The following is a 144,179-nucleotide window of genomic DNA, read 5'->3' as shown; positions in this document are numbered from 1 at the left end:
TTGATTAATTAGTTACTTTCTACATACATTACAATATCATGTTTATATTATATATTTTCGCGGTTAATCCCAATATAATCCTCTTTAAACTATATACGATACCCCTTAGCTAATGTTAGGAATTCACATTAAGAATACTTACTAATATTTGAAAATATAAAACACTATAGTTTAAAATTCTTATTTTATACATGATATAAGATAACATAAGATATTTTATAAATTGTACGTGTTGCATTACAAAGCACTGCAATCCAAATTCAAAGCTTATAAAATATAAATTGTAGTTCTCAAATACATTTTTAGAGAGATATAGACATTATTTAGTCCGTTTATCTATGCTTTTTTTAAATTGCAACACACATAATATAATAATTTTTAACGGCTATATAAGTTGGGATCATTAAGGGATTCGGAATAACCAATGATTAAAAAATCTAAATTGTAACGAATTGGTAATTAAAAGCTTATTTATTGTATGGTCAGATTATGAATTTACTGATCGTTGGTAATTAATACGATTTCGTCAACAAAATGGTACAATAGACGGGTTATAAAATAATGAATTCACGTTACGCCAAACAAGCGTGATTTTAAATGTTTCAAACATTACATTATATTTTTATTTATATGACTTTTTATTGCAAAAATAAATACGCAGCTGCAGATGTAAACTGATAATATATATATGTATATCAGTACGTTTATTGTACCTATCCGTATAATTTAAAATCAATACACTCAAGGTTTAATAAAGTCTGAACTAATATTTTAATAATGAGGTTGAAATTTACAAAATACAAATAATATATGGTAATTAATTTGTCTTGTAATATCTTAAGTCATTAAATACATTATTTTTCCTTTACTAAAGGAAGTTACTGACTCCCACTTATTGTAACTATATATGATTGCTTAAAGGTCGAAATTTCAGTAGTAGAACTCGTATTACAATAGATTAAAGTCGGGGAAAGGGAATGTCTCAGAGATTGTTCACATGGATGTATGGTTGTCGTACACAAAATCGTTGAGCTCTACCGCACTAATAATAAAATAAACAACTTTAATAAAAATATACTTTTTTGTGAATGTATGAAGTACTTGTTAGTACTGTACTGTATGTTGATGATATAAATGACAAAGTTGTTACCTGTTACTATATCAATAAAGTTTGTTATATACCCGATCTTAGATATCTTTTGAAAGAAGTAGGAATTTCTTTCCTGTATATATATATATATATATATTTTTTTTTCTTGATTGGGAAACCAGGAAAAATCAACTATAGGACAATAAGTGCAAAAATATTAAGTTACAACAGTCATAAATATACACTTTATGGTAGATTTTCTAGATCGTGGTGTTCCGAGTTAGCGAAAATAGACAGGAGGTCTCGGAAGCGCGCCCCTCCCAAACTCGGAGCAAAGCAAAAAAACAAAAACAATCACATGCCACTAGTGGGAAGAGAGACAAAGAGACAAGATTTCGAGTAAATGATATATAATTAATAGGTGGCAAACATTTCCATGCAAAATACAATTACTTCAGCACCACGGTGCACCGTGTAACTTAAGAACTAAATAACAACAGATAAAATTCCAATATAGACAATAACATAATAAATAGAAATAATAACATAATAAATAAATAATATAATATAATATAGAGATATGATATATAAATAACAATTTCAGGTACGGCAGTAGTAAATCTAAAAATTTTAACAGGTAATTTTTTATGAACTGAGGGGAGGGAAAAGGTTGTAGAATTTCTAGGCCCACTAATTTTAAAAAGTAATTTGGTTTCAAGTTTGTAGCCGAAAATAAAAAAAAATATATTTAAAGCCAATTTTCGAAGGAGGCGGGGGCTTAGTTGCCTCCACGAATCCGAATTAAAGATGAAATCCTCCCCTTCAGGTCATGTAACTAACTAAATAAATACTGGCTAGGTACTGGCCCTCCTCCAGATCTAACATCTGGCAGCGCTCCCTGCACCCCAGTCCTCGCAAGTTCAGTATAAGAAGTAAAAAACATTTCTGATCCAACCTTGTTCCAGAAGAAATTAATGGGAGCACTACACTCCGGTTGGATGCCGGTCCAATAGCGCTGGCAGGGCGCGGGCATTCAGTTGGCTTCAGTGCTGTGGGCAGACTCGCCGCATCAGTCCCGCTGACGGCACTCACGGGGACCCTGCCGAAAGTCGGTGAATTAGCCAGCCATGGAGAAACGGGAAGAACAGAGAACAGCCAGAACACAGTAAGCTTCTCCGAACGTGTCTGACCGCTCCGAACAGTAGCCAGAGCCAGTGCCGGTGCCGGTGAACAGCTGGTCGGTAAACTAGTCAAGGTCAACCAGCTGACCTCAACCAGGCAGAAAATCAATACTCTGACGGAGTGACTCCCCCACCGACTGACAAGAGTGGCCGAGGTGGGCAAAATAAAAGACAAAAATAAATTGTCCAAACTGAGCCCCGGCTCAGTGGCAACAAGGCAAGCTCAGCATTGGTGACAGGAATATAATTCTCGCGTACCAGAAGTGATCATTCACATGGAAAACCTGAGAAATATCGGGTGAAGGGTTAGCTAGCTCATTGTAATATGATCAACATAATATATTAAGTGATATATTATAAATGTGAGTTCGAAGTGTTCATACATATTTCTAAAAAAAGATTTCATTGGTATTTAATTTTCTAGTTTCATGTTAGTTTTGTTCCAGGGATTATACAATTTTTATTTTCAGTGGGTACTCTAAGACAAATTATAAAACATTTCCTGAGAATTAGATTTGTTTTCTTTCTTTTAGAGTGACTGAGTTTTATTCTGAAAAAAAAAGAGTTTAGAAACCATGTATTATTTTTGTGAAAAGGAATTAATTGTTGTAACTATTTAAAAATATCTCTCATTTATGGGAGTGTAATCTATTGAAAACCCAACTTTAGAATATTTTTATTGTAATTAACTACAAGCACAGTAGTTAAAATACGGTATATTGGTTTCAAAGCTATTTGTCTTCACTTATAATTCTGTTCGAAACAGCAAACGTGACATTTACAAGTTGATGGCATGATTTATACCATGTGACAATAAAAAGGAATCTAGAACAATAGTATCAAGTGAAAAAGACACGACTGGTTGCTTTGATGCAGACCGTTGTTTGGTTTGAACGGAATGTAATAAAGTCCTGTATTTTCACCTGACAGATACACGACAGATACCAGCTTCAGTTTAAAACAATCGCATGTATCAAATCGGTGGTTATATTTAAAAGTGAATCTATGTAATAAAATTAAACAATAATAAATTCATAAAACAATGATCTGTTATCTATTCCAAGACCAATCACTGGACTTGGTGAGTTCTTAAACATCACACATAAAATGTAAAATATATTAAGCTCTATTATCACATGCATCAACAGCGTATACAATTCGGTATTTCTTGTGGTGTTGTGAGAGACACTTTACGTCTTGGAATTATTATTTAACTTAAAATAAAAATGTACCCTATATGGTTTAGCTGCTAACAACAACAACTAAGAAGGAAGCTAACGTAAATAGGAAGAGGAATTGTCGTTATCATAATTCCAACTGTATTGCTACGCATGTTCATGTTAGTTTCCGTAAGGATATATTCAAAAATATCGTTACAGGCTTTGTAAAGTTAAGAGATAACTGTGCTTGCAACCATATTGATTGTAATCCCATAAGAGCAATATTAAACCTCGTGCACTTGTATGACCCTATGTGTAGTCATGGAAGATCATAATCCTCATTCAATCCTCATCAACATAATTTTAAAGATATAATTGATAAGCATACAAAGGCAATTTAGTTTAAAAATATATTTACTCAGAACAATAATCACAACTAACTAACTAACAATTGAACTTTATCGTTTAAGTATTCAAAAAGTACATACTTTACAAAATAAATCTAAAACTATTTTGAATGCGTATCATTACGTATTTAAAATGAGATGTCCCCTATAACGTTAAAATAAAAAATAAGTGCGTAAAATATCTTGAGGCGTAACATCACAAACCGGCTCTCAAGTGAACTGCGCTTGCAGGCTTTTACAAACCGTTTATACTTTTCACATGTGTGTGAGCTCTTCTCATTAGAATGAGTTATATTTCCGACGCAAATAGTGAGTAGTATTTGCTTCGTTACCACGATCATTAAAATATATCCATACATGAGAGGCCAACTGTAGTTAAAAAGAGTCTACTTCAGGGCCTAGTAGTTCTTTTCTAGTCTAAGGGGTACAGTGACAAATACCAAGTTCCTGTTGTTCCAAAGTTTGTACTAAATATCTTAACTGACATGAAATAGGTGTCGAGATAATTTGCTGGCAAATCTACGCGGACATACCAATTTACATATACATAAGTTTCGAAGAATTTTTCGGACCAGGCCATTTATTGCTTCCCTGCGCTGACCTTAGATTATTAACAAGCGTTCTATAATGTAATTCATGAATACAGTTTTTAATTAAGTCCCAAAAAAAACAAAGATGTGATATTAGTTTCTTGAAAGAGATTATAATTTAAAATATCCATGTAAATATTTTTTTATATATTGCAAGGACGCAATATATAAAGAATGCAGTTTGTCATCATACTAGGCCACAAACTAAAACAACTGGCAATCAAGAGTCCAAAAAATATAGAACTCGCTTTAAATTAATTAGAGGAGGCCAATCCCATCATACTGATGACCTAACTTGATATAATAATAAGTGCCTTGTAATTCCTTTGCAGCAAAGCTGAGTATTCTCCAACGTTTTGTTACGGCTGCACATGTATAATTGTTTACTTTTTAAGACTTTATAGAATTTGTTCTACCTTCCAAGGTTAACATACATGATTACTTCATAAATATTATAATTGTAAGTCTTTTTATTTCGTAACAAAATTATATGGGCATATGACAACCAAACAACTTTAAATAATATAAAAGTGTTTAAATAGAATTTTGTGGATCCATAGTTTCCTAATCATCAGTTTTGGGATTGTGTTGTCAAAGATTGTCAATTAACCTTAACCATTTACGTAAAAATATATTATTTTGTTCAGTCAAACATTTACTATAGTTATTTGTATAATTTTATTATCTCAGCCTAAGTTTCCAGAGTGTTACTAGAACTATAATAATAAATGGATTAGGATAGGATGTCTCACAACCATATCTTTTAGAAACATAAGCTCACTCTATAAGAGCTGGAATAGAAACAGTTCAGCAGCGCAAAGGAAATATCACAGCCTGATGAAAACCGATAAGTTGACACAATTTCCGGTTTATAAACGGTCCAGCCGGAATGAAAACGCGGGGCGATAAGTGGATGGTGGAAGAGAAAAATGACGGGTAAATATCATCCTATCTCTGTCTGAGAACTATACAGTGGTTGGCTAGTGACATCCATTGTATCAGGATGCGTTAATGGGTCCAGACGCATCTTCTCTCTAATTGATAAATAGTGATCTTATAATTATACTCATGTTCCATACTATAAACTTGAATAAATTGCTTTTTTAAATGCTCATTTTAAGTCTCATATAAAACTTCACAAACGCACTTGCATGGCTTTTCAAAATCACATTATTTTTATAAAAATCAGTTGAACTTTTCACATCTGTTATTTATTAGATTTTTACTTAGTTTACTCCTAATGAGCCATTTTGATTTTCTGAAAACATAGCTATTCTTCATAGATGCATCAAGACATTTTATATGAAACCTCATAGATGTCTTACTAATTTAGATATATGACATATTCAGTCATTTTCAAAATGGTGGCCATTCAAACATTTAAACTCGCAATCAATTCACACTTTCAACAAGAAATGTTTACGTAGAAATACAGCTTTCTAACACGACCAAAAAAGACAATTCAAGAGAATGATAGATGAGACTTTTCAAGAAAGTCAGTATCACAGTACCTACAACGGTGAATGTGAAAAGAAATTATAGCGTTTAACAATGAGACCAAAGATGAAGTAAGTGTAGTTTTATTATTTTTCTCTATCACACTAGATAATATGGATAATATTAAACACTAAATTAGAAATGAAACCAGTGGTAAAAGTATCACAATATTTAACACAATTAAAAGTAATAATGAACATTATCATCTCATTCAATATTTACGAGATTGTTCCCACATTTTCGGGACTAATGATTAATTAATTTTATAACCTACTGAAATTAATCTAAGCAAAAATGTAATAATATTATTAATTTTGCAAAACCCAATATATATATAACTTTATTTCAGTTGTATTTTGGTTATTAGTAAGATTAACTGCACTTTCTTTCATAAATACATGTAAGCTATGGAAACTGACTTCATGCATTTAATTTCTGAAGAATCCTTCTACCTCAGTTAATAAGCATTTCTTCAAAAAATTTAAAAAATTTAAATTTGGAATTATAATATGTATTGTCTAGAAACTATTATTTATAGCTGAAAAAGAAATAAACAAGTATTCACTACCCTTAAATCCAAATACCAAAAACCTCCTCGGTTGGTCATATTGGTCGTATTGATACCCCTTAAAGTAAATCACTCCTTCTCTATTAATAAATTAACAGGGGTGGGGGATTTTTAAGACATCCGATATATATCTTTATATTGCTGCCTAGTAACACTTCGCGCGCCGTATCCGTAAGTAAATTTATATTTTGGTATTTCGTAAATTAGACCTTTCATGCGACACACCTAATTTTGAATGTAATATAAAGTAAATTTGTAAATATTAAAGTAACTTACCTTGGTTGAGGTTTTATTTGGAAGATTGATATGGATAATAGCGTGGTGATGTCCTTCTGACGAGACCACGTAGTTAGGAATCTTAAGTTGTCTCGATAAATGGCTAATACCATCGTGATTTTGTTTTAGGCGAGTTCAACTTCGAATCTACGAGTTTGGTTTTAATATGAGTACAGCTTCGAGTGCTTCCAGCATTCGTGTATTAGACTTCTGGTCTAATAATCTTTATTTTTTCCGACTACAGCTGCAATGTCCAGCCAAGATGATGGCGACCGCGATTGTAAGTTGACATCAACGTGAAGGGAAGTTAGTTTTAAAGTTTTAATAATTATTAAGTTCCTATGCAAAATTCCATAGAACATTGGAATCATTAGGCCCATCCCCATGATATAATTTTGTTTATTATCACTCTATTTGGTAGTAACGTGGAAATACATTATTTTATTTTTATCATGTAGAAGCGGTGCTTTTATGTTTATTTGCCACACTTAAACATATAAGTAAACTTTGCAAATCGAGTATTCATTACTACGACCTCAGGGATACGCAACCCCACGTGTTTCGTCCATTCGGTACAATTTTGTTTTTACAGGACTTTGTCTTGTATTTTAAACGCGGTACTAATGCTGTATTTCCTACCAACTCTTATAATGGTCTACTATAATCCTGGAACAAAAGGGATTGGCATAAAAGCAAATTTCTTACTATTCCGGTTGAATGAGTCGGGAATTTTACTTCTGGTTCATTTGCATTTGTTTATTACATATTAGGTTATCAGTGCCGATTCAACTGTCTTAAATTCCTCTTGTAATACAACTTTATCTGAGCATAAGCTCTTTACTCTGTCAAATAATGAGTAGAGCGCTCCTTCTTTGGCTGATTATTTATGGGTTTTCTGATAATTTAAACAATTTTCTTCGAAAAAAACAGTAGTGTTAGGGCATTTCTATTTTAATAGACACACGTCCAAAAAGTATCTTGTTTTGGACTTCAACTGCCATTGTGGGCGGAAAAAATACTATTCGTATGATTTAAAACGCAATAAATGTGGAAAGACAGCAAAGTATCATCCACATTTCTCCACAAAATCTGCGGTTTGAACTGAGCTAAAGCCAAGGATTTTGGCTCAAATTCCTTCATAAACATTTTGGCGAAAATATGACATAGTGGTGAACCCATTACCATGACTTCATCTTGACGGTTATGTTTGTTATTGTATTGTATCACTAAACGATGGCAAATATCAGGAAAAATCCTGTTTCCTTCAGTAGATTTAAGTGATATATTTTTGACTAATTTATGGTTTCCATATAAAATATATAGTTACTTAACTATCACTACAACCTTTTAAATTAAATCCTAACTAATTAAATATAATCCATCATAATTTGTTTTATTTTTTAAGTCGATAAATGTAATATATTTTAAATTAGAAAGTATAAGACGTTGAAAGCAAAGACTCTGAGAAAACTTTTCGTAGTAGAGTTGTGATGTTATAGAACTTTTATCGTTAAAAGTAATGAAAGAAAACAGTTCTTCTCTAGGCATCATCCGTATCAGGACACAGTGCAACTGTAACCCTCCCCTCGTCCATTCTACTCTAACAGCCAGACTGTCTTTCGAATTGCACTTTCAGGTTGAAATTGCTTGAGAGTTAGTTTGTCGAGTGTTCTAAGATGGAGGTAGTTAAAACTTCCATCTATATTGAACTTTTTACTTTCTATAAAATTGACTGGATTGACTTCTTTTTCCTTCACTAAATGTAAATATGTATTTGAAATTCCTAGATAACTACGTTGTATATTATTAAATTGGTATACTATTTGTTTTTAAAGCTAACTATTCTTTTTCTAATGATATTTATATTTATTTGAGTTGATATGTACTTAGAAAAAAATCACTGAGGCAAATATTTATTTCTTTTAAACGTATAACTGTTATTATGAAGTGTAGTTCTACTTATTTTTTTCAGTATTGTACATTAGTACATTATTGTAGTGATTCTCACCATCCAGAAATGTAACGGGGTTTACCTCAAATGCTGTTCTATTTTAGTAAATTTATATGTTTTCTACAGATATTAAAATAATATGATATCTAAAACTAGTTATATTTAGTTAAATGCTTGGATAGGTTAAACGTAGTTTCATATTTACATTCTGACTACTTTAACATGCCATCATTGGGGTTCTCAAACCTAATATATGCAGGCAATCCCATTGTAAAACAGCAACAATATAGCCCTTCAGGTGATCCGTAGAGTTTGGCTCCGTTAGTCTTGTTGTGAATGTATCCACTATTTGTAAATCGAAGATAAGGAAATATAATACCTAAAAAGATGTTGGTGTACTTATAGTGTTATTTCATCAAAGATTCTTATTTCATAAGATATTTGTAACAAAAAACAATGGTTGAAGTGTTAGCTGTAACTTCTAAGTAACCAAAATGTGCTGATTTAAAATTAAGTCCTAAACGGAGACGACGCGACGGTAAAATAAGGATGCAATTTATACAATTTTATAATTGAGCAAAGATGATACTCATGAGTGGCTTGTACGCGTGTGGCCTATTTTATAACGGAAATATCCCAATTAAAATAAAATATTTTTAAGTCTTAGACTTTCTGGGTTCTTGTGGTAAATTAACATGTCGGTAGAGCGGATAGCCTTAATTGATGGTCTACCACTTCGTTCATCTCTCAAAACATTTTAATTTATAATAATAGTGGGAGTAGGACATCATATGCGAGGAATACGTAGGTAAGAAATCGTTGTAATAAGGAGTTCAACTTCTAAATAATAGAGAACTAGAAAGTTGAAATTAATCACTTTGTAAGACATATAGAATTCTATAAACCGTGAGTTGGGATAAAATGAGGTTTACTAAAATATTTCCTTTAACTTCGGAAACCACTTACTATCATTAGGCTATTAAAAACGATAGGACACATAAATCTTACTCCAGATCCTGCTCGCAGCGCCATTCGGTGGTCAAACCCTTAATTAACATTGACCGATCTAGCGCAACTCTAGTGGATTCTGTATACTTGCTCCACCTATAAATGTGACAGTTATATGTTTAGATTATCTTTGATTATTTAATAACATTATAATAATTGTATTTTTTTAGTAGTTTTGAGTTAATAATTTCAAAACCTCAACTACGTCTTAAAGATAGTTGGTTTTATATCAGTAAAGAACTATTACAGTACCGACAAAATTAAAGGTAAATGTGTAACATATTTGGTTTGCAAAGGCTTGATACCAAGACCTAAAATTTTTATCTTCCGACCAAATATTATTTGGACTAGTTCATCACACTTGAAACATGTTTCAAAAAAACGGAAAGCCAAAATATTGTTCTGTTATCGAGAAGAAGGAAGACTCACATGGACTGATTAACAACATAAACTAATTAGAAGACATGATGAGAGACCGTATTGAAAGTCATAGCCAGAAATAATATAAAATAAAATCTTAAATGCCTTTTGATTTAAAATTTCACTGCTTCACTTATCAGATTTTGAAGATAATACTTGCCCATTAAATGTATCTTCAACATGCCAAAATATATTTGTTCGCAGACATAGGCCCCTGGACTATACGGATATTATCCTGAAAATGGTTACATTCCCATTAAGAGCAATACATTATTCATTACTGAATCTTATTGTACACCAGGTTCCGATACTGTATCTTCCTATCACAAACGTCCACTCAATTTGATTATGACATACGCGATATGACCTAATAATAGCGTCTTATAATATTGTTAGATATATATTAATACCTTGTTTTTTGTATGGGGTTTGTTGGACTTGCATGTATTAGCGTATGTTTCAAATGCTTATATATATATATATATATATATATATATATGCTATTATAAATTCAAATGATATTGTATAACTTTTCCATACATGTGGGTAACTCTTCTATGTATAAAGTGATATTTATAATTATTAATGACATAAGAATCGTAAGTATTACTGTTTTCCAATAATTTGAATTTATGTAGTTTAAACTAACTTTTTATTTATATGCAAATAATACTTTAGCTATATTATACACTGTTATTAGTTCGGCTGCCAAGAGCCTCAATGTTTAATAATACGAGTGTCATCATACACCTCTACTGTGCTACTTGGTATCGAAAATGTTATATATCAGCATTGGTTTAGCTATACGAGTAATATAAAAAGCAAAGTTAAAAGATGTTTTGTAATAAAATTACACATCACCGAGCCCCATCACATTAAAGTAGTAGATATCATAAAAATGCATCAAAACAAAACATACCTATTTTACAACTAAGACGAGATGAAATTTAAATTAAATAAACTTAGATATTATTTTAAATTAACGAAGAAATGTTTAAAAATAATTTCCCGTTATATTTAAAACGATATTGATTATTGATATTTAAATATTTTCATACTTAATATTCATGAAACAATTTTAGTTATTATTCATGACTTATGGTTTCCCGAACATTACGGAACTTCTTATTTTAATTTCTCTTAAACTATTTATCTTAATAGCGAAATGTTTTGGATATCTAGACATGCTTTCTTTGAAAACATTAGGATTCTCAAATCAAAAATAACCTACAAAGTACTAACGAACGTATTCATTACAGACAAGCCAGTTGTGCTCATACTTTGTAGTGAAGACTAGATCACACAATACAGCCTTGCCTTGTCAATTGTTCCCATAACGAACTGACACCCCCGCTCTCCCAATGGATCTTCTCAACTGTAATACACCCCCGGAATTGGTTTTGCGTCTTCTCATTGTGCTGAAGTGGAATAGACCTCATTACATGCGAGAAAAGTTCTTTCTAAATTTATACCAGATTATCCCTGTAATAAGTTTTATTGGCATAATGGCAATCGCTCAATGTATTTAGATATATGAGTACAACACAAAAATATATAACCTCCTATATTACGAAAAAATTGGAACATAAAATGTATTCCAAGAACACAAGAGTATACGTATGTTGATATGTATATGTTGAAATCAGTTCTAAAAGTCTAAACTAAGATTGACCGAATGTTCTATTTTACAATTGTATCGGACTTTATGGAATATTTAGACAAAATGTTGAATTATAAAACAGGTACTAAATATGAGTTGTTATTTTTATTAATAACAAATACAAATAGATATTAAGCAAAATTAATTCATGTGGCTTATTAGTAGTATGATAAACTAATTCATTCAAATAAACTTATTAAAATACAGTATTTTTGGTTTTGTAATATTATTCATTGCCATATTCTGGAAAAATAAAGCTTTTTCAATCAGAAAGGTAGAATTTAGCTTATTAAAAACCTACAACTAATGTCCAAAATTATTCGAACTGTAATCCATCCACATTGACAGATTGATAACCAGCGCTTAACAAATGAATCGTAAGATATTACACAGAAATTCTGCGGTATCCGGAGAAGTTCCTCTTTAATTGATTGTTTGAATTCCTCATCATTATTGAAGCTACGAGTATAAACTCGTCCCTTTAAGTAACCCCATAGACAGAAATAGTACATAGTTAATTCTGGTGATCAGGGTGGCCAATCTAAAAAATAACTTCCACGACCAATCCAACGGCCATGATGGTTGTCACGTGTTTATTTAAAACCTGTTCATACCATTTTCCAGTCATTGTACTGTCTAACACGTCGTAAGATAATACCCCATTACAACTGAAAGCTGCCAAATTTCATTTGATTTGTGTAGAGTCTATTCAAGAATGTTGTAAAACTATTGTGAAATTAGCGGAGCGTTGGTGCGCATACTAGTGTTTCTCTTTCCTCATTTGATACTCTAGAGTACTTTATTTCGACAGTTTCTAACAAAAGATTTTTACACTTAGTTATTGTTGAATTGCTAGGAGGTTCAACTTCTGGGTAAGCAACCTGAAATTGCTTAATTGCTTCAGTAATGTTGCCAAAAGCAATATCCCACGGACAAACACCAAAACACTTTTGGTCAACATTAAAAGCTATTTTTCGAACTTCAATATCAGTAAAATTGTAATGTAGGATGATAGGTTATGTTTTTATAGCAGAAGGAAAATTATTCAATCAAACAGAAGTTTTAAACAATGAGCGTTTTTAAACAGCTGTTCCTTAAAACTGCATTGCAAGTAGTGAAATGAGTTACTTCAAGAAATTAATTTTTAGGAAGCAAAATGGTAAAATTTTCAATATGACACAATTCTGAGTTTACAATTATTTGGGAGCTTTAATTTTCACAGAATATTTTTAAAACCTACTGTATTAATTATGTAGAGTTTGAAATTTTTCTGTGCAAGTAATATTAAATCAAACGTTTAAACCTCTTTGTGGGACACTCTGTATATAAACGTAGTTATTCACTCCGTGAAGTTTATGTACAGAAGTGTATATACATATTTTTATCATATGTGAAGTTTACAGTTTTAGAAGTATGCATATCATAATTGTTTCAATGAATATATGAAGGAGTGCTTGAATTCTCCTGTCAGATCTGGTGCGCTTACGATTAATCCTAGAACTCATATCTAGTTGTAACGATGTTCCCGACATTTACAATAATAGTCACGGCGAGCTTCAACTCAAAAATATTGGACGGTATTATGATAGATAGTAGGAGACACTGCATTATATTTGGATCAGCAATGATTCATCGATCTCATTTTTTTATTGGTTTGAACAGTTTTTGCTGACTGTTCAGTGATTTCTTCTTCTATAATGCTCTCCCTTAGAACGTGAAAAGAATGAGCATCTTAACTTTCAAATCTAAAGACTCATTTGATTATATTAGAAATATAATTTTTGCATAGCCTGTAAACTATATGAAATTTTAAGATTGAGTTCTATTGCTCTGTAAAACGGTTTACACCGACAAACGCTTAAAATAAAAGGCATTTCTATTTATTATTTAATATCCACCTTTTTTTAACAGTCAGTTTACGGACACACTATATGTAACCAAAGACCATCAAACAAGACATTTTTGCTTACTCCGGAATATTCAAGCTGTACTTTTTCCAACGTACTCACTTTAAATCAAATTTTTCTTCCCTTTTGTTATGTAATTTTGATGACAGACAATAAATACAACGTATATACCTGAAATATAGTGTGTGTATCAGGTGGATACATTCCCTTAGATATACAAGGAAATTTTGATTATGAAGATCATAAAAGAGCAATGTAACACCAAAAATTGTAAACAGCAATAAAATTGTATATAAAGACCACAACATGTTACCTAGATGTTATTTGAACAAATAGGTCTAGGTATTTTATCATATTAGGAACCTTGTACTACATATATTGGAAACTTCATGAAGCGGCAGCAATGTGATTTTGACATGTCATGTAAATGTTGATGTACGACGACAACAATGTGACATGATACTCGTAGTATCAGTTTGAGAGTATTAACAAGTCTGATGTTGACAAACTCGTCGCACTGCAAATGTTTCTTTATGACGACATTTGTAATACTATTAACGTTGTAAAATTTATGTAAGAGCGAGAGAGATCGATGTGTTTAAGCTGTCATAACTTACCTGCTTTAATTTAGCAGCTCTAATCAGCTGATAGAAACATTAATTGTTGACTGTGTTCAAAATATACGAGATCGTATAATCAATTGTAGGATTTAAGTTTCTTTTGAGTAAAACATTAAAAAAATAGACTTCTTACAAAAAAAAACCAAATTTCCGCTTTATTCCTTATCCAAACGTTGGCTACCATTATGACATCTTAAAACGTATCAAAATATGGTCAAAAAGTCAATATTTTTTATATTACCTAATAAGTTGGAAGATAAGCGAGTTAAGAATTACGTACGAATGGGAACAGTCCCCTTCTTAAAACTTGTTAGTTGATGAAGACAGGCTAACGAACTCTTCCAAGCTATGTACAAATATTGTCTTTATACTTATGGCTAGTCCGAAACTATATACTAAATATTACGACAATTATCGTGTTCACAAGCCCGCATTATATTACATAAACACACAAATACATATAAATACTTTTTATTACGCTGGCTGTGAGCTCTGGGGCCATTATAGTATGACGTGCAAGTAATCCGTTACAACAGACATATATCAATGAAATACAATTAAAAAATATAATGCACGTTTATTGAAACACTATATACAGTTCAATCATTGGATACGAGGTGTTGGTGGACGGTAAACTGATATTTAATAACAAAGTTCTAATAAAATTATTCCTGAAAAGTTACAACATTGTTATCCTTTACAGAACATCTCGTAGAAAGCTCTCTGACAGTTCATACTTCTTTACATACTTTTAATTTAAGTCGATCCAAAATAATCCTAAGACCATAAAACATTAGCAAAAATTTAAATTTGTTGTATTTTAAATAATACACTGGTTTATTTCTGAAACGAAACAAAACTTTCTCTTGAGTACTTAATTTTTGTAGTATTGTTCGTATGATAAAAACTTTTTTTTCGGTTTCAAATTTAATAATTAGATCTGGGTTCACATAAATATTTAAAATTATACAAAAATAATTTAAAAACAAAAACTATTATTTAACTGCTTTATTGAGTGGTTTCCTGTGAATATGTAATTAAATATAAATATATGTTTTCTATACAAATTCAATAACCGAAATATGTATGCAATTTGTTTACCAAATTCATGTTAGGGGCATTATACATGAGAGGATCAAACTGTGGCAAAACTAGATTACATCTGCAAAATGATAACTAGAAGTAATAGTAGGGAACAACATGCACCTATAGATTTTGTAATCCGTGTGCAGCAAAACCTATCCTCATATTACCATGAAAGAGTAAAATCCTATAATCTCATATAACCTGATAAGTAAAGAGTTTGACGAAATAACTCTATTGGTAAATAGTTCTACGGGTAATTTGGAATGTCAGAAAACGTTTCTTAGATTTTTCGACCCGTTAACGATTAGTCTAGTGATGTAGCCAAATGCGGACTGTAAAGTTGAGTTCTACAAGTTCCACATAAATCAGGTTCTCTGACGATGGGACAGTTATGGACAGTTCTGAGTATGATTCTAATCATAGGACCTTAAACAGTTCTTGTACTTCTACAAATTAATCTGACAGTTTCAGCTAAACTCAGATACAGTGAGTTACTTTCATAGTTAAGTTACTCAACAAAAAGTTAAGTTAGCTGGTTGTTAGCAATATTTATTTTTGTAGTTTTCGGTCCTTGAAAGAACAGTAATTTTTATTCAAATAGGAATCATATGTACAAGTATTAGCCATGCATACTAATGTACAGTATGTGCAACATTGTATGTATGTACATTGTACAGTATGTTGTTATCATTGTCATGTGCGTAATTTGTACTAAACTGGTTTAGAATAAAATATGTGTGAAGTGTCCACATTTCATATACTCCACCTCTTTCATAAAATTGAAACAAAATATTCCGCTTACCATGCAAATAATATATTAGTAAAATACATCTATACTAAGTGTCCAACCCTGGAATTTTACTAATTCTCTGAATGTAATTATGAGTTACTTCTTGACAACTCAACACTCGTTGAGACACCCATTACGGTAAGATTATAACTGTAAAGTGTTTAAAAGTATTTAAATTCTTATTATTTTGTTCTTGTATTTAATGAATTATATTCCACACTTTTAACGGGGAGCTTCAGTCTGTGCCAAAGGCAAGCAATCGGGCCAGCTTGAGAATGGCTGCTGCCCTCTCTGGGAATCGAGCCAATGACCAAAAGCTTTGGAAAGCATCAACTTTAACCCTATATTTCGGTATCAACCTAAACATTTTTATGTTATGGTATACACATTAACGTGTTAGAGTAAGACACATGAGAAACAGGTTCATATAATCTCTGAGGATATTTTAATTGTAATATTTTTATAAATTTATTACAATTTAAATTTGAGATTCTTTCACTTAACAAAACATGAGGAAATCAACGTCACTTTAGAATTTATTAGACAGCTTAAAGTTAAAAAGTTGGTGGTTCCTGTATCTCGAAACTACAAATTTCAAGAAAGAAACATATATTATCGTATAGTACTTTCAAAAATGGTACGAATTGTAACACCTTCCACAGTTTCAGGACTCATCGCTGAGACCCTTTCAGGCAAGATGGATGTACGTTACCAATAGTGTTTGTATTTTCAATTATGTTTGTAAAAGAGAGAACTGAACCGAGATCACCATTTAATCCTCAAAAAAGAAACCTATGTTGATTTTTAATTCCAGTATTTGTTTCTTTTCATATTACTCATCGACAGCACAAAATAATCTTGACCTATATTTTAATAAAACGGATTTCAAATTACGTAAATTTCGATGTATGAATATTTGACGTATTATTTTTAATATAGTATAGTATATATACATAGTAATTAAAATATATATATATATATATATATATATATATATATATATATATAGTTATTAAATATATATATGTATAATTTTCGTAAAATATTTTATTTATCGATTGCAATATCAATATAGGCACATTGAATACAAAAATAGATTTTTTTAAAATAACTACCAACAATATATATCAGTTTGAAGAACAAAACAATAAGAAATAAGATACTGTTTCTCATTGGTCAAAGGTAGACTTCCGACGCATTTCGTAAGCTAGGTAAGTTGAACGTCTAGTAAAAATGTCACTGAGCCAACTAGTTCTGTAAAAGCCGCACAAGTTTACATTAAACTAACTCTGAAACAATCTCAGATCCCATTTTCTGAGAGCTTAATTAGATATATATATATATATATATATATATAGGCTATATATATATATATTCATATATATGTTATATTATATATAAGTTTGTGTTTGCTAATATTTATTTAACACAGTTTAATTTGAAATCTTTGAATATACATAAACATTTGAAAAAGTATTTGCTCCGCCGGGAGTCGAACCAGGATCTCTCACTTGCCGGGTGAATGTGCTACCATTACATTATATATATATATATATATATATATATTATATATATATATATATATATATATATATATATATATATATACAGGGTGATTCATGAAGTTCTCCCCCCACTTCTACAGCACATTGTACTAGTAAAAATAATGAAAAAATGTTATATATAAACATAGGTCCGAAAACGCCTTTGTTAGCGAGTTACAGCTAGCGAAAGATTTCGCCTGAATTCCTGGGTAAAGATTAAAATAAAGCCATACTGAACTTTTGGAAAGGTTAATTAAGTAAGAAATATCGTGGATTCTTATGTATTTTTACCTGATAAAGCTAATAAATTAGGTTTCAGAACTGTACCTGTAGTAGTTTTTGAGGGATTCAGGGTTAAATGAAAAAAATTGGGGCACGAAACAATGTTTTTTTAAGTTTGATGTACAATAACTTTGTTAAAATTGGTAATAAATAACATAAAATCAAAACAAACTTTTAATTGTAGAGAATTTATTTCTGAGAAAATTGATATAATCAAAGTCTAAAATAAAACAGAAATAAGTACCAAAAAAATCGATTTTATTCAGTATAATACATTACTAGCTGTAAAAGAAATACCGTACGGTATTTAGTTAAAATAAAACAAAAACAAAATACAAAATGTTTGTTCCTTTATTTATGAGATAAATTGAGAAAATAAGATTAACTGTTAAATAAATTTGTTTGTAAATAAAAATATCATGTTTTATTACGTTGTATTTTTTTTTATAAAAATTTACATCAAATGTTCGAAAATAAATGAAGCAAACATTTTCCCATTATTGTTTACTAATCATCGAAATGCAGTTTTTTTGTTTTATTAATTTCTAAGTTGGTAACGCACGAAATAACAGCTGATCAACAATGGTATTCTGTACTGTTACGTTAGAACTGTGTATTAGTGGTGTTTTGCAAGCTACAGCAGGAGATCGGGTTTCTGTGAATCGTTATTAAATGCAATTTTTTCTGTGAGTTATAATTTGATTGTTTATTCAGCGAAAAAAATGCCTTACTTATTTACATCAGAGGAATACGCTGATATGGTTTTTATTTTGGGTTACTGTAATGGTAATGCTAGAGCTGCTGTAGAAGAATATGAACTACGTTACCCTAATAGGAGGATTCCAGATACCAAAACAATTTCAGGAACTTTTCGTACTCTTCGGGAAACAGGATCACTACCAAGTACTAGAACCAATTATAAACGAGCTGTCCAACTTGATTATGATATTGTTATTAATGCTGTTCATCGCAGTTCAGGTGTAAGTACACGACGTATTTTCTAGGCGGATAGGAGTTTCGCAGTCAACGGTGTGGTGGTCACTTAATCGAAACAAATTTTATCCGTTTCATAAACAAAAGGTTCAACATCTACAGCTAGGGGATGGTCCGCTTCGCTTAGAGTTTTGCAACTTTTTGAATATTAATAATCAACTCTACAAGCGTATTTTTGTTTACGGATGAGGCACAATTCACTCGGGATGGTGTCAATAAACTTGCACAATGAACACTCATGGGCAGAAGAAAATCCACATGAGGTAGTGGAACAGAACTTTCAACACCGATTTAGCGTCAATGTCTGGTGTGGCCTTTTGCACAATCGGCTGATTGGACCTTTCATATTACCTGGACGCCTAAATGCTGAGTTCTATTTTGCATTTCCTTCAAGAAGAGTTGCCGCAGCTTTTAGAGAATGTTCCTTTTACATCTCAGACAAAATTTGTACTTCCAGCATGACGGAGCACCTCCCCACTTTTCATGGTGCCGTTTCTGCTTACTTAAATCATCAATTTCCTGGACACTGGATTGGTCGTGGAGGGCCTCACCCTTGGCCACCAAGATCACCAGATCTATCTCCATTGGATTATTGCATCTGGGGATGGATGAAAGACATTGTATACAAGACAAAAGTGAATTCTCGTGATGAATTAATTGCCCGTATTATGGATTCGGCTGTGCAGATACAGGGAAGTCCTGAAAAAATTAAGAAACGCAACTAAAGCAATACACAAACGTGCTGCAAAATGTATTGATAATGATGGCCTCATTTTCGAACATCTATTATAAAAAGGTGCGTACGGTTGGCCCAACCTGATTAATTTTGCTTAAAACTAGTAATGTATTATACTGAATAAAATCGATTTTTTTGGTACTTATTTCTGTTTTATTTTAGACTTTGATTATATCAATTTTCTCAGAATTCATTCTCTACAATTAATGTTCGTTTGATTTTATGTATTTATTACCAATTTAACAAAGTTATTGTACATCAAACTTAAAAAAACATTGTTTCGTGTCCCAATTTTTTGCATTTAACCCTGAATCCCTCATAAACTACTACTACAGGTACAGTTCTGAAACCTAATTTATTAGCTTTATCAGGTAAAAAATACATAAGAATCCACGATATTTCTTACTTAATTTAACCTTTCCAAAAGTTCAGTATGGCTTTTATTTTAATCTTTAACCCAGGAATTCAGGCGAAATCTTTCGCTAGCTGTAACTCGCTAACGAAGCGTTTTCGGACCTATGTTTATATAACATTTTTCATTATTTTTACTAGTACAATGTGCTGTAGAAGTGGGGGAGAGAACTTCATGAATCACCCTGTATGTGTGTGTGTGTGTGTGTGTGTGTGTGTGTGTAATGGTAGCACATTCACCCGGCAAGTGAGAGATCCGGGTTCGACTCCCGGCGGAGCAAGTACTTTTTGTGATTCAATGTTTATTGAAATTAAATAAGGCTATTGCCATTTATACAATTTAAAGTATATATATATATAATAACTTAAAACCTGGTTATCATACGTTTAATAATATATCTATAACTTTTGTTTTTATTTATTTCCGCCTACAAATCGTTATACAATCTTCGTTATCGTTCCGTAAGCTATCATCTTCCTTCCAAGAACATGCAGTTCAGTACCCGGTTCTGGATGTAAATAATGTATAACCTAAAGTATGTACTTCAGGCTCATAAGGTTGTATTTTCAGTCGAAGCTACCTTTACACTTCACAGAGATGTAAGCACACATAACTGCCGTCATTGGAGCTATAAAAATCCTCACTGAATGGGAAATAGCTATACACAACCTCCCCCCCCCCAAAAAATAAAACATGTGGGCTGCGATATTTAGGAACCACATTGTAGGGATCTTTATAATCAATGGCAATTTGAATGGGGTTTCATATAAATTGATTTTGAGAGAGATACAATTATTATACCAGCTCAACGTATCGTGTTGGGTCACACACTGCAAGTATGTGAGCTCTTGGACAGAGTTTCCCAATCCTCGAATAGGACGTTGGGGACCGATGGCGTGACCATCTAAATCACCACATTTAAATCCTTTAAATTTATTTGTATGGGATTATTTAAAACGAAGGGTTTACATAATAACCAAAGCATAAGAAATAATTTGTTGCATCATTCAAGAAACTCGGCAAATACCTCCGGATATGCTATAAACCTGTTTTACTGATTTCTACCACAGATTACGATATTGCCAACAGATAATTTGAGAGCATTTTTAACAATTACTGTAGCCTAATTGTACTTGATTTTTAATTTCACTACACTAAATTATTCTTATCAGTAAGAAATAGAATAGTATATTGTTGCATAATTTAAGAGAAACGTTTAAACGCCGCATTGGACAGGTAAACCTTTTTGGATATGGTAAACCTTTCGAGATCCGGTTTGCGGCATTGTATTTTACTGATTTTCATGTTTTAGACCTATGCTCTAATTTAAGATTTTCTTCTCCCTCCTTGCGGGCAGTCCTTCTAATGATATAAAGACCTGAAAAGCACACAAATTTAAATTTATATGGGTAATATTGGCATAAAAAGTCCCTCTGTCTTACAAACATTTTAAAAATATTATTAAAATTTTCCGGGAATTTTCAAGCAAATTGTATATTTATAATATATCATGAAGTGCATACGGAAAGGTACATACAATGAATTGGAGTATATGTTCCATTACATAGCTTACAACAGGAATAATGGTAAAGGGCATCTTGCATGTTCTGGGCTCATGCTGTTACTCACTGTTCTGTAGCTATCTGCCGACGGAAAGTCCCATTTCAGTAACTATTAAAGGCCGGTCGTCCACCCACACCCACATTCTATATTACTTGCTTATTACGAAAAGAAACAAGGTGTTAGTTATTTTTTATTTAAATTGGAAATCATAAGTTTTGTTTAATACCAAATGATATAAAATTTGTAAAATATTTTGTAAATAATATGACTTCTGAACATAACAAATTTACTTATTTATGCAATATAAACAAAGTTGTACTGTATATTTAAATAGTTTTAGCACTAAATTGTATCAATTTTACATCAACATAAATTTTAATTGTAATATTGTCAATACTTGGTCCACACCTGTAAAACAAACCCAATTATGGAATACTTAGCGAATGGACGAAGCGCATGGTTTTGAATACCGCTGAGCTCGTAGTAATGAATACTCGATTTGCACATTTTTAATTATATGTTTAATTGTGGCAAATAAACATAAAAGCACCACTTCTAGATGTAAAAAATAAATTAATGTACTGCCACGTTGCTGCCAAATAGAGTGATAAAGAACTAAATTATATGATGGGCGTGGGTCTAATGGTTCCAATGTTCTATGGGAATTTTGCATCTGAACTTAAATATTATTTAAAACTTTAAAAATAACTTCCCTTCACGTTCATGTCGACTCACAAGCGCGGACGTCAGCATCTTGGCTCGACATTGCAGCTGTAGTCGGGAAAAAGTGAGCATTAGTAGATTATAAGTCTGAAAAGCGAAGTAGAAATCAGATTCAGAGACTCGAAGTTCAAATAAGAGACTCGGTTATACTCGCGGACAAGGCGCGCGAGATGTTTTCTCGGCAGCTGGTCAGCTACCAGAAACGAGATAAAACATTTATATGCGAGCAATCAGGTTATTAATCCACCAAGAATTTTGTTCCAAGAAAATGGGATGTAACTTCTATTACCAGTTATATTACTTATGTTATCATTATATGCGGATGTAACTCGTATGTACCAGTAACGAGTAACAGGGTTGCAAAAATATGTATTGCATAAAGTGCAACTAAATAATGGTACAAATAAATCCAAACCAATGTCAACCATTAAAGGAATTCTTGCAGAAAGCACTTAACACAATTTCCAGCTATTATCGATTAGATGAATGTGTCTATGTTGTGTATTTTGGTACACATCAATTAATTTTTTAAATATATTAGAACATTAATTTTATTAATTATTTAACATGTCTGGGCATCAACAATCATTATCTTAAATAGACGAACATTTAATTTTAATTAATTACTGAATTATTTTATTTGCCGTATATTTGTATTACCAGTAGTACCGATACACGTTAACGGAAATTGTGAAAAAATAAGAAAGGAAAGTTATAGTCATAAGGGAAAGGATTGTCGATGATCCATACAGCACACCCAAATGTGTTTTATGTAAAATGTTTAGAAAATGAGTGGACAGTTTTTAATCTTCACAACAGTAGTTGTAACCCAACAAAAACGAGGGTTCACAAAAAGAGATCAGTGGTCAGGTGTGAGGTAACGCTAAGGTAAGTTGGCAGTAACACAAAGCGACCGCCACCCGGCGTGACACCGCACCCTGAGCTTCGTCTCTTAATTCTTCCCTTTAATACAGTGATATAATAAATCCCATTAGTAATGCTTCAGTATCTATTTAAAGCTTTGTCGTGCACTAAGATCAAGGTGATGTAATGACATAAGTACAACTAGAATACAATTTGAAGCGTAATTATTATTTAATCCAATAGAAAATTAATAGGGATAATTTTTTTACAGTACTTGCAAACTCATTGCAAATAAAACTGTTTATAATTAATCGTGAACGTTTATACAGATGTATTTACTCAAATGCCATCCGTTCATAAATGTTCAATTTTTATTATAATACTCACTTTTACGTTGTTATTTATAGTGATATTAACTAAAACATTAGTAGAGCTGTAACAAACAAAATAAAGGTAAGGATATATAGTTTTTTTATGTATGTACATATTGTGCAAGAAAACACCATGGTCTCCAGAACTAGTTTAGAGCTCCAACAAACTGGCCTTAAACCTTCTAAACGTTCATAGTCTCAGAAGGCGTCTCGGAGGTGACAATATTTTTCAATTGTCACCAGTTTTATAAAGGACTCTTAGATTGCCTGTGCGACCGTGTTATAATGCGATCAAATGCATGCGGCCAACTCCTATATGTTTTAAATTTTGTTCCTCGTTAGAGATTTGGAGCAAAGTCACTAAGTTAGTTTTACCGGTTTAATCAATCTATGATAGTCGAAGGACAAAGTATTAAACTTAATTTACAATGTTTTACAATAAATATATTAGATTTTGTCAATTATCATAACATTACACTCTTAGTTACATCATAATTTCATAACATTATAATTCTAATGACCCTGTTGTATAAATTGATGCATATCTCAGAACAATACATTGTTTATCTAATTTTAATAAATTTAAACCCACTTGCCTAAAATTGTAAAATTGGCTAGGAAATTTTTGCTCTTACACATTGAGCTTTTTTTTATCAAAAATTGCATGTTAGTGCTAGATTATGGCAAGATGGGCTATAGATCGCTTTGGTTAGAACAAATCCCTGAGTGATGACCAAGAGGCAAGGTCGAAGTGCAGACCATTTAGTGACATAATAAGATCAAATATATATATATATATATATATATATATATATATATATATATATATATATATATATACAGAAGCAAATAGTAAAAAACTGGTTTATGTTTGTACATGCCTTATATGTTGCGCAATGACGACAGTTTTGAATATGTGATATTTTTGTTTAATTAAGTAACCAGAACTTTTGGTAAATATATGAAAATGCTTGAAGACAGTAAATCCAGTGAATAGAGCTTTAAATTAAATCCCACTTTTTTCTGTATTTTTCTGTATTAGAAAGTAAAATGGAGAAGTGTTAAAACATTGTTCAACACGAATAGCGCTATCAAAACAACACCTAATCGTGCGCACGCTCTGTGTTCTCGTGGTGGTCAAGCTCGTTGTGAGATGTGTCAAGTGGCAAAATTCAAGAGTTGTAATGCAAGAATACCCTCTTATTACTAGTTATTACCTGCTAAATATAGAATTAGCTGTTTGTAGAATTAAAACCAAAAAAGTTTATCAAGATAACACTTTTTAGTCTAACCGTTTTAAAACATCTTTAATTTAAAAATAATATGCACTTTAATAACTACAACTAGTTATATTTTGATATATTTGAGAACCAACGCATTGATAATGTTGCATTCATTTTTAAAATCATAACTCCTTGATTTTTTTCCCGTCAAGGAAAGTTTGAGGTAAATTAGGATGAGTTATGTTGGAAAAGAATGTTCAACTAATACGTACTTTTTTATAGAAATGAATAAAAGTGTCTGGCATCAGCACAACTTGTGTTTTAGGAACAAGTTAGGAGCTTTGGTCTGATTTATATTGCGATAACAATAAGTACCTTTGGATTGTTGTTGCGATATGGGTTTAATCTTTTGGTTTACAAACAAAATTCAAATCTCATAAATAAAAATGAATAGCCAAATTTTTTTTAAGCCCCAACGGCTGGACCAGTTTTGCGAATTATTAAGTTTTTCGGAATATTTTAGAATTCGATAAAATAATGTTAATATTCATTAAATATAATCCAAATTTAACTGACACTATACCGTTGTTAGTATTTTGAGCTGAAATGTGCCAAACAACTTGAAACATGTGTTTAGATTTAAATTTAGAAAATAATAATTGCAAAATGTTTTATTAATTGTTACAAAAATTAATTGTTATAAATCTTATAAATAAAGATTACCGAAACAAAGTTAATCCACTATCTATATTTTACAACATACTTGACCTGTGATGAAGTTAAGCCATGTACTAGAATTGGATATTTATTTAAACTCTTCTTAAAACCCATCCTAATGAAAGAAACTATGAATGCGCATATAGCACTCAAAATCAGTAGGCTTCTTTGACAGTGTGATATGACATTATTTTTGTGGATAAAAAAAAAATAAAAATAAAAAAAAAAAAAAAAATACAGGGAGATGGATACTTATCTCAACGAGCAATTTCCTCCAGCCTCCAGTCCAAAAACAACAAATTTCTATCACACAAAACCATCGTTTATGATTATTTTATAATGTAATTTAATTGCAAGAATGTTTCCTTTATACCGTAAGCATAAGAACCGAAATTAGGTATAGTTTTATTGAAGTAGTATTTTGAAGCTTATCTATTTATTTTTTATTGATCCAGGTAATTAATATGGTTGACTAGAATTGGAAGCTCAATTAGAACTTAATTTAGTTTGGAAACTTTGTGATTACAGTAGTCTTTCTATAGTACGTACATAGAAATATGACGCTTTTTGATCAAATTAGGTTTTAGAGACCTTTTCTAACTATGTTTTTGGTTAAGGCATCACAACATGTAAATTCAACTGTCGGAAGTGAAATAATTTAAATAAAAAAATGCATACTCCTGCACGCCTAAATCCTAAAATAGAACCAACCGAATTCTTTTTAATTTTTAAATTTCTTAATCATGGATACTGAAAAATTATGTACCTGAATTATGTCTTTTTATATATAAAATATATGACAGGGATCCATCATATTACATTATAAATACTTTAATTAAGAAATCCATGCTAACTTAGTGAATGCGTGCATTGGCGTGGGTAGCAGCTAATATGAAATATATTTTTTAAGATTTAGCTTGTCTAACTTATATAACTCGCGTCAATCCCAAAACATATCAAATATATTTTCTATTTGTGTTTACATACCTTGAGATTATCTACCTTTGCAACAAGCAAACGAAAATACAGTGCATTTATTCATTTGTTATGATTGAAAATATAACAGGACCTCAGATGTGTTCATTGGTATATGTCACAAAACTCGAACATTAAGTTTACATTACAGAAGTAATAAGTACAATACTAACAAGTATCAACACATGTTGAGATTGACGAAGAAACGTGACAAAGAAAAAGTCTAAAACTATTAAATATATATCCGAAATTCCTATAACAGGTAATATAAACATGTTCTCTTGTGGGTGCTTAACCATTTATACCTAATGTAACCTAATCAGAACCTAAACTAATCTTAGTCTTGACAACTTCATATAGTTACAAATCATAACACGTACTTACATATGTTTTATAACATATTATATTATGTCAAATGTTCTAAAGCATGAACTTTCAATTAAGAATATTAGGATTGTAATATTACCAAAATGTAAAGATTATCAAATGCCCTTTGTTGTTAAATACAAATAAGAGCAACTATGTGTAGTGAAGGAGCTGTATGTGGATGCTAATACTGAAGCATAAACATGCATTGCAATCTAAGACTTTCAAGGAAGGCTACTGCAGTAAATTCTCATCTAATAATGATAATAATAATCTGTAGTATAGTGCGGACCACGGTGCCTGGAGGTTTGTTATTTAATGTAGTATAGTGCGGGCCACAGTGCCTGGAGGTTTGTTATTTAATGTAGTATAGTGCGGGCCACAGTGCCTGGAGGTTTGTTATTTAATGTAGTATAGTGCGGACCACGGTGCCTGGAGGTTTGTTATTTAATGTAGTATAGTGCGGACCACGGTGCCTGGAGGTTTGTTATTTAATGTAGTATAGTGCGGACCACGGTGCCTGGAGGTTTGTTATTTAATGTAGTATAGTGCGGACCACGGTGCCTGGAGGTTTGTTATTTAATGTAGTATAGTGCGGGCCACAGTGCCTGGAGGTTTGTTTTTTAATGTAGTATAGTGCGGGCCACAGTGCCTGGAGGTTTGTTTTTTAATGTAGTATAGTGCGGACCACGGTGCCTCGCGGCTTGTTTCTTAATGTAGTATAGTGCGGGCCATATTGCCTGGAGGTTTGTTTTTTAATGTAGTATAGTGGGGGCCACGGTGCTTGACGTATTAAAAACAAGCCGCAAGGCATAAATACATTCCATAACTACAATACAAGACATTCGGCTAACTATTTCCTCCCTATACTCCATCGTACTATTACAGAGAAGAAACCCAGCTAAGCAGCAGCCAAGATGTGGAACACTCTTCCCCCCAACCTGAAAATTTCGTAGAAGACAACACCATTTTTATGTTGTAAATATTTATTGTTTTTAATTCTATTTTGACGTAAATTCTGTTCTTAATGTACATGAATAAAGCACACTTGACTGGAATGATTTAGAGTTCCCAGAGGCCGAGAGGTGCCAGAAACCGAGAGATAACAAAGGCTGGGACTTTACAGGGGCTGGGATCTTTCAGAGACCGAGAGGTGCCAGAAGCCGAAGCCCTGTTAGAGGCCGGGACCTGCCAGAGGTCAAGAGCTCCTAGAGACAGAGCTCGCAGAGCCTGAAAATATCCAACATCACTGCTGGCATACTTCAGGGTTAGTTTTATGTACATCCTTCTTGTTTTTACAGAACCAGGTAGTTCAGTGGCGTAAATTTCAAAGTATTTGGCTTACGAACTGAAGCGGAAATCAATCTATATCTTTGGACCGACGAGTCAAAAGGTATTATTTATATTACAAATATAATTTAATATATCGTATGAGGCAAAGAATGGCAAGTTGGATAAAAGCGCAACAGTAAATTATTCTATTTTGACGATTAATGTTACTGCAAAACTAATGTTGTATCCATATTTTCAACCCAGTTATATTAAGTTTGATTTCAAGAATGAAGCTTGTTAGGAAAACAGAATGACAAAATATGAGGGCGGAAAATAAAATTACAATGATCATGCAAGACATGCAATAAAGGATGAAGCGGGATTTGAAAATGCTGAGAGTTGAGATTAAAAGCTGAGCTTTCATAACGTTTGGTATCGTAAACATTATGCTGTCGCACTCGCGTTCCTTCTACACATTTACACATTAACGTTCAAGTCAGTGCTCCTGGGCATTGTGTCAAATACAAATTGAGACGGCTCTAGCTCTCTCTCTTTTAGTTTACTTCATATAGGCTGGTATATAACTTTATAAGGGTCGGTATTTTAAGTTTCGCTAATACGTTACTCGCAAAAAATAATATTTATTAAAGAAATAATGTAATATTTGTTTAAGAAAGAAATAAATAACCCACCCTAATTTAATTAAAATTACTCCTAACTATGATTACCTAATTGTTAATTCTCCATCGTCACTGCAACTTTTAATTTCATCTACAATGTTGATCTTGTTCTGGCTATAGGATAACATCCAGAGATCATTAGTTAAATGTGAGTGCTAGGCACAAAGAGCAAACACTAACTAGACAGGTAAGCTAATAGATATTTGATTTACCAAACTAATTGCTCAGTTCTTAGGCACTTTCACAATATATTATTTTCATAAGTTAATAATTATAATGTACCTCGCCAAACTGGGCCTCCTGATGCAGCTCAAAACAGAGAAAGGTCTACGTTGTTTTACCCAAAGGTCTAACTATACGTACTCTATAGAATGCCTTGGTAGAATTTTCAAATCTACCAATACGATATGAAACCAAATGTATATGATGATAATATCATAGTGGTAACAGTGATATGCACTAAGATAGGCTTTATAGTTAACTACGTTAAACGAGTTGTCACCGTTGTTCACTGAAAGAAACTGATAAATCCTACTAATATGAAAATGTTTGACATATCATATAAAGTCTCCAACATTACTAAATTTTGAAATATTATAAAGGATCAAAAACAGCAGTCATGATTATTATAGACTAAAATGAAAAATTAGTTAAAAAGTGTAACCTCATTTATAATGAAGTACAGTGAATGGGTAATTACGATCTCATAAAAGTGATGAAAATCCCTTCCACTCAGTATAACGAGTCATCACCAATGGTAACCACTTTTAATGCTTGATTAAACAAAATTAATTGGTACCTGTATCGAGTTAGTTAGTTGCAGAGATTGTTTTCTGTTAACGACATGTGAAATAGATTCATTGTTGACAACAACATTTTTATCTGATAACGAGTAATACTGGTAACGTTGTAACTAACTTAAAACCAACCAACTTACAAGAGTATTACAACTTGCATGTGTTTAATACGAAAAGGTTACAGTAGGTCTGTTGTTTTAGAGTAGTATATGTTAGTTTGTAAGATGTATTAAAATATTACATTGACCAAGTGTTGCATACATATTGTGCTTAAACGATCTTGCTTCATGCCTATATCATCTGCCGTTGTTTTAGACCGATACATGAGGAAAACATGCGTTAAATATATAAGCAGCCATCTCTTTGTCACGACAGGTGTTCCTATTTTCTCGTTATTTGAAGGCAACTATAGACGGTGATTCTGTATATCACACGAGAAATGTGAAAAATAAGTTTTAAGCCAACATATTTCACGGTTTTAATATACTTTCGGTGAACTCAGTTTTGGTTCGTGTCCATCCTACAACTGGTCAATAGTACCGCGAGCTCAATCTATTCAATTTTTCAGTTTAGGCCAAAATTCAGGATATATTGTTTGTTCAAGCAACTAGGCAAAAGACAATGCACGGTTCAAACACATCATGATAGATGACCTTACTGATCTCGTTCAGCTATATCAGGAGGAATCTCCCTTCGGCCATTTCCACCTTGGTTCTCTACGGTCATATCAACATTTCCAGTGATTCCTGAATATATCTTGCTTTGCTAAAGATGGTGAAATTGCACTTTGATATGGAAAAATTTATCTTACAGCCTGCTTTCACATAGCAATTACAAAATTTTCGTTTTAAAATTTACTGCCAATATACAAACCAGGCCTCTCCTCCGTATTTATAATCACCTGTATTTCTCTGAATATACCTAGTAGATATTAAATTTATTTGGGATTTAATTTTGATTTTTCTACTTAGCATTATAGTCTTTGGTGTCGTACAGGAAGATTTCAGGATTGCCTACCTCACGGTTAACAAACTATGTTTTTTGCCCCTCTGGCTCACCATGTTTAACACTATAAAACACCTATAATATTGAAAATCAAATAGTTTTTAATACTAGTCTACAGGCATAAAACTTTTAACAATGCCATTCAAAACCCATATGAAATCATATATTTTTTTGTCGGGTATATTTTTGCACTCTACAGCTTATGTAAAAATGACACTCAGAAAAACGTGAATTAATAATATGCATCCATTATTGATCATGGGGATAATCCCAACAGTACACAATAAATCAATTACTGCAATCTGCCTCCAGCTGTTGCAATTCAATCTACAATACACTCGCTTTTGATTGCCAATTGTATAGTTATTTGCAAACCATTTCTAAAAGTATGCACTTTTAGTCAAGTAAACTACTACAGTGTTTATTGTCCAAATATTTTTTGGGAAAAGTAATTAGGTATCAATTTTATATGATTTAATAACCCACGTAGATTATTTTTGCCCTTAAGTTACATAGTTCCTTTATTGAATGCATCGTAATTTTACGTTTACCATGCATGTCGAGATATTTTCATCACGAGCTCAAAATTATATATCCCTACATTAATGTTTATTTAAAAAATCACCAGTGTATTACTATCGATTATTTTTCAATTTTTTGACACATATTATATTCCTAATTTAAATACTCCATATACCAATCTCTGACATAATACGTTATAATAAAATTGATAAGTTAATTATGTAGTTAATTATCAAACGTATCCAATGTCCCGCGAGCCTTAAAAATTCGAGAGGGTTTATATTGAGTATTATATTCCCTTCACAAGGAAATATTTTACTATAGCATGTCACCAACCAATAAAGGGTCCTGTAATATAACATGGTTACACAAGGCCGCCCCAAATGTATATCAATGGAGAATCACATTGATTCTTACCGAAATAGGAGGCTGCAGAGCCCGTGTCTATTAAAAGAACCACTCGTATAAATGTGTTTCCATCAGTAACATTACCTACAAAGTCCCCGGTATTTTCTCTTACGTAGTATTAAAAATAATACCTTACAAATTATGTCACATTATTTGAATTCATTCAAAATCTTTTATCCAATGAGACGCTTTGTGGACTGTCTTATGAACAAGCGATCTCAGTACTGAATTGAAACGTTTTAAGGATTTTTACCCCCTTTGCAGTTATAAAGTGAGGACTATAACCGTATTTTTTTAAACCACATTACCAGATGAGTTTTGATTTAAATATACTTCCATTTTTTCTAAATACATTTGGGTATTTACAAATGATTTTATTCATTGAAAATTCCATATATTCAGTTTAGAGAAACCTTGTTGATCCTTCTGCTGTGACACCGGTATCGCAGTACACCCACACAGGTAGTGTCTTCTATTAATAAAAGGTCAAATATTAGGATAACACTTAAAAAGGTCCTGATTTCCAAGTATGAAATTACCTAACCGAACCGATATTATAAACTCGATATTATTTTTTTAGAGTCTCATATTTCTTTTATTGACATTTTCAAGGCTATAGCACGATAAAATAGTAAACATATCACGAAGTGGAGAATCTGGGTCTTCTATTTAGTAATTCCAATTGTTCTAAAGAGTAATTACAATATATTTTTGTTAAATCAATCGTTTATTTTATCTTGTGACGTTTAGATAAACTATAAGAATCAAATTACAAACCCTATTTAATTGTTGGTCTCACAACGATGTTATATTTAAATATAAAAGAAGGTAATTAATATCTGAACTTCAAACTTGTAAATAAGTTATTTTATAGTTACTGAATGTCTAAACATTTTTAAGTGTACATTTAATAGGTGTACAATTATAATTTAAAACAACATGGGTTTTAATGATGGCAATAACTAAAAAATAACCCTACACAATTGAATATGTAGATTAAGTTTTACCTATTCCCTAAACAAAGTACTATACATTTATCATTGCGTTTTTAAACAGAATGTTTTGGGAGGCGGTGATCAAGAAGTAACTTTCAGAATTTGAATGGAAGTAGAAGATGGTTTCTCGGGCGTATATCAACGAAATCAGATAGTAAAAGGCGAGAGAAGACAATCATCTCCAATTGCGGGGGAGAACAGAAGGTGTGGGGAACTACACACAAGAGCCCCTATGGCGGTAAAGCTACAGTAGTAGTTGGCAGAGGGAACGTTTATGAACATGCTGCAAATAGGTTATGTTTACTGGTAATCGAAGTATAACACAACTTTGTAAAGAAAAAGACTATTTTACAGGGTTTTATTTATCTTTACCTCTGTTCATTTATATAAGGTTTAGTAGTAGCGTTGTTCCAGTTATCGGTTTATGAATTTATATTATTTTATATATAAAACAAAACAAAAATAAAATGGTACTCTGTAGTTTACATACATTATTTGTCAATAAATAGCCACTCCTACTTAAAGGTTGTTTGGTCTCCATCTAACTCAATATACATACCAACTTTTCAATATCTCAGAAATATAAAATTTACTTAAATGGCTTAAATAGAAAACTATTTCATAATAGAGATAACACATTGCATGGAGATAGCGTACAGCTTGCAATGTGTTGCAACCTGTATAAAATACCTTTATTATTGTTTTTAATTTTCCTGGTGTCTTAGAAAGATAACTTTTGACAAAAGAACAATTGAGAACAAGGTGAGCACGCAGCGATATCTCGGCGATATCTTGGAGTTGCTGCAGTGTTTATCGTTTTATCTGACTTGAAATGATGTAATTCGATACTGAGAAAATGTATTCACTGTTTTAATCACTATACAGTTTATATTGGTAATACTAACTTTAGTTATATTTAACTGTTGATTCGACTGCATACGCATCAGCATAGTTTATATATTACTAGGGGTGTCTTGGAAAAAAAATATATATATACATAAGATACATAGATGTGTTATCTCGATTATGAAATAGTTTTATATTTGAGCCTTTTACGTAAAATTTGAACTTTCTGAGATATTGGAAAGCTGGTCAATTAGTAATAAGTGAGTGTTCTTGGATGAGCGTCAGCAAAGTTTACCATTCGAGGGGCTCGAAAACTTTCATTTCAGTCTGTCTGCCCATCCAATATCTGGAAAACAAACTAATTTATAAAGACATTTAACATAAATCTTAATTTATTTATATACAAGGATGTTATATGATTGTGCATTTCCTCGCCTAAGATTTAGGTGAGCATCACTGAATACTGTTACTCATCCAAATCCCATGAATCGACATCACTCTACTGCGATTGGCACAGTTTCTTATTGGTTTAGCGGGGCATATAACAGATTTTTCTGTACGATTGTCTGTCTGTCTAGAACAAAGGAAAAAAGACAGAAAACCTTACTTTCTTAAACATAGCATAACCTAAATCAGCCCTTAAATCAAAAGCTTGAATAATAAAACAATAACGTGTGCATAAATAATTCCTGGCTTTATTATTTTTTCTTAATTTGGAACTATTTTCAGCTCCATCTTTAATATCCGGGGAGATAGACCTAAGCCTCTCTCATTCTATCCCTGTGCTTAAAGTGAACTTACCCATACGGTCTTCTAGTTATTTGTTACTTGTCTGCATGTATCATCTCGCTGACGTGCATACATTTTATTTGGTAAAAATATATATAGCAGTGGAAATTATCGGATAATTCAGGATATTTTTTAAACATTCCTCGTACAAAAATTTTATATGTTCCATGAAGTTAAAAACCTGAAATTAATATCCATACTATCTGCGTGACTTAACCTTGAAATTTTGTCCGAGTAAGAAATGCTTATGTTCTACTAACCGGAAAACATTATATTTATTATTTTAAAGGACAAATTCCATATTAATCGCTTGTTTTTGTACCTCAAACTTTTATTGTCATGCTGATATAATTCATGACTCAATTAATCTGTGATTAAAGTCCTCAATATCATTTATAATGAGCATCACAGAAGGAAGACAGCAGTATTGATATAATGTAAAGTTCTCATACTGTTTTGTAAACTTAGCTAGTGAGAGAGACATGAGCATGAAATATTTACATAGAGACTAAAATATGCGCTTGTACAGAATATTCCTGTACCCTAGTGGTGAAGACTGGCGGTACCCGGGAGACTGTACTGTAAAGTCGAAGCCACTTCCACCCCACCCACCACCACAGAGTGGTAGAGAAACGATCCCGGTACACGAGTGAGTGGTTCTTGGCCAGTCTAAACTTGGGGAATGTAAATATATGGAATTTAGTGAAGACATAATTTAAAACAAACTTTTCATATGCCATACATTAAATATAAAGTAAACGATCGTATGTAATTATTTCTACAGTATTATTTTTAATTAAAAAATGTGTTTCTAATGAATTTTAAAATATTTAAGGCACATTTATTAATCAGTAATAGTTAACAACAAATGAATTTGGATGATGAGGAAGAAGTCATTTGGCCAGTCTCTTATACTCTAGATAATGTTTTTCCAGACACTAGTATTGAAGGTTTTACTTTTGTTCATTTAAATGTTAGATCCATAAGAAATAAATTTAACTTTTTAAAAACACAAATTAATAGTTGTAATAAAAAATTTGACTTTATAATTTTCAGTGAGATATGGATTAAGTCAGAGGAAGTAGGACTCTATAATTTAGATGGATATAATTTGTATGCGACTTGTAATGAAAATTATGCTTCGGGTGGAGTGATGGTTTATGTTTCAGATAATATCATATGTAGTAGCATTCATAGTGATATGAAAAATGCTGACTCTGTAATTTTGAATTTTAAGCTGAATAATATCAAATATACTTTGGTTTCTTTATATAGACTTCATGATTACTCAATTAAAAACTTTTTAGAGGAATTAGAGGTTATATTGAGTGCCTTAGAAGGTAATTTATTGTATTTAGCCGATGGTAACATTGACATTTTAAAAGATAATTGTTATTCAAAAAACTACTTGACCTTAATGAGTAATTATGGTCTTTCATGTTTAGTTAAACAGCCAACTAGGATGGGTAAAGATACAGAAACGTGCATAGATCATGTGTTTATTAGGTTTAGGTATTTGTACTCTTTTAAAATTGAAATTTGTAATTTAGGTATATCAGATCATTGTTTAGTAGCAGTCAATTTTAGTAATAACCGTCGTAAAAAGGACTTTGATCCCACGATGAAATCAAATTTTTTAAATATCGAAACGGTTAAAAGATATTTAGAAAGCTCACATTGGGATGAGGTAATTAACTCACAGGATGTTAATCTGTGTATGGATAAATTTTACAGTATTGTTAATAAAGCAATAGAGGTAGGTACAGAAAGTAAAGTTATATCACGCAGAGAGAGTAAAGCAAAAGCCAAAAGCCCTTGGATAAATAAATATATACTAGACAAAATTAAAAAACGAAATAGGTTATACAGGATAATGTCAAATAGGCCCTATGACATGCATTTCAAAAGCTACTTTAATAGATTTTCTCTTAATTTAAGAAGTTTAATAGACAATACCAAACACGAGTATTACAACAATTTACTTACTAAATATAATGGAAATTCGGCTGAACAATGGAAAATAATCAATAATATCACTGGATGTAAAAAGAAAACTGACATTGAGAGGTTAACTTTAAATGACGGATCGATTATTGAAGAACCGCAAGCCATCTGTGACACGATAAACAAATACTTAATTGACGTTCACGAACAGCTGATTGTTGACAACACAGGTGGCGCGGCGGCAACTACAGCGACGGCAAGCGGCACTAGCCAACTAATAAACACTGGGAACGTGCCAAGTGCACAGCAACGTTCATTCTTTTTAACTCCTGTTGATCGCGAAGAATTAAAAACTATCATCAGTAATTTGAAAAATAAACGCTCTAGTGGTTTTGATAATGTAACTATCAATCTAGTAAAAAGTTGTAATGATATTTTTGCTCTTCTGCTTGAACATATAATAAATTTTAGTTTCCATACAGGGATGTTTCCAAATTGTCTGAAAAAAAGTATCGTAGTTCCGATTCCTAAAAAATCTAACGCAATTAAACTGGATAATCTTAGACCAATAAGTTTGCTTTCTGTGTTTTCTAAAATATTTGAGAAGGCAATGAAGTCAAGGTTATTAAACTTTTTCAGCAGTTTTAATTTTTTCAGTAAAAATCAATATGGATTTTTGGAAGGTAAAAGTACGGAGCATGCGTTGTCCGCGTTTTTGGAGATTGTTTATACAAAAATAAACGAGAAAAACAAATGTACAGCTGTTTTTGTAGACTTTCGTAAGGCCTTCGATTTGGTTGATCATGCATGTTTACTGGCTAAAATGGAAAATATAGGAATTAGAGGAAATGCATTGAACTGGTTTAGGCAATTTTTGACCGAACGCGAACAAATTGTCAAGTGTAGGGGATGCTTAAGTAAACCGGGAATTATTAAAAAAGGTGTACCGCAAGGATCCGTTTTATCAGCTACTTTGTTTTTAATTTTTATTAATGATCTTTTAGAAGTCCAATTCGAAGGAAGGGTAACCGCGTTCGCTGATGATGTTGCTTTTTTTTTTTGGAATATAGATAGCCAGAGATTATGTAACAGTGTAAACGAAACACTCTCCTTCTTGAATAGTTGGTGTTTAGAAAATAAAATGTGTGTCAATGTTTCAAAAACAAATGTTTTAAATTTTAAAATGAATAGGCCCTTATTTGAAGAGATCCAATTTAAGTATCATTCATTAAATTGTCAAAGTGAGCCAAATTGTAATTGTCTAGCCATAGAAAATGTGGGATCCTTCAAATATTTGGGGGTTATAATAGACAGGGAATTATCTTGGAAGGATCACATTGACGAGCTAACAAGAGGATTAAAAGGGAGCATTCGAAAATTTTATTTTTTGAGGAATATATGTGACCAAAGGCTTTTAAAGATACTCTATTTCGCTCTCATAAACTCTAAATTACAATATGGCATTCATTGTTGGGGAGGAACTTTCAAGAATTTAATAACAAAAGTAAGAACAGTGCAGAATCATTATATTAGGATTATATTACATAAAAATAAAAGAGAATCATCTTTTAATCTATTTAATCAACTAAATATATTACCTTTACAACATTTATATATCTTCAAGGTTCTTCAAATTTTCTTTATTCGTAGTGGCAATAATGAAACCGAGCTTATAATGCATAATCATAACACACGTAGTAAATCAGCCAATTTATTAAGAAAACCAAAAGTTTCAAAATCCTTAATGACAAGATCTTTTATTTTTTTAGGTGCAAAACTATTTAATGAAATACCAGCAGACATTAAATTGTGTAGATCAAAAATTAGGTTTAAAAATAAATTAAAGCAATGGCTTTTTAACTTTGAGGACACGTCAATACTGATACATATTCTGAGATAGTCTGATTTGGTACATTTTGCTGAATGTGAATAAGTTTGAAATAATATTTTGAGTAAGATTATGCTATTTTTGTTATTTTTGTTTCTTTTACAGATACTTAGTACAATATTACAGTTCAATCATTATTGTTATTAGTATTTTCTTTTGTGGAACTTTGTTAATTTCAATTTGATTATATCTTAGCTACGACATTTTGTTATGTTACTTATGATGTCACATATTTTTTTATTAGAAGTGAAGCTTTGCTTTTGTCTAATTATGTTCTGACTATTGTTTTTTGTATGTTGTTTTATTGATTTAGGTAGTGTACATACTGTGTTGGTTAAGATGTTGCACGAGCTCGTCGCACTATTTATTTTGTAAAGGTAGACTCTAAGTTATGTTTTTTTATGTATTGCTAAACCATCGCAACTGGTTAAAGATGGTTTAGTATTTTCAAATGAGTAATTTATGATTAAATTGTAAATATTTATCGAAAATAAATCATTATCTCTCATTATCTCTCAATTTACAATGTACACCTTTGTAAATTATTACTGTTTTAATTTGTGCTGTATCGTGATGTTCCATAAAAAATTTATTTTAGAGTACTTTTTAATAAAAAAATTAGTTAGTAATACAATGGCTATAAATAATATAAAATTTAAATATTTAATGAAGATAGTGAACATGTGCAATGATATATAGTTTTTACGAATGTTTTTAATATAATAAAGAGTGATATTAAATATTTAACAAATAGAGAGAAATCTTGTTATTTTTCTCTAAATGGTCTAAATTTCTCTAAATAATAACGAAGAAAATAGTTTTTCATTCAAATAATGCCGACACAATGAGAGTGTAGGTTCTAATTCCAATGACCTATGTAAGTCGTCATTGTTCAGCAGTGTTATGAAGTTAGCCATTACCATATAGATTGATGGAAAAAACGATGTTTTTCAATGTTAAACGTACGCTAAACTTCGGGTCAGCGTGGAAGGCATTACTTCTGCCCCTTAGAAGCTTATCTTAAAGAGCTACACTGCATCATTCATTACAGTGGAGTATTATTTCGTTGCTATGCTGGAGATATCCCGGAAATATCGTTATATAAAACACAAACTAGCACATTTTGTGCAAAACTTTTCTTTTTTCGGCATGGCTACAATCCCTCTAAAACACTGAAATCTGATTCCCCTACTCGTGGTAGCAGCTGAGGTTAATTAATAAATAAATAAACAAAAAACAAGTCACCTTCACCACAGAATAACAAACATTTTACTGATATACAAAATTAATATATTAATATAAAATAGATAAAACCGAGTGTGACCTTTGAGGTACCACAAATAAGTTTAGATATACAATGTTAATCTTAAGTTTTGAATTTAATTATTTGTACAATTTTATGATCCATGAATTCGTCTTCTAAGTACACTGATCTAGACAACACATATTTTGTTTTCTTTTGAATATTTTATCATTGGTTTCTAATTTAATAGGTAAATATGTTGCTGAGCTCTTGGGACTCTATTACATTGTGTTTATATTATAGTAATCTCTGCCCTTAAATGATTGAACCATACGTTTGAATCTAATATTGTTATTAAACTATACCGAAAAGTTAAAGTAAAAAATTCTAACTATTTAAAAACAGAGTTACATAATCCTCCCAGCAGTAGTTAATTAATTTATTCGTAACAACTTATTTTGTAAAACAAACATACCCTGAAACTCATCCATCATTATTTACAATAAAACATCTCCAAATAGCAATACAATACGTTAAGTGAGGATGTATAAGGCCTCAAACTATTTATGCCAGAAGAAACTTTTGAAGATACATTATTGATTGGTTCCTTAAAGTTTAATTTTGTATCAATTATTATCAAGTATTTTGTAGAATTCACTTCCTCAATTATAGCTCATAAATCATAACATTAATGTTATTGTCCTCAACAGAAACGTGGCATCTCAAAGTTCATGAAATTATATTTTACTATATTAGTTTTTAAATTATTATTAGAGGGCGTGCACATATGTTATATTTATATATACTCCTGTTACTTACTGTTATATAAAAGTTTTCAGTCTAAATCATTCAACCATTTTTCACTAAAACAAAGAGTCGCGTCATTTGTAAATAGAATATACTTCCAAATGTTAAGGATGCATTGCGATTATTAAGATCTATAGGAAATAATATGGGACTGAAATTCTTTCCCTAAGGGGCGGAAAAGTCTAATTTAATCGGAAGTGATAAATTTCCAGAAATGTTTACGTGTTGAATTTTATTTGACAGGTTTGATTCTAGTTACTTCTGCGGCACTCTACGTATGTAATACCTTTGAATAATAATTGAAAGGATCTGATGATTTATACGTTAAAGGCTTTGGATAGATCTACAAATTAACCAATTTTATGTTGATTTTTTACAATCTCTTAATTATTAAATTATAATAATTAAGAGTACAGTAACACTTTCCTATCCTGAACGCAAATTGAAGTGTTTTAATGCTTTGTATATTTTTAGATTCCAACGATCGGTTATAAAGTAATTTTCCAAACATTTTAAAAAAGTACAGGTAAAATATAAACAGGACTATAGTTTGTAGCTTTTATCGGATCTCTCCTTTTGAGTATTAGGATGAATTGAGATAGAAAAATTTATATTAATTTACATAAGGATTCAACAATATGTCTCGATAATTCTATAATCAGCCACATTGAAACCCCATTAGGCTATTTTCTGTTAATTTATTTAAATTTCAGCTTTGGATAGCAAGAAGCTTCTGATGGTGTCACGGGTATTTGTAACATTGATTTAATTTGACATAATTATAATATTACATTTGCTTTATAATTAGAATTTTTTTATGATATTGAAATAATACTTATTAATCAATTTGCTAATGATAAAAATAAAGTAATTTCAGTTCCATCAAACATTTTGACTGTTATAGTTTTTTAATCTTGTAATATCAACTAAAAGAATTTTAAATAGAGCTCTATCAATATTAATATCTACCAATGATTTAATACCTAAAGAAGTGGAATAAATCCACCTATGCAGTAAAGTAGACTTTAAATTAGTTTCAATGGAAAATATAACTAGTTACAATGCATTGAAGGCTGATACGTAGTTACGCCTTTACACTTTCCGTTATTTTATTATGTAAATAAATGGTCTCATATGTTTGTCTCTTATAATGCACCAATTTAATTTACTTAATACATGTCTACACTACTCTATACAGATTTAAATTTCAGTTATTGTTAATACATATAAAAAGGTCTGATTTTAATAAAATGATAAATTGGTAAGAATTTCTCTGCATATTAAAACAGTAAATTATAGCTATAAAATAAGAAGCAGATGCTGAGGTAAATAAGCAGCTTAAACCCTGCTTACAGTAGAGCAAGTAGCAAACACATAGCTGTTACATTTCGTCTCTTTGTTGCTTTATTCAGTCTTGGGATTGTATTATAACACAAACACCGAGACACTGAGGATGACAAATTTGCTTAAAACCTGCTTACAGAAGAGCAAGTAGCACACACAAGGGTTACAATACGTCTCGTTGTTGATTTGTTTTGTCTTGGGATTTTATTGTGACACAAACACCGAGACACTGAGGTTGAGAAATTTGCTTAAAACCTGCTTACAGAAGAGCAAGTAGCACACACAAGGGTTACAATACGTCTCTTTCTTGCTTTATTCAGTCTTGGGATTGTATTGTGACACAAACACCGAGACACTGAGGTTGAGAAATTTGCTTAAAACCTGCTTACAGAAGAGCAAGTAGCACACACAAGGGTTACAATACGTCTCGTTGTTGATTTGTTTTGTCTTGGGATTTTATTGTGACACAAACACCGAGACACTGAGGATGACAAATTTTCTTAAAACCTGCTTACAGAAGAGCAAGTAGCACACACAAGGGTTACAATACGTCTCGTTGTTGATTTGTTTTGTCTTGGGATTTTATTGTGACACAAACACCGAGACACTGAGGATGACAAATTTTCTTAAAACCTGCTTACAGAAGAGCAAGTAGCAGGCACAAGGGTTACAATACGTCTCGTTGTTGATTTGTTTTGTCTTGGGATTTTATTGTGACACAAACACCGAGACACTGAGGATGACAAATTTTCTTAAAACCTGCTTACAGAAGAGCAAGTAGCACACACAAGGGTTACAATACGTCTCTTTGTTGCTTTATTCAGTCTTGGGATTGTATTGTGACACAAACACCGAGACACTGAGGTTGAGAAATTTGCTTAAAACCTGCTTACAGAAGAGCAAGTAGCACACACAAGGGTTACAATACGTCTCGTTGTTGATTTGTTTTGTCTTGGGATTTTATTGTGACACAAACACCGAGACACTGAGGTTGAAAATTTACTTAAAACCTGCTTACATAACAGCAAGTAGCAGGCACATGATAGTTACAATGTATCTCTGTTGCTTGATTCAGTCTTATGCCAGGATTGCATCATGGCAGAATCTTCGAGACACTGAGGTGAGTAATAAGGTTAAGTCCTGCTTACGGTAAGACAAGGCATGTAACAAACACATGGTGGATAAAATTCATCTCTTTGTAGTTTTATTCAGTTTTGGGATTGTATTTTACACAAAAGCCGACACACTGAGGTAAGTAAACAGCATTAAAAACCTGCTCACAGTAGAGCAATTAACATACGCGTGACAGTTACAATGTATCTCTGTTGCTTTATTCAGTCTTGGAATTGTATTAAGACACAAACCCGAGACACTGTGGTGAGTAAATAGATTAAAACCTGCTCGCAGTAGAGTATTTGTACGACTTGTAATTTTGTTACATAATCCGTCCCATTTATACCTTTATATCTTGGTCGCCTTTATCTGAACTAACTGCGCTCTAAATTAGCCAGCATGTAAGACTACAGAATCCTTTCACACAGACAGCATAGTCAGCACGATCACCTTGCACAACGGTCCCGTTGATAACCGTTAAAAAGGCTCTTGTTATGACGGATAACTAGAAAAGAATATTGACAATCTGAAAGTCCGTCATTATCTGTAGCAATTCTGTGACAGTTGTCTTTAGGGAATTTTCTAAGGGCTTTCCTTGATTTGACCACTATAAGAGAAACCTGTCTGCGATTGAAACTTGAGGAACTGTCATGGACATGTCAAGTGCGAAGATATTCTCTGTCAAGAGTTGAATTTTCCTTTAGTCAAACAGCGGTTGTAAATAAATGTGAAACAAATCTGATTTAAGTTTAACCCAAAGTTTGGGCTGGCTATGTGTTTCCAGGTTCTATTTGTAATCTGAAGCTAAAAATGAAGGATTTTTACTATTACCATTTAGTTTAGCAGCTATACGCCATTTTCTTTTATTTATTAAAACAGTTTTACCTCTGTTGTTGTCTTTATGATTGCTAAAAAACTTGGCAAACATGTCCATGCCAGAAGTTATTATATAACAAATATTTTAAAATTATTTTTAATATTTAAAATATAGAGGCCATAAATTTTTGTTTTATGCAGTATCTAATCAACCACTGTTTTTATGAAACTTTTATGAGACACAAACAAGTTTTCAAATAGTTTTTTTTTCAAGGGATACCTATTTTGTAAAAATGGGTTAAGAAGTGTCTGTTTTATGGAAGGTTTCGTAATACACATGCAAACTAAATGGCACATACTTTGACAGTATTTGAACAGCTGTTATTTAAATCAGATGTAAATGTAATTAAAATGGAGCACTGTAACTGACTATTAAACCCTTAATTAAAATAGTACTAAATATTAGTAAAACAATACCTTTCCAAAGGGTTTATTTTTGGTCAAAGCCTTTTGAAACCAAAGGTTTCATCATCAGGCGACTCAAAAAAAAACAAAATAAATAAATAAAAATAATTAAACACTTGACACCTAATAATTGTAAACATGGATTGAACGTAAAAATGTGACAATATTTAAAGCAGTAGTCGATAGAAACATTTTCGTAAAACTTGTTTAAAATTACATTACAGTTTTAATGAGGACTACTGAAGAATACCATTAACAGATATACTAAATAATTAATCTTGAAATATTTCACTGTTGGTAATTGCTGGTTGATATCAGGGCAATATATGTTTCGGTTTTACACAGGTATTATTCTTTAATAGGTAAAAAAGCAATAACGTGTTCAACCGACATGAAACGTAACGTATATCGTATATATATCTGCCAATATCAGTCTATGTCACTCGTGTTACATAAATACACACCCTAGGGCCCAATTTAAACAGACATGTTCAAGGGCTTATGTTTACTATCTCTCTTATACAAGCCGAATACATCATGTGACAATTGATTCTAAATTCCATTTTTTATAAAAAAGATTATTTACCTTATTTGTATACATTTAAAGTAGACATATACACCAATGTAAAGTACCTAGTAACAGTTTCTACTTGGTAAGCAATAACAGTTAATTCAAACTTTAATGACGATTTTAAGTGAATGATATAAAGTATGAGCTCAATTACTAATATAGCAATATAATACACAATACTTTAATAAATTTAAGAATACATTATTTTTCTATATTTAATTATAAACAAATAAGTATATACATGACTGTTTTACATTAATTGGTGAAGTTATAGAAATTAGTTTATTTGTTAAGGTTTCTCCTACAGTTTCTTTTCATCATCGAATATTGTTAGCTAAATTAATAAATCATACATTTTAATGACAATATGAGGATTACCTTACCTTTCATAACAGTCTTATTTTAACTCTTCACTTTCACAGGAAACACGTATCTACGTTGACAAGCAAATAACTCACCATCCTAACCTACAACTAAAAATGTTCAAATACTCTACGTAATATTTATTTAGAGTTAGCCCCACACTAATTTAAATATATACTATCAAATTGAATTATATCATCCGTTATGTTACAGTGATATCCTGTTTAGAAGAGATATCTTATCATAGGACCTGTTGAAAAGGTACATTAGCTTCAATCTAGTTTTAAGAAAATTTTCAAATTCAGAATTACGTTGGCTCAGCTTCAACGTGTCGCAGGATTGAAAGATTGAAAATATTGTAGCGGAAAAGCCAGCATTTGAAACAGAAATTAATGATAAAGTTAGAAATTTCACATAAAAAAGAAACTGTATTTCGCTACGAGATTTTCAATGCTTTACTTTGCATTTTATTAAATGTTATATTTATTTAATTTTAAGATGAATGTGAGTATAATAACATAAATAATATTTTAATCATAAAATATTAAACAATACGTTATGTTCTTGTATATATTTAGGTTATAATTTCAGAAATATTCAACTTATGTGCCGTTACCACTTATTACACACATATATATTATCATGACTCACTTTCATGATTCTGAGAGTTTATTATAAAATGTATGGCTTTAAAAGCTTTAAAGGACTAAAGAAATTTTGGAACATTCCTCTAAATAACTAATAACAATATCAAATTATTGAAAACGTTTTCAGTTTATCAATAACATTCCGAAAAACACATTTTACTATTCTACGATAAATCAATAGTACGTAAAGGTTGTAGACAATATTCTTTATTAAAAAATATTATTGAGAAATGTTACAGAGATACAAGTATGTCAGAAAAGATGGATGTCTACTCAAGACAAAGATGTCATTCCATTAGTAAAATTCCCCTAGCTTGTAAAAGGCCTGGTTCTATAGCCAATGGTGCAAGATTCTGCTCATGGTTCTTGAGTTTCCATCTTCGAGGTAGTCAGGCAGCATTTTACACAACTTCATTCCAGCATAGAAGGTTTATTTCTATATAAGGCAGTTCGGTGAATTGTCTCCTACTTGTCTGGTGAAGTGATTGTGCAGATGCCTTTGTTTAGGAGGATCCTTGGTCTTTAGTGCATTATGGATTCCAGGATGTAGATGAAAGTCACTGTCAATGATTTTCAGTCTTAAAATACGTTTCTGCAGCTATATCTGGGTCCTGTTCCTGCCATTATCCTTAGTAATTTCTTCTGCATAATTGGGACAAGAAAGAGTATAACATCCGAAGAACTCCAAACAATTATACCGTAACGTAAGTACCTTTCAAGAAGTAAATGTTATGCAATTTTCGTGGTTTTAGTACTATCGGTCTGTTTAGTTCTTTTCAGTGCAAATAGAGCTGAACTAAGCTTAAGGAATAAGTTGTCTAGGTGACTTTTACAGCTCAGGCTCTCATTAAGTGCTATGCCTAGATGTTTAACATCGGCAGCTGCTTGGAGGTCTGACAATTCACTAATAAGAGTTTTTTTAATGCCAAATAATATTTGTTTTATTTTCAATGAGAAAAAGATCATTATATTCTTGGGGCAAACTTAAGGCCATGAACAAGTCTATTTCTATTTGTAGTCCGGTAAAATAAGTATGCAACCTCGGAATGAAAGATAATAAGCTAAAAATTTGCATACGTCTTTATTTTGATGGTATAAAACTTACCTCAAAAGTCTCATATAATCACGTGTACGCGACTTAAGATATTTAAGGTCAAAGGTCACGAAAATCAGTGTTTTGCAAATATCTCGTTTCCCTTACGCTAAATGACTTTGAAGGAGGTTATAGAAATTGTAGAACGAAAAATTCTCTTCAACGTTTGTCTGAAATAATTGTATGTACGTTCAACCCTTTTTGAGATACAGCGCAAAGAGTAGGGGACCGCTTACCTGTATATACGATAATGCGAGGTCAGCCGGTAGAATACAATAAATAAATGAGTTATATTGTTAATTATTCACTCACTATTATTATTATTATTACTTAATACTATTATTATTGTTATTATTATTAAAGTTTTATTATTATTTAATATACCATATTTATAGATATTAATTATAAATGATATATTCTATAGATAATACTTATTTTATTTTTACCAAACATACAATATTAAAAGAAATATTACAAATTAGTTTTAATTATATATTTATTTATTGATCCAATAATAAATTTATTAAAATTACAAAAATATATTTTTTTTTAATTATTAATGATTAATATTTTTGTTTTAATTATCTTCTTGTTCATCATCTTCTTCTTCCTCTGGCTGTTCAATATCGGATTCATTATCATCATTTTCGTCTACTAAAGTATCAGAATAGAAAGATTCAAGAATATCAGGTGCATATTCACCTTCTTCATTGAAATCATCTGAAGTTCATGAAGCGTTAAGGCATGATTGTCCATTACACTGCCCACAAATTAAAGTGCATCGCAATCCTGATTTCCTGCATCCGCAATTAGAACCACAAACTTTCTTGCAATTCAAAATATTGTATTCAGCAGTTCTTCTGGTGCTGGTGGTAATAATGTTGTTATTGGTTCCAGGAGTTCATTTTGCAGTACCCAGCCGAATTACTGGGGTTCTAAATCATTTCCAAACGAAATTTGGGTCTGATAATAGACACGAAGGATATGCTGACGAGCTGCTGTACTTGAAGGTGGAAGACTTGATAACTGCACTGGTTTGTTGAGTCTTGTTGATTTGACGAACTGGGATGAACTGGGTGTATCGAAAAGAGTTTATATCGTCTTCTGATTTCGGAGCATTATACGTTGCTAAGAAAATACGTACTCCATTTTCAAATAATTCTTGTACAGAGCAGTGTTTTTGTTTATATAGTTGAGCTTATTGATTTAAATCGTGATTTTTTTCGAACATTTTAATAAACGATATTTTACCTTTTTTATAAAGGGCAGAAGTCGTATCACATCCTCTAACGCGTGTAAAAATAATATGTGTTTCTTAGAATGAGGGTATTTATAAAAAATTCTCGATGAATACAGTTTTGTCTCCACATTACCCTTACCCATTTTTTTTTTTAATTCTTGTTGATGTGATTGAGCACGTCCTATCTAGATAACTAGCAAATCAATATCTTCTCCTACAAAAACAGTAGTTTTTTTAAAATTCAGACTCTGCAAATAACTGTTTCTATAATGAGAACATAAGCATCATCTCTGGCTTGTTTTGTAGTGATATTAACAGTTTTTAATTTGTTGTTAAAGATGTATATAAATATTTTTTTATTAGATGAATTCGATATAAATCTTTCTTGGCTGATTGGCACCTCCAGTGTTTTATCAAAGCGGAGTTCCTAAAATTTTGAAACGCCACCAGTTCTTCTTAATTTTTCCATTGCTTTAATGTTCTTAGTGTAGTCTGAGTAACCATCAAATACAAAAACGATATTTGACCCATAATGTGTTTTTTCTAAATATTTGAGGTATTTATTAAAAATATCAGAGATAGTATCATCTTTATTTCATACAACGGGATGCAAGAGAAATCCACCATCGATGATATATGTTGTAGTGGTTTCGTCTAGTTCAATATCAACAAAAGTCATGTTTTTATATAGTGCTGATTTTGTTTTTTTTATCATGCCATTATTATCAAATAAAGATGTTGGATACGGGCTTAATTCATACTGTAAAAATAATATAAGTATTATTTAGAGAACATATAATTTATAATTAATATATATATATATATATATATATATATATATATATATATATATATATATATATATCAATAGTAGACTTCTTGATATAAAGTTCCTTTAATATTTCGGCTTTTACCGTTTTCAAAAAGGTATAATAAAAAATAACAACACAGCAACAAAATTTACAAAAGTAAATAAATAAAAATTAACATAAATAAATAAACAGGAATTTTTGAACATGTGATTAACACCAAAGAGAAATAAATAATATCATGAACAGAGAAAGAATTTAGAAAAATTATTTAGAAAAAATAATACATAATAAAAACAATTTATCATTTCATCTTTTATTCAGACCAAAGGGTACTTTTGATTTTAATATTAACTGATGTGCCTGTTCTAAATTTTCTAAGTCAATTTTGTTTCCATCTTCGGGTACTTTGCAAATACCTTTCAGTGAATAACATTGTTCAAAATTTTGTTGGTGGCCTAATGCGTGTTGTGAAACCAATTTTTCATCCTGTTTTTTAGACGAACAACGATGATTATTCATTCTTATGTGCAATGGATTTGTTGTCAATCCAACATAATCCATTGCACAATTTTTACATGTTAATTGATAAATTACATTTTTAATTTTGTAATTAATTTCTCCTCTAATAGGGTAAGTTTTCTTTGTATTACTACTGGTAAAAAAATTGGACGATTTTATAATTTTGCAAGTATTACATCGTTTGTCTTTACAGGGTTGACACTTAAAATGTTTCTTCTTTTCTGAATTTTGAATGTCAGTAGGTGGCAATTTGGGCCGTACCAGAAGATTTTTCAGGTTAGTATTTCGGTGATATTAGATGACGAAACACTAGCCTGGGTGGTTTTGAATATAAGTTTTTAGTAATTGGTGAAGATTCAACAATTTTGTGTGCCGTTCTTAGAATATTGTTTGTTTTATATAAACCAGGAAAATATTTTGTTATAAATTTTACGTCATCATTCTTTTGGATTTTATGAACATTAGAGTGTTTAATTTGATTATTTATAAATTTTGAAGGATATTTTATTTTGACAAATGCATTTCCAAGTTTTTCTAGATAATTTTGAAAATCTGCACTATCAGTACATAATTTTTTGGCCCTAACTGACAAACCCTTTGGTACTGATTTTTTGATATGTACAGGATGGCAACTGTTGACATGTAGATAATCTATTGTGTTACTGTCTTTAATATGAATTTTTGTTTTGAGAAATCCAGATTTAATAACAACATCTACATCCAAGAATGTTATGATTTCTTTAGAAAATTTCCAGGTAAATTTCGAAATCGAGAATTTGTTCAGATTTTCCAAAAATTCTTTTAAATTTTCAAAGCTATTATTCCAAATCATAAAAATATCGTCAATGAATCTCAACCATACAAGAGGTTTGTAGGATTGAGAATTCAAAAAAATCTTTTTCTAATTTTGCCATAAATAGATTAGCATACGCAGGTGCCAGCCTGGTGCCCATAGCTGTTCCATTAATTTGGAGGTAATTTTTATCTTGAAATTTAAAGTTGTTCATAGTTAAAATAATTGTATATTTTAATTATGTAAATATTGTATATTAAATAATAAATAATGATAAAAATTTAATAATAATGATAATAATAATAAGAGTATTAAGTAATAATAATAATAAAAATAAGTGAATAATTAATAATACAACTTATTTATTTATTGTATTCTGCTGGCTGACCTCGCATTATCGTATATACAGGTAAGCGGTGCCCTATTCTTTACGCTGTATCTCAAAAAGGGTTGAGCGTGCATAAAATTACTTCAGAAAAAAGTTAAAGAGAATTTTCCGTTCTACTCTTTCTCTAACAACCTTCAAAGTCATTTAGCGTAAGGTGATTATATGAGACTTTTGATTTAAGTTTTATACCATCAAAATAAAGACGTATGCAAATTTGTAGCTTATTATCTTTCATTCCGAGGTTGCATCCTTATTTTGCCTTATTTTACTGAGTTATTGGTTTGTATCCGTATTAGCTGTGAGTAGCAAGTGTTATCCGCGTACATTATCATTTTAAAATATTATGGAAAGTGGTTTAAGGGATATGAATAGGACTGGTCCTAGGACCGATCCTTTTGGAACCCCTCTTCTGAATTGCAGAAGTTCAGTTTTGTTGTGTTTTAATTAGGAAGTTAAACGGTTTTCCAAAAGGAAGTTATCATGAGGATACACAATTTCATACTTTGATACTGTTTTAATGTTGCAAAAAAATTGAAATTAAAATATTGTACTTCCCTTACAGTGAGAACATTGAAAGTGCTAAGTAATTATAATAACATTCGTGTTAGTCACATAATTTAATTTTTTAATTTAATAAGTACTACAGAAGAATATGAAGCAAGTTTATAGAATACTAAGTGAAAAAAAGTAATTAAATGCTAAAATAATTTAAAATACTTAGTTTAGTTTGCTCAATTAGTCTGCTATATTATTGAATGCAATATTTCCCAACTTCTGCACAATAATGTTTCCCTTGAGTGCAACCCTTGGGGTTAGCCCCCTTCCTTCGTTTCCCTCGCTTTACTGTCTTACATAGTTTAATAAAGCTAATGAAACCATGTTAGTTACATTAACGCTGCTATATATTAGACATAAATATAGCATATTAGACATTGTGTTAATTACTAGACCTCAAGCTTAGTCTCTAGTGAACAGAACCGTTATTTTAACAATCTACGTCTGTTCTATTATAATATAAACATATAATGGTATATCTGTGTGTGCGTGTGTGTGAGTTACTCAATCGCGAATAATAATGCCGATTGTAGTGAAATTTTATATGGACTTGTTAGAGTTATTGGTTAACATATATATTCCTACTTCAAGCAAGCCCCATCGGTTTATAGAGTTGCGAAAATCCCATCAAGGTCTCTAAAGTTGCACTACAGCAGACAAATGTTATAAATTTAAAAAGAATGTTAAAAGTAATAAACTATTCTGTCTAAACTTTGTTTTATGACAGTACAACTGGTTATATCTATATTCATGAAAGCATAAAGTACTCTTGATAGTAACAAAACTGTTTATTTAAACCATTTCTGCAACCGTAGTTGAGCACAGAGAAAGAAAATATCTAGATAAAAAATTTAAATGTTTTAATAAAAATATAATTCTTACTGTACGTTTCAGCAAACATGAAGTATGCAGTGATTGTTAATGCATATATAAAAGACTAATTTTATTGAACTTTTACTATAAATTTAGACTGTTATAAAAGCCAACTTAAATGTCTAGTAGGTTCCTCAGACCTATGTACAAGTACGTATATATATATTATTCATCGAAAAAAGGCAAAGTATTGAACAAAAAATACCAAGACGAGAGCAAATTACAATGGTTGGAAATATATTTACTAGGCCCACAAGTGCTCAGGCACGATGTTGTTGTTAATGAATGATATGTGCCATCATATAACTCTATGTTGCCTGTGTAGAAACGAAGCGTTATGCAAAATTTAAAAAACAGTTAAGCATTATTTGTATGGCGGCGCAGGCATATTTACCCGTTAAAATATTTTACATTAGACTACCTAAAATCTTAATTATTACAATAATGCATTAAACAAGGAAAGTTTAAACAATTTAAGGAGTTCCCAAGGGCTTGTATTTGCCAACTTGTGTATAACTAAGATTAAAGCGAAACTGCTCCATTGTACACTGTAATTAACTAAGTCTCCAAAGCAGGCAAAGAGCTGAGCATAGTGCTGAAACAGAGACAATTATCAGTGTTAGATAAGTCAAAGGACAAACTTGGCTATCCTAAGTCAGTTGGTGCCAGGTGTGGCTTCTAGTAAATTGTGATCTAATCCTGCTTTGTAGTGAATTAATTTGTTTGTCACTCATATGGGTTGTCCAACGAACAGGGTCGGGTAACTACTGTTAACATTATTGAATAAAATTACATCTCATAAACCAAAATTTATCCAATACTTTGTGAATGAAGATAATTTTACACCACATCACGCGATGCGAGAGATAATGCTTCGATGAGGTTCTACACAAAATTTCAAATGTATAGCTCATTTCATTCTGATGAGTAGGCTACATGAATTTTTATGTCACATGTTGAAATAATAGTACTCATTTTGTTTACACCTATATTTATTTGCAATCTGTTGTTATCTGTAAAAGCTTTAAGAGTATAATCAACGAATAGTAGCCATGACATACGTATATTGTGTAATCATCGATCATTTTGCTAATTACCAGCCATTCAATGCTAATGGAGATATGGTGCAATGATGGCAGTGAGAGTCCAATAATTCAGAGTAGTTTCCACTCTATGAGTTATTATGTACCAAGTAAGCATTCTGGACCTGATAAAGTGTGATATAATTAATGTATATTTAGTATATAAATTCTGGAACATATTTTTAATTGAAATGCGTCGTTAATTTGAGATGATATTGAAATATTAAGCTACTGTTGATATGCTGTATCTCAGTAAGTAGAGGTGTATGCCACTATTTCAGTAGTATGACAGTGTAACTGAATGGTCAATTAGATCATCGAATAAACCCCTTGAAATTTAAAAATAAAGCAACAAACATGTTATAATTCAGTGGGAATATTAAGCCCTATGTGACCACATGCTAGAGCCTAACAAACGTATTCATCGGTGACAATTTCGCAAGTTTACACTAACAGAAGAATGCGTTAATTCAGACTTACGTGACATACCGAATAAGCACTTACTCAAAAAACTACAGCTTTAGTTATACCCATATCGTTAACTAAAGCTGTTAATGAAATGTTGCTGTTTGTTTACATAAGGGACATTTAGTACTGCACATACTACAGGTATATTATTGCAAATAAAGTTACTTATAAGCAAAGAATTTTGTTGTTATTTTAAACTATAAATCTGCTTGTCCAGGGAAGGCAAACAAATACCAACATTAAAAATACTATATCATCTTCAATTGGGTTTCTTTCCTTAGTTTAAAATATATATTCAACCCCATCACAGAACAACTGATACATTCTCAGATACAATATTATGTTTCAGTTGTAACTGACATTAATTTTATTGTTTCATTTGATACCAAACTTTTCAATCCTTATTTATTTTGTACAGATTACACAAAGTTATACTTTTTGCTCTTATCTTTAATTTAATTAAATATCTGTGTCCAGTAGCTTTGAGTATTTTTTTCATTTCGTAAAAGTAACGGAAGTAAACAAATTGTCAAGGGACTTCAGTAAAGTAATTGTATTATTTTGTCGATTTATTGAATTCTGTAGAGGAAGGAGTAAGAAGAGACAAGTTGAGGTTAAAACACCAGAAGTATTCATAATCAATCATAATAGTACAATCATCACGAAGTTTTAGTATATAATGGACAAAATAGTAAAAACTACTCATCATGTTGAAGTCATGATAAATATAAAACCGTATAGTTCTTTCGTACATATTTTTCAGTAAGTTCTGAATAGCAGTTTTATTCACTCACAAGTGAAATATTTTGTTAATGGTTGGACTACCCTTTTGTTAATAAGGGGAGTTTAAGTATCAGGATACCCAGGTATTGAGTCTTTTTTGTAGAGCACATTTGTGGAACGAGCATTGATTTTATTCAATGTACGACAACTTGGAGTACGTTTTAATGGCATATTATAGTCTCAACTGGGTTTTATGCTGCGAATATGGCTACAGAACGTAATATACAGTACTTTAGTCTAGATATGAGTCTCAGAATGACGGTGTCATGGCCAATAATATATTTTTCTCATCGTCTACAATTCATTATTGTAAAATCAGGCCATCTCAACGTGGTTTGATGAGTGTGAAAATGGTTAAGGGACGAAATATAAATTCTATAAGGCTTATATCTCCGGAGAACAGTATCAAGACCAATAATATCGTTTTATCGTCTTGTACGATCAATATTGCTTTAGGCTATGATTATCTCAGCGTGGTTTGATGAGTGTGAAAATGGTTAAGGGACGAAATATAAATTCTATAAGGCTTATATCTCCGGAGAACAGTATCAAGACCAATAATATCGTTTTATCGTCTTGTACAATCAATATTGCTTTAGGCTATGATTATCTCAGCGTGGATTGCTGAGTGTGAAAATGGTTAAGGGACGAAATATAAATTCTATAAGGCTTATATCTCCGGAGAACAGTATCAAGACCAATAATATCGTTTTATAGTCTTGTACGATCAATATTGCTTTAGGCTATGATTATCTCAGCGTGGTTTGATGAGTGTGAAAATGGTTAAGGGACGAAATATAAATTCTATAAGGCTTATATCTCCGGAGAACAGTATCAAGACCAATAATATCGTTTTATAGTCTTGTACGATCAATATTGCTTTAGGCTATGATTATCTCAGCGTGGTTTGATGAGTGTGAAAATGGTTAAGGGACGAAATATAAATTCTATAAGGCTTATATCTCCGGAGAACAGTATCAAGACCAATAATATCGTTTTATAGTCTTGTACGATCAATATTGCTTTAGGCTATGATTATCTCAGCGTGGTTTGATGAGTGTGAAAATGGTTAAGGGACGAAATATAAATTCTATAAGGCTTATATCTCCGGAGAACAGTATCAAGACCAATAATATCGTTTTATCGTCTTGTACGATCAATAATTGCTTTAGGCTATGATTATCTCAGCGTGGATTGCTGGCTTTGAAAGTGGGTATACATAGTGTCAGCAAAACAATATCAAGGTAAATAATAACTAATACTCAACACGAACGTTCACTGGTTTTGGAGTTTTAGTAACTATAGCCCATGTTACCATTTTATTAGAGAAGCAAGCTGAGTAACAAAGGTGAAAAAGAAGTGCATGTTTGGGTGAAGCAATTTGTTACAACTAAAAATTTGAATAGAAAACAGTAGAGACAGAATCGTGACATGATTCTGTATCGCACAATGGAAACTTTGTAAATGCATTATGTTTCATTTTTATATTTATTTTTAAAGTTTTATTTTCTTAAAACTCATTTTTATTTATACCATTCATACATTAGCGTGGATCATTTAACGCTTATGAAACAAGTAAGTTATACGGATTTAAACTCTGTCATGCGAGTACTCAGTGTAAGCTTGAAGTTTGGAGACAAGAGTAGTGAGGTAGTAACTTGTACAGTTGTCTCTCAGTACACACCCTGTAGTGACGCAATGTCCTAACCTGCACATAATACTCATATCAGTTTAGCTCGTAAATTTCGATGTTTGATTACAAAATAAAACTTCTGTATAGTATTTTATTAATCAGTTTCTATAATACAAATTGTAAACGAAATTATTTTTTAAATTAATAATATAATGCAACATTTTTGTCTCAAATGGTCAAAAGTAATACTGTCGATTAATATGTTAGTTTTTATTCTTTCAATAACATGATTTTTATTATTTCATCTTATTATTTGCTTGTAGGAGACTGAATTAGTAATGCATGGGGGTGTACAATCAACTTAACCCATTACATTGAAAGTATATACTACAGTAAATAAAACAACAAACATTTGCACATTTAAACGTACTACATTCTGTTTGCCATTTAACAAAAAATGATTCATAAAGAAATCCAAGACATACTCAGAACATTTTTCGTTCGATTATCAAATTTTTTTATTAACTAAACAATTTTATACTATTTTAAAGCACCTAAAGACTTGATTCAATGAACAAAACTATCAAGCATTATAAATTTGGCTTACATTAAAAGTAAACTAAAGTGAGATTCTTCACACAAATTATTTTTTTAATAATGGTTTTGAGCCAATAACCATCATGTTCCCAATGTGTTTAAAATCACTATGAATATTATAGTTCCCTCGCCAGTCGTTTTTAAAAAATCTTAAACACTCTTAAGTCCCAAACGCTAGCATAACGCTATCTATGTAAGAGCTTCTGATTGTGTATGTAATGAAGCCCACAGCGTTTATTGAGATGAGTATAGTCAAACGAGGTAATTTTTCGGAATGAAATGGTTTTTATTACCATGGTATATAGCAATTTTAGAGACATATTGTTATACATGAAACAACTCTCTTATTACTCATATGACTCCGTGGTTGAGACGGAAGCTTGCGGGTTCACGCAGTCAGCCAGAGATATACATTGCAGACGACACTTTCGAGATCGGAGTTGAAAGTGTCATAACAAAAGATAGAAGGCCCAAACTGCATTAAGTTATCGTTTTTATTAACCTCTATTACGTTACAAAACCTTTCAGAATGTTTTGTAGTGAGTAATGAGGATAAATAAAAACAAATGATGTCAAATGTTTTCCTGTATAAGATGTAACATAATTTAAGTTGAGCAATTAAGCAACAGTTTCATATTGAAAAATATATAATATATCAACATCCCCACTCAAAAATCCAAGTATGCCAATTTATAAAAATAAAAATTTAATATAATTTACAAATTACTTTCAAGTTACACAACCATTAACATGTCCAGTTCCGTCAACGTTGAATTGTTATGAATGTAATATATTCCTAGATTTGCTTTTAATAGAATTAGTAATGGCTGCGTTATTTATAAAGGAACATAATTGAGCATAGTTTATATGATTATTAGAGGGTAAATTAAATTTCCAATCCTAACCAATCGAATCCTATTATGGTAATTGCCAATGAAGTGGAAAGGAGTCCTTAAAGTCATAGAGAAAATATTACTTTTACATTACAATTTTACAATTTTCCCTCCCCCGATTGATTTAAGATAAATCTGGCCTGCCTACTGAGTTACAGGATTTAATACCGCTCAGTCAAATCCCACGAATGGATCTGCATGACCATGGAACACATTTTTTCTACGAAGAGTATTATTGAAGTTTAATAAAATCTACAAATGGTATCTAATCAACTTGCGAATAGTTAGGCTTTATGTTGCACATGATAAAGTTTCATATAATTTCCTCGATTTAATCGATTCCTCATTGTCACCATGATTACTATAGTGGTAACACCATCATGGATGTCACCTCGATCGAACTTGATGTTGCTTATTTGAAATTGATGTTCCACTAAATACGTTTAGTCTATATGTCAATTACTTCTAATAGGCTGACCTAAGCTCAGGCAATAACGTTGCATATGATATCCTTGCTTTAAATATGTAAAGTTTACTTGGTTTTAAAGAGTTTTGTGAATTTACTCCAAAGAACACTTTTACTAGGTAGGAGTACGCCACTCCACATGTCGGCTTTACTGAGTCACAAGTCCTTACCTCATGCCATTCTATAGATGTCATGCAGACAGATGCAGGGCAAAAATCGTACAGAAAAAAAATGTTTACATCATTCGGAAAGAAAAAACGTGGAAAAATGTAGCAGCCTACTGAGTAATAGGCTTCAATGAAGCTGTCATATCAAATAGAATAATATTATGCAACAGTATTAAACTCACCGTTGCTTATATACATGACAATTTCATATCAACTGAAATACCACTCTGTACATTGAAATATAACCTTACATAATAACAAAAAGAAGTACATTCCCTGTAAATTTCTAACAATAGATAGAATATAGAGAAATCTCCCAGGAACAACCTGATTGGAGGACAAAATCTAAACTTATTTTAACGGCTGGCAGAATGATATGCAAATGAAATATAAACTTGACTAAAGGTGAAATTGTAAAACTAATACACAGAAAACCTAAATCAGTAATATGTGTACATTTAAAGTATATTTACAGTGTAAGTAAATAACGCTATTAAAATACAATATTACAAGGATAACAAAATAATAGAGACACTGATAAATTCAGCTACGAATACAGAATGCATCGACCTCCCCCCATCATGCCAGTAGTCCGAACAGCTGATAGATAAGCTTAGGGATAGCAAGGAGGGGAGGTCGCCAACCTACATTAATTAAGGAACAAACAATACAAACCAATAACAACTGATGTCGTTAAAAAGTCTTCAGTGCGTGCTTGTTCTTCGGTTTGTGAATGTGTGTATGTGTGTGTGTGTGTGTGTGTGTGTGTGTGTGTGTGTGTGTGTGTGTGTGTGTGTGTGTGTGTGTGTGTGTGTGTGTGTGTGTCAAATTGTTTATATTTGTACTGTGTTTATTGTGATCTATATGGCATGGAGTTTTGTTGGTTAGAGTGAATAAGATTTTGTGTGATTGGAATACTATATCAAGGTATGCTACTATTTAAAACTTAACTTAGAAACTAAATTCGTCGAATTTACTCGAATTTACTAGGATACAATAACACAGGTTTACAAAAACTTGCTCTACTTGTTCTATGCTAGTTCATCTAAGGTCACTCTTTTAGATTGAATCACAAAAAATTTAAAAATTAAACTAGTTTATTAGCATTTGTACGAATTCGATTAATATATATATATATATATATATATATATATATATATATATATATATATATATATATATTTCACTTACTGAAATATAAAACAAAGAGTAAAGGCTTCTTATATATATGTAAGAATATATATATATATATATTGTAATTATGCAAATACTAAAAGAACTTATTTATAATTATTTATTTATTCTGATTAATTTATTTCAGAATTCAAAAAACCTTAAATATTTTATCTGTTTTATTTGAATTTAGGATTTGTAAATGGTTGTGATAGGTATATGTACGCTATTGAACCTTAATGTGTGATGTAATCATTCATTTATCTATTTGTAATAATACTATAGAACAGCTCGATTCAGTTCGGGATATATAATATAACTCTCCGGGCTTTGGAAACGTGTGATTGACAATGTTCGGTCTGGTAGAGCTAAGCCGCTTTACCCCAGCTTACAGCGCCTCCACAATATAGCAGAACCTCCACACTTGATTACTAGTAAGCACTTACTGTCATATAAGTCACCAAGACCGTACTTACCTATGTACTAGCTGTTATCCGCGATACCACACGTAATTTTCATAATATAAATCCTTATACTACATAGTAAAAACACTTATGATATAATATGACGGAGTCCTAGGACATTTTTCAAACTTAAGTAGCCATTCATGAGGTACATACTATTTCAGTGTTCATGGTTAAGAGGGTAAGAATTTTGCATTTCTAGTTTGAATTAATTATGTTTCCGACGCCACATCGGAGTCTACCTTGCAGCACCAATCAAAAATACAAATATGCAGCCCTCAGAAATATAATTATTTCAAAATGGTTTACTTTTAGCCCTTGTCATTAATTTCGGTGTGGAAATATCCAGTGACATAGTTGATTTCTTCTTGTTTTCCGATGAGGAATGTATAGAAATATGAGTAAGACTGAGAATCCTACTACAGTAAAGAAGGGAATCCTACCTACTTTCTGTCTATTTCTCATAAAAAAGGAAAATACATATTAAGTTCGTGTAACTAAGGTATATATATATATCGTTTTTAAGGTATTGTATTGTGAAGTCTTGTTGCTTTTGTATTGTAATCAGAGAAAGAATTGATTATCGAGGAATGTTAGTGTTAATATCTCTGTTTCACTTTAAGTCACTGTTAATATGCCATACCACAATACCCGCCAGTTTAAAATACCGTATGTGAAAAAAACCGCAGCTTTGTTCAGTAATATTGGGTTTATAACAATTTTTACTGTGAATTAGATGTTTTAGATCCATTACTGGAACAATCTGGATTGAACTTTGGATAATAACTTTGAACTTTCTATCAAATTGTTTATAATATATATTATATTGTTTAAATGTAAACAGATGTTTAAGTAAATTTGTCGAACTTCAGCGAACAGTGTCTACTTGTTTTGCGTCAGTAAAATTTTTATTATAAAACATAAATGTATTTTTAGAATAGAAAAATAATTCAGGAAACATTTCTAATATTTATTTTCATGTAAACATTCCTTCGACAAAACAGCCGAATTAGTCCAGCCGTTCCCGAGCTATCCGCGCCTTCCCACGCAATATATTAATATTATAATATAATATTAATATATAATAATAATGTGTGTTATTAAATCGAAAGACGTAGCCTTCTTAGCGAGAGCATTTCTGATCGTGGAAAGCTATGGTATTTTTAACAGGAATCGGCATGTGTCTTGAGTTATTTCAGGGTCCACGGATATTATAATTATTAAGATATTCAAACGTTAAATAAGTTTGTCTGTTTCTTATTTTAGGTTTTGCTCGTTAGGAGCATTTCTGTTTCGATTAAAGTACATTTCTAATGCCACAGGTGAGCTTTCTTGCCCTAATTCCCGATCAATATAAAAATAAAGGTTTGCGAAAACTACTTCGGTCAAAAAGCAATGTCCTCTGTGTTGAAGCAGTTTGTGAAACAACTGCTTTTTGCGCGCTCTAACTCTAACACGAACAACAGGCTTCGTGCGAAATTCAATGCAAATTTTCAATTCTATAGCTTATTTCATTATTGATAAATAAAAAGACAGGCAATCATATTGAAAATAATGTTACTTCTCCCGGCTAACAATAGTGAAACTGTGTCAACCTATTGGATAATAACCCGTGTAACTAATATAATCAATCAAACGTTTTTTTAACGAAGCTCATCCACATTTAATGCTTGAATGTGCAACATCATAGAACTTATTCTTGTATATTCAGAAAAACATCCGTAACGAATTTTAAGTCTAAAGATTAAATCTTTCTAGAAATATCATGCTACATAATACATTCATATTGTTTCAGTAAATTAGAATACGTATAAATATTTAAATAAAAAAAGTAGACACACCGAGTCAGTATAAAGTAATGTTGGATGTGTTAGGATAATTATGCTATATTTGTAATATTTCACATGTTTAAATCTCGTATGAGTAGAAATCTATTTATTTTGTTAGAGTCAGTATAAAGTAATGTTGGATGTGATAGGATAATTATGCTATATTTGTAATATTTCACATGTTTAAATCTCGTATGAGTAGAAATCTATTTATTTTGTTAGAGTCAGTATAAAGTAATGTTGGATGTGATAGGATAATTATGCTATATTTGTAATATTTTACATGTTTAAATCTCGTATGAGTAGAAATCTATTTATTTTGTTAGAGTCAGTATAAAGTAATGTTGGATGTGTTAGGATAATTATGCTATATTTGTAATATTTCACATGTTTAAATGTCGTATGAGTAGAAATCTATTTATTTTGTTAGAGTCACTATAAAGTAATGTTGGATGTGTTAGGATAATTATGCTATATTTGTAATATTTCACATGTTTAAATCTCGTATGAGTAGAAATCTATTTATTTTGTTATTTTCTAATTGTCATCATTTTTACTCATAAGGCTAATGTAAAATCACTCGCAAACGCTCAGCTAAACCCCACAGAATGACATACATTTTAATAGAACTAAGTGCTCCTTACATAAAAATTAAGCTTCATACACAATTTTAAGCCTTTAGGTAGTTGGTTTTTTTAATATATCGTGCGGACAGACAGATATGCAGAAAATAAAATTGTATAACCCCAAGAGTAATATGTTTTGCTAATGATCAGCTATTAAGAATCAAAGATACATGATAGTCAGTTAACAGAGAATGAAGCCATTGAACAGTTTAGTCACTTTCTGTTCAGGTCAGATGAAACAAAGAAGAGTCATTAATTAACAACACAATGACAAATGGCAGACAAATCCGATTCCAGCTCGTCAGCCAGGTACAAGTTATTGATACAAAGACTAAGTCGTCTTATTTAGGTGATACGGTTAAATTGCTATATATATTATACTTATAGTATTATAATTTTCCCCACCAGGTACTTTTGCTTTTTTTCTGAGCAAGTGTTGTATTTGATTTTTAGAGAGAACCTTTACATTAAGCTTATAGATTGAATACGGATGTGGTCATAATGTACTATGTACATATTATGTGTTTATATTTCTTGATTTAACTCGTTATAAATAAAACATATAGGTCAATAAATGAAAAAATCTGGGACAGAACCACAAAATGAAGATAACATTATAACAAAAGGAGTAATTTATGTAGTCTTTGAGTAAAAATTGCTAAATATTACGTTCAGTGGACAAAATGTTGTGTGTCATAAAAGAAAAAAAACACACTTACGTTGTTTCAAAAATCTAAGATGAAACTGCCAGTATCAAAATTAGTACGAATTTTGATCTTGAAATATATTGCAAAATGAAAGCTTTGTATAAAATATGAAGCAAGAACGATTGACAGACGTAAATATCAGAACTAGGTGTTGCCTAGTATTTTATGTGTATAAAAATATATAATCACATCTAAGTAGTAAGTAGTATTTTCAGCATAGTTTTAAGTAATCGGGATATAGCATTTTATGCTACGAATAGAAGTTTTTATATATAAAAATAGTTTTTACTTCAGTTCTGCAAATTAATACTCACTGAGTAAATCAGAACGTGTGCAGATTCATGCGAGTATAAACAGAATGGTAAACTACGTTACTTAGTTTAAGGGTCATGTCTGACGATGGGTCATTAGTACGGATGACAGTATTCCGGTCAGTTTATCACATCGTGCTCATTAACAAACCGAAACACTACGTTTCGAGAACTCATATCTATCCTCTTCTTCAAGTGTAAAGATTATATATTACCATAAAAATAAGCTTACAGTAAGTAACAATAAAAAAATGTTGAATGATAAAAAAATCATATTTACCTGTTGAAAATATATACGTAAAATTATTAATTTAATATCCAGCACCAAAGATATAATAACAACAACCTAAGAACTACACGTAAATTATATACACATAAAAATTCCAACTTGTGTATCTGATTTCTTTGTAATCCATATTATAACAATAATATCTAGTGAATAGATATGAGTTCAAGATATGCTCTAGTCATGTGTTAAACGTAGAGAAAGTTGAAGCACCAAGGTAAAATACACACAGAAATCTAATATTTTTCAAATAGACTGTCTGGCATAGAGTAAAGGACATGATTGTAAGATAATGTTTAACTGGACACAAGTTAGTGAATATCGTTTGAGCAAGAGAATAAATTGAAAACCTGTTCTTTAAAGTTGCCTAAGTGTGATATTGTGCCCTGAGTTACTGCATTTTATTTCAATGATTTTAAAGATGAAGGATAAATTATAATCGATAATCGTTGACTTCGTTTTATAATATTTTAATACTTCTTTGTTCTCTTCGTGACAGTAAATCTTATTTATTAAATATATATATATATATATATATATATATATATATATATATATAATATAATATAGTTTTTTAATTATACATAAAAATCCAACCTTTTAAGAACTAAGACAGAAGCATAGTACCAATAGGACTTTAGGCACTAGTTGTACCTTGCCATAATCATGTAGGTTAACTGACAATCTAGGGTCATGCTGTAGTTTATAATTGCTAAACTAACTGCTTTATTTTAGATGGTTATATAGTATACTCATAGTATAATCCTCTTGAAATTGGACTTGTGACTTAATTAAATATCATATACTTTCTATTAGGTTAAGTTTAATATTTAAGAATTATTTTGTGTATTTTATATTACGATCTGGGACAAATAAACTATCGTCAAATAAGAGCACAACGACAAATCGGGTCCAAATAATTCAGGATCGTGTGATTTAATAATTTCTATTCTGAATGTTGTCAACAAATACTATCTATAATGTTTTTCAAACACCAGAATACCCTATACTTGGCCAAACACTGTTAATAAATGTAAACCGTCTTGACTGATAACTTTTACTAAGACAATACGACTTATTCTCGGCTGGTTACTTAGCCAGACTGGGACAAAGAACCTGTCATCAATTAGAAGCACAATGACAAATGGTGGTCGGGTCCAATTACTCAGGGTCGGAAGATAGTGGTTATGAAAGACTACTTCACCGCTAAGAGTACTGTAGATACCTCGCACTTTCTGTAGTAAATAAATTATAAAAGGATACAGAAATCAGTTATGCCGTAATTTTCTGGTTTAATTTAAAACCTGTACATATGATATTTATTTAAGAATGTTCGCATTAACGATAAGTGTATGTAAAAATAGTTTGGAAATTAACGATTTGTTTTATTTGTCAGTATATACTCGTACGTTATATATCACTCAAAATATATTCAGGGGAAATAGTTTTCACAAGTCTAGTCAGACTTACGCATGTATTGATTTGGACCAACATAGTCTTTGTATTATGGATTAATATCTGCCAATAATAGTTAAGAGTGTCATGTGGGCTAAAACAGAAGAAACACAGAGACAAAATACCATTTTACAAAGTGTTCCTGAATATTCTTGAAATCCAGAAATGACATTTCTCATCGTTTGACAGTAGTTCGTATTCTGTTTGAGCCAAGAACTCAAATAGCACAAGACGTGATTTGGACAACTACTTTTTACGTGTTATATACTACATTTAAAGTATTTTGACGTATAATGGTAAGTAAGGACTATTATATGAATTTTAACCATAGCAGTAACCTACCCCTTTTTAAACTAGATTGCTATGGAGCATTGGCATTTATCTACATCTTAATTGTGACCTAAAACTGGCTTTCATCATGCAGGACTGGATTTCAGTTTAATACTTGTTAGAATAGTAAAGTTCGATCGCATTATATGAAATAAGATAGTTCTGAAACTCAAGTAATCTGCTCTAAGGACAGAATGCTGGTATTTCCGTGGAATCCACAAGAGGATATCTGTCACTGTGAAGAACACACTGATAATACATGCATGCCTGAAACTCAAGTAATCCGCTCTAAGGACAGAATGCTGGTATTTCCGTGGAATCCACAAGAGGATATATGTCACTGTGAAGAACACACTGATAATACATGCATGTCTGAAACCAAGTAATAGGTTGTCTGAGGAGATTATGTACCATAAAGAGAAAACCTTTTGTTGAGAATTTTTTGAAGAATATTTTGGAATGTTTATGGAATAACCGTTGTAAATTATTTTGGAAATAAGGTTTTATCGTTAGATCTGTATTATGACTATACGATAAATAAGCCTGTACTTAACAATCTAATAAAAATTGAGAATGTTGAACCGTTGGTTATTCCAAATCCGTATTGGTTTCAACTTAAAGAGCCGTTAAAATAGGTTTTATATAAATTGTGTTGCAATATAAAACAACGAAAATATATAATATAAACATTGTATTTTAATATATTTACAAAGCAACTAATTAATCATGCTGATGTGGCAGAGAAGTTTGGACTCACCAGGCAGCGCACAAACTTTAAAGTGCTATACCCCACAGACCGTCCCTCAGGTAGTTACTAAATATCTAAATTAGACCATTCAGAGACCTAGTACAACGGCATGTTGGGTAAGATGGATAAACAAGACTTTGGTCATTGGCTTGATTGCCACAGTAATTGCTGAACGGGATGAATATAAATACCAATGAATCCTAACTTTCCTATTTTTAAACATTTGGTACTGGATAAAAGAAGAATTAAAGGACTATATCTGAATCATATCACAATAAATATTAAATTTACAACTGTAGATCTATAAATTCTATAAAGATCTATATTAAAAATCCACTACATCTATATCTACTGTAATCTTAGTTTGATAATACCTGCTTCTTTGTTGGAACTTATACAAATTAGCTATTGTCAAAATTATAACCTTGAATACAGTATTTGATATGTGTTGTCTAATATAAGCTCATTGTTTTTCGTTGCAGAAAATTAGGTCCAATTTTAACGTTAAGAAATATTTTAATTGAACTTTTAATTTTTTATGTCATATCAACTTTTATAAGAGTAGGTATGAATGTAATATAAAATCCCCATAAGGAAATAGCGTAATTACTACAAAATAAGAACTCACGCCTTCACTTAAAGATCACACATTCATAGTGATTGAAGTAGGAGTAACGAGGTCTTGATTTTTTTTTACTTTAGCTGTAACAAGTTTTATAATGTACGTATAGGACACGTTAGGTGGCTCACCTATACATATAAACATTAAAATCACTAGAAGATTTATATAATATAGAAGAACCTTGTACATTATATTATGATAGACGTTTCACAATAAGGAAAGTAGTTTTATTTTTTGGCCAATATAACTTTTATAATTTCTCCAAATGTACCATTGATTTTAAGCCATTCACGTAATAATTACTTATTTATAAGAAAATACTCACACGACATATGTTTTAAAATATACACAAAAACACAAATGGCCCCACATTTGTATTTATATTGTTATGGTATTGCAGAATAAAACTTGATTTCCTTTAGTATCTGTACGTATACTTTTGCTGTAAATGACTTTTAGGTAGGAAATTATGTAATGTTTCAATCATTGGGTTGGTTGTAGTAACAAAAAAGTTGCTATTTTATGGCTTTGTATGCTATCTTATAAGTTTGGAAGGAATAATTTTTAGGTTCATTGTGGTAGGAAAAAGTTTTGTATTGGTCATCAGAGCACGAGATAGTACTTTTTCATAAGTTTAAAAATGATACCAGATCCTATAGACAACGTATCACATAGTTAGTGGTAGTAATTTGGTTGAAATAAAATCATCAGAGCAATGTCTTCACACAAGCATTGCAAAAAAATTTACTTCGAAGATAAGAAATACCATAAAACAGTTTACTGCTTGTTGAGAGAAGTAATTTATTGATGGTGAATAGTAAATCAACCCACCCTCTCCCTACGCTCGTCAGTCCCGCAGTCTTGGAAAATATAACTCGCTTCGTTATTTAAAACAATATTACGGCATCGGAAATGACCAACTTCTTAAAAATGCCGTTTGCCTGAGTTAACCACAGTAGCTTCTATCTGGAATAGCAAAAATGTTCCAATTATCCTTTCAAACTCTATGTTGTACAACAAAAGTTAGTCAAATATTTTAAAAATATATTAACATTAAAAAAGTCAAGAGGACGTCATATGAGGGTTATGTTTAATGCATAAAAAATAATAAACTATTGTTTCTAAAAATATAATAATTTATGAACTAACAAAATATTATGAAAAATCGATGAAATAATTTAAAAGTTACCTTAAAAAATCATTGATTTGGGCCTGCTAATTGTTTGGACAGTGGGTCTGCAACCCCAAAGGGTGTTAAATATTCTTAATTGAGGGAATGATCTCTCATTAAGTTTGCCAGTTTTCTAATTAATCAGCCTTTTAAGAATTGTAGAAAAGCGATCTTTAATTTTCATTCTTAACGCATAAATAGTTGCAGTATTGCTGCAAAGAGGTTACTACTTTTAAGCGACTAACAAGTATACATAATAGCAGTTTATATGTTAAACCCTCATTTACATCTTCTGAAAATGGGTACTTCAGCATCAGAAGATTTATAACTATAACTATAACTATATAATCTACACTCTTTGTGGACAAATGCATGAACACAATTTTTTTTTGCTTAGCAAAATGCAAGTTACAAAGATTAACTCATAGAAACAAAAATAATATTTCAGGCAAACAAGTTTATTCATACATGCAGCTCATAACATTATTTTAATATATGATTGAAATACAAGAACAATCATACCAAATACTTTCATATTCCCTCATTACTGTTCGGAAGCGATTGAGAAAATACAAAATAAATTGATATGTTTATATTAAAATGAATTTGTTATAACTGCACTATACATTTTCAACAGAGATGTTTGAGTTATTTCAAAGAGAAAAATAACATAAAAGAGGATCATTAGTTTATTCCATCATTTACACAAAATCCTACGTTATCAAGTTGATGACGCTTTCTGCTTGGTGATGAATAGAGTTTAATGATGCAACTTGCCAAGCCAGATAGGATACTCTGTTTTCAATACTTTGGTTTTAAAATTCCAATTAATACCATGATGCGTATATACATCTCAATTTCGAGCAGAGTTGACATTTTAACATATAAGAAAAGCTAAATAGGTTTGCATTTTCTTACTTAATAATTATGAAAACACGATTAACAAAGTTAAAAGTACCGCTAAATTTGTTTCCTTAAATTCTATTCAATTTATATAATTAATTTATACTTGAACTATCTTAAAAAAGAAACATCATTCACTTTAATGTATATTGAACTACTGAACTTAAATTTTAAAATAAAATGCAGCATGTTAATAAGTTATTCTCTTCCTTATTATCTATCATTAAGATGGTGATAATCTAAAAAATAAAACAATTTACTTGTATGTAAATTTATGGACTTGGTCTGAGAATGCTTGGGTCTTATAAAACTAAAAAAAATACAATTTTTCGGACACTAATACGGATATAATCAGACATTTCAATTCTTGTATGTGAAGGACTGGCGGGAAAGTATGGGTGTTCATGATATTCATATTGTTGCATGACAAATACTTTTCCTCAACTAAGACAGTATACTTTAGATTAAAATTAATTTAGATTCAATATGCTATACTTGAATAAAATAAACTTAAATAATGTTGCAATATCTATAGGTAGTTATAAATTTTATGATCCATGCTAAATGTATAGAATCACGTTATTCCCCTAACATTGTTCGAAACAATTCCGTGAATGTAGGTGATAGTAGGTGATAAAATAACATGTTCTCTATCCGCGATGTCAGACCGCCGCAGGAGACTTAAACCTTGCCTCCTTGTTTAAAACAATTCCGTGAATGTTAAGATAGTGGGTGATAAAACAACATGTTCGCTATCCGCGATGTCAGACCACCGCAGGAGACTTAAAACCTTGCCTCCTTGTTTAAAACAATTCCGTGAATGTTAAGATAGTGGGTGATAAAACAACATGTTCGCTATCGGCGATGTCAGACCGCCGCAGGAGACTTAAACCTTGCCTCCTTGTTTAAAACAATTCTGTGAATGTTAAGATAGTGGGTGATAAAACAACATGTTCGCTATCCGCGATGTCAGACCGCCGCAGGAGACTTAAACCTTACCTCCTTGTTTAAAACATTTCCGCGAATGTTAAGATAGTGGGTGATAAAACAACATGTTCGCTATCCGCGATGCCAGACCGCCGCAGGAGACTTAAACCTTGCCTCCTTGTTTAAAACATTTCCGTGAATGTTAAGATAGTGGGTGATAAAACAACATGTTTGCTATCCGCGATGTCAGACCGCCGCAGGAGACTTAAACCTTACCTCCTTGTTTAAAACAATTCCGTGAATGTTAAGATAGTGGGTGATAAAACAACATGTTCGCTATCCGCGATGTCAGACCGCCACAGGAGACTTAAACCTTGCCTCCTTGTTTAAAACAATTCCGTGAATGTTAAGATAGTGGGTGATAAAACAACATTTTCTCTATCCGCGATGTCAGACCGCCGCAGGAGACTTAAACCTTGCCTCCTTGTTTAAAACAATTCCGTGAATGTTAAAATAGTGGGTGATAAAACAACATGTTCGCTATCCGCGATGTCAGACCGCCGCAGGAGACTTAAAACCTTGCCTCCTTGTTTAAAACAATTCTGTGAATGTTAAGATAGTGGGTGATAAAACAACATGTTCGCTATCCGCGATGTCAGACCGCCGCAGGAGACTTAAACCTTACCTCCTTGTTTAAAACATTTCCGCGAATGTTAAGATAGTGGGTGATAAAACAACATGTTCGCTATCCGCGATGCCAGACCGCCGCAGGAGACTTAAACCTTGCCTCCTTGTTTAAAACATTTCCGTGAATGTTAAGATAGTGGGTGATAAAAACAACATGTTTGCTATCCGCGATGTCAGACCGCCGCAGGAGACTTAAACCTTACCTCCTTGTTTAAAACAATTCCGTGAATGTTAAGATAGTGGGTGATAAAACAACATGTTCGCTATCCGCGATGTCAGACCGCCACAGGAGACTTAAACCTTGCCTCCTTGTTTAAAACAATTCCGTGAATGTTAAGATAGTGGGTGATAAAACAACATTTTCTCTATCCGCGATGTCAGACCGCCGCAGGAGACTTAAACCTTGCCTCCTTGTTTAAAACAATTCCGTGAATGTTAAAATAGTGGGTGATAAAACAACATGTTCGCTATCCGCGATGTCAGACCGCCGCAGGAGACTTAAACCTTGCCTCCTTGTATAAAGCAATTCCGTGAATGTTAAAATAGTGGGTGATAAAACAACATGTTCGCTATCCGCGATGTCAGACCGCCGCAGGAGACTTAAACCTTGCCTCCTTGTTTAAAACAATTCCGTGAATGTTAAAATAGTGGGTGATAAAACAACATGTTCGCTATACGCGATGTCAGACCGCCGCAGGAGACCTAAACCTTGCCTCCTTGTATAAAGCAATTCTTTGAATGTTAAAATAGTGGGTGATAAAACAACATGCTCGCTATCCGCGATGTCAGACCGCCGCAGGAGACTTAAACCTTGCCTCCTTGTATAAAACAATTCCGTGAATGTTAAAATAGTGGGTGATAAAACAACATGCTCGCTATCCGCGATGTCAGACCGCCGCAGGAGACTTAAACCTTACCTCCTTGTTTAAAACAATTCCGTGAATGTTAAGATAGTGGGTGATAAAACAACATGTTCGCTATCCGCGATGTCAGACCGCCACAGGAGACTTAAACCTTGCCTCCTTGTATAAAGCAATTCCGTGAATGTTAAAATAGTGGGTGATAAAACAACATGTTCGCTATCCGCGATGTCAGACCGCCGCAGGAGACTTAAACCTTGCCTCCTTGTTTAAAACAATTCCGTGAATGTTAAAATAGTGGGTGATAAAACAACATGTTCGCTATACGCGATGTCAGACCGCCGCAGGAGACCTAAACCTTGCCTCCTTGTATAAAGCAATTCTTTGAATGTTAAAATAGTGGGTGATAAAACAACATGCTCGCTATCCGCGATGTCAGACCGCCGCAGGAGACTTAAACCTTGCCTCCTTGTATAAAACAATTCCGTGAATGTTAAAATAGTGGGTGATAAAACAACATGCTCGCTATCCGCGATGTCAGACCGCCGCAGGAGACTTAAACCTTACCTCCTTGTTTAAAACAATTCCGTGAATGTTAAGATAGTGGGTGATAAAACAACATGTTCGCTATCCGCGATGTCAGACCGCCGCAGGAGACCTAAACCTTGCCTCCTTGTATAAAACAATTCCGTGAATGTTAAAATAGTGGGTGATAAAACAACATGCTCGCTATCCGCGATGTCAGACCGCCGCAGGAGACTTAAACCTTACCTCCACTCTATATGAGAGTAATATAGTTAAATTAAATCCCTTTGTAGTCTACTTTTCATCAAAAGTCTTAGGAGTTAATTTATTGTGACACACATATCAAGATTGGCAAATTGTATCATTACAACAGCTACCAAATAATATTCAATGCGACTACTTAGAGATTGCGTCAGTAAAACGAACTCAATTAATTAGTATTGAAATTCCATTAGGACAAATGAGAAGTTGTGGACCATAACAACCTTAATCAGTGCATAAACTTTCTTGTTCATTGTTGTGACCAGGTCATGTCTGTAGGTTCAATGACCAGCCAGAGAAAATTTCGAAAGAAGATGATTGGTAGTCATAACAGAATTCCAATTTTGAGAAATACTTTTTTGTACAACACTTATTATATTCCTTTACATTAATCCTAGACTAATCAGGATTTTTGTCAAATGGAGTATGAGTTCTATATAGGACAGATTTCACCCCACCGCATTTACAAAGTTATAACATTAATTGTATCAAATTTCGAACAACAGACTGTTTATCATAGTCCAATACACGTTATTGTTTGTTCCAAAATAAATAATTTAGTGATTACGGTTTCATATCATTTACTAAGTTATACCCATTTTCTGACAAAGATGTTTGTGAATTATACTAATATATGACACCGTGTATAGCTTGTCATACGAGTATAGTGACAATGATGTGCCATCTCATGCCTCACTGGTGACATTGCACATCACGCCTTCTTCATTTCAGTCGGATCACTGCACATTACATCAGATCGAAAAGGATATTCTAATGCCTATAGAATAATCAAGGTAAGTAAACTTGCATATCAGTTTTGTTAAGAAAAATTTTAATTTAGTTTCGTTAGATTGATCAGGGAACCTAACTTTTTTTAGATAATCATTACAGTTGTTGCGATTTGGAAAACAATTAATAACTCTATGTTAAAAAAATATTACCTTTCGCGATGTAAAACAGTTAAACTTTAGTATTTTTTACTTTCACAATAAACTTAAGGTAGTTTTTGTATGTTGGTAAGTAACATTTTAATTTGATCATATTCTGATATAAAGTGCAAATTTTGTAAAAAAACCCAAACTACAATATGTGAAGATTTTATATCACAATTCGGCATTTTGTAATAAGGAACACAAAATATAAGTATTCGGTAATTTATGTTAGTTTTTTAATAGATCTAACTTTATTTATGTTAGAAAAAAAAATTAAATTAGAATTAGAACATTAAAGCAAATGGATTTTAGTACGTTAAGCCACAATAAAAATCATGATATTTGAAACATTGTTTATTCATAGTGATAAAACTGTACATGTAGTACAATTAACAGATTTATATTACATCTATTTTATGAATAGTTATCATCTGTTTTATTAAAATCTGCTGTTCATAGAACTAAAACAATGACGTTTCTTAAGAGACTGGTGACTAACATTTCCTCGAATTATCACCAAGAAATTTTAATTCCTGCAAATTCATAAACTACTTATTTTACTTTGCTGAGCGTTAGCGAGGCCTATCCCTCGAAAAAGTCCATTTCTGTCTGTCCGTATATACGCACGATATTTAAAAAACGACGAGACTTGTAGACTTGAAATTGTGCATAAAGCTTCATTTCTGTATAAAAACTGAGCTAAGTATGAAGTTTGTCACTTAATGAGATTTGGAAAATACGAGGAAGCTGATCGCTAGCAAATATTTTAAAATTGGTCTTATGGATAACCATGATAGGAACGAAAAAGTATGAGAGTAAATACATTTTATAACCAATTAAATACACTCTTTATAGAACTTAACAAGTGACATATCAGCACACGTTGCGTAATTGTCCCAACATATACAACACAATTTAATGGTGACTTGATGAGTAGACTTGTGTTACTTAATCACTGACATGAAACCTTATTTAATGTAAAAAATTATATAAATGCATCACGTTGAAAGAAATTTCGAGTAATATTTTTAATCTCTAGACTTTAAATTTTGGATGAAACTTCTTGTCTATACAGACATTAATGAGTTCTGTGAATGTGCATGGCCAACCATAACATCTTTCCAAGCTTCGTCAAAGCCTATACTCAGAAGGTTGACACAATGTCTTTTTTGTATACCGGGGAATCTAAAAATGTCTTTTTCCGTATGATTGTTTGCTTTTATATCTGTCAATAATGAAAAGCGCTTTAGACATGAAATTATTTATAGAACTTCAGTGAAGGCTGTTACGGGAAAGGCGGTTTGGTGATTTCTCTACCTTGTTGTATTGGGTGTTTCTTTTTTTGGGAGAGGGGAGAAACAGTTTGTTTCACTATTCCACGACAGTACATATTCTCTTCCGATCGATTCGAGACATCCTAACTGGAGCTTCCTTTGTATATTAATAAATTATAGCTACACATGTATTTTTTAAACATATTTTAATACATTTGAGTAATTTGTTATAATTTTGTATTAATGAACCTAATGAACTTGATGATGGCTTTTTTCAGAGAAAAATATCCAGAGTACACATTGGAAATATATTTAAAATTGTTTACGTTATTAAATGATTCCTATAAGTTTATTTATTTAAATATGAACAGGTTGTTTCGAAATAATGACTACATTCTTCTATGGACAGCGTGTTTGTATAAGTCCCACGTTTCGTTTCAAATTGACGGAAGTTATTCATAATTCCAGAATGAAGAACTAAAGACTAAGTGTCCCAACCATTAATCATTCTTTGACGTTTATGGACTCTGATTAAGTGAAAGGAGGTTTTATCAATACATGGATTAATGAGGACGCTGACTCAATTCAATCGGGTTTTAGGAAAATTCTCAACTTTGACCTTCCGTATGCTCGCACGTATTAGTGGATTGGCAGCTTGAAAAGAGTGAAAAGCCAGCTTTTCGTATCGAACGTTACCTAAGACTCAGTGTTTACCATAACACATTTACTAATTAAATCCAATTATTTCTAGTATGGAAATAATTTCATATTTTAATTAAAATAAAACTACTTTGTATTGTTAGCCATCCAAACCATAGAGTCCAATATCGAGTTAAATTGAAGCCGTTAACGATGACTTTCTTGTACGGAAATGCGACCACACGAAGAGATAGCGGGCTTTGTAGGAGATAGAACTTCAGAACTCTGTTCTCATTTAATATCATCAGGAAATTCCATTAGTTTTTAACCCTGTAGTAACATTTCTTTTAGACAGAACGAATTAAAAAAGAAATATATAAATTGCATTATAACCCTCAGACCTTTAAATTACTACAACTAGTTAGAATGCGTAATGTAATGTTTTTGTATAACACAGAGAGAGTCAAATATATCAAAGCTGATTCAAATAATTGGGCCTAAGTATGAAAAATAACACAACGGGAGTTAGATAAACAAGATAAAACAAGATAAACAAGATAAAAACCCAGAGGAAAAGAACCTTTTCATTTAACAAAACAAATTTAGTTATTCACGTTATTGTTTGACGCTTTACGCAATACAGTCCCTTCAGTCCCTTTAAGACTAGCCCCGTGTGGATACCCTTTTTCTTGAATTCCCTGTCTAAACAATTTGAATCGATTTAATCGGGCCATGTTATTTATTATACTTTGCCCTGTCATTTTATTTATAAAGTTGTTGAATTATACTTGAATATCAATAGTATTATCTTTTGGTGAGCGTAGATATAGTAAGTTGAGTAATAATCGACCACACTAGTAAAAGCAATAAAACAATCTAAATACAAGAAAGAAATACGTTCCAAAACAGTTTCTTGCGCTCATGTTCTAATAGAGCATATACTACTATTTATTTATACGTGTTTTAATTGTAATACATTTGGTGTAGGTAATGACAGTAATTAAGGAACCATAACACTGTCATTGACTCTTATTACAATATCAAATCTCTTCGTTCTTACTTAATCTCACCAAACTGATATTGGTATATTTGTATATGAATTTGTTATATATAAAGTACGTTTTATGTTTTAGTTAAAGGTAGGGTTTGCCTTATAGTAAAGTATTTTTACACTTATTGTATTTTTTGTATTTAAAATGTTACTTTTCCTTACTAAATTGTATTTTTGTTTATTGGTTATTGATAGAATTTTTAATTAGGTGGTGGTTTATCTGAATCTATTAATAATTTATATCATATCTACAACCATCATTTATATCAAATACGAAACCTCCCTTAAAAGATTACGTATGTATCTGATTAAAATAATGAATTGCTTTTGATTCAAAATACGATTTTTGTATATAATAACCATTTCATATTAAAGACACCTATGAAAAGCGACTTGTCACTTCTATAAGGAAATAAGTTATCAGGTGAATAGAATCTGCAGTATGCTATATAAAGACTTATATAATGATAACAGATAGGTTTAATTCATAACACCTATCCGTTTATTTGCAGTTACTAATTAATTACTAACAAAGACACGAGTATTCCCTAACCATAACAGTTCTGAGGGATTATCAATTAAAATTTACAAAAAAGGTTAACTATTCCAGGATAAATTGTGATTAGGTCAGTCCCCGTAGAGGAAAAAAGATTTCAAGACAGTACTCGAACAAGGCAATTAGCAATGTTTATTGCATCAAAGAACAAACTTGGCTGTCTTGAGTCATGAGATTGGCTAGATGTATTCTTTAGAACCTCGGTCAATAGCCAAATGAGATACAATCTAGCTTTTCCGTAAAATAAGTTGTACATTACATTGATTATAGTACCATCCATTAACTAAATCACCGAAGTTGATAAACAGATGAAGTAATCACAGGAACATAGACGATTATGAATCTTTGTTACGTTTTAAGCCAAACTTGGCTTCCCTAAACCAAAAGAGGTGAAGCAATTCGTATTCTATAGAACCTTGCTCAATAGTCAATTCAGATACAATCCAGCTTTGCCAAAACTAAGTTGTACATTACTTTCTTTCGATTAAATAAATCCCTAAAGGGAGCAGAGAACTGAGGACAGCTCTGGATCGGAGACAATTATCGTTTGTTACTCAAAGGTCAAACTTGGCAGACTAATGTCAAGAGAGGTTAGGCCAGGTGTGTTCTATAGAACTTTGGTCAATAGTAAATTGAGATACAATTTAGCTTTGCTTTGAAATAAGTTGTGCATTACTTAGTTTGTGGTACCATCGATTAACTAAATTCCTAAAGACAGCAGAGAACTGAGAACAGCTCGGGATCGGAGACAATTATCGATTTTTATTACTTTTTTCGACATTATATGTATATATGAATAAACTTTTGACACATTTTATTGATTGGAGCAATAAGAATAATTCAACAATGGCATCTTAAAAGTAATACCTTCTACTCATTAGTATTCGTACACGTTTAAGGACTAAAATAAAAGCTATTAATGATTTCGTTCAACATCTCAACCTATTAACCATGACAACTGACTCAATATCTACTTACTACTTTCGTTTCTAAATCACATTATGAATTATTGAGCAGCTAAGGACTTCTACATTTATATTCCTCCACAGTGGCTAAAATAAAACATTTTTACTGAAATCAATGAAGTTAATTAAGCGAATATTGTGATATGTTGGAGAAAAATCCAAGTTATTTTACGGGTATTTATAAAAACTGTCTACATCCCCAAATTCTGGGTCAAAACACTATAATTCAAATCTTAATATAAAAATGGCATTCAGGATATTTGATAGTGATAGTGGCTTATCTCAGGAGTGTTTAAAATTTAATTTAAAATACGCCCATAGTGTTCCGGTTTTTCAGCAGCTAATTGCGTGTAAATTCGTGGTTAACTGTTAGTTATAATATACCAGCATAATTTTATTGCAATAATTATAAATCTTATTAGATCTTAAAAGTAGCGGTAAGGACGAGAGAAAACGCGAAGGAGTGGAAATAGACGTTATGAGCCTAATTTATATGAATAGATATACAATGATCTGGAAAGCAAATAGCTACATATACTTTTCACGAACATTCTGCTGACTCTGAAGAGACCGAACCGGAATGATTACGTTGGATTTGGACACTTTGATTTGACCTGTACAGTAAAGGAACTTAGAAAAAAATGGATCGAAAAAGGTACAGCTCGACAAGATCTGCTCTTGGCGAGTATTGTAAAGTAGCACTTAAGAGCACTGGGGGATCTCAATGAGCTGGAAGGAGAGCAACTACGATGAAGTCAAAAAGCGGCCGCCCTTCTTTACAAGCTGACTATTATTATCTTTGCAGCGAGTAATTAAGGAAGAAGGTGATTCTTTAAAATATGTTTTAATATGCTAAAAACTTTGTCCAGACAATGTAATTATTGAAAAGAACTTAATGGGAGAGGGAGGGATGGATACTGAGAGAATCATTTGTGCAGAGTTTGAAATTGAAGCGCATTAATTAAAGCCAGATGGGGTAAATTCGTCTGGTCAATTGATAAAGTGACAAGAATTTACAATTAACCAGACTCCACTAACTACGGAACGTACTAGAAATGAGGTGGAAAACAGCATCCACAATAGCGTGTTAAAAATCAGGAATAGAAAGCCAACTGAGCAAAATCATATCGCGTGATATAAAATGTATCATACGATGGCTACATGTCCTGCAATGCTAGTTAGTTACTTGTAAAGGACGTTTTTTAAAGTGGCACTGAGCTGGAGTATGCTGTAAACCGATTACTTATTCATATATTAAGGCACTAAGGATGTCCACTGTTTAGAATGGGATCAAGTATATTCCGGGGTTGATAAATCGAATACGAGAGGCGATCTGAGTTGTATCGAGATGGATATGAGATAAAATAAATCTTTGGTATCCCATCCTACTATAGATGTTATTGGACGATTACAACTCCAGAATGGAATTTGATTTGAGGCCGCGTTAATGTCATAAGTAAATCGATATTGGATGTGGTCTAACATAATGCGAAGGAATTGAATCCTAGTATTATCCATAACTGTATATGACGAAAAGATAATCGAAGTTATACATAAAATAATTATAGTTGTTAAACTAGGAAGCGGACTTGCAACAGTGGTCTTAACTGAAAGTGCTACGTTGTTTGAACTTCCATGGTACAAGGCGTTCATGTTGAATCTACCTCCACCGGTCACTATGAGTTGCACCTTCAAACAGTCTGGTATACGTATACTCAAACTAAGGTTTCGATTACTTATAAGTAATTAATAAGTAAACTTAAGGAAGGAAAGTAATTATAACAATTGCTAATCTGCAATGGAGAGAGTCGTGCAGGCCAGCTGACATTACCTTGCCTCTACATCTTGGTAACGTGTCTTTTCAAATCCAAATGCGAATACGCAAGAGGTAGTGATTTACACTCTTATGCAACTAGAGGCAGGGATGACTACCGAACTGGGAGACACAGAACGGTAGCTCACAAGCGTTTGCCTTCTCAGGCAGGAATTCGAATTGTCAACAACTTGCCGAACTCGATTAAATGTGTCCCCACGCTGAAGGCATTCAAAGTTCGTCTAAAAGAAAGCATTGATTACGCATGCGTTCTACAGTATAGACGGGTTTATAGCACACAATTGGGAGACCTCTCAATTGGTTGACTGACCGGGGAAGTGGTGGATCAATTCGAATGAGTGAGAGAGAGTGAACGCAAAAATTGTATGTATGGAAATGGACTTCGATGGTAGAACGAATGGACAATTTAGCTCAAAATACCTGACGATTGCTATAAAATTGTTTTTATGTTTTACGCAATAAATAATTTATTATTATTAATGATTTTTTAATTGGAGATCTTACAACTTTGCAAATCTTTCACAACCTTTTGAGATACAAACACCTTAGATACTGACGTGAAAGCCAGTATTTTTTGGAGCTAGGATTGTGACGTTTCCAACTCAAGTAGCTTTTGAGCAAGAACCTTAAAGATTAGTACGTGAAGGATTTTTGGAACCGGTAGATTTTGCTTGAACACAAATGATGTGGAGCACACCGACCATAAATATTGTTACAGGTGGTGTGGCTGTCCGATTTCTGGTGTGACACTATCAGAAAATCAATTCGTTTGATACAAAAATTAGAGAATCTAATCAACAAAACTAATTAAAGGGATACATTGTTATAAACATGTCCTAGTGGGAACATATGTAGGATTTATGCTGAATTGTTTAAATATAATAACCATATGATTTGTATTTTTTTGTTTATATAAAAATGGAAATAAATAATTGTGATTATGTAGCAATCTGTCACACATAGTATTATTATTATATTATTATTACGATTATATTGGAGAAATATTGAACTTGAAATATTATTAGTTTGTGTATAGATATACTAGACGGTGTGTAGATCCACGCATGTCTATTGAACTGAATACATCCTTACAACAGATTCACTTGCTTCAATAATTTAAATCATAAATTAAACAAAAACCTAGGTTTTTTTACAAATAAATAGTTTAAACCGATTTATACAAGTATTGAAGGTCCACAAAATTCTTTCAAGCTTCTTTGTTAATAATATTGAAGAATTGAAAACATTAAATTCGAGTTATCAAAGAAAGCAAGGTGAGTGTACTTCGGCGATAAGAATATGATATGATGCTGTTTTAGATGACTGTTTAATGTCGATAAATACGGTTTGGCCAATAGTGTACGGTACTACTCTATATCCGGTATAATCCTGTTTGTTTCCGAAGCACTCAAATCGTTAGCTTTGTTAAGTCAACATTACTTTCAGAGTATGACTGTGTGCCAACAATCAATACTGGAGTACTAGCGGAATCAAACACTGTTCACTTTTTTTAGAGGAGTAATATAAGTATTTAAATGTAAATTTGTGCAATAAAAGATAATTTGTGGAATGAAGTACCTTGGTGCGGTTATATTTTGTGATAAATGAGTAGATCAGCATTATTGCCACTGTCAATTATAAGTATTTATAATTAAAATATAACTCACAGGGCAAGAATAGATTACTCACTCGCTGTACAAGGTGACTAAAGTCTCTACGTGACGAACCATAGCGGTCGTTGGAATTGTCCCTCTATTCTTAATACATTAACCATATAGGTAGGTATCCTTAAATACTTTAAGGATACTTAAAAGATCTATAAATCCTTTACTTCAGAAATTTAGTAGTGTCTAAATGTTAATTAATTTTGAAAAATATGTATATCTTTATATTCGATAGTTTTAAGGGGGAAATTCTACACTGGACATAAATTATAAACATTTAATAGTAACAGATAATCCAGTAATCATTCTGATGAAAATACTCGTACATTTTACTTTATCTTTGTTAAAGTGCTACTTAATTTGTTATGAGACTTACAATCAAATGTACATGGATTTACTTTCTTTTGTAGGCTGTTGTATCTTAGAGTTTCCATGGGTTCTTCTTTTTGTAATGCACTACCTTGTTACATGTGACCATGTGTCTATTACTGGACAATGTTGGTATTAGAAAGTTCCTAAACCTTTATCAACTGTGGACATTGTTTAAATCTATTTCTAAGATATGTGTGTAAAAGCATTCCAACAAATTTTTACACGTCAATGATAACAGGCCGTTTTAAGATGCTGCATAGTTTTCTGGAGCCTCAGCATTCAACGAACTAAACAAAAATAGCAAATAAACGTATACGTCTATATCTGTCTATTTTTAAATATCTATTTCACGCGTAGTGCTAGTTTTAAACCGTCTATTGATGTTTTGTTTTCATTTTGAACCATTTTAAAGCGGTATAAAATACTGACTTGTAAATACATTACGTAATTTATTGTTACTAATACATTTTTAAACAATTCTTGAAACATGGTAACATTGCAGGATAAAATAAAATAAACCACCTGACTTCCAGTGTTTAAAGATGAACTACAAGCTACCCATAGTCTTATATACACATGATACCAGTACTCAACACTCCATATTTGTTCATTGTTGTTAGGTCTTGAGGTAAACCTACGATGTTAAACTACCCTACCAATGCTAAAAACTTGGAAATCCTCTAAAAAGTACATTGGCGATTTCCGACAATGGTTTCTTCTCTCACCTTCCCCAAATGGGAGCACGTTTTTGAATCACTTTTGCAATAACCTTTGTACGGAAATTTGCTGTTTTATAGGGTTAAGATATGGAAGTAACGTGCATCTGACGCAAATTCGACCGATATTTTGATACACAAAGCCAACAAGTAATACATTCTTGGCGCAGACATAATAAACATTATCGTATAAGTCACTTGATACATAACAATTCAATCATATATTTTCGAACTTACGAAAGTTTTTTCCTGCTGGCAAGTATAAAATAACCGTTAATTAGTTGTTCTAATTTTTCCACTTCAACTACAACGTCTCTTTATTAAAAGATAAAAACATGCGCCGGCATATATTGACTCTAAAATTTCTTTTCGCTGTTATTGCTATTCCGGGTACTACTATGAAATATGGAAGTTGTTGCAAAGATATAAATCTGAGCGTAAGGATTGTTTCCACCCTCATATATTTTATTTCTTTACTTTGCCATGTGTTATAGGTGTAAGATTTATAGTTTTGGTGTGTAAAGAAACAAGATAAACAGAATAATATTTTAAAACTAAGATAAGTACTTAGATAATTCGTTTTACAACTAAGACTGTTGTAAAACGAATTAGCGCTGAATTATAGGGTCACTAAAAGATTATTCTACTCCTTTATATCTACACATGACGGTGAAAGGTAATTTAAAAACTATGGCTACACTTGATTTACGGGGACTGAAGTATATGTAATCATTGCGCTGATTTTAAATATGGCAGGCATGGCCAGTTTCATAATCATTAGAAGGTTTTGTTTGCCAAATCGTAAAGGTAATTTATTCCATAATGATATTATTTATTGCATTAAAGTATAGATACATTTGATGTATCATAATACGTACAGTAAAGTATATTATAGTAAGTATGATATAAATGCATTCGAATATACTCCAGTTTGGTTTTGTAAAACTGAATCTTTCACAGCTGTACCATAACTTTAGTAATTATGCATACAAAAGCTAGAGTAAAATCTACGAGTACCTACATACTATACGGTATTGACTAGTACCAAGATATTTTACAATATGTAATATAATCATGAAACTTCATAACTTTTCTATTATAAAAACACTGAAAACTATTATAATACAAAGAGAAATGAAGAGTCCAGGCCGAGGCTATGTGTGATGTTTTGTGTCCGGTTAAGTAACGCTAAGCTTCTTAACCCTGGCTTACAGCAACCTCTCACTATAACAGGGCCTTCACAATTCATTAAATGTGCGTTTAATGAAAATTAGTATCAAATATAGGATTGTTAACTCAGTATAGTTAACATTAGGGTCCCACATGAGTTCCACTAATGCTGACGCAGGAGGAACCCCTGCTGCATCTCTGCCCCCATACACTAGTTTATTTTTGGTCACCAAGGAGGAGTACCTTTGAGTCCACTAAAAAATAGACCTTCATGAAATAACAGCACAAGAAGTTGGTTTTTAGGCTCACAATCTTTATAGCATATCGTTCAAAATTGTTTACTAATTTTAGTGATCTTTTAAGTGTTATTTCACTCTTTTTGTGAAATTATGTTTCTTTTCCAAACACACTACCACAGAAAAGAGTACAAAAGTTAACTAAAACACTATTCCTAGAGCGTCTGAAAACAGCTATTGGCTATACATTGCACCCCTAGCATATTCTGTTAGTTGTTCTAATACATGTAAGAGTTTAGTTTGTCGTTCTCTACTAGTTTATTGTTCCCAATAGATAAGTCTGGGTTTTATTTGTCCTAGTTTACTACGTATGGCTCGCTAGACCCACTAGCCAACGATATAAAATGGTTCTTAAAATTAAAACGTTTTTATATGATTTTCAATATTTTGCCTTGGTGCGATAATTTACTGTGGTAGATTTCCCTAAAGGAGGCAACACTGAGTGGACATCCACTGTTGAGTTTCGGCGTCCTATTTGTGTAAGACGCCATGCTGTTTTGTAGTCTATGCTATGCCAGGGTTGTAGTTTTGACATATTAATTAAAAGTCAGGAAGATGATTTCTAAAATAATGTTTCTCTGATTATTTAAATACTGAATTACATAATTATACTTCATAACTTCTATTTCATAACTAACAATTTCACTTTCCAGCGCCTTGTGCACTGAGTTTCTTATTCTTTTGTTCGACAACGCCAAGCGGTGATAACATCCAGTTACTCAGATGCTGTTGGGAATATTAGTTTTAAATCCGTCTATATTAATTTCGCAAATAACATCGGTATTTTTGCCTGATTATGTGTATTTTAACAAATAATACAACCATTATATATAGTACTCAAGGAGTTCCAAATAGGCCAAAATTTGAAAACAATTTCAGACTTCAATCTTGTAGGATGACTTTTATAAAAATCTGAAGCTAAATTCAGATAATTTTGCATATTCCGTAAGCAGAATGAAATGTCCTTATACGTATGTAAGGATCAAAAATATATTGAATTTTAAAAAATTCAATCCTAGCATGGTCTGATGAAAAACACAAACATTTGGTAAAACTGATGCATCAAATTGATAAGTATAAGGCAACGCTTGGCATCAAAAGTGGGACCTACTTACTAAATATAATATTTTGATTACGAAACAACGCCTTTTTTATTTGTGAAAGATATTAAATCTATCTAAATATATTTTTGGTTTGATAATTGTTGGGTCCAAACACTTTTATTATATTGTAGTTTAAATAAAAATATTCCATATACCTTCAAGAAATCTTGGTTTTTTTTGTTAACATACGCTGAATATTGCGCGAAGTTCATATTATGTTATGTTATATTATAACCCTCAAGTTACAATTCATTTATCCACCGAGTATGGACAGATATCCTTGCATTACTGTGGCCAAACTCCAATTATGAGGCAATAGGTAATTATAATAGTCCTGTTCTATAAACTAAAAGATAATTTGCATCCACCTTATAATAAAATACAAATTTAAATATCAGTTTCAGTACCTTAGCGATACTCACGAAACATAAAAAATTGAATCGAAAATTAACGTTAAAGAAGAATTAAAAAAGACTTTTATTGTTATCTTACTATAATAATTCTTGTCATTATTTCATAAAATAGACTCAAACATGGTTTAATGATGCATCAAATGTCTGGAATGATGTACATACTCGTACGGTCAGTGGGACCATTACACAGTGATAAGTCACGTGTTAGTTATAAACAGTGCTGGTTTGAAGTGGTCAGAGGAGTTTATCATTAGTTTGGTTCTAGTTATTAAACCGCTTTGATATGTTACGTGCCTGTGTGCCCTTTGAAACTTACTCAATCTTATTTTTATTAGTTATGTATACATTCCTCTTAAAATATAATGTCTAGGAAATAACAGGATAATTATGGGAACCAATAATATTATGAAAAGTTAAGTTTAACTGTCAATATTTAGCAGATTTATAACAGTGTTTGTTAATTTATTATCTTACATAATAAATATGTTACAAATTAATACTAAAAGTTTTGTTACAGTATGGGACAAACAGTTAATTAAAAGCCAATTCGACCATTTCACCGTTTAAGTCAAGTATACGCGTCCTAATTTTTACTAGGCTTCAACAACGGTCAGTCATGCAACATCATAAACCTTATTTTTTGTAGATTTTAAATTTTATGCAAAACTTCAAGATGCAGATGAAGTTTTTCTTGTTATATTTTGCAACATCATATTAAAAACATTTTCCATAAAATTGGGTTCCTTATCAGTGTTTAAATAATAAAAGCCAACACAAGAAATCACTATTAAATTATGTTACATCTGTTATGGTTAGACTACCATGTACTATTATGTTAAATGTAAATTATTTAATAAGTATACTACGTGTATTAAAAATTTATTCATTCAGTTATTTTCTTGTGGTCACCATGGCTACCCACAAGACTTATGTACACATATTCGATAATACTCAATGAAATCACATATTCCATAACTGAACCCAGTGTTTTTCATGTAGATATGAAACTTCATGCCGAATTAAAAGTCAATAATTACAAGGCCAGTTGGTTTATATATATCATACGGACAGATAGACAGACACATACCGACCGAAATAATTTTTTCCAGCCCGCTAATGCTGAGAAAATTAAATATGATAAAAGCTAGTTGGATGGCTGGTTTTGTTCAGACAGAATTACATGATGCAAGAAGTAAAAAACATAATTATCTGACCAAACATTCTCGCGTGCTGGAATACTGCACCCGGTACCGTTTAGGAATAAGAAACTAGAATTTTCCTTTTTGCGCTATAAAGTTATTATTCGTATACTATACACATTATTGATAAGATGTTTATTCTGTTTCCATTTATCATAAAGGCAATGTGTATCTTTGTATTTAAACAATTGTTTTCACTTGTTGAACAAAGCATCATTTTTTGAAGTGCACATTAATACTTGGCTTATGTAAGTACAAGAGAACCACGTAAAAGATTCATAAAATTATGATGTCACACAAATAATTCAGAGTAACGCAATATCAACAGCCATAAAATGACTGTCTGATACACAGGTCGTTTGCTCGGCAATTTATCTTTCCAGCAATACTGATGTGTGCTTCTTACACATTCTTTAGACTTCACAAACCATATCTGCTACTTTTTGATTGAAGTGTATAGTTAATTTTACTCAGTAATGTTTAAATTTAAAAACCCACATCTAAATGTACTTGTAAAAGACTGTGTAGGATATCTATTTTAGGATACTGGTTGGATTATATTAGTTTCTGGTTGAAGTTTTAGTCAGATTAGAGGAGAGTCACAGGTTATGTTATACTGGTTCACTATTTTTGTACCAGGAAAACTAATTAACAGATTAAGTTTTAAATTAAATAAAAATAAAAATATCTTTTTATTTGAAGAATGTTTTAGAAGTTACATGTAACCAGGGGTAAATATATGATTTAGTATATTGTATGTGTTTCAGATACGAATATAAGTATTAAAATACTAAGAAATCTTTATTAGGGGTTTAAATACGAGTAAAACCTGCATTAGCGTTCATTTAACATAAATCCTAAAGTAAAAGTGCACATGCTTAGCATGGTTAACTAATAACCACCATTTGGTTCTAATTCATATTAAGTAGTTAAAGTTGAAGCTAAGATATTTAAATGCACTATACTGCGATATGGAGACGTAATTAATATTTATTAACTTTTATTACCTACACATCTCACGAAACAAACACTGCGACCACAGCAGGGACTTCCTGAGGACTCGGACCAGGAGCCACTTTAGCAGCAATTGTGTAGTAATCCCTTCATTTACACCCCTGATGAGGAACTTGCTTTAACACGTAATCTGTTTAGGACGCATTAGTGTACTTTACATTAGTATTACTACAATATATTATGCAAATCTGATCGAACCTAAAGCAGTGATTAAGCTATTAAATATTACATTTTCACATATAAATGGCTATATTAAACATTTATAGCAAGATTATCGTATTACGTTTTACTGCTAACTAAATATGACAGTTAAAAGTAGTGTAATTAAGTTACTCTCTTCATCAGTTTCATAATATTTTTTCCAACTTATAAATAAAAGGGATCTACCAATACCATTTCAGTTACAGCCCAAACATGAAACATTTTGAATAATCAACATTTACATGTCACAGTATACAACAGCCGTTTTATGCAGATAATTCGGTATAAGTAGTTAAAAAATGAACTGTTTTGTACAGTTAAAATTAAAGCTGTATATCAGAGACTGTTATCTAAGTGGCACAGTGCTTGGAACTTATTTCTCTCGCATCAAATGTAGGAGATACGTATGTAGTTTTTTTGAGAGGTTTGCATGCTCTCATTAGTTACCGAGATGACCTAACAATAAAGCTGGTTTTGTCTAGGAACTGCGATGTCGAGGCCAATGTTATCTTCTCCTCGTGCACTGTCTAGTTTGGTGCGGAATTTGGTAATTTGAAAGTGTACAGTAAAATAGGGTATTTAATCTATACATAAATACGAGTTGTGTATTATATAACCCTGTTTATTTATAGTATGGCACAATAGATATAAATAAAAATATCATAGTTTTTAATTAGGTATTAAGTACAGAAAACTCACTATAAACAAAACAAAACTACAATGAAATATGTCTATTTGTCTATCATTAGCCAATCCAATTTGGTAAAAAAGTGTTAAAATAGTTAAAGTCCTCTTTGTTTCTAAAGTACAGATTACCGTTAGTTACAGAAATAACGTTTGTCTGAACAACAATCAGCTAAAAACCTATCTGTCAGTCGTCAGTAGCCATCCATATCTTGCTTTAAGACAATCCAATACAGCTGTACATTATTACAGTATAGTTGTAACTATACAATTAGATTTAACTCAGAATCCTTACACTAGGAACTGTCATAATATTTCGCAAATTACTGTGCATGTGTTTGTGTATGTTTTTTTGTGTGCGCATATTATCTCGAGAATCATTTAAATTCAATAAAGAAATCTATCACGAATTTCTAAATAATATTTCTATTAAAGAGAAAGGTACAGTCTACAGTTATGATATTTCACGTTACTCCTTATATCAGAACTAGATTATAAGCACCGGAAGTAGACAGAATGTTACTGTAGTATGCTTATCAGACTGTATATACCTATCTTCTAAGGTTTGGAAAGATGTAGCGCTGTTACAGTAAAAAATTAATACCAACCAAACTTAAATAAAAATTCAAATTAAAATGAAAAAAATAGAGTTTTTAAGAGATTAAATATAAAAAGCTAGTATTTCTAATATATACTACTAATATAAAGAAGTTTCCGGAACTACTGTGCCAGCGCCAATCACTGACCAGTCTGTAGCGTTTTTAAAGCTACATTGATTTATTTTTTTAATTAAAACTTAAATTAAATAAAAATGTTGGGATCGAAATATTGGGACTTAATTTTAGATTAGATTGTGAAATGTCAGGGTAAAATTGAACATGTAATCCTTTGGCAAGTTAGCACCTATTTATCAATTATCTCAACACCTGACATAAAGAAAAGGTTTCAATCCTCGAATTGTATTAATATACATTTTATAACATATACCGATGATAAATGTGCTAAAAATTATTATTCTTTTAAGCGCAAAATAATTTAAGTTCTCTTACTGATAAAAATATTACATTTAACATATTTTAAAATCTAAGAGACAATCGTTTTGACAGTTTCTGAAATACGCCAACCTATATAAATATTGTGCAAATATTCCCATACGTTTTATTTTTATTCCATATTTGTAAAAAAATTAAATTTAAAAACATAACTATAACAAACGTTTGCTTACAGTTTGTACTATAATTTAACAGCTATATAGCATATACACAAAATTTAAATTAACGGAATAACCTTGACAGTACTTAAAATTAGGGCATGGCAAAACTATTCACAACAGGCCAATGTTGTACGGCTGGCAGAGGCAAAGTAATTCTCCGGGTGTGAGCTGCACCACTTGACACCTACTGAGCCGGGATTGTCAAGCCAACATAACTAACTAGATTATTCACTGGTAACCTCAGGGGGTGGCAGCAATAGCCTGTTTAGATGTCAAGATATTATTGTGCTCACTCTTATAGTTTATACAACAAGCCAATGTTTTACGCTGGCAGAGGAAGAGTAATTCTCTGGAGGTGAGCTGCACCACTCGACACCTACTGAGCCGGGATTGTCAAGCCAACACAACTAACTAGATTATTCACTGGTAACCTCAGGGGGTGGCAGTAATAACCTGTTTAGATGTCAATCCTTTGGCAAGTTAGCACTGGTAGTTTTAAATTGTTAGGAAGGCAGGTTGACTGCCTTGAATTGATTAGAACTTGTCTTATTGTGGGTATTGTTCTCCTGGTTTGATACAGCTGGACCAATGAGAGAGCTCCACGGATGTCCTGCAAAGGTGATTGGAAAGGGAAGTATTTAAGCGCCCGCTCATAATTTTCGCTCTTCTTTTGGTTATTTTCGTGAGTAAAGTTAATTGCAGTGCGCCGTTTTTTCTTAAATTTTTTTCCGCGAGTGATTTTGAGGTAAGCACCACTTTTTTGTACGTTTTATTGAAATAGTCATCCTAATCTGATTTTAAATTAATTTTGTTGTCTTTTTTATAGGAACAAATTAAATTCATAGAAACTACAGAGCAATCTGAATAACTTATTCTCGAAGAACAATAGAGCATAATAGAAACATACAAGTTACATTTGGTTCATGCTTGCAAGAGAAGTGAATTAAAATTGAACTTTGTTAATAACTTTAATTGACATTTGAAAAGGTAGTAATTTATTAATATTTAACTGGAACTGTTTTATTGTGAATTATTAATTGAAAATTAATTGAACTTTAATATTTGTTAGAGAGAGACTTGTAATCTGAATTGCAGAGACTTGAAAGTTAAGGTTCAAATAGTGTAAAGAGAAGTTGAAATTTTTATTTTGAATTTTGAGTGAACTTAGAAGTGAACATTTTTATTTTTATTATTTCCAAGTGGTATTTCATTCTTATTTTAAAACTTTATTATCTTATTTTAGAAGAGAGCTCTGAATTTTAGTTTGATATATTTGATTAATATTTTTATTTCTTGCCAAAGGAATTTTTAAATTTACAAAAAGGTTTGTCAATTCTTTGTGGAAAATAGAGTGATAAAAATTCTGAAACGTTGAACTTATTATTTTGCCAGTTAAAAATAAATCCATTGTTTTTATTTAGAACTGTGATTTTTATTTTAGACAAACAAGATAATATTTAATAGTTAACAAATTTAGTAATTCATTGTACTTAATATTCACTAGAATCTTTACTAATCAAAAAATATTTTATATCGTCTTGGATGTATTATTGATGATTTAAATATTAATATTCTGGAATATTAATATCAACAATCCAAGTCGTTATATTGACTGCGCAACTCTGCTCGTAAAGTATCCAGTGAATTTTTAATAAACTTATACAAACTGTTATAAACTTTGGCAAGAACTTGTGTTGTCTAGTTAAGTTGTGATATTTAAGTTAAATTTATTTAACCTAAAATGGATCTCAAAGTGGACTTTTTAAGTAAGGACTAATTAATTTATGAACTGTGGTTCCGTGGTGTATAAATTATTACTGATAACACTGTAGATAAACTTTAAGAAAATTGTTTTGAGTAAACATACCAACTGGCGAGACAGTGGTGAGCTGCATGCAGGCATTTCGGCACATCCACTATAGGAACTCTACATGGATGTGTTTGGACCTCTGCCTAGAACTTTAAGACGGGATGAATTCGTCCTAATCATGGTGGACGACTTCACAAGGTGCAATTGGGTCGTGCCTCTCAGGAAAGTGAATTCAGGTATGGTGTTGTAAACTTTAGAGAGTAATATTTTTTAAAACACTTTGGTTTGCCGGAAGTTATTATGAGCGAAAACGCTACTAAATTCAACAGCGAGGAATTAAGGGCCAATCTTTTCAAATGGGGTGTGAAATTAATCACTACAATCCCGTACAACCCCCAGGGTAACAAATCTGAAAGATATTTAAGAAACTTAAATTCAATTTTGACTTGCTTGTATAGTGATTGCAAAAGGAACTGGGACTCTGATTTAAGTAAAATTCAACAAGCAGTTAACTCGTGTGTGAATGACAGTACTGGGTATAGCGCATATTCTTTAATGTTTAATTTTAAACCTAACAATGAGTTGGATTTAAAGTGGAACTTGAAATCAATTTTTGAAAATTTAGTGCCAAAGGAAAAATGTCAAAAATATGCGGAGGCGTTGGAGAATTTAAATAAACAGTTTATTAAAAATCCGAAGTTAAGGCCCTATAATAGAAACCACAGAAAGTTTAAAATTAATGATGAAGTGTTTTGTAAAATACCTGGACACAGAAATAAATTGGATAGGAAATTTGACGGACCATACAAGATTGTGATTATTATCTCAGAGAACAGTTATATAATAAGGCACACCAAGGACTTGAAAATTTTGAAAAGAGTGCATTTACAAGATTTGAGACCCGCTTAAGTGAAATTTAATTGGAACACTTGGACAGTTAAGAACAATTGGACGATTTTTTCTTTCAGCATAAAATTTAAAAAAAAACCCCATATTAAAATGTCATAATTAAGTAACCATAGGCCAAGTCAAGGTTTTGTGCTTTCTTTCAGGTATTAAAAGAAAAAGGGGATTTTTATGACATATAAATAAATATTTACATGAAGAGGATAATTTACATGGCCTCAGGACTTTAAAATTAAGAAATGTAGTATTTAATAATAGTGTCTAGAACCATTATACTGTCTGATATTAGTATATAGACATTATATTATTGATGTACTAACGTTCCTTCTTGTGTGTCCAATTTCATGTTGATATTTTTTTATAATGTATTAATGAGAGAAAGAAATTTAGGTCAACCTCTCCCCTGTAATCCAATGTAAATAACGTGTTCGTAATTAAATAAAGGGTCTTAAATATTTTAATAAATTTTATGAAGGAAAGAATGAACAATCTTCGAGTTGGATAAAAATTAAAATTTTTTGAAAACGAAACGAGACAAGCTTTGAAATTCCGACATAAATGGTGACAAAGGGGACTTATGTCATAGTAAGAGAGAATGTTCTGTTTATATGTGGAATGCTGTGGAGGTGAGATAAGGAACAACACTCGCTATCACTGGTCACACCCGCGGACGGCGCGCCGGCTACAACAGCGAGGGGTGGTGACCTACACGACGGATCCAAGGGACGACACATCGGATCGTGAAGACGAGCACTCACTGACTGAGGAAGCTGCTGTCCATACATAGACGTCGACAGGAGGAGACCGGAAAGGACAAAATTCCTTGGACTGGGAACGACTGGTCAACTATAGATATAGTAAAATTAGAATTGTGAGGGTATTAGGGTTCGCTATCTCGAGTCATTGTCCTACATACATTCCTTTGATAACGGCCAACTATTATTTGTGTAACTGTTCTGTCTGTTCCAAAAACATTGGTGGGTAACTAAATGATGTACGTTTTAAAAACATTTTTAATTGCTAATTGGTGTTAAATTTCTTTTATCAACTGCAGGGCCGTATTTAGAAGTAAAGGAGGGGGAGTAATGTAGCGTTTTTAAAGCTACATTGATTTATTTTTTTTAATTAAAACTTAAATTAAATAAAAATTTTGGGATCGAAATATTGGGACTTAATTTTAGATTAGATTGTGAAATGTCAGGGTAAAATTGAACATGTAATCCTTTGGCAAGTTAGCACCTATTTATCAATTATCTCAACACCTGACATAAAGGAAAGGTTTTAATCCTCGAATTGTATTAATATACATTTTATAACATATACCGATGATAAATGTGCTAAAAATTATTATTCTTTTAAGCGCAAAATAATTTAAGTTCTCTTACTGATAAAAATATTACATTTAACATATTTTAAAATCTAAGAGACAATCGTTTTGACAGTTTCTGAAATACGCCAACCTATATAAATATTGTGCAAATATTCCCATACGTTTTATTTTTATTCCATATTTGTAAAAAAATTAAATTTAAAAACATAACTATAACAAACGTTTGCTTACAGTTTGTACTATAATTTAACAGCGATATAGTATATATACGAAGTATTAGACACAAATATTTAAATTAACGGAATAACCTTGACAGTACTTAAAATTAGGGCATGGCAAAACTATTCACAACAGGCCAATGTTGTACGGCTGGCAGAGGCAAAGTAATTCTCCGGGTGTGAGCTGCACCACTTGACCACCTACTGAGCCGGGATTGTCAAGCCAACATAACTAACTAGATTATTCACTGGTAACCTCAGGGGGTGGCAGCAATAGCCTGTTTAGATGTCAAGATATTATTGTGCTCACTCTTATAGTTTATACAACAAGCCAATGTTTTACTGCTGGCAGAGGAAGAGTAATTCTCTGGAGGTGAGCTGCACCACTCGACACCTACTGAGCCGGGATTGTCAAGCCAACACAACTAACTAGATTATTCACTGGTAACCTCAGGGGGTGGCAGTAATAACCTGTTTAGATGTCAAGGTAACATTGTTCTCACTCTTATAGTTTATACAACGGGCCAATGGTGTAAAGCTGGCAGAGGTAGAGTAATTCTCTGGAGGTGAGCTGCACCACTCGACACTTACTGAACCGGGATTGTCAAGCCAACACAACTAACTAGATTATTCACTGGTAACCTCAGGGGGTGGCAGCAATAACCTGTTTAGATGTCAAGATATTATTGTGCTCACTCTTATAGTTTATACAACAGGCCAATGTTTTACTGCTGGTAGAGGAAGAGTAATTCTCTGGAGGTGAGCTGCACCACTCGACACCTACTGAGCCGGGATTGTCAAGCCAACACAACTAACTAGATTATTCACTGGTAACCTTTGGGGGTGGCAGTAATAACCTGTTTAGATGTCAATGAAATATTGTTCTAACTCTTATATTTTATACAACGATGTAATTATAAAACTGCTATAAAAACATATGAAGTTTTGCATTATCATTCTATGTGAATTTGACACTAAAACTTTAAATTATTGCTTTATCTTTATCAATACATCAATATATAAATATATTAGAATAATAAATCGTAAACTAAAACTCTTTTAAAATTCTTGTATTTCAGACCTCTAAGTAAATAACAAACTAAACAAACAAATATACACCTGTTGACTATTTAAACAGATGTAAAATTTATATGACACAGTTGTAATTTTGATTAGTATTCTGTGATTAATATTTGTTCAAAGATACGACTTATTTATTTTTAAATTGCTATTTAATATGTTGTGAGGATCTTTGTTATAATTTAAATATGTAATTTTTCTTTCGTGTTTAATTTTTCTCATTTTCTTTCGTTATACAAAATTTCCACGTTCTTTTCAATATTTTTGTAGTTATGTCCAGTTTCTTATAAATGTTCAGCGAAATTTGATTTTATTGTAGACATGTTGTTTGTTTTCAAAGCTCGTATATGTTCTTTAAACCTTTTATTAAAATTTCTGCCAGTTTGTCCAATATAATAGCTTTCACAGTCACTACAGTTAATTTTGTATACTCTACATTGTTTGTATAAATCTTGTTTGTCATCTTTTTGGTTTACTTTGAAAGGTTTTTCTTTACTTGTATAATATAAAATCAAATTAAAGAAATGAGAACCATAAAACATCTAGCTGTCAAAAATGGATGTCAACCCCATATTGATGCAGAAGAAAACAAGAAAAATCAGTAAAACCAACAAAATACGGCCTAATCCTAATAATAATGAAATTCAGAAATATATATGTGTACCTTTCAATACTAAATTAAACAAGCCTGTTCAAAAAACCTTTAAAAATTCAAAATTTTCCATCAGATACCAAACAAGAAATAATACATTTAAAATAATTTCAAGAATTGTGAATGACTATATTATGTTCAATGACAACAGAAGCGATTTAAAGGAGTTTTTTTATATTTTTAATTGGCAAAAAAGCCATTAAATATAATATAATTTTAAGAATGTGGGGGTAAAAGAAGGTGAGTTATGCAATTAAAATATCCTAATAGATAGATTTTATAGAAATCCATCGGGACCAAAACAACCATAATCCGAAAATGTATTAATAGATATGTATGTAATACATTACCCAGTCTTAACCAATAATAAGTTTAAGGTGGTGATCATTCCACAATTTTATAAAAAGTTAAATTACAATTTGTTAATATGAATTGAAAATTCACAGTTCACCTTTCTCTATTGCAGCATCTGTTACTTGACGCTGTAGCAGACTTGACTCCTGGAATTAATGGTCGTTTGAAGAGATCCAAAGAAAGTCGGCGACAAAGAAGCTCAAACGAACCTTTACATCGTTTCGACATCAAAGACACCTCTAAATAGGTGAAGTGACAGTCTCATTGCCTCATCAGGTATACAATTGAGTGTACTACGAGACTACGATGTTTCTGACACAATCTCTAAAAGGAAAGATAAAAGAATCTCCAAACATATTCTCTAAAACAAAGGATAAAAGGATAATAAGATTGGGAACTGGAGCTAAGTTGAACATTACAATTGAATCAACCCTTCCTACCAGCTACGTTATGTGTAAAAAACTCGGTTGCTCCACCGTGCTTAGAGGTCGAGTTAGAAACATCGTACTGCAGTCAATTGTGAACTTTATGAGAGAGTGAGACTACTGCTTCACCTATTTATGGGGTTATATGATGTCGTTTTGAGCCTCTTTATCACCGACTTCCGTTGAATTTCTTCAGACGAAATTTACTCCAAATTCCAGGAGTCAAGTCTGAGACAGCGTCAGATACCAGACACTGCAATAAAAGGAAGGTAAACTGGAGCTTAATTCAGTATTTTTATTGAATCAACCCTTCCTACCACAGCTACGTTAAGTATAGGCTATTGTAGATTGAAACTCTTAAACTATTAAAATAACCTGGTAGATACAGCACGTATCTTCTATAATACATCATACCTCTATAGCAGCCATTTTCATTTTCTGTGGAATAGCACTATTGCATTGTCTTTCTTCATTCTTTCGATTCCTTTTCACATATGCACAAATACTGTCCTATTTCTATGAAATGATTAATGTCCCAAACAATTACAGTTGACTAACTTAAGGCAAAGTTAATATCACTTAAAAAATTGAAGGGAATAGATGGTACAGAACCGTTGAAAATTTTGCATAAGATGATTATGGTTTTATACATTACTTGGAAGTAGGTTCAGGAACATTTATTTCATGTGATGAAAGAAGCTGTCAAAGGCAATTGAGGACTAAAATCAAACTAAAGCAAGGAGGTGGTAATTTTGTGAGGGTAGGGTGATTTTATTCCTATAAATTAATGTAAAAATAGTTCAGAAACATTTATTTTTTATGAAAGAAGCTATCAAAGGTAAGTGAGAGCAAATCAAGTCAAAGCAGCATTATTCTGTGAGGGTAGGGTGATTATGGTCTTATCCATTAATTGAAAGTTGAATTCAGGAGCATTTATTGTATAAGACATAAGAAGCTGTCAAAGTTAAGTTATGACTAAAATCAAGCTAAAAACGCATTATTCCGTGACAGTAGGGTGATTATAGTATTATCCATTAATTGAAAAATAGTTTAGGAACATTTATTTTATGTGATGAAAGAAGCTGTCAAAGGTAAATGAGGACTAAAATGAAGCTAAAGCAGCAATAGTCTGTGAGGTTATGGTGATTATAGTATTATTCATTAATTGCAAAATAGTTTAGGAACATTTATTTTATGTGATGAAAGAAGCTGTCAAAGGTAAGTGAGGACTAAAATGAAGCTAAAGTAGCATTAGTCTGTGAGGGTATGATGATTATAGTTTTATCCATTAACTGGAAAATAGTTCAGGAACATTCATTTTATGTAATGAAAGAATTTGTCATAGGTAAGTGAGGTCACCGTGTGTCATATAACAATCTTTGATTAAGTTTAATTGAAAATTTCTAGTGTGTAACCGTTTATATTCTTGAGATAACCTGATGACAAATACCTTTAGCTACCTCTAAGTCAAATTTAATAAAGGGACATGAATTTTGAAGTCTCTACGAAATTTTTACTTCTTTTGTTCATATTTGGCCAGCCATTTAAACTTATACTAGCTAAACGTGCAACATTTGAAATCAAGAGCATAATTCGTTCCCAAGATATCCTGGCAAACAACTGGAATGCGCTAGGGCTAGTCAGATTCCATGAGAGCACGATACCAATTATTGAACTCGTTGTTGCCTATAAAGAGATAAGGGTTTATGCACGGTTTTTGAAATTATAAACGAGACTTATATCATATGATGAAACAGACATAACAATTTTCAATAACGCTAAGCCAGTTATAGGCACAAATGTAATCAAATAAGAATTTTTTTAAAGATTTTAAGGTTAAATATTTAATTTACACATTACAAACGTAAAGATATAGTAACTCGTTTATGTAGTTTACAGTACAAATATAACACGAGTGTAAGAATGAGATTCTGTTACAAAGAGCCCGTATCCTGTTTCCGGTCACGTGAACACTTTCGCCGTCTCTTTACGCTGTGAAACTCGTAACTGTGTTACTGTCTTCACAAGTGTTGTGACTACTATTTGAACGTTGTTTTTGTTACTGCTAATAAGAGATTCAGAAAAAATTACTAACAATATTCTACAAACATTATGTGTTTATCCACCGCAGAACTCTATAGTGAGAAAATTTATCAAAATGAAATAATAATATTAATCTCAATGCACTTTCATAATTCGTAACGAAAAAATGCATAGAAATATTTATTAATTTTAATATTTTTAAAGAATAGTTGAATAAAATGAAACTATGTAATGTGTCAGAGCAGTCGGGACAGAATCTTATGGACAGTGAACCAAAATGTCTTGTGTTATCTCAATGTTTGTTTATATAATTCGAACTCAATAATTTTGGAACTCTTAACGACTAAAATTAGGGTTCCTGGGATATGATTCAAGATTATTAGAGTCATCACCAAAGCTACAGTCATCTCAAGATATAGGAGGCGTAGATTAGTGGTTTCCTAACAGATGAAAAATGTTGAATTTTTACATATAATAAATTTTGGTTATAAATAAAACAAAACTGCCATATTATCGTTTGTTTGAACTTGGTTTAAAGCTCGGGTTCCCTGCCTTAACTATTCCCTCAAGCTACACGTTCATAATTTTGAATCATAATACAGTTATTTATAAAACCATTAATGTATAAAACTTATAAGAATTATTTAATATGTGTCATTTAATAGACAATTAATATTCATCACATTTTTCTTATTAATGTATAAGGAATTCATTCATTACACGAAGCTCTTTTCCCATTATCAACTTCAGTAAAAATCAGTATAAAAACTAGCCATAAATCTAATACTTTCAATCTCTGAGGTTACTTCTTATTAAGTATAACAATTTCATATTAAATTTTAATGGTCGTTCAATAGTGATATCATTATATTCAATTATTTCATTCCATATTTAATAAATTAATAATTTCTTTCAAATACCTAAATTGGGATAGAAAGTTAAAATTTAAAATAAAAACCTATTTGGATTAACCAAAAACTGAAAGAGAAATACAAATTTAGAATTTTTAGGATAACATATAATATTATTTATTTTTATAATCACAATTTTTGAAATACATATGATAGATTTATATAGCTGAGATTTATCTAAGTATAAGAAAATATTTCCCAAAGTAATCAACCTTTTTTATACTGGAAGATCAAAAATTTGAAACATTCAACGTAAAAAGTGTAAGAAATTTGAATTACTTATACTTAAGTAATTAATTAATGCTATTTCTAAACAATTTTTATATAAAATTAGGTTTTAGTAAAAAAATAACTGTAACTATCGTGGTTATTTTTATTAACATTCGTAATCAGGTTTAAACACGTTCAATATTTTCAATTTCTAAAGATAATCATATTTAAGGGACATATTTAATTACAGATTGTTACACTCGTACTTTCTGCTATTGTGAGTCTATACAAATTTAGTTACTTGCAGCTAAAATAGAAGACGGGGTTTTACTATGTATAGCGATTCCAATTATTTGAGGACTTCTTGAAGTCCAAATAAAAGTTCATCTTCACAACATTTACAAAATTACTTAATACAGACCCATGGAATAGGTATCCTCGTTGATTATTACTTTTTGCATAAGACAGTAAATTGGTTGAAAGTTTGTTATTGACGATTGAAGGTTTGAAAGGATAAAATGATTTCGAACATTTGCCATCGTTATATGTTATGAATGGTATAACACAACGTTTAGAGGATTGGAAGCTATATCCTCTTGGTAACGTGGGGAGGTATTAATACATACAAAAATAGAACATAGAGAAGTAAATAAGGGGAAAAAGGGTTAAAACATACTTCACAGGATGCAAGTCCTGAGCACAAATCATAAGTACGAGGATCAAAATCACAAATCACACAAGCGTAGCGCTGTGCTGGTGTGCTTAGCACACTGTGTGCCTTTATGCCTGTATACCAGCTTTTGAGTATGTTTAAACTCTTTATTTCCCTGCTTTACTTATTTCTGTTTGTCATTTTTGTACGTATTAATAGTTCCCCCGAGTGACGAAGAGGATATATCTTATATATATAAAAATCTTGAGTCACGATGTATGTTGCCAATAAACTCCAAAACGACTGAACCAATTTCAATCAAATTTCACATGTATCCGTAATTTAGTCTAACTTAGAAGATAGGATAGTTATTATCTGAATTATTCGCTTATGTCGTGAATATAAACGAATAAAATGAAGAAAAGTTTTCAAAGCGCCTGCACATTATAACCTGCAATTACGAGATAGATTCGTATATTAAACAGTGAAACACTATTTGAAGGCGCTAAGTTATGATGTATAATTGTCTAAACTAAATTTTTGGTTGAACTTAAAGGTTGAGTGGTAGACCACTTTGTAATAAAATACATTATGCATGTACAATACATTTTTGACATATTTTCTTGATCGTGACATCAAGGTAAAATCTACATCGGAGTTGGAAATATAATTTACTTCAACCAGAAATGCTCATACGCGGGCAAAACTTACGAAAAGCGTGCGAAGCCGCGGGAAACAGCTAGTACATATATATATATACAGGGTGTATATTATGTCTGGAAACACCCAAATATATCCTTTAATAATTTAAATATAAATTTGAAACCTCTTACAATCGTGATAGAGATTGGGCATCTACTTTTTGGAACAATGTTTTGTTATGTCACACCAACGGGGGACGTCTCCTGCCGAGGGTATCGTGAATATTCTTAATGGAAGCCTATACCTTGTGATACATAATTTTAAAGGTAATAGCTTACTGAATTGAATGCCACAAACCGCATCTCAAAGGAATTATTCTATCAGAAAATAGAGCATTTTTAGTATTTGAAAATTTACTGATGTTCAACAATGTAATTTTAACATGGTTCTTGCCACAAAATGTGTTACACTAATTTTTTAGCATTTTTTAAATGTTCAATTAAAATAAAATAAACAATTTATTTTTAAGCTGGTTTCATTAGTACAAATTACCAGTTTTTATTACAATGAATAAAACTTATGAGTCACTTTTCTCTGATTACTTATGAATCTGTACTTGGTGTTTTCCAGTCAGCAGGAAGGTTTAAAGAGACAAAGGTCACTAGCCTATGAGAAACATTATTGTGTTATTAATCATCTGGTCTACAGGTTTCAGTTTGTTGAGCATGGAGCTTTCACTAGACAGGTCTAAGCTTGGGAATTACAAATGGACAAAGGTCATATCATTCCTGTCGATTTAATCAGTGTCTCTGAAGCATTGCTGTCAACAAGTTATCTAATTACAGTAGTTCAGTTTTTATTTGGCATTTTAATGGAATTGTCTGAAAGAGAACGAATTACTCTGTTGATGATGCGAGGATATGGCGATCGTCAAAGATCTTATCGGGAAGTTTGTAATTTGTTTAATGACACTTTCCCAGAAAGGAATCCCATAAGTGTTTCAACAATATCAAAAACTATTGAGCGTTTTGAAATGACAGGGAGTGTACGTAATCGGCCAAAGTCGGGTAGGATACAATCTGCAACCAGATGAAGAACATGCAACTAGATGTTTTGCAAACATTTATTGAAGACCCACATACATCGCTCAGAAAAGCTGCACAGCAACATGATATGCACCCTATGTCTGTGAGTAAGATTTTGAAAATTAATAAATACAAACCATTTAAAGTTCATTTAGTCCAACAGTTAAGTGAGGATGATTACGACAGAAGAGTTGAGTTTTGTGAACTTGTGATGCGCAAATGTGATGACAATAGAGATTTTCTGACCAACATAACTATTTTCTGATGAGGCAACTTTTTTCCTAAATGGCAATGTTAACAGGCACAATTGCCGTTACTGGGCTAGTGAAAACCCACATTGGATTACTGAGTCCCATTCACAGCAACCACAAAAACTGAACGTATGGTGTGGAAATTTTAGGTAACAAAATTGTGTTGGACCCTTTTTTCATCAATTGGAAATTTTAAATGCCTGAACTTTACTACAATATGCTCCAAAATGAAATAATCCCAGCTATTCAAATTGCATCAGGAGAATACTTTGATAATGTAATGGTTTCAGCAGGATGGTGCTCCACCCCCATTATGGGAGACAGGTAAGAGAGTATTTGGATTTAAGGTTTCCTCATAAATGGATTGGCCTAAGAGGAGAAATCGAATGGCCTCCAAGATCTCCGGGATTTGTCACCAATCGATTATTTCCTATGGGGTCATTTAAAATCCAATGTTTATAGAAGAAGAAAGCCTCATAATTTGGAAGACCTAAGAAACAGGATTATAGAGGAGATTGCTTTGATAACTGAAGAAATGTTAGGCAACTCTGTCGAATCATTTTACACAAGGATTGGCTCATTGTCAAAAAACCGTAGAAGGAACACAGTTCGAAACAATTGCTTTGACACCAAATGCAGGTAAAACGTTTGTTGTAAGACTTTTCTAACAAGCATACATTATTTTTTATTTGTAATAAGAAATCAATAACATAAGTATTTCCATAATTGTTACTGTAATAAAAAACTGGCAAATTTGTGCTAATAGAACCAGCTTAAAATGAAATTTTTGTTTTATTTAATTGAACATTTAAAAAAATGCTAAAAATTAGTGTAACACATTTTGTGGCAAGAACCATGTTAAAATTACATTGTTGAACATCTGTAAATTTTTAATACTAAAAATGCTCTATTTTCTGATAGAATAATTCCTTTGAGATGCGGTTTTGTGGCATTCAATTCAGTAAGCTATTACCTTTAAAATTATGTATCACAAGGTATAGGCTTCCATTAAGAATATTCACGATACCCTCGGCAGGACGTCCCCCGTTGGTGTGACATAACAAAACATTGTTCCAAAAAAGTAGATGCCCAAACTCTATCACGATTGTAAGAGGTTTCAAATTTATATTTAAATTATTAAAGGATATATTTGGGTGTTTCCAGACATAATATACACCCTGTATATATATATATATATATATATATATATATATATATATATATATATATATTCCCATCCCCTAAACGTTGTGTCATACTTTTTATAACCTATAACGATGGCAAATGTTCGAAATCCTATTATACTTTCAAAGTAAAATTGCAAACCTCAAGGCAGTATTTGCCACTTAAAAACATAACAATAGGATTTTTATAATCGTCTACGTTCAAATCTAATTTGTGGAAATAGAAGGTATAACAATAAAATAGAATATACCTAATTATAACTGGAAACTACAAACGAATTTTGTTTGTTGTGTCAATCCATAAACTTCGGGTTGGATCCAATTCATGAAGGAGAAGTCAAAACCTGCCATAACAGTAACAGTAACAGTAAAGGTTTGTAGCTCTTGGCCTCAATATTGGGTGTAACATCACCTATTGAATCTGGAGTTGTGTATTCGCCTTAGAAACCTAATACAAGCTGTCCTATACTTACAGTCATTGCTCTACATTGTTCTATAATGCTTTGGTTTGTTCATTTAAAGAAGCAAATAATCCCTTATACACATCTCATTTCTCCTTGTTTAAAATAAAAAGGATTTATTCTTTTTGTTTCTATATTTTTAAATTTTCACATTTTATTTGTCAAAAATTACTAGTTACAAATTGTGTGGGTTGTAACATTAGTATTAACTAGTAAAAGTAGTTATGAATAATTTACCACACAATCTTTGGAAATTGTTATTACTGTAATATTTCATGTTGTGATTATATTTAATTAAAATTCTTTATGTTAATACTGGTTTGAAACTCTTAGATAATTTCAAGAAAATTTAATTTTCTATTGTCTCAAATGTTTTGAAAATAAGTATCCGTGTAACAGAATTATATTTTTAAATCTCTAATAGTGGAAATTATCTTACCTAAGTGGCAAGAAAAGATATAATGTGAAGCAGGAAAAGATTTTAACAACCTGGGATTGAACGAGACACTAAATCGTAACTTTCTTTATAATTTAAACCTATTAATCAGTTGTACGAGTTATACTTATGGAAGAGGACAGACGCAACTGTTGGGTATTATTCATGTAAGTCGTTAAAGTGATTCAGGTGCTGCTTTCTCTAAAATCAAAGGGCATTTTACGGTCTATGAAAGTGTACAAGGCTGAGTCAATCTAGTAACATACGGATTCCATCAAATTATTTTCTTTGTTTATGATTTCCTTTCGTAAAACGGAATTCATAAACGAAATCATCTGTTAAGAATGACTTCACACGCAATTTTAAAAATCAATGTCCTTATAATATTTAGTAAAAGTACTCATGATGTAATATGATGAAATCATTTTAAATGTTTTAAACGTAAATAGGCATGCATCAGGTAAATATTATTTCAGTGTTCATGCTTAAGAGTATAACTATTTACCCTGACTCATAATTCATGTTATGCAGGTGTAGTAGCATTTATGGTTCGAATTCATTTTATTTCCAATGCCGCCTTGCTCCAACAAAACATTTCGCGTGTTATAGAAGAGTTTTCCTTGTCGACCGATGAAGAAAATATACATACATATTTAGGAATGAGAAGTTTTTACTGTCTAGACCGAGGTCTACGGAGAAATCCTACCTTCTTCATAACTAATTCTGGTATAAGCTTATTTGTGTAAATTAGTCTCAAAGTATCAACAGCTGTTTAGCGTCAGTTAAATTTGGAACATGAAACATAATTACTACCATTTTTACAGAATATAAAAATACTCTGGGTAAATTTTCTGATCTTGCTCTTCTTATAAACCATCCTCGGATTTCAGCAAATATTTTGCAAAGAGAATTACCCAAATCAGTCCAGTCGTTCTCGAGCCGCGCTGAGAAACACATTTAGCAATTAGTTTTATCAATAGTTTTTTTAATTGCATCTCCATTAAATCTGGCCTTAAATTTTTTTAATTCGTGCTTTACATTTTAAATACTTATTGCTGTAATCGTAAAATGTAAATTGATATACTTATAATAATGGTATTTACTATACAGAAACATGTATTGGTAGATGCATGCACATTTATGTTTTATCGTTATGTGAATTACGCTACGAATTTCCTAGCTGCAAAGAAAATAATTATGTAAAAACATTGAATAATTAACTCATGCGTGTTTATTTCTAACATAAATATACAACAGTGGAGCATAGTTTATAACTTTAACATAGACAATAAACGTCTAAAATTTGGGGAATACAGGGAAAAAAGTTTTGAGCAGTTTCAAAACCAATCAATCAAGTCGGATTCTCTATAGTTCGTCATGAACATTTTTCCGTAGAATTTAACTAAAGTTTTAGAAATATTAAACATCTTATTACCTGTGAATTAAAAGGGATATTGATGGAAATTTAATCGTATAAAATATAAATATGTAGTACATAGTCTATAGTCGAGTTTAGTCTCATACCTAGGACTGTATGCAAATGTTCCTGCAATAGTAAGAAGAATTGCTAAGTTTCCAGTTGCTATTATATTAATTTTGTTTATATAATATAACTTTGTTTAAATATATAGATTACGTTTTGTAATTTAAACTTTTAATATTTGTATGACATACTTATACAACAAGTAATAATATAGTAAACTACAGAAATAATCAGAAGGTATATTACTAAGGAATAAACTTTTGTTGAGATCACGTTCAATATAATGTTTTCAGTAATTGAATACCACAAGCTCATGAATCTTGTTTCTTTAAAAACTCTACAACAATCAGAACCAAAGGTAGAAAGATATTTATTTATTGATGGAGATCTGAGAAAATCTGGAATTTTTAGGTATTACAATGCTAAGACCAGTTACGTGACATTTGGATATAATTCCAAACATAATCATTACATGATGAGCGAAATTTTATCCTGAATTACGAAATTAAGTCATATTAATAGAAACAAAACTGTCTTTGCAAAATACCATGTTTTGTTTATCTGAAACAACAGTCCTTAAAAGTGACATAATGTTAAGAACAATTTCCTACCACCATATCGATAAATCATAATAACTTCAATAAAATAAATTTATTAAAACTATAATGTTTCGTTGTTTTAGAGTAGATTTAGTATGGACATAAATATCGGACATCATCAGAACTGGTATTAAAACGAATATGTAAGTTATGTCTACAGATATAATCTACATCACCTGTCACAGTGATATCACATAGCACCCTGATTTGAATAGCAATTTTGGTTTAATGTATTCGAGGCAGGATATAACTGGTAATATAAAACTCCTCGTTTACGTCCTGTATCATTATTTCCTGTTATGGTGCCAGGACAGTTTTAATGCTTCCTCTAACAAAACTGTATTTAATATATTTTTGAATATCGTCTCAAGATTTGACATCAAACAAATAAAGCTGTATTAATACTAATTTTACTCCTAGAGGACGATTTAATCGGTAACGGAGTGCTCTTATGTTTTCTGGAACATCAATACTAACTTATAATATTAATAAGCAAATTAAGTCAAGGTGTTAGAGTAAAATACTATAAAGGCCGGCTGGGTTATAAAGGCCTCAGAGTGAGCTCTTCAACTAGCAGCTAGTGTGTGTAACCACGAATGCTCACTGCGAGCACGCGAACCACCCGCATTCGTAGTTTAGACAGTCGGGACAATGTTTTTTTTTTTTTTTCTGGAAATGCGCAAGTTGCTGCCGCTGCTTTTATTGTGATGGCGACGATTATTTGGAAAAAAAACAACAGAAAAAGCGACGTAAACCCCGTTGGTGGGTCAAAAAAAAATTATCGAAATCGGTTCGAATATGGGAACAGACTCCTAGAAGACGTAAAAAGTTTCTTGCCATGCCAAGCAAGATTTTGAACATGTTTCAAGTCCGACAGTAAACGTTTGGTTTCATAACACTTCAATAATTGTCTGATCATTTCATGGTTATCCATGATGACAGTTTCGTTGTGGAGGTTTGTTTGTTTTGCAGTGCAGAATTGTGTTTTGTACGGTGCGAGGCAGACAGCGCAGGTATCCACTTGACGCACAGCTCGGAGCGAGGCACCTTTGAGCACTGCTCAAAACCGACAAGCACACGGCTCGCCTCACATTGTGCGACGCGAACGCCTCATAACGAGCAACCCCGGTATCCACAGTCCCGAGGCAAAGCCGAGCATTCGCCACGAGGCATTTGCAGCGAGCAGCCTCGCACTGTCGATACCGGCCTTAACCTTAATTTATCATATTTCCTTATCATATTTCCATGAACAATGGTATATTCCAAAACAAACGTAAAAATAAGTTTTAAAATGTTCAGTGCGTTCATTATTAGGGTTTTCTACGACATTATATAAAAACCACATACATTACTCGTGCTTGTCTTAAGTTGTAATGTCCACAATGATCGATTAAAGTCATCGTGGAATCTTTTTATTCGTATTTCTTGAATAAAATACATTTACTTCTTTAATCACTGTTTTCCTATATAGAATGTGCCAATATAGACGTGAGTTCAAATGCAATTAACCAGTATAACATTATAAGTATCCATAACAACTTCATAAGTAATAAGCAAACAAGATATGAGAGGAAGTTAAATTTTACTGGAGGAGCCACCATTGTTTCCAAGGATGACTTATTAGGGTGGACAAGAATGAATAGTACAATACAATTATGTTGAGTAATAATATAATCTGAGAAGTACCTTTGTTGTGTAGTGAACCCTTTACAGAGAGTAATCTACTTCAATGGCATTACCATTAATGTCTTCTCTATTGTAAATGTTAGACAAAACTACGTATGAATAAGAAAATAAATACAATTTATCTTTAATATTTTGACGTTTTTAATAACAATCTGGTATTTAAAATACTTTTTTTGAAGAACCATAGCCATATTTTTAATTGGGATTTGAAAATACGTTTAAACTAAAACAAACGTTCATAGCTAATAAAACGTAATCATCTTGTAGCACATGACGATTCTACGTATCCCCATGCTCACTAAACTCACAAAATTACTATAATCTTTGATTTGCTTTCTGTTCTTATCATATTCTGCACATCACTAGGAGTACGCTAATACTTTACTAGTGGCTTACTTAATTGTTCTGATTAATATGTTAATTTATATATACGTGAGCACAAGTTTTATGAATTCTGCACACGGTTGGAAAATACACAAAAACGACAAACACATTAGTTTTAAAACATTTTGATTTTATCGAATGTGCTTTAGAAAGTGTTAATACAAAAATTATGTATAAAATACTTATAATTTTAAATTGATGTACATAATACGACCGTAACCCAACACTACATTAAAACTATGTGTTAATATTTCCTATAGATATTTAAAGATATATACATCTCTGTAGACGTTAAATTATGAACTTAAAGTGTTATAGAAAAGGGTATAATGTTTCAAATACAATTCTTGCTCTTTTATAGATCAATGGGAACAAATTTCGTGGATGGAAAAACATGTGAGATGAAATTGTGTCAAATGAAAGTGACGATACCACATAAAATCAAAACACTATTTTCTTGTTGTGTTCCACTTTTGCTAATATGGTTGTGACGGGCTCTTTTTGCTCTTGACCTCTGCCCAGTGACTAAGCCTGAGTTCATTTCCTCCAGTCGAGATTCAAGCTGATTATGTCAGATAAAATATATTTTTATTGATAGCACTTTACCACGCGTTGCAGGGTTTAAGTACATGTTTATATATTAAGCTTTTTACTCTTGAGAAAGAGGGTGGATTTAAATCCCTGAAAAGTAGTAGTACATATTCTTTAACATTTCACGGTGGAAAATTATACGAAATTATAGTAAGCTAGAATACACTTTTTGAACTGTAATCCAACGAACTAGAACTAGAATCTTAGTATAGAAGATTCTCGGATCTGCCCTTTACGTCGAAACACCAAGTAGTACAGTTCTAGAAACGCGAGGCTGATTATACTCGTAACAACTTAATGTTAGTCAGACGCTTCCTATTATTAAGCCCACATTTGCAGTACGCAGAGTCCTTAGTCTTATATGTCATATATTAAGAAAAAAAAACAAATAAAATAATAATAATATGTTATTATTATTGTTATTATTTTTTATGTTATGTAAGTTTCCAATGTTCCATTTTCAGTTTTAAATTGCAAGGAGAAACTACATCTAAACGTAGTCACAACGAGCTATTTAATCCATCTATTTGAGTGTAAAATAAATTACCTTAAATTTATTATAAATTTATTAATAATAAAATTACCTTAAATTTATAACTACGAATCCAGAACATAAAAAAAGTACTGAATAGACCGAAAAAAGCACACAAATTCAGAAATATATAATTAATTCACATCTGAATATAGAAATTATGTCATAAGAATGGAGCAAAATAATTACCGAATGTAACGTTTATCTCTGATATAAAACATACAGATACATATGTTAATAAAAGGTTAATTAGAACTTCCGTACAGAGTAATATAAAGGTGCGTATACACTAAGTATAACGCTGAACGTACAAGCCAGATGCAGCTTATAGTTTACACAAAAAGGTTTATTCCTGTAGGTTTATAAAGTACCTTACCAAAAACTATACTTATATTGTAATGAACTCCATAATTGTGCGGTCGAGTTAAAGGTTTTCAAATTCCTCAATAAGAAGTACTCCTTAGTTCTGAAAAATTAAATTACAATCAGTATTTGTAGCGATTACAATTAAAGCATATGGATAACATTTAAAATAACATAAGTCGAGGATTCTTGAAAGATATTTCATATAATGGGCTCAAGTACAGGGACTTTGGGCACAGCCGATTTTGCCACTTAGCTGTAACCGATCATTACTGATAAATGTAAATAATAAGGTTCTATATACATTATTACTTTAAATTGAAATAATAGCTACCACTATGCTTGGTTTTAGTTATACCATTTCACTAAAAAGGAGAATTAAGTTTACCTAAAGTGATCACTGAAAATAATAAATGAAATAACATGTTATCTAATGTGATTTTTAAAATAAAATAATTCAAAAACATACTGAACAAAGATTTCATAATCTTTTACTAGATTTATAATCTTTTATTATTGTGTAGAAAATTCGAACAATAACAATTCTCGTTTCAAGGATCAGTAAAAATAAAAAAGCGATGAAGTGATTTTCTACAAATGTAAAAAATTACATGCGTTTTATCTGTTGTCATAAGATAAACACAGAATCCTTTTAACTCCTTGGGCGTGTGCATCGTCTAATAACCTTTACTCTTCTTTGTGCCAAGATTTGCTCCACATATCTCTGCACTTCCTTGAATCCGCAATTTATTGTTTGTTGTACATATAGAAATAGGGCAAAATATTTCACCTTTATTTTCTTCCAACAATTTATTTGTAAGCGCACAATAACGTACAATCTTAAAAACTTAATTTATTCTTGAAGTCCTTAGGTTTTAACACAAATTTGTTTAAGTTTATTTCTTATATGCAATTTAAAATGTTTTTTCATACGTAGGAAACATATAATGATCGTTTTGAAACACACAAAAGCATAATGAAATGTGATTCGTGTATGTCGTGAAGTATTTTGTTTTACTCTTGTTATGTTTCAATATTTAAAAAGATTTTAACTCCGTACGATTGCTTACGAAGAGTGTACTATGGGACCTAGTTCATCAGTTGATAATGACTCACTGACAACTGAGTAACTACGGAAAGAGAGATATCTCGAGATAGTCTTACACAAAGCTTATTCAGAAATTGCTATATTATTTTAGAAGGAGTCAGAATAGTTTAATAGCAATTATAAATCTTGTTAAAGCCTATCTTGTTGACTGGCAGTGGTCTATATTTTGTCTGTAGCCGAGGCATGCTGTAGCTGCTAGAGCTTAGGTTAGGTTAGGGTAAAGTAGTGCCACATGACCCTGTCGCGTCTATTAGTACATTCATTAGTAGTCTTAGTTAATTATAGAGCCGTTCCCGACGACGCGGAACACACCTTCTTCCGCTGTTCGCGTTGGGAATGGCCCCGCCTGGAGGTCACAAGAAAACTTGGTGTTTTTTCGGTGGATACGGTCTGCGAAAAGATTATGGAGGGTGAGGGGAACTAGGATTGTTTGTCACAGTTCGTCCGGGGCATCCTCCTGGAAAAGAAACCCGATCTGGACCGCGAAGTGGCCCAGATCCCTTGACCGAGCGGCTGGATGAAGAGCGAGCCCCACGGGCTTAAGCTAAATTTAGGCCTAGCCTGAAGTAATGTGATAAACAATCCCAGGTTAGAATCCTAAAGATTAGAGGAGGTTTTTTAGTGGGTAAACCCGTTTTTAGGGGAGTCCCACACTACAGGGTGACCACCTGCGTGCTTAATTTTTTCTGCCTCTAGCTAAAAAAAAAAGTTAATTATAGAGCTGCGTAAGTTTGGATAGTTGATTTATTAGACATCTCCAATTAGCCTGGACAGTAACGAATAAAGTCCTAGATATTACCATTGATTTTCACTCCAGACTTAGTTACCAATGGTTATATCATCAATTTTGACAAATGAATAAAACTGTGTCTTTATGTTAAATAGTAGGCTCTCAAAACATTTCATGGGAATGGAAATGACTCTCCTGCTGCTCCTTTACTTGTTAATCACCACTTTGACTGCTGGTTCCTGCCTACAAGATAGATCTACTACATTCTTAGGTCCCTGCTCTTTGTATGTTCGTGTGAAGAGATATAGTTGGAAGAGTGAGGAAACAGTTGGTCCTGTAGGTGGAGACTCCAAGTTACTGAACCGCCTGGATCGAGCATGAGACATGTTACGGACGATGATTATATAGGATCGATAGTAAGCTCGAACATTGATCTCTATCTGTTCATATAGAGGCCCCAGTATTGTCCCGAAGGTGTGGAGAACCTATGGCTAATCAGGAAAGACCGGTCGGTCATACGATAGCCAGGGCGGTGGCCGACTCTGGAGATATGTTGTGTCCTGATTATCATATTTGGTGTTGGTTTATGGTGAGTTTGCGCAAGTCACAATCTTAAGCATATCCGTACCTTTCTGTAGCTCCTTTTATTTTATTATTGTTCTACATGTGTGTTCTACAGGGTGTTCATACAGGGTCTGGAGACCCTAAACATTTCCTTTAATGATGAATGTACATTTTATGTTACCGGTTTTGTTAATAAACCCAAATTCCGATTTTGGTCACTAAAGACTTAACACCCTTAGACTTTTTGTGGGGTAACTTGAAATCAGTAGTTTTTAAAAACACACCCCACTGGTGTCCAAGACTTGAAAAAAAAGATCACTGCAGAGTTCAGACGCTTAACTAGAGAAACTTTTAGAAAGGTTAAGAGTTAGAGTGTGAAGTTTTCAAATGAACATCCTGTATAGAATTATGAAATTAACGTGCCCATTTGAGCTGAACTTACACACCGATTAAGCTAATATTCATCAATGGAATTTCTTGTACTGGTAAAACATTTTTCGGAAATGAAAAAGTCTTCAGATCAAATCGGCGTATACAAATTTCAGCGCTAAGACACCGTCCGTAGGAACAAGATTGCGAGAAATGTAGGACAGATGGGAGGAGAGAGAGCGACAATAATCCCAGTCAAGTATTTAGCAGTGCCAGAGACTGAGGAGTAAACTAATGGCATCTTACGAGACGCGGGGGCTTCTTACATTAAGTATTTACCTACAACCCTTTCTGTTATCTATAATATCTAAAATCTAATATCTGTAAAGTTTCACTCTCTATTGTGAGTGGTTTGATACACTGTAATTTTGAATGTTTATCAATATTTTAATACTAGTGGTTGAGGAATATTTAACCCTATCAATTGACGTGGAAAAATCTTATTTCTTTCTGCCTGTCCACATGATTAAAAATAAACTGAATAATAGAACTTACATTTTGCATCGAGCTTTAATTCATTATTGGTAACACTGACATGGATGATGGTAAATGGTACTCAATAGGATTTGGCTTAGTGTTACTGAATATTTTTACATTGGTCTTATATTTAACCATGATGAAAACGAGAAAACAACATAATAAACAAAGTGCAATAGTATAATATTTCAACATGTGAATCATAGAGTAAATAAAAAATGGTTGATATTCCATGTTAAATGTCGGTGGCATAATTTGATTCAAACACACTCACTGGAACTTTTATTATTTAAATTCTCCATTATGATACTTATCTTAATGGACAAAACTGGGAATGTAACAGATAGGAAGATATATCGAGAGAAATTTCATCTGTAAACATTAAATTATGCATGAAACGTAATTTCTACACAAAAAATAATAATATTCTAATTTGACTGAGGGCCATTAAGTCCTATCACTCAGTAGACTAACATTATTTCTTTTTCGACAGCTGGTGTCTGTAATTTTTTTCTGTGATTGTCTGTTTATCTATCTGTTTGCATAGATAACAGAAAATTATATGAGTATAAATATTTTATAGCCATGAATTTTGTAAGCAGGCCAACGAAGCCTGTTACGCGATAACTGATATGGCTTACACCAATTGCCTACGTACATTGGCTTACATACCTCGTATAACGTATCATGTCAAATTTAACTTCAAATTGAAACTTCTGTATTGTCCTAGACATTACACAATGTATATCAATCGTCAGAAATATTTGTTCGAAACTGTAACAAACGCACAACATTAAAGCACTCGTGAGCAGTATAAAAAGAGTGTAAAACAAGTTTTTAAAGCCTTGGGCGTTGGATCGTCCTTTATTGACTTTGAAAACTTGTTTATAAAACGAAACTTTGGCTGAGAGGATAAATGTCCGTAAACACTCGTCCTTTGTTTCCAAGTTCGGTAGTTGTCTCTGCCCCTTGTCTCATCCATGTATGTCTTGGCCCCGTGTCAGGCCACATGTAGACATATAAAATAACGTTTTATCTAAAATGTAAAACTAGGCTGTCAACTGATGTAACTTTTTATGACCTCCTTGCAAGATTCTCTCAACTTGTGTTTTGCAGTTATCTGAATCGTTTTGTTTGTATTTTAAGAACTCTCAAGAACTGACCATTTGCGCTTCTCCCCACAAACCAAACCGTAGGTGGGTTAGCCAAGACGTAATATATCGTCATCAAAACATGCATACGGCAGTATTTGGCCAAATAACCCTAAACAGAAATACTCGAGGTCAGTCTAAAGCGATTGTGATAAATATGATCTCTCCAGGTAAATTCACAATCTTGTATATACCATTGAGTTTAGAACAGTCAACTTCTATCATAGTATCAGCCAGTAATAGCCAAGACGAGTAGCTTCTCATAGGAATTTCCTGTTCCCAGTGGGAAATTCAGAATTTCTTATTTTGAAGTGTTTCTTGTTAGGTTAATATTAATGAAGTTCGGGACAAAATTGTTCATATCCACAAAATATTGTTGTACAATATTTTTTATTTGTTGCTAAAACAGTTTTTGTGTCATCAGCGTACTATGTAATACTTTCCGGAAGTAATGATTAACTTATATTATTTAAATATATAAAAAGAATAGGACTGAGTATGTATCACTGACGGACTCCGCAGCTTAGGTGAATCAGTTCAGAGAAAGTATTAGAGGTCTGGACAGTTTGTATTCTTTCACTTAGGAATGACCAACGTTAGATGTAAACAGCTGATGCACACAAATTCAAATACATCGAAGTTTGTCAAGCAGTTTGGCGTGATCAACCCACTAAAAGGCTTAATATAGGTCGAGAAACACATTTACTCGTATTATGAAAGTTTGACCTTCCAACAACTCTACAACCATGTCCACTGTAATCAATACCGCGATATGGTTGGCTTAATTTTCTTGAAACCAAATTGATTGAGTGTAAAATATTTTGTACATACATAATGTACCTTGCAACAGAACTAATAATCATACCACATGTTTAAAATGAAAGCTGTATAAAACACATTAGTAACAATGAGTGACGTAAGTTGAACGTTATCTACAGTACATCTCATCACAATTGCCTGTATTGGGCCATAACAATTTTTGGAATGACGCTTCACTTTATAACAGCGATTGGGTGTAAACTATACGCATTGAGAGGTATAATTGTTTAGTGATACATTAGTTGCACACGTACTCAGGTCGGTAAGACTCTACTAGCATTTAAAGTGGTTAATGTTCCAAAAATAAATATTTTATGTTAATGAAAACTATCTTTGAACTGTAGAACAAGGGCAGATGTTAAGAGTTTAGTGAAATTAAACTCTAATTTGTATAATAGCTTCTGATGTAAACTTCATATAAATCTGACATAATCTTCTCGTTCTTGTAATAAACAAAATGAGAAGATATTTGTAATCATAAATGCTTCGAAAGCCGGTTTGGTACTTTTCTTCACACTCCTTTCACTATAGTCGGTTACATCCATAATTTCGAACAGCTATAGAGCATTATAGGTTGATAATTTAGTGTCATACAGAAGAATATTGAATGAGTTTCCAAGAGCTGCAAAATTTCCACGTCCCAGTTCTCAGTAAAGAAACACAAAGGAAAGAAGTAATCGTTAAAAGTGGACTGAGATATACCGGATAGCAAGTCGGGGCTCTTTATTCGGACGATTTACAGTGAAAGAATGAACTGATCCTTCATTCCATTAACATTTAAAAGTAGTCCGTGTACGTTCAAAAACACTTCCTTGGAATGTATAAACGTTTAGCCTAAGATTTGTTTAAATTTATTACGAATGGATAATATAAAAACAAATAACAAGTGCACAGGTTAATTTCAAATATTGTATCGTGTCCTACATTCCCGTTTCGAATTTCTAAAAGTTTTCATAATTTAATTTAAAACTTAAATTCTTAGAAAGTAAAAGTTAACTATAGAAATCAACTGACAATGCGATATTTGGAAAAAATAACAAGAAAGATGTTACAAATAAAAACAAAAATGTAATGCAATTACTTGCAGTAACTATCATATTTCTAATATCATAATCATACCTTGCTTAATAAACTAGTGTTTCATCTTTAGAATCACTGAGAATAAAACATATATTAAAATGTTTACCATTGAGAATAAAATAAAATTTAAAATCCATTATCTTAATCGAATATAATAGTTAAAGAGATTAGTTTAAAACAAACTCATATTTAATGAAATTATTGTACCAAAAGTATTTTTGAACATAACCTTAACTGGTTTTCAGCTTGTACTTATCACTATATACTATTAATAATTTCATTCTTGAAATAGGTTCTGTAGATTTATCACGTCTTTTATTTTTAATGAGAGTTATTATTTTCCCTTGAACCAAATCTTGCATATTAAATTGAGTTTAAACAAGCGTCTTAGGATGATTTATTATTATTTAAAGATGAAAGTTTACACACAAATGCTTCACGAGTTACAGGGAAAAACATAAATAATACATATTATCATCTTTACATTATTATTAATATTTTTATGAAGAGTGACCACCCAATAGGTTTAGAAAGGGCATCAACCTTACTCCTGTCCTAGAAAAATGAAATTTTACAAACATGGGTATTATGCTCTCTGCAGACTACCTATGCCATAAATGCAGTAGACGGGAAATAGATTACAGTGGGTGGTAGTATACGCTTTTTGACAAAATTAGCCCTTTTAGACAAACTTTATAGTTTGTATATACTTTCTTGATCTGGACAAGACTACTAATACTGCTTAAAATATCCCAATAATGTAAACGCTATACTACGACTTCGGAAATACGTAAGACGCTTTTTTTATAGAATACCTTTCAGGCCTATGGATTTATACCTGTCTATGCAGACTTTCTAGACCAATGTATGTAAGTACTTGATCGGGTTAACAATGCCAAAGCTATTAAAGTATAGCACCATAAATGCCTTATACCGGAAATAGATTTTTATAAATGAAATTAAACTCTTTTTGACCCAACGAGACATTTCTAGTCTATGTACCAATATTTTTTTCTTAATCGGGTCTTCAATCTAAATGCTAAAGGAAATAAAAAAATATTGTATCAATAGAATTTTTTGAGTACGGTAATTTTGTTATTTAAATGTACGAATGTAAATTTCTTCGTGGAAACAAGGCTAAGTGTACTATGTCGTCTAAGTGTCAGTGACAATAGAAGTGTTCCTTCAAACCAATAATACATACGCAAAATCTATATTAAGAGCAATTATGAAACGAATTATGAAACCTTTCACACGTTTGACCATCTACACTGAAATGGTATAGACCATAACATACTTTATATACTTACAACTCAGGATTATCGTAAGTTCATATCCAACATATCATTTTATATTATCACTTTGGCTTAAAAAGAATTCAGTTATTACTGAAATAGTTTGAGCTATTCTCTCATATACTATAAAATGTTGTTAGTAATTTGTTTTATTTATTTACCATTCATAAATCAGGATATTATATTATTTGTGATTTTATTCTACTGCGATTGTGTCAAATACAGGATATTCATGCTACACTGAATTAATGTATCAAAATTCATTAGTTAAAGAGCTTTAGACTTTATAGAATAACCTGCTTCCTGGATAATAAGTATATTGGATCAAACCATTTTTTATAGAATAAATAATGATTTACTTAGAATATAGCTTAACACACCATTGTCCATGTATTTATGGGCTTGGATTAATCATAAGATAGTAAATATGTTTTTATCACTTGTTGAAGTCGATAGTAATAAGAATAAGAATTATTACACTTTTAAAAAGATGATAGTAAATGTTTGTTGTTGTTCATCTGTTGAAGTCTGTTATTCTTTAAAACTTTTGGGTAACTCAGAAGCTTTTCTTTGCCTGGGTTTGTTATTATTAATATTTTAATCAACTACAGTAAAATTTCATCATTATTTGCATAACTGTGTTAAATGAGAAGATAAGGACTTCTACTTCAGTCTCCCTAGGATTTCTCCATACAGGACTACAGTAGTTCAATTGTGACTAAAATCGTTAAAGTTATTCAATAAAATATAACTAAATATTGGAGAGACATTCCAAAAATTGCAAAGGTAATTATAAGAACACTTTTAATTTCGGATTTCAGTACCCATGTTTAAATTTGAATATATAAACCAATTGAGAGGTTTAAATACCTTCCAGGGATTATTACTTATCTCAGATTGTTTAGAATACTATTTAAAAAGAATAGCTTATGGTATTCCTGATTTTCAAGATATATATATATATATATATATATATATATATATATATATATATCTTTTTAAGTTTAATAAGGCTATTACCATTTATACAATTTACTGTAAATAAAAGTCATTTGACAGGTGTTTGGTCTTCCGATCATATGTTAGTTTGCTTATTTAAACGCATATGTGACAGATACGGCCAAATACAAAATAATTGAATCGGAAAAAGTAAGCGCTCTGTGGTGTAATGGTAGCACATTCACCCGGCAAGTGAGAGATCCGGGTTCGACTCCCGGCGGAGCAAGTACTTTTTGTGTGATTCCATAATATATATATATATATATATATATATATATATATATATATATATATATTAATGTAATGAAAGTAACTAAAGCCCTTTTAAAAATCTTTTTATTACATACACGTATTTCGGTTTTTAACCATCATCAGCGTACATTAACCTCTAAATAAATAAATAATAAGCAATTAGATATACACATGTGGATCTTTAAAACATATGTTATTTAAATGACACAGTTGTAATTTTCTTATTAGTAATCTGTATTTAATATTTTAATTTTTTCAAAAACTGGATTTGTTTTATTTTTTAGATTACTATTTAATATGTAATGAGGATATTTATTGTAATTTAGATAGATATGTAATTCTTCTTTTGTGTTTAAATTCTCTCCTTTCCTTTGGATGTCTAAAATTTCCATGTTCTTTTCAATATTTGTGTAGTTATGGTCAGTCTCCAATAAGTGTTTAGCAAAATTTGATTTTATTGTATGTTATTTGTTTTCAAAGCTAGTATGTGTTCTTTAAACCTTTTATTAAAATTTCTTCCAGTTTGCCCAATATAATAGCTTTTATTTATTTAGAGGTTAATGTACACTGATGATGGTTAAAAACCGAAACACGTGTATGTAATAAAAAGATTTTTAAAAGGGTTTTAGTTACTTTCATTACATTTATAGATATACATTATTAATATATATATATATATATATATATATATATATACAGTATAAATATAATTCAGATACATTATTAATATATATATAGATAACCCTATAAGTGGAGTTAATAACATAATATATATATATATATATATATATATATATATATATATATATATATATATATATATATATATATCAAATGCTTACTTAAGTTTGAAAAATATCTTAAGGCTCCAACATATGAAATCTTAAGTGATTTGACTATGGGGGCTTCGGATAAATTTATTACTTTTAAGTTTAGTATATTATACAGTATATATGTGTGTTTTATATTAAATGTTACAAATTAATGTCATATTTAATTGTTTACTTTTTAACTAATGTTTTTATATAAGGAGTAAATGTGTGGATGTAATGCGATGATAAATGCCATTGAGACCTTACAAAGGCGCACGTGCCCGGGAAGAAGAGAACGATTTTGTTTTCATCTCAGCCACTCCTTCCTGCAAAACTTATGAGATTTCTTTTTATGCGTTTTACTATCTCTTAGATTAATATGCATTTATGGATCTAACTTAATTCCCATACTGATAATATATTAGATGTATGTATTCAATATATATGGGCATATTTTTCCATTGCGCATTTTATATCTCCCTGTAGAAATTTTTATTGCATAATAGGTTTGGTCTGTCAATGCTGAAGATTTGCACACTTAGCACCAGTTATTAGAAATTTCCCTAAAACAATTTCTGATATGTCTGTCTATAATAGTTATACAGGGTGTTCCACGAGTAACCTGACAAACTTCTCAGGAGGTTTCCTCTTATCAAAATAACGAAAAAAGTTCATAAGAACATGTGTCCGGAAACGCTTTGTTAGCGAACCACGGCTAGCGAAAGATTTCGCCCGATTTTCTTAGAAAGGACGGAGATAAAACGCAACTGATGTTTTTTGCCGTAAATATAGCTATTAAATTTAGTGGACTTTATATAAAATGTACTGAACTTTAATAAATTATGTCCCAGACCTTTTAAACCGCCTATTTCTGAAATATCAGAAAAAATATAAAAAATTATATTTTGGAAAAAATGCTTTGTTTGGATTTGAAATACTTTAACTTCATTAAATGGGTAGTAAACACGTAAACTTTTTAACCAAAACTTTTAGAACATTTAATGCCGAAGAGAATAATGTAAAGTAAGTAAATAATAAACAAACTAAAAGTTTAAAAAAATTCATGTTAATGAACACATACGAAATAGGACATAAAATGCAATATCTGTTTATTAAATGAACGTTCTTCGTAAATAAAAAACATTTTGATTTACAAAAAATAGTGTTTTCACTATCTACTGCGTTTAACTAAACCACGTACTGCTTTTCTGATAGAATCTCGGTTTTTCATAAGCGTTTAAAATTCGATTAAATTCTTCTTTGCAAGTAAATGGTTCTGCATATAAAATTGATTTAAATGACCTCAAAGGGAGTACTCCAAGGGATTTAAATCAGGGGACCTAGGAGGCTAATTAATGGGTCAAACTTTACCAATCCATCTGGCTGGAAAAACATTGCCCTCTACCTTTTTTGCCATCAACTAAGTGCTCTCTAACATTTTGTTAATAATGTGCCGGTGCGACATTATTTTGGAATACGATCTGATGTCTTCTTTCAAGTGGTAGATCTTCAAGCAGAACTAGCAGTGGGTTCTCTAAAAAGTCTCTCGATTTTCAATAAACTAAAAGCATTTCAAATGACGATGTATTTTTAAAATATTGTTTCTCAACCTACAATGTTTCATACCGTAAATGTTTTGTAATCATATTTCACTGAAGAAACATCATAAATATTTTTTTTTAAAGAAAAATGTTCAGTTAATAAACAGATATTGCATTTCCAGGAAATGTTATTTTGTTTTGTCTGCTGAAATAGACACTACAAATTTTCAACTTGTGGTGCGGCGGACAAACGTAGAATAACGAGAACTAAATAATGTATTTGTTAAAATACATTATCTTGACCTTTTCCGTGATTTTCAGGTACCTAGTGCGAAACATAAAACAGCAGCTGGTATATATGGACGCCTCGTTCTTTCCTAGTAACTGTGGAATTGAACCGAGTATCCCCTGTAACGATAATATTAACATTCCCTATATATCATATCCTCAAACTATAGCATTTTGACAAATAAACAAATGGTAACCTAACGATAGTGGCCTACATATTTTTTTTAATTCCCTATAATTCCTGCTTTGATATTATTGTGTATTCGAAATCTGCATACTAATTTATTTAAAAATAAGATTTTAATGGCATTTAATTCTCTAGTTTAATGTTAGTTTTGTTTAAGGGATTTTACAATTTGAATTTCCAGCGGACAAACCAAGAGTTTTATACTTAATTTTCAAATTACTAAACATTTTACGAGAAACAGAGTATTTTTCTTTCTATATGAGATGACTGATAACGAACATCCCATACTGAAAAACGAACAGTTTAGAAAAGCATGTATTATTTTGGTGAAAAGGAATTAGTAGTCTATTTCAGCTGTATAAGAAGATCAGGTGTCTCATTTATGGAAGTCTTAACCATTAAAAATAAACATTATTGTTATTATTTTCATTATAATTAACTACATGCACAGTAGTTAAAATAAAGTACTTTGCTTTCAAAGCTACTTTGCCTTCACTAAGAATTCCGTTTGAGACAGCAAACTAAACAATTACAAATATATGTTTTTACTGATATCATATGAAAGAAACAAACAAAAGGAATCTAGAACAATAGTATCTAGTGAAAAAGGCATGACTAGTTGCTTTGATGTAGACAGTGTTTGGTTTGAACGGAATGTAATAATATCCTGTGTGTTCACCTGACAGATTCGTGACACAAATACCAGCTTCTGGTTGAGACAATCTCATGTATCTCACCAGTGAATAAATTTTCAAATTAATCTGTATAATAATATTATAAAATATTTTATTTTTATAAGGATTTTCTGTTATCTATGGGTTTTACAAGTTTTATCAAGACCATTCCCTGGATTTCCCTTACACATATACACTGGATTTGGCGATTTCTTATACCTCACCTATGAAATGTAGAAAAAGGTAATATCTACTACCACACCTTTGGACTACAGAAAAACATGTATTCCTACACCCTAAACTGCATCAACGCAGTGTATTCTTGTCTGTTTTCATTGTATTGTTTTGAGAGAGGATTTAAAACTTGGTTTTATTATTTAATTTCAAATTAAAATATGCATCCTATATGGTTTATTGCAGTAGTTCCAGCAATAACAAGAAGTGTTAGAAAAAGGAAAAGACATTTCCTGGTATGTTGGTTGCAGTAAGAGTAGATCTTTTTACCCGTATGAAGCTTTGCTGTGCTTGCAGCCATCTGGATTGTAGCCCCGTTAGAACAATATTAAACCTAGTGCAGCTTTATGAACTTATGGGTAGTCAGAAAGTATATGAGAATTGTTTCATTTTAAATATATAATTGATATAAAAAGCATCCAAGCTTTTTAGTTTTTTCAATATGTACTCAGAAAAAACTAACTTGTTTCAAACCCATTGTTAAGTTTTAAAAAAGTATCCTCTTTAAACAAAATTTAAAAATCTTTCAAACACGTATATTTACATTTTTAAAGAAACGTTTCTCGCAACGCTAAAATAAATAATATATGCATAAACTTTCTTGAGGTGTAACTTTGCAAAGCGGTTCTTAAGCGAACCGCGCTTTCAGGCTTCTACAGTTTATACTCTTCATACGTGTGCGAGCTCTTCTTATTCGAAATAATTGAAGAGCTGGAATAGAAACAGTTCAGCAGCGCAAAGGAAATATCACAGCCTGATGAAAACCGATAAGTTGACACAATTTCCGGTTTATAAACGGTCCAGCCGGGCCGTTGAAAAAATGAAAACGCGGGCCATGAGTGGATGGAGAAAGAGATAAATGACGGGAAACTATTATCCTATCCCTATTTGAGGACTTTAATGAAGATTACCTTATAAGGATGCGTTAAGTGGTTTCAAACACATCTTCTTTCTAACTGATTAAGTTGTGCCTTACAATGATCATTTACAGCCATATAACAAAGTCACAAAAGTGCTTGGGCGACTTATTTACACATTATTTTAGAAAAAAATAGTTGATAGTCTTGAGTTGTGTTAAAAAATTATATTTCAACTTATTTTAGCCGTAATCATCCATTTAGACTTTCTGAATAACCAAATTACTTTTAAAAATCTGTAAATACAGTAAATCGTAATGGCACTCACTAACTCAGATATCTGACATATCTAGTTATTTTATATCATATTTAAATATGTGGATAGCTTAAATATTTAAATTTAAGAGTATCTTGGTTATTGCATGTATTTCATAACTAAAAAGGGGTAACTTTGTGTGAGGAAGGTTTTCTTTCTCAGTACATTGAAACATAAAATTTAATATTTTGTAAAAAGAAATTTGCAAAAACCATTTCTATTTAAAAAATCAAGTGTAATAATAAAGTTTTGTGAAATTTGCATATGTCATTCAGCTTTGATTTACGGTAAAAACAGTAAACGCAAAACACGATATAAGTACAGATATATAATATGAACAGATTTTTACATAGAATTGATATAGTACTAGTGGAGCGTATAGAACAAAATCTGGCTAAACAATGAGCTCGTGACAATGAATAATGTTAACTACACATTACACTTTCGTTATGCGGTGATATTGATCTTAATGAAAAATATATATACATTTATCATCAAGTTTATAGTAATAATTTTAGTGATGAAATTAAATATTAAATACATACGTGAATTGTTGTTCTCTATTTTATATTATATATTTTATATTACTTATTTGGTGTCATTAAAGAGTTTTAGAATATATGGCTGGTTAAGTACTCAGCTCCATTTGAGTTACCGAGGTGGATTTTAACATTAACTATACACTTTTTCACTTAATGCTTATAAATAATAAAGGCAATGCAAATTAAAGTGGCATAGCAAACCACTGCAACAATAGTTAATAAAAGAAGCTATTGAATTATATTTTGAAGAGCATAGTACAACTTAGATTTAAAAGTATTCCCCACAACTTGTTTTGTAAGAATCATAGCTGTAGAAAAATTTACCCCAGTAACCTAGATAATGTTCTGCAGTAAATTTAAGTAAAAAAAGCCTTATATATCAAGTATAGGAGACTCTTGGTATATCGTTTTCATCTCAACTAATATAAACTTTTTGTACATAGATTACCATTACGAAAAAAATGTACGCCAGGATACTTATTAAGTGAGGCTGTGAGATTCTAAAAGTCAGAAGCTTCCGTAAAGTTGCTATAGATATATTATCATGAAATACTTCTGGTAACTTCCACAGTCTAAAACCGCAATATGCATTAAGGTGGAAGTGTCCAATGGTCTGGGTGGCACAATAGAAAGACAGCTAATCTAAATCGGATTACGATAAGGACGACGGTTCTTGGATGCTGAAATAACCAGAGCCCGAAACTTCAGAAAGCTGAAAGCAAAAAAGCTTCATTGGAGGAAAGCTTTTAAAGCATAAAACTCTACTAATTAAAATAGATATTTAAAGAGATATTTAAATATTAGATATTTAAAATGGTATGAACATTGACCTCTACTCCCATTTAAAGATTTCCACTGACTCCTTACGGGGTATCCTCCTGGGGTGGTAAAGAGGTAAACATTGTATAAAAAAGTTCGATTTTGTTCCCTAAGTCACTGTACAAAGTGTTATTTTTGTACGTTTACAAATACACAAGTTATTAGACCATTTTAAAACCACTATATATTCTATAGAACAAGTCATAACCTAGGATAGTTCATATCCGGCTTTGGAGATAAGAAGGTGGTCTCCCTAACAAAAATGGAAACACTAAAGACGTCTTCTAACGAAGAGTTGTATATTATAATGGTTTATTATAACTTAGAAATGTTTCCGGTACCTTCTGAGAGATCTGGGTGGAGCGATAGTACCAAATCTATTAGATGTACAATCACTCACCATGTATTTGGATTGATTTTATACATTTGTTATATGTTCTATTTGATTTATTGTTTAAATTTTAATCGAACATGGATACTTTTTTCAGCATATTTTAGAGGCTGAGTGGTACAAGAGATCATGAGGTGCTAGAGGCTAGGACTGATATAGGCTAGGCTTACTAGGGGCAGGCCTGTTAGAGACCAGAGCCTGCTAGAGGTTGAGGACTGCCAAAGGCTGAGGCCTACCAGATGCATGCAAGAGGCAAGGGAACCGCGAGAGGGGTGAGCGTGCAAGAGGCCTGAGACCAGCAAGAAGCCTTGTGCCTGCTACAGTCCTGGGTCCTGTCAGAGGCTTGGTGCTACTAAGGTTGTTCCTGTTTAAGGCCGGGACGTTCAGGAGGTTGAGATTTACTGAAGACCGAAGATGCCACAGGCCCGAGCCTGCTAGAGGCCAGGTATTATTAGAGGTCAGCAGATCCTAGGAGCTGAAGTATTTCTAATACATATAGTAAAATACTAGCTGCTGGGACTTACCTAGGGCAGGACGGTTCTAGAAGCTCTGAAAGGCCAAAAAGCGCCGGAGGCCGGCACATGCTATATGCTTGAAACCTGCCACAAATCAGGAGATCCTATTGGCTAATAGCCCTTAGAGCCTGAGAAATTAAAAAATCAGGGAACTGACTGAGGCTGGAAACTCTCAGAAGACTGGAGATTAGAGTTTTTAAGAGGTCTTTTCTTGTATGTAAATTCTTGTAGTTTTTATAGAAATAGGAGATTCGGTAGTGCAATTTTCAATGTACAAGTCTTACAAACCTTAACAGAAGTCTAACTAAATCTTGGCCCGGGAGCCAAAACCAGCTGTTTATTTTGTTGAGTATCAGAATGTGTTTAGAAAATCATATATTGTATATAAATTGTATATAAGAATTAATGCTATTTCAAATAAACCTAACATAAATTACAAATTAATTGCAACTATAGCTTCTACGTTGTCACTTAGAAGCTAGAGTAAATATATATCACTGGTGACATGAGAACCAACTAACCGACTTGGCGCGACGAAGGTTCATCTATCATGGTCGCTTTTCTTGACTAATTTTATTCTCATTTTGCGGCTTCCATCCCCACTTCAAACTCGGAGATCCACTTGTACATGTAGAACTAAATACGCTGTTCCTAAATGGTACAAATTCTTATAATTTAATTACGAAATATTTTATAACTTTCAACTAGAAATTCCACAGATACTGTGCTGTAATGTCGAGATCAAACTGCTGGCCAGGCAAAATTGTATATTATATAACTCTAAAGGTTTTATAAAGATTAAACATTCTTAGATCTAGGTACAATTTGATTCAGTGTAAGTACTAACTGTTGCATAGGTTTCGATGCGGAACCTTTTTTGTACAAGTATTAGCATTTTGTTGGCCGGGCAGAATTGAATATATTATAACTCCTGTAACTGAATATTACAAATTCTAATACTTTGATGCAAATTAATGTTGTATAAGTACTGGATATTGCATGAGTTTCAAATCGTAATTGCACTTGTGAAGGCTGGCAAGAAGATAGTGCTCTGATAAGATCGGCAAATTGAATAGGCTATCCTTTTCCTGAAGGGTACATGTTTCTATAATTGAAGATCTACATAAATTTCAACTCGGAATTTCAGTTGTGCTTAGATAGTAGTTAGTGCGATGTGAGCTTCCAGCGATCTTAAATTGAATTTATATTATATTTAAATCCTTTAACTTAGTAGAACGCAGTCTAAGCATTGTATAAAACATTCTTAGCATGTATGTGTGACGGGTATTTGTAATACAGTTGAAAATAAATAAACATAGAAGATATGAACAGAGAGTTCTATACAATACTGAATCAATTTTTTAAAATTAGGATCAATAAATACTCATATTGTTTATGCAGCGCTAAATAAATACATTACAATATTGTTTAAGAGTTTGTTACTCAAGATATGGTAGAAAAGGTAAGTTCGATAAAAGGTTTACGTTCAAAAATATAGTCTCCATTAGTTAGCACTAGAGTGCGAGTATGTTATATAAATAATTAGTGAAACATGTTTGTTGTTTACCCGCTCACTTACCCTTGTAATATGAATATAAAACTACGAGTAATTTATATAGTAAGTATTCCATACTATTATACAAAAATGAAATTTTGTTTCCGTATGTGTTCGCTTGTGTGTTTGTGTGTTTTACTCAAACTCGTAAAAGATCCTGACGAATTTTAATGAAATTTACATTGACATTTTTGGGGTTCCTCATTACTATATAGCCTAGGCCTATTCCTATTTTTGAAATCCACCCCGACTACGCCTCACTGGTATCTATATTTACGAAAAATCATATTTTCTATTTGTTTATATTTATAGTCATGAAATCATGGAGTAAGCTTGAGTAATTTTGTAGAATAGCTGTTTAACCCAGAACTTTTCCACTTAAGGAAATTGAAAGTTATAGAAAAACATACTATTAATTAAATATTTAAACAAATATTACTTAATTATGAAGTACTGTAATGCAAATATCATAGACAAAGCTACTTCTTGATCGCGGTAACAAAACAAGGCAAACTCAACTTTGGCTTCGAGAATACAATACAATAATTGCTCATGCACGTGCAAAGCCAAAAAGGAGCCATTAGAAATTTTGCTTTCAATCTGAAACTATTAATCATTTAAACTATCATAATATGTACGTAACATATGTCTAGGTCGGTTTGTACAATAGAGATTTACCGTTTATTACATCGTAAGTGAGATAACTGAAAAGCTAAGGACTTCGACTTTATATTAATTAAAATTGGCCTAGAATAGTTCTCGTATTACTGAAATAGCAGTAACTATTGAATAAAATATGGAGTATTAGAAAGGTATTCGAGTTTTTCACGAGTACGTATAAAAATTGTTTCAATCTCCTACTTCAGGGTTAGAAAATACTGTTCTTTAATGTTAAATTTGGATCAGGAGATGGAATATCTTTAAGTGATTATCACTTGTAACTGGAGTCACTTATTTATAACGTCATTTAAATAGGATATGCGCTAAGTGTTGAAGTCACGAGTAAACTGCTTGTGTTTAATAAATGCATGACTGTTGCACTTTGCAATGTACATTGGCTCTTGAGAAATCCTTGTCAAATAAAGTATGGGACTTGAATAATTCTCCATAATTATAATTTTGTTTGTTCCATCCATAGTTCAAAATTTAAAGAATTTTAATCATATCACTCTCCTAGCACTTTTTGTAGGTGTATAAAAATGGTTTAGTACGCGTTAAGACCTTGGAATCAAACAAACTTAATTGCGAAGTATAATCCTGATATTTTAAAAATGTGTATAAAAATGTACCTTTCTGTTATTTAAATAACAAAATACACAACCAGTTGATTGTTTTGTTTACGGATTAACGACACAGGTAAAAATGTACGTACTATTACAGACATGTCATCAATTCTTTAATATAATACATCATTTTTTATTATTACATAGTTATGAACTGCAGTGCAAATACAATCAGCAGTGCACTAGGACCAACAATATAATTTTGATAAACATGCAAGGCAGGCGGGTGTACCTGTAATAAACAATGGTAAACCCGTAAACAAGGATTATACAATATACATTTTTCTATATTTAAAAAATCCTAAACAGTAAATGTAGCAAGAGCTTGGATATAAAATTTAAAGAAATAAGTAAGTAACTAATTATTAAGCTAGTAAAGAGTAAAACATATTTTTACTTGGGTTTAGCATAACTAGTTAAGCATCAACACAAAAGAGTTAATTAGAGTCCGTAGTAGGCTTGAGTGGCAATAAGAGCCATTTTGTTTCAATTGATCAGACTATAGTAGATAATTAGCCTGTAATACGCTATAGAACAGTAGTTAAACTATTGAGAAGTGTGGCGAAATTAAATAGCCTTTAATATTTTAGAGTACAAGAGGGTAAACTGTTGTTATATTGAATAATCAAAATTATAAAAAGAAATATACCTTACATAAACAAGTTTTTATCCTTTATGTGGTCTTATTATACAGAGTAATTTAAATACGATTAAGAGAAATAAAACATCTGCATAGTCATGCACTAACCTATTTCACAAAATAGTGATTTTGAACAACACAATGTACAAAGTAGGAAATAAAATCAGCTGTTTAGAGTAACAATACCTTCAAGAATAGTTAGGTTATTATAAATTACAAACATAAGCACAGTTCTAGACTAGTATTTATGAGGGAATATACATAATGTTTTCTCCCTTTACTAGAGAAAACAGTATAAGCCAACGTGTTATAAATGAAGTCTGTCAGCCGTAAATAAGTGCTTTAATATATTTATTATGTATGATGCAGGTAAATATTCAATTTAATAAATTTGCTCTGGAACTGCTTTTAATAAACACTGATTACAGTATTAAACAATACAATTACATTACCATTATTACATAATCCATAACGTTGTTTTGCATTGCATTAATACAAAATTAGTATCTTGCGTATAACGGAATTAAAAAAAGTTATAATTGATCAGCAATTAACGCCTTATTGTAAAGGTTCGAGTTAGTTATCGTAATATCTCCAATAAAAAGATAGAATTTTAAGCTATAAGGTAAATCACATCGTTTTATTGTAGAATATTTTCAATACTCTGTATTGAAACGAACACAGAGTTGTAAACTTTTGTAAACATAAACAAACCAGTCCAGGTCGTGGAATGTGCCAGGGTGAGTCAAACTTAAAATAACTCCTAATGTAAGTCGTGTGAAGCTGGATACACCCTTTTCAAAAGTTACACGATTTTTTGCCATTTACATGAAATAATAAAAAAGCAGGTCCCGCTACCTTCACATAGGCAGCACCTATTAGGCGAGAAACGCTAAAAGTTAGTGGAATCGTCAGTTTAAACGTTAGTTAAGCTATTTTTAGGTTTTGTATGGCGATAATGCGTGAAATATTCACAAAACAAAGTGGATCCGGTACCCATCCACCGAATTACATTATAAAATAGTGGACTTCTTTTTTTAATTTAATTATGTTTGTTTAGCTATATATTAACATAAAAGTCAACATAAGTAACAGGTAAATTAAAACCTTTATGATCATACATTCTTTAGTACATAAATGAAAATACTATCAGTTACTAGCGGATATCGTAGGCTTGTATGAGCATTTCGAAGCCTACTTCTGTCAAAAGACAATTAAAGTGTGTTTTATTATAATATAAATTTATAGTTAATGTTAGATAGTAACTTTGACTTTTATATCTACATTACAATACTGACCAAACACTTCATACTTAATTTTTGTAACCATGTATAGTTGAAAGCATAAGTTTAATAAAACTTTAAATTTTATTATGTGGATATTTCTTTACGCTCAACAGTGATTACAGAAAAGGTTGAAAAATAAGTGGTGTTACTATCAAGCTAACTCTATGCTTTCAAGACTATTAATTTGAACAATTCTGCTAATCAGGGCTGAGAAGAATCCAACACATCAGAAATCTGTAAAAGCTAACAATAAAATAAACGAAATTAATAAATAATCTGTTCCGGCGAACAATAAAAACTCCAATTTTAAAAACAAAACAACAAATCCAGATAACATTACACAAACTATTGAAATCACAGAGCCAGCTGTTAGAGAAACTATAGAAAAAGAATAGTCTGAGAGTGATGGTAGGGTAGAGAAAGAAACAAAAGAAACATTACAAACGTACGATGTTAAGGATTTCGCATATTGGTGAAACAAAGGCGTTAAAAATAATACAAATTTAAAAATCGAATTATACTCAGACAGATTAAGTATTTGAATCAGCTTTGAGCGAGCAAAACTTGCCACTACCAATGAAACTACTTATTAGAGATAGAAATTAAAACCATTTCTTTACATAGACCTAAAAACGGTAACAAAAATACTTGTTCATTTGACTCGATCGTTCGTTGTGTTGCAAATGCATATATATACTGTTGGTCTAATACCAACAGTTTGTAAATTACTCAGAAAATGTATTGATGAAAGCAGCAAAATGTTTAGCTGAAATTGGTGCAAGTAAAGAAACCTACAGATTTAAAGCAAAAGCGTTAATCTTAATATTTGAGCCAGAAAGCAACATACACAAAATAAACATATTTAATCGGAGAAATATTATAAATTCATAAGAATGTGACAATTAGTAAGACTTAGCACCTATTTTTAAAAAGCTACTAACTGATTACCAATCACAGAGATAGTATCTAAATATCAAGAGTCCTTCTTGCGAATGAAATTCAACTCAGACGTTGAATGTTGATAGTCAGGTAATCATCAATGAAGGGATGAAAAGTATACACAGGCTCATGTGGAAACCCAAAACCGATAGCGGAAAAAGATACAGACGGACTGCCCTTTGGTTGACTTTTAAGTCGTTTCTTCCATAAAACATGAATCTAAGCTCAAAATGTAAAAGCTATAAGACTTTTTCTATCGAGTGAGTTATCGCATGGACAGACCAATGTACAGATGGACTGAGGTGTTACCTTAATATTAATAGGATTTTCCTTCGACCAAGAGGACCCCATAAACATACTTACAAGTCTCTAGATCCTGTAAATCTAAAGTTATCGCACAGACATACAGAGAGACGGAGGAGCAACGACATAATTTTATGGATTTCCGACATTGGCAGATCCTTAATAAGTTTCTGCATTTGAATTTAACTCCTATTTCAATTATAAAGAGATAGAATTTATATTAGTATGGAACACTGACTAACAAATACAACACCACAAGTGAAATCTACTAATATCCTGACATGATAGTTATATAACATTGTATAACAAAGCTAGTGAAGCAACGTTACTCTGTAGCTCCATTACGCTCATACATTACACAACAGCATTAGTTCAATCTACCGAATGGTTACAATATCCTCAAGCCATTCCCAAAATCATCAGCCTTCGATCAACTTCATGGAACAACCATTGACTAACACTTAATTTAGTATTTTAAATTGTATATTTTAATGGAGTTTCTAATTTTTTATTAACTAAATCAAAGGTTCGATGCATTAAGTTTGACATCAATCTATGAGGAAACCGAAAAATAATAACAGTTACTGAAATTATACAAAATTTACTAGTTAATTGTGTTAAAACTGAATTCGTATTTATCATTATATGAAACGTCAACGATAATGATACTCTGATTGATTGTTGAATTTCTTGTACGTTGTCGCAAGAGTACGGAAAGTTTTCATTACTTTAGACTATAGAGAGTTCTTAAGAAATTTTTCACTGACTACGAAAATCAAATCTGGCCAGAATGTTCAGGAAATCTGTCAGAATGAAGCTGAGCATGAAAACTAGGAAACTTAAGGGATGGTTCTCATTGCTTTGTCTAGTTGAAATCACATGAATACTGTTCTCTCAGGGGCAACTTATTACCCGACAGCAGAGTTGACAAGGAAAACGTAATGTTCGCCAGATTTTTGTCGTTGTTGCAATATTCGGTCCAGGAAAGGTATTGTAGTATACATTTAACTCATTCTATATCTAGAATATGTATTTCCTCTCGCAATATCCACTCATATCTGTTGATTTTATTTGTGTTTGAACTGTAAAATCAAATTAGGTTTATATGTTTATTGGTTCATTCTACTGATATGGAAACGGGCTATATCAGATTTTGAAGAGAGGTTTTTAACTTTTAAGTTAAAAAACATTAAAGAAAAATTTAAAGATTGGATATGAGAGTAATACTTGTTATATGAGTGAAAAATATTTTACTTATACTATTTTGTAAGAAAGTACAAATATACAACATATTGTAAAAACCAATTATTTGATTTCTTTACCTATAAGAATTTCCTTCAATTTTATTATCTGTAAATCGCTTTCTTTTAATTTTTCTAATGTATTATCATTTGTGTGTAAAACCTTGTTACCATAAAAAGCAAGTTTTTGATTGTGGAATGTAACTGATTTAAATTTATAGTTTTATGCAAAATAAAATTGAAAACTAAATGTTTTGGTTTCGTACACTTAAATCAATAACTTTTGTTGTTTTCACTGTTAATTTCTCAAACTACATTTAAAAAATGTTTTAACTCATCTGCATAAAAAATCTATTTATATACATTAAAATGAATGATTAATAGTATTTGTTCCCATACAGTGTGTATATTGTAAACTTTTAAGGAGAAAGGACAAATATTACAAAAATTATGATTTGTGTCAAACCCTCTGCATAAATTGTATTATATGAGATAATAAATATGTTTAGAACTGTTATAAAATAAAGTTGGTTCTCGAGGGTTTAAAAGTTTTAATGTTTATAGTAATCGACACTAATTCTTAAAATTTGTAATATTCCAATAGCAATATAGACTAAAAGCCTGCCGGTTACCTGTTTCCAGCCTTTTTATGTAAATTACAATAAAATGTAAACAAAAATTGTGTTCTTACAGAGCACATTTTCATCACTTTACAGAAAAATTTGTAACTGCGAGATACAATCAGCTAAAAGCCTAAAGCCAACTCTGTCAGCACCCAATCCATCTCCTGTACACTACAGCAAATGTTATCCAGCCCTTTGTGTTTATATAGAGTAAACACAGGGGAATCTGAAATAATGATAGAAAAACCTTATTATACATAAAAACACGTTAAAATTGGCCTGCGCTCCAAAACCTAATTTCTCAGCGGATTTTCGTTGTTTTGTAATATTCCAAAGCGTAACATACTGGAAATCACGTTATCATCTTGAAGAACTCATTTATGATTAAAATCGTTGGTGTTAAATCAGAGTTCTAATTTATATAACGAAAATTTCTTATATATACATTTGTCACTCTATATGAGGTAATAAATGGTTAAATTTTGTTAAAAACTCGGTATCTTTATTTGTAATAAAACAGTTAATAAAACATTGTAATTTAATTCATAATTATGTTTAATTGAAAAACCAATTACGTATACAACGCAATTCATCCTATGTAACAGCCTAGTCAATTGGGTATGTAACAGATTGAAAGTTGCAGGAATAATAACGTAATAACTCAAAAACTTAATCTGTACTTTAGAATATTATCTTGTAACATAGTACCTATTCACTTATTTTTATCAGGATCTATAAACAACATACTATACAAAGGCCTTACTTTAAACTATATGAGACAAAAGCATTACATTTTATTATTAACTTAATGAAAGAAATATTACATTTACTATAAGTTTATACATGATATAATATATGTTGATATAATACTTTATATAATTATTTTTTCTAATGAAACTTGAATTTTACACGGTAAATGAATATGCATATAACATGCAGTCACTACAGAGTGTGTACTAATAGACAATAACTGTACAATTTACTACCTCACTACTCTTGTCTCTAAACTTCTGTCTGAATACGTTTGGTGTTCTAACCATAAATCTTCAATTAGTCACCATGTATTTTCAATACATCCACGTGAGGTAAGACTCAGGTCTTTTAATGGGTGAGCGTTAGAAAAGCCAATGACTTGAGGAATTATAAAGGTTTAATTTACGTGTATCTATCCCGCTGTGTCTCTCCGTATATATATATATATCGAGAACACTGACCTATAGGCATGAAATTTTGCATGAATGTATATATAGGACGTCAAGTTCGATGATGGTGCATGTCCACAATTAGTAAACTTATTACATTAGTCTTATAGGTGGCCATTATGGCAACGAAACATCACAAATAAATAAACTTGTAAGCAAACTGAGTACTACAGTTTTTATTTTATTTTACATGTGATATAGAAACACGTATAACCTATCAATAAGAATGAAATTACCTATATACTTTTGTAAAGAACATCAGACAAGGCTGTCACACATCACATGGTATAGAACACAACTACCTTGGTCTACAAAGTATCCTCTAAAATCGATAGCATTGTGAGGTGTAGTTTTCTTGAATTATTTTATAGTAGTCACCCGATCCTGTCCGATGAGGCAATTCATTATCTGAGTGACAAACAAATTAATTTACTACAAAGCAGGATTAGTTCTCGATTTACTAGAAGCCACACCTGTCACCAACTGACTTATGATAGCCAAGTTTGTCCTTTGACTTATCTAACACTGATAATTGTCTCTGTTTCAGCACTATGCTCAGCTCTTTGCCTGCTTTGGAGACTTAGTTAATTACAGTGTACAATGGAGCAGTTTCGCTTTAATCTTAGTTATACACAAGTTGGTAAATACAAGTCCTTGGGAACTGCTTGAATTGTTTAAACTTTGCTGGTTTAATGCTTTATTATTATAATTAAGTTTTCAGGTAGTAAAATGTAATATATTGAATACCGACTAAATATAGTTGGGACACAATATATAGTGATTTACTGTGGACTCATATGGCTCTGAAGTTTTTGCATTCAGCTGCATTTCTTTATAGGCAACATCAATTTCGATGATAGTACATGTTACTTGTGGTAACAAAAGTAAATTTTACTAAGGAATCCGATACCTTAGACCAGAAATATACTCGTATTACAAATGCTGAAAGTAGACGCATTTTTACTGTAATATAATTCTCTCAACTATGTATGTATATAATGTTTGGATCATCGCAAAAGGTGAGACACTAACAGCGTCAAACTTTGCTCCAACGAAGTGCTCCAACGCACTGCTCTTTAAACTTTTGCTCTTTAAACTTCAATAATTCTTTTAGTGACAATCAGTCAACAAAATAGATATACAAACGTATACTTATATGTATACTTTTATTATATGACAGAAGTGTTTACTATGTCATATAAAATAAGATCATCCTCGTTATTCAGTTCTGCAGAGAAACTGTCAGATCTCTGGTGCACTGTATAATATATTTTTGCCAATATATCAATAGACACCTGAAATAGAAGTATAAGACAAAAATAATAATGAAGAACGCCTATTAAACATCACGCAAATATAATATATTACGTATTAAACAATACATATATATCTAATACATACAGATTTACAATATGGAATGTGTTTCAAATTTTTCTGTAATTACATTTTTTATCATTTTAATGTACGCAGGCTGTATTATTTTTTCCATATTGATTTTGCCATGTTTCTAAATCAAGGAAATATACATATACAGCTGTGAGAAGCCTACTTCTGTCAAAAGAAAACTTAAACGGGTTTTATAACAGTCATTAAATACTTTGATAGTATCTTTTATACATGCAAAGTAACAGTACAGAACAAGCACTACATTATATCATTACTAAATAATTTTATTTCCTTATCTAGATATCCTCTTACTGAGTGCTTAACAGTGGTTGTAGAATAGGTTGAGATAAGACGTTTTATAACTATCGAGCTTACTCTATTCTTTCAAGACTATAAATAAGAAAATAATTAAAGTAGTAGTTAAATAAATGAAACAAATGGTTTGGCTATCGTGAAAAAGTGTTTGGATAGAACAGTTGATTAAATTTAACAGGATTTTTCATTATTAATAACATTTGCTTGATGTAATGCAATTTAAGAGATCAATATGGAGTGCAGCTCTAAAGGCTTTACAAACTAGAAATACATATTAACCAGGGACCCTAATAATTTTATAATAAATTCAAGTACAATCGGTCCGGTAGATTTCACGTGATGGAGTTACTCACACACTCAGTGATACCAATCGATTTTTATAAAATTGTATAGATGTAGACTGTTAAGTAGCAGTTTTGTTTGCTTGAGTCTGAGCTTGAGGTTTGGTAAGTATCAAAATGTCTAATATCCATCAAATTTAATGTAACTAACATGGTTTCATTAGCTTCATTAAACTATTTAAGACAGTAAAGGAAGGGAGCTAACCACAAGGGTTGCACCCAAGGCAAACGTTATTGTATAGATGTTGGCAGTATTGTATTAAGTAATACAGTACACTAATTTGGTTAAATAAACCAGGTATTTTCATTTAATTAAGTATTTAATTACTTGTTCACTCACTGTTCCAGATATTTTCTTGTATTCTTGTGTACTACTATTTATATTGATAAACAAATTTCATGTAACTAAAGTACTAAAGTATTTTTACATATTTTAAAACTATATGTTTTTAAAATATAAACAATAATAACAAGTAGCTCTTCCTTCAATGATCTCTCTGTAAGAGGAGTCCAATATCTTAATTATGGTTGCAGCATAAAAATTGTATTAATGTATTAAACTATGCATCCTTATGATAACTTCTTTTAGAAGAACAGTTTCACCTCCTACTTAAAAAGCGCAACAAAACTGAGAAAATCGTTTTTATAAAATTATTTTGTTGCTGATACATTCTCTAAACTAAACAATTACTTCTTATATAATGGATATAATAATTATTGTATTCCTTCTTCCACCATTATGGTTGGTCTATACAACGTATTAAATTCTCTAATGTTTTTGCTACTATTTTTGTATGATCACAATAACGTGGTCCACTCTTTCAAAGCTCTTTTAACCAGCTTTACCTTTTTTAATTACTCCTTTACAATTTATATCTCAAGTGATATTTAATTTGTCCAGTAAAAACATATCAAGACATACATAGTTTTGATTAGCTGAGTAGCTGAGCATTAACAAAGCCTATAACTCGTGGGTCCAGAAAATTTTCATAACTGTTTGTCCATTATATGCGTGTGACATACGAGTACATACATGTAGCCTAACTACTCAAGTTCATACATCATATTTTTTGACTTGGTATGTGCGAGTACAATTTTATTTAAACAGTGTTACGAAGCCCAATTTAATATATAAAAATGTGAATGTATCATGTGGCAAGGTAAAACGAGAAAGGATCCATCTGCAGGCTTAAAATTTTCCATGTAACGTAATTTTAAATAGAAATGTTTTTGTTTATCTATTTACGAATAATACCTGTGTAATACTGAGCACGTATATTGTTCTAACCAACATTGATATTTTAGACTATTAAATATTTATTAGACTTTTAAATAGTATTCTTCGTGCCTTCATTTTGAAACGGTAACAAAAAAACCATTAAAAAAGACATAACAAAAAAGTTTTTATTGACTAGTGCTCTAAAATGTGTCATATGTATATATTAAAATATTTTTATATTCTAATGCAGAGCCTCTAGTTCTGGCACATCTTAATTGACTGGGATATAATTAATAATTGATAATGGCGTCTGCCACATCGTGGAAACGGTAGGGAGAATAAATAAGGGAGCTTGCTTAACCATTGGTAAGGTGTAACTGAACCTAATATCATTGTATATATGCCAATTTGTTTTTGGAATTTTATTTGGTAAATTTCTGTTTAACCAATTAATATAAAAACAAGTATTTTACTTATAATTTCACATTTTATTTTCAAATTCTTCCGTCCTGACCTTGGTGACTAGTTGGAAGCATATACAACCATCATTTTTTTTATTTTAATTTGACCAATTTTTAGGTTTAATTCTTGACACAAATAAGAAAATAATGCACACCTTATTTAATAATTTTATTGAAAGGCCCAGTTACTACCAGCTTCCTAAACTATAATTCTCGAGCCTGACACACAAAACGTATTATTCATTATTAGTGATTATAACCCATCATAAAATGCAATAGTAGAATAATGTCACCACCCAGAGGTAAAATGGAAAGTAATGGTGCACCATTATCGCCTTCACTCTAAAGGCAGACAAACTCAGCATGTATTTACCGAACTCTTTTCACAAAGCCTACAACACAACTAGTGAGATTGTTTATTTATTTGGAACAGGTCATTAAATTCTCTGTTGCTTTCAATTTGTTGGTAATTGGAATAAATTTAGTTCACCTCCCAGATGTAACGGTGGAATAACTCCGGTGACAATGATGAAATCTAAACTAAGTGTTTGTGTCACAGTACAATCCTAAGACAGAATAAAGCAACACAGGGACATATTGTAACTGGCATGTGTCTACTACTTGCTCTACTTAAGACAGGGGTCTAGCCTACTTACTCACCTTAGTGTCTGCTTGTAGTTTTGTACTTATCACTTATATTTTCAAACTCAGAGAAATTGTCTGTAATTTATAACTTTGTTAAAAACAATTTCATATTTAAGTCACTACAGGTTGACACAAAATTAAACTATCCAAAATCTAAATCTATATTGCGTTGTGTAGAGATATTTAAGCAATTTAAATAAGTGAATGATATTGGAGATAATATAAGACGATTGATTTAGATAATGTAACTACGGAAAGCGTAACGACACAACTATCCTTCAACATGCTATGTAATTTACCTAGGTATTTAATCCATTGAAACAAAATAAAAGTCTGGTTTCCTGCATAGGTGTAATTTTGCTACTTTTATTGTTAAACATTTTGTTAATAACACCTTTGAACTAGTTGGTTTTAGTTCCATATTATATTGAACTACAAACCATTTATATAAATGTGTAAGTGTGCAATTAACAGATCAAAATGACATTTGTATGATTTTGTAATTTTATGTCTATTATGGGACTAAAGTTATTTTCTCTCTGTAGGTAAATGACATTTTTATATTGTTAACGAAACAAACAATTTCATAACAATAGGCATATATTATGTGTAACTATATTTTTAATATATTATTTAACGATAATTCCAACTTTATTATTTAGGTTTTCCAACAAGGTCTTTGAAGTTGTACATCTTTAGTAACACGAGCACTAGAACGTTAAAAATGTGCCATGTAAACCTTTTCAACGTAGACCAATTCACCAATTAATAACCAAATATAAAATATTAGGTAAAACTACATGGGAGGTAGATGTAAGCCAGTATTTCTGCTAATTGTATTTTTTGTATTCTTAGGAGGGTTTGTAGGTTTTATGACAAAACAATGATTATTAATTTAATTGTAAATGTTTGACTTTTAGATTATGAGTACGGTACTTAATCATATTTCATTGATAAGGTCTCTAAGGTATCAAACAGTGACAGGAGAGTCCACCTCTGGATTTTGTGTACCAACAAGTTGAACCTACACTTGATACAGCAACAATTTATCTATGGCTTATATCAAGGAAGTGCTATGGATGTCCAGGAACAGCACATCGCCCCAAATTCAAATGTTCAGATATTGGGTTGGGGTGATAGATATAAGTCTAGTCTACTGAGGAGGATAACTACTGAAGTGGAAAATATCCCTTAGTGTTAAAGGATCTCGTCTGGACATTGATTAAGAAGCTGAACAAAAAATGTAAAATGTAACAGAAAATTAAAAAAGTAAGATATAAAATAAAAAATGGAAAATGTGAAATAAAAAATTTTAAATTTGGAAGGTGAAATTTGAAAAGTGGAATTTCAAATGTGAAATTTAAAAAATGAAATAATAAATGGAAAATTGTGAAATGTGAAATTAGAAATGTAAAATGAAAATGTACAATAGAACATGGAAAATGAATAATGTAAAAATGTAAAACTTGAATTGTAAAATGTGAAATTTGAAATGTAATATTTAAAATTTGAAATGTAAAATATAACATGAAAAATGTAAACTATAAAAATGTAAAACTTAAAATGGGAAATTTAAAATGTCAAACGTGAAATTTGTAATGTAATATGTGAAATTTCAAATGTAAAATGTGAAGTTTTAAATATACAATGTGAAATGTAAAATGTAACAGAAATTTAAGGTTTAAAATGAAAAAATTAAATGGAAAATTAAATTTAAAAAATGGAATATGTGAAACGTAAAATGTAAAATAGAACATGGAAAATGTAAAATGAAATATGTAAAAATGTAAAACTTGAATTGTAAAATGTGAAATTTGAAATGTAAAATGAAAATGTACAATAGAACATGGAAAATGAATAATGTAAAAATGTAAAACTTGAATTGTAAAATGTGAAATTTGAAATGTAATATTTAAAATTTGAAATGTAAAATATAACATGAAAAATGTAAACTATAAAAATGTAAAACTTAAAATGGGAAATTTAAAATGTCAAACGTGAAATTTGTAATGTAATATGTGAAATTTGAAATGTAATATTTAAAATTTGAAATGTAAAATATAACACGAAAAATGTAAACTATAAAGGAAACAGGATTTTTCCGGACATTTGCCATCGTTAAGTGAAACAAGAAAACAGTAACACTACGTTTCGAGATCTGCAATCTGATCTCTTCTTCAGGTAAAGAACTAACCTAATACATAATTACAAACTAGGTTAAAATAAACAAATCTTACTAAAGCGTTGTGGCACGCCTGAGTCAGGAATCACAACCTACATGTTGTATGTCAACATGCTTTGTGCCACAACGCTTTAGTAAGATTTGTTTATTTTAACCTAGTTTGTAATTATGTATTAGGTTAGTTCTTTACCTGAAGAAGAGATCAGATTGCAGATCTCGAAACGTAGTGTTACTGTTTTCTTGTTTCACTTAACGATGGCAAATGTCCGGAAAAATCCTGTTTCCTTCACAATCCTTCCATCGTCAAAAATAACCTTCAAACAAATAAACTATAAAAATGTAAAACTTAAAATGGGAAATTTAAAATGTCAAACGTGAAATTTGTAATGTAATATGTGAAATTTCAAATGTAAAATGTGAAGTTTTAAATATACAATGTGAAATGTAAAATGTAACAGAAATTTAAGGTTTAAAATGAAAAAATTAAATGGAAAATTAAATTTAAAAAATGGAATATGTGAAACGTAAAATGTAAAATAGAACATGGAAAATGTAAAATGAAATATGTAAAAATGTAAAACTTGAAATGTGAAATTTGAAATGGAAAATGTGAAATTTGAAATGTAAAATGTAAAATTCTAAATATAAAATTTATATGTAAAATGCAAAAGAGAATTAAAAATTTAAATATGAAATGAATAATGTAAAATGTAAAATAAATTTCAAACGTGAAATTTAAAATGTGAAGTGTATAATTTTAAATGTAAAATTTAAGAAGTGAAATTTGAATGTAAAATGTGAAATTTAAGATGTGAAATTTGAATGTAAAATGTGAAATATTTGAAATGTAAAATGTGAAATTTGAAATGTAAAATTTGAAATTTAAAATGTTAAAATATGTAAAATAGAACACAACAAATTTAAAATGAAATATGTATAAAATATAGGAGAAAATTTAAGATTGAAATTAAAAACTAAGAAATGAAATATAAATTTTGAATTGTGAATTAACAATTTTCAATGCGAAACGTGAAATTTAAAATGTATAATGTAAAATTAAACATATAAAAATGTAAAACTTGAAATATGAAATTTAAAATGTGAAATTTCAAATGCCAAAAGCGAAATTTGAAAAGTGAATGTAAAATTTGATATATGAAATTTAATTTGTAATATATGAAAATTGAAATGTAAAATTTGAATTATTCAGTGTGAAACGTAAAATATAACAGAAAATTTAAAATAAAATGATAAAAAGGAAATGTAAAATAAAAATCTTGAAATGTGAAATTTGAAACAAGAAATTTCAATTGTAAAATGGAGTATGTGAAATTAAAAATGTAAAATAAAACATAGAAAATGTTAATGTAAAATTTAGAATGAGAAATTCGAAATTTGAAATGCAAAATGTGAAATTTAAATTTAAAATGTAAAATGTTATATTGGAAATATAACATATAAATGTAACAGAGTATAAAAATGTAAGTTATAAAATGATAAATGTGAAATAAAGAATTTATAATGTGAAACTTTCAATGCGAAACGTGAAACTTCAAATGTAAAATGTGAGATTTAAAAATTGAAATATGAAATGTGAAATTTGAAATGAGAAATGTGAAATTGATATGTAAAATTTAAAATGTAAAATGTGAAATTTAAAAATGTTAAATTTGAAATTTAAAATGTTAAATATGTAATTAGAAATACAACATGTAAAATTTAATACAAAATAAAAACGTGAGATATACAATAAAAGATGGAAAATATGAAATAAATATTAAAAATGTGAAATTTTAAATGAAAATGGATATGGAAAATGTGAAATTTAAAATGTAAAATAAAACATGGAGAATTCAAAATGAAATATGTTAATGTAAAATCAAGTTTTACATTTCAAATTTCACATTTTACATTGCAAATTTCACAGTTTACATTGCTAATTACAAATTTCACATTTTACATTGCAAGTTTTAAATTTCACATTTTAAATTGCAAATTTCAAATTTCAAACTTGTACCGTATGACGATAACACATGGGGGTGGTGACTTCTGAGGTCGTAGTAATAAATACTAGAAATACAAAGTTTACTTATAAGTTCAGTTTAATTACGAAAACTTAAAAGCACCACTTTTAGATAGTAAAGGAAAAGTTATGTAATGCCACGTTGCTGCCAATTAGAATATAATAACTAAAAAGTATATCATCTAGGTGGGCCTAAAATATCCAATGTTCTATTGAATTATGCGTACGACGTTTTACTTTACAAAACAATAATATTTCACTTCCCTTCGCAATAGGTAGACTCACAACCCGGGTGTCGGCGTCTTGGCACGAGACATTGAAGCTGTAGTCTAAGAACGGTTATTTCTAGAAGAGGAGTAGAAGTTGTTGGGAAGTGGTAGCCATCTATTCAAACAACACGTGAGATACATCAGCTACGTAAACTCACCTAAAACAAATTCGCGACGGTATTAGCCATTTAATGATACAAATTACTATTTATAATAACGTGCTCGTCGCCATAAGGACGACGCCACAACCTTTATCTATCTCAATCAAGCAAATAAAAGATCTTCAAGGGTAAGTTACTTTACTATTCACATCTTTACTTTACGTTACATTCATTTTATACGTTTGGCATCAAAGGGCTAATTTAATAATACGAAAAGATAAATTTTACTTACGGACAAAGCGCGCGAGGTCTGATCGGTTACGTAGTTGGGCTGCTACAAAGGGTTAGAAGAAAAAATTCATACGCGTGCCAATTAGGTAGTTACTCCGCCCAATAATTTAGTTCCGGAACATTGGATGTAAAATAATATTATATTATACTGGCTGTTTAGGTTGCGAAATTTACATTGTATGAAATTTAATTAACTAATTTACGGTACAAACTTCACATTTTACATTGCAAATTTCAAATTTTATATATCAAATTTTACATTTCACGTTTACATTGCAAATTTCAAATTTCACAATTTACATTTTAAATTTCTAATTTTACATTTTATATTTTAAATTTTACATTTCACCTTTTACATTGTCCATTTCTCGTTTAAAATTTCTCATTACACATTTGAAATTTCACGTTTCGAATTTTACACTTTACATTGCAAATTTCACAATTTACATTTCATTTTTTTGATTTCAC

Source organism: Homalodisca vitripennis, chromosome 1 (assembly GCF_021130785.1).
Source record: "Homalodisca vitripennis isolate AUS2020 chromosome 1, UT_GWSS_2.1, whole genome shotgun sequence".
Lineage (NCBI taxonomy): Eukaryota > Metazoa > Arthropoda > Insecta > Hemiptera > Cicadellidae > Homalodisca > Homalodisca vitripennis.
The sequence above is the reverse complement of the archived record's forward strand: the minus strand, read 5'-3'. Positions refer to the sequence as shown.